This window comes from Beta vulgaris, chromosome 8 (assembly GCF_026745355.1).
Source record: "Beta vulgaris subsp. vulgaris cultivar EL10 chromosome 8, EL10.2, whole genome shotgun sequence".
NCBI lineage: Eukaryota > Viridiplantae > Streptophyta > Magnoliopsida > Caryophyllales > Amaranthaceae > Beta > Beta vulgaris.
In genome coordinates, this window is record NC_079209.1 from 2737300 (window position 1) to 2877672 (window position 140373).

Here is a 140373-nt window from a genome sequence, read left to right on the forward strand (position 1 = left end):
GATAACTATGATAATTGATGCTTATCAAAGTAGTTATTTATGGATGAAGAAAAATTTCTCAAAATGACATTAAGCTTAGATTATATGATCGCGTAATTACATACTAACGATCACTAAATCTATATAGAATTCTTATCCAATATCCATATCCATCCCTTAGAAGCAAACACCATTTTCCTTTGTTTTAAATCTTTTAATGCTAGAAATAATTCTTTGTGCTATATATATTTATTGAAACACATAAACATTTGAGTTGCTTAAACAATAAGAAGTACTTTGATCGATTAACGCTTCTAGAATTCATGTACACAAGATTCTTCAAAATCATAGGAATTAAACATCAGTGAATAGTTGTACAAGATGCTCATCTTCTATGGTCTTTATTTACTTAAGCAATCAGTACTCCTAATTAGCGGAAAGTTAGGTAATTTATCATATTATTCTAGAAAGCATGGAAATGAAAGGGAACACCCACATACAATGTTGGTTGGGGACAGTACTCATAATTATGATGACTATTGACTAATTAAGAAGAACATTAAGAAAGAACAAGCATAAAAATTCAACCCTAAACTTCTAAAGGAAACAAAACCTATAAGCATACAATTTTGTGCAAATAAGGCTTTCATAGTCACTACTCACTAATAGTACTAGTACTACCAAAGATGAAGAAAGATCATTTTCATTGGATCATGAAATGATGAAAATTTAATGATTTTTATTTTTTATGAAAAAAGCACTATAGTCTTTAGGGTTTAGGACCTACATAATCATAGTACTACCTTTCTTTTTTGGCTCAAATTATTGATGATGGAAATATTGGTAAGACAAAATGATTTTGCATTTCTTAAATTCAGGTAGCGAGCATGAGTATAGGGAACACCTTTTAGAAGAAACTAGTATTTGGGTCCGGTCGTTGTCCCGGGTTGGTATTGTTTTTCGAACTTGATATGCATTTTTTTTCATTCCCATTAAAATATATTAAGGAAAATTCAATAATTAAAAGGTACAAATATAATAATGTGGACATTACAACATGGTTAAAAGTTGATTGAGATGGTAATTGTGTCATGTATAAAAACAAAAGGTCACGGATTCAAATCTTGTTGCAAGCTAATTTTACTTATGTTAATTGACATGACTTATGGACACATTGAACAATTCTAGTGGAGTAACAGGTAACATATTCGTATAGATGTATAATTTCATGTATTATTTTCTTAATTTTAGAGATGACATATAAGGAAGCAGCAATTACACCAAATGCATATGATTGTCTTATGTTTATCACTTTAATTCATCATAGCCTTGTAAAATGAGTAAACGCTAAGCTAAGCCTAAACACTAATTAACTAACAGCATACTATATGGTTGAAAAGAAGTAAATAATACAGTGTCAACATGATTTTTACCCCCTTAGTGAAACATGCTAAGATTTTCACTTTCGGTGTTTTTGCAAGCTTTTGCTTTGTGTACAAGCTTTCTCACATGAGTAACAGCCACGAGTTAAATCATAACTCTTGAATAGTATCAATATATATACTCAATCATGAGTACATTTTAGGTGAATGTGTATTAGTTGATTTAACCATTGATAGAATCATAGAAAGGGTAAAAAATTTCACCCCATTAAGAAAGATGACCTTTTTTTCCTTGAAGGAGAAAAAAAAAACAAGTTAATCTCATAAAGCATGTAAAAGCATTCTTTAATTTCCAATAATGTGGGAGTGTGCGAGATTGTTATGTATGTTGATGCTAATGTAATGTTTAAAATTTTTTTGTTAGGAAAGATCTATTAAAATAGTCATTTTGTTGTAAAATATCTGTAACAAAAATGTTTTTTAAAAAGACCTATCATAATACTTTCTTTTGTTACATAAGATCACCTCAATGTTTTCCGGCCAAAAAGTTAATTTTCTGATATTGACTTTTCTTTCCTTCTCTTTCTCATTAATTAAATGGGAACAACCTATTCTTTTTCCACCCTCATCCCTTAACCCTACCAAACCTATTCCGCTTGCTTTCCATCTTAAGAAATTAGGGTAAAAAAATATTTAATGAGAAAGGGAAGGGAAGAAAGTCAATGTCGAAAAAATCGATTTTTTGGTTGGAAAGCATTGATGTGGTCTTTTTCGACAAAATAGTTTTTATTAAGTCTTTTCCAATAAAATAGCTATTTTAATAGATATTTCCCAACAAAAAGTTTAAGTGTTAACTATAACATGTTGCTCTTATCTTTGAGATTAGGGGCATGAGGATTAATTTTGAAGGACGATGTACTAACTGGCTGGCTGACCTTATGACGTACGATTTTGTTTCTCACGACTGATCTTAATTGCATATCAAAATGATAGACTTCCTTATCAATAGCTGCTTGATTAAGCAAATACAAGGGAGTTGCGCTATATTATATTATTCGATCTGGTCCATTGTAGTTTCTTCGAAAACGAATTTGATTTAATCTTATTTAATTGTATTATCTTGTTTTTCTTTAATATCTATTATATATGTTGTTTGAAATTCAATTAATGAAATTTCTCCTTAAAAAAATATTGTAAATGAGGAACAAGTTGTAAACTCTATCAGCTAATTTTATTGTTTTCCCACTTTGCATCAAAAAATAAACAATTAATGGTCGGGACAAAGATGCTCCAATCAACTTTTCATTTTAATTTGGCTGAAAAGGCATAATTTATTAATACTATTTTTTGTTGCTTAAATAGCTCATCACTAGACAAGATATATAGATTTATTCATCTTAATTAGAATAACTATGATTCCGATGTAAGATTATATATTGGAAGAGTTAGTACTCTTGACAAATTAGTGTGACATTGACAAGATAAAATTTGGCTTAAAATTTTTCGAGATTGTTACATATTAATTAATCTATTTAACACTTTTTAAAATCATATATATTCAATTAAATTTTGAATTCCCTCCTACTTTTAGGAATTGTAAAAGCGAACCATTATGAGTTTGTCTTTTAAGAGACCGCCTATTTTTAAATTAAAATTAGGCAATGATAAGCCCAATATTAAAAAGAGAATTAGTCTAATAATGATTAGCTTACTTTCTTTAGGTGACTAGTTTAATCAATTTAGTGACTAAGTATACTTTTATATTAAAATTATACCATCTCTTTTAATAATTTTTGAACCATTATAGTGACATATGCGTGCTTTAAAGGTATACATGCATATAAAAAAGGAGGCCTTTGAAAATAACAACAAAATATTGATAGAAGAGTAGGCAGCAAAAGAAACCTAACATGTGAGATTAGGATAACTGTACGTTAGGAGTTGTTTAACCAGTTAGAATATAATCCTAATACAGAAGTAATGAATATAAAGACTAAAGTATGACTAAATTGCTTCAAAGCAATAACCAACCCCCAAGGAAAATTAAAAATAAAATTAGTATACGTAAGACTAATACTTGCATGATACATGAACCACAAAGCTAAGGTGATAAGTTTCTTTCTTAGCTTTCTTACTGATCAACATTCATTTTCTAACACCTAAAACTTTAGCTTTTTGATAAATTTCTCTTGTTGACCACCAAGGTGCATAAAATAGTATTGATTTGAGACCAATTTTTTTTTTTGGTAAAATGTCTAATAAGTTGAAACAAAGGGAGACATATGGACTATGGAGTACTTACAAGACTTATTTCTATTATAAGGGTAGGAGAGAGTTATGGTGTCTCCCTATAAATTTATTTAATTGTCCGTTAGACCATTAGTAAATCAAGACCAAAATAAAGGATTAAGAATGAAAGTCGAACTCAAATCGAGCTTAAAAATTTACTAAAATATTGGAGGCAATTAAGTAATAATTGAACCAAAAAAAAAACAATTGAGCAGAAGACTTGGTACCTTTTTTTTTGGGTGAGGCACAAGATTCAATACATTCATGCTGAAAAAAGTAAAAAAGAAAATTATATCAATTAAATATTTGATCAATCAATAAACAATTAAGTATTACATTACATTAAAAAGGAAAATACAATCAATTAATAACAAAGCGAAATGATTTAATTAACACATAATACTTTGTTGATAAAAATATAAAAAATCCTAAAAAAATCCGCGTCACATTATTCTTTTGTCGCTCATCAGTTTTAATTTTAAAAATCTTAAAGAATGTATATATAAAATAAAAAATAAAAGACTGCTTAATTAACTGGTTAAGTGATATAGGTTTAACCAACGAAATTTAGCTAGCCAAAAAAATAAGTATGTCTAATATTCAAATTTTACTTTTGTTTATGCCCACAAAGAAGCCATAATTTATGTTTTTACAAATGAGGCACGCCTCGTGTGCATAAATTATTAATCAATATTTTTTTTGATAAGTTGGGCATTTTATTAATAGGCCTAATTTAGCTTGGAATTGGCTAAAATTAGGAAACATTTTCACCAGATTACAAACTCAGTTTTCTAGATGAGAGGAAACTATGAAATGACAGCTTATAACCATGCGAGAAATTCATCTCTTCTCGTAAGACCTTGCTTTGCCAACTTATCCGCCACCATGTTCGACTCACGCCCTTTGTAAATGACTTCAATCTTTTCACCTTGGATCATTGCATTCTTGATGAAATTGAGCTGGAACGCAAGGTTCCATGGTCCTTTTGCTGCGCCATTACACCATTTTACTGCGTTTGCCGAATCCGACTCTACTATAAGGCGTCGGTTACGGAAGCACTCCATGGAATGAGAGATATTAATTGCCCTATGGATTGCAAGAACCTCTGCATGGTTTATTTCCATATGAGGGATGGGACTTGAGAAAAGGCATATGAACTTCTCATTGTGATCACGAAGTACTCCGCCTATTGCAGATTTATATGCACTTGGAATTAAAGATGCATCGACATTCCATTTAAGTGATGAATCAGGCGGGGGAGACCAAGCTCGAGGGGCTTTGGCGGGGGCAAGACCTGGGCCCAAGGAAGGAGAAGGCGACCAGTCTAGGCAGGCTGGGTTCCTCATAATGTCTTGCGGACCATATGGAAATTTTGGCTCCCACCCCTTGATCCACCAACCTAGCCTTAGAAGCACAAGATCACGAAGCTGCTGGATGGAACTTTTGATGTTTTCAAAACATCTATTGTTTCTCTCGCGCCACAAGGTCCAGATTATTATTAGGAAACTTGCTGCCCAAACCTTCTTTAAGAAAGCTCCCTTTTTTGGTGGTGACCATTGGTGAAAGGCTTCAAATGTGGAAAAGGGCGCACACCATTGGATATTCCAAAGCCCTAGCCACCAGACCCAAATTTCCCGTGCCATTGCGCAGTGAATGAATAGGTGGTCACTAGATTCGAGGGTGGAGTTACATAGCGGGCACATTCCTTCTGATTGCTGAATTATTCCCAGCCGGATAAGTTTATCCTTGGTGTTGAGTTTCCCAAGCATGGCCAGCCATGCGAAAATTTGAATGCGATATGGGGCTAGATTCTTCCACAAGCCAAATATGATTTTTTGCGGGTCTTTAAGCTCTAAATTTGCCAGCTCCATGTGGAAGGATTTGATTGAGAAGGAACCAGTCTTGTGGGCTGACCAAATAAATTCATCTCTATCACCAACTGAAAGGCATACGGGGGCGAGAGAGCGAAGGAGGAGATCTAATTCCTCAAGGTCATGAGGCCTTAGGGCACGTGACCAGTCGAAAGCCCAGTGCCACTTGAGCCCATCCCATACACAGAAGGAGTTAATTGAGGCGTTTTTTGCGCAACTCAGCCGGAATAATCTTGGGAAGGAAATTTTTAGAGGTTGTTCACCCACCCAAAGATCGTGCCAGAACAAGGAGTCCATGCCATTCCCAATCTTCTTCTTTATATTCTTCCTGAGCAGACCCTTTGTGTGTGAGTTGGACAGGAGAGCCGAGCAAATGGCCTTCCAGGGCCCGCCATGGTTTGGGACTTGAAGGTCCATGATTGTGAAAAGTGGCCCGTATTTATACTTTTCCTGAACAAGGGTTCTCCACAGCGGCTTCGGATCTTCCAGGTACCTCCATAGCCATTTTGCAAGAAGAGCTAGATTTTTTTGATGTAGATTCCCAACACCTAGGCCCCCAAGGTGTTTTGGGAGCTCAATGAGATGCCAAGCAGCAGGGCTCAGACGATTTTTTCCCAAACTTCCACTCCAAAAGAACTGCCTTTGAATTCGGTTAAGATTATCAACCACTCCCTTCGGCATCGGATACATTGACATGAAATATATCGGGAGGCATGAGAGGGATGATTTTATGAGAGTTGCCCTTCCACCAAGCGAAAGGAGCCCACCTTTCCACGACGCAAGTTTTTGGAGCATGCGATCCTCAATCGGCTTCCAAACATTAATTCTTGCTGGGTTGCAGCCTATCGGAAGGCCTAGGTAGGTAAAAGGCATGGTTCCAACTTTACACTGGAGAGCAGTGGCTATTTCTTGTAACCATGGGTCATCAACATTAATTCCATAGATCAGGCTTTTGTGAAAGTTGATTTGAAGACCCGAGGCAAGCTGGAATAATATGAGAACTTTCTTTACATTCAAGAGAGAGTTTGATTCAGGCGCGCAAAACAGTAAAGTATCATCTGCATATTGCAAATGTGATACTTTCGGACCATTCCTGCACAATTCAACACCACTCCACAAATCAAGTGAGATTGCTTTATGAAACAACAAATTCAATGGTTCAACTGCAAGGTTAAAAAGAAAGGGGGAGAGGGGATCGCCTTGGCGAAGCCCTCTTTGAAGCTTGATCATAGGAGATGGGGATCCATTTATTAAGATGGATGCTGCGGCTGACATTATGCACGAGCGGATCCAAAGTCTCCATCGAGCCGGGAAATTCATCTGCTCTAGGACCCACTCTAGATAGCTCCATGAGATGCTATCAAAAGCCTTGTGGAAATCAAGCTTGAGGATGGTTGCTTTCGATTTATTTCGCCTACATCATTAATCAATATTATAATATGAATTGTCGATAAATATTTGTTGAATACTCTATTAAACTAGGAATGAACAAATGAAATGTTAACATAAAGAATCTCAAAATTTTGCTTATTTTAGAAAAATCGCTTAATTTTGTTTTGATCATTTAATAATAATACCAAGTTTTTAGAGGATGCTCTCAAATTCATTAGATAAGTTAATAATTTTTTGATTTCAATGAGCCTTTTAATTATGAGTCTAGCTTATTTTATGTTGGAAAAGTAAAAGTCTGGATTATTGTGAGCAGGTCCTCCAAAACGGACATAATTACTATATTCACTAGGTAGATTACCCATTCTTAATAGATCATCAAAAATCAATTGTTAATATGGAGTTAGATCCCCAACTTTAAATTCTATTAGTAGTGGGCAATCTAAGTTAACCAATGGTAATCAAGTTTTATCCCTCCAAAACTTGAAATTATGCAATCATCAATATAAATTGTATTGATTTTAAAAATTTAGTTATAATTAAGACTCTTTAAGTAAATTTTGCTGAAATACGATTATAGTTGTTGAGCTGCCTGCGCTCCCGCCCCTAACTATTACTCTATTAGGGCTTGTTTGGTATCATCTTTCTATTTTTTTTTTTAGATTTGAAAATATAGAAGTTGTATTGTAATATAAAACTTACATACTCATACTCATCATACATATTTATTTTATCTTTAATTTTTAAGAAAACTGAAAAATAAAATAATATGAAAACAAACATGCCTATAATTTTAGACGCACAATTCTATGATCTTGTGCTGCAGACAGCTGTAGGAGTTAGGTTAGTCATGCTGTAATTAGAGATTCTAGATCTTTAATTTTCTACTCCCTCGTCCCAAAATATAGTTCCCATTTCTATTTTGGGTGTCCTAAAATATAGTTCTCGTTTTCATTTTTGGTGTCCCAAAATATAGTTCCCCTTTCCATATTAGTTCCACATTTTCCGTATTTTGTCTGGAAAAATCGTGTCCCATCGTTTATTTGCTTCTTGAATTTTGTTTTTTCCTTTGTTTATCCAACCAAAATGTTACAATTAATGTTCTTTCACCAATTACTCTCTATTCTCTCTCTTAAAATCACCTTTTTCCATACAACATTTATTTAAATAAACAAAAAATCTTTACTATCTCTCTTAGATTTACTTGCATAAATTACCGTGAAAAAAGGAAATGAGAACTATGTTTTGGGACGGAGAGATTAATAGTTAAAGACACTATTTGGAAGAGTTAATTAGGCAGGTTTTAGGACTTGATGGCAGCTTTCTTTATCGTTAAATTCAAAAAGAGATCAATAGGAAACCAAGAAGTACCTTGAAATAATCATGCTTGTAAAATTCTTCAATCAAACAAATGTTACTATAACCTTATTGGCTTATCATCCGGGGGAATCACATCAATATGGCTCGAGTCAATCAAGTCAATTGGTAAGGTTAAGACATCATTATCCATAGACCATAAATTAAAATTTTCATAAAGGAAGAAAGAAAATTATGATAGTTTGCAAGTTAAGAATAAATCGCTTCACTTTTAATGTTTGCGACAAGGAATCTTGCTCTTTATGTGGTAATCACTCTTAAGGCACAATATCACTTAATGTCTTATTGTCTTACTCCCTCGACCCTTGGTAATCAATAGCATAAACAACATTTCCTTCGATTTTTAATATATGTATAATATTAACTTTTTATATTATTTGAATATTAATTTTAATTATATATTTAATTACTAATTTTTAAAGATAAATGTCATTGATAATATATAATTGAAGATACTGATGGTCAATGTTATGAATCGACCAGCAATGAGATTAAAATCTTTCTTCCGTGAATATGTGACTAAGAATATATCAATAGATTTTTATTTGATAAAGTAGTGTAAATTGTTAGAATGGGTAGGATACTTGGGTAAATGATGGTGCAAGTGCCTTTTTAAATAAAAAAACTTATCAAACAAAAAATAGCACAGGTGTCAGGTAATATAATACATAACAAAAAGGAACGTGTTCTATAATTGTGAAATAGATCAGGAAGTATATTAAAAAGTGAAACTATTGGGTCAGACCATCTGACCCAATAGGTTCCGTCAGATGGGACTGAGCCCAACTTAACGCACGCGGGCTTTTTTGTGGAGAGAGAGAAAAGAAGGAAATTGTTGATTCAGATTGATGAGTTTCAGTTTCAGTTTTTCATGGAAGGAATTAGGAGGAAGAAAGGAAACCGCCATTGATGTAGTGAGAGAACTTTCAGACACTCTCTCTCTTTCTCTCACTTTGTGTTAAATTCGTGCTGGTGATGGTATTGCATCCACAACTATGATGCAGATTGCAGAGCCTGTAGTGCTAACTTGCTAAGGCCTTAGCTTCGCACGTGCTACTCACGTGAACTCAATTTTTTTTTTAGTATTTATGTTGTTTTTCATCTTATTTGTTTGTTGTTTCATTTAGATATGTATTTCTTTCATTTTATTATGTTTTTGTTTCAGTTGATGCTGTCTTTGTTTCATTTACATATTTTTTTTTGGTGTGTTTTAATTGTTGTTTTGTATCATTCACATATGTTTTTCTTTCATCTGATGTTGTTTTTCTTTCATTTAGACATTTCTACCTTTCATTTGGTATTTTTTATTTTGTTTTTCTTTGATTTTTTGATGTTTTCAGTTGATTATTGTATTCTTTCAGTTGATCATTGTATTCTTTCAGCTGGTGTGTAAATTCTTTCAGCTTGTGTTGTTTTTCAGTTGATTATTGTGTTCTTTCAGTTGATTCTTGTATTCTTTCAGTTGGTGTGTAAATTCTTTCAGCTTGTGTTGTTTTTCAGTTGATTATTTTATTCTTTCAGTTAATTCTTGTATTCTTTCAGTTGGTGTGTAAATTTTTTCAGCTTGTGTTATTTTTCTTTCATTTGGTCTTCTGTGTGTGACGTCCGACGAAAATGGTTTGTCAGACGAGTCTGACACAATACCATCTCTATTAAAAAAGACTTATTGCAATACATGTTTTTCCCTATAACCTTTTTCTATACCTGACATTCTATATCTATAAGACATAGTAAAGAAATTTTTTATTTGTAAAATGAATTTATATAAAAATCAATACCTTTATATCGTTTTCTTAGACAAGTTGCTCCATAATTTTTTTTTCTAGATGTTCAAAAAAAAAAAGAAATTAGTGAGGCTTGTGCTTTAGTTTCCTTGTTTCTTTTCGAAGTTGATGCTCTTTGTGTTTTATCATTTATGGTTGTATAATGTATATGTTATGCCTTTGGTGGCCAAACTTAGTTGTTTGATTCGCAACTCAACATCGGAGGGTCTTTTCTAGAACATTTATTCTTTGTCTCCTACATTAAGGAATTAATTACCAACAAAAAATATTTGTTCTTTCGACGGGCTTCCACCTCTGCTCCGAGCCAAGTCCATAGACGCCTAGATCGCTCCCTATTTGCTTTTGAATCTTTCTCTAATAAAGAAGGCAAATAGCTAGAATCAAGAGTGGGAGTCTCGATGATAAAAGTCCCAGGTTTTAAATATATAGATGTCAGTAATTTTATTTAACCCATCATTTTTGGTTCATGAAGTATATATTGTAGAGGTGAAATGTTAAAACTAAATGTGGAGAGAAAACAGGCAAAACATTCAAAAGCCCACATGAGCTGCCACAAGACAAAAATGCAAAATAACAGGTAGTAGTAGGCCTACTTGAAAAATTGAAATCTATCTATTGGGCCATTGTATTTGCAGCACAATACACCGGATCTCTTTACACTCTGAATTGGTGCTAAAGAGGGCAAGCCCCGTCAAACGAACCGCACCTCTTTTAGTTACGGACGAAGTGTGATTTATTTATGGTAGGTTATGTCCAACTTATTTTTTCTAAATTTATCTTCTTCTTTTTCTCCTGAAATTGTCTAAACTTTTTTTAAAATTTTGGATAAATTTACAATGACTATAATAGAATTATAGTCATTATAATTTGTCTAATCTAAATCAATTGTTTAGATTTAATATCTACACCCTTTATTTAATTATCTTTTATGATTAAACTAAATCTAAAACTAAAACTAACAGTTAATACATAATAAATTCGCAGTTAATAGTTTACTTGGTTTTGAACAATTTTTTTTGAATTTTTTTGAAATTTTCTCTTTAAACTTTTCTAATTTTTCTCAATATGTGTACAAATAAGTTGAATTTAACCTTCCTTATCACTTGTTTTCTTCTCCAAACTATAGGATGATATCATAATGGGGTATTTGAGGTGTGCAAGTCTACTTTACAAGGTCACGAGGTTCCACCGTAGAACCATGTGACAAAAGAAGAATAGGCCCTTTGCAGTATAAAGTAAATTCATCTCTTTTCCTTTATTAATGCGGGACACTCACATGCATTTCTTCTTAACAAGTAGGGCATTTTCAACCCTCATGCTTCAACTTGAGGGGTTTTAGAATATTAGAGATATTTCAGGATATTTTCTCAAATATGGTTATCTAGAATATCTCCCTAATTGATGTATTTGCTTGATTTAGGACTCTTGTCCTTATAATACATATACTTGGTAAATCAATGAGAAAAGTAAGCTAAAATCATTTACCAACTACGTGTCATTAAGCTGCCACAATATTTTCGGGCGATAATTAGCCCATTTTTTTACCGTGATAATTTTTATAAATACCCCGAATTTTTTTAAGAATGAGCGATATACCCTCGTGTTTTGATAATAGTATTATCTACCCCCTAAATCCCTAAAGTTTGTTACAAATGTACCTTTAATGACTATCAAATACAAAAAAAAAGAATCACTATTAGCCCTCCGAGTAATTAACCAGAACGCCATATACTTCCTCTATATTTGCTTGCTCCCCATAACATTTTTCATAATAGCATTTTCCTATATTATAATGAAAAAAAATATGATCAAAATGATATATGCAAATAGTGTAAAAAGTTAAAATGGAAGAAAAAAGGGAGTAAATATCTAAAGCTAGCAAAAATTTCAAACCTCTTTGAATAAAGTTATTAATTGATATTATAGGCTAAAGAAGCAATGAAAACACTTGTACATATGTTAACCATGTACAATGTACCTCAATTGAACAAATATAACGATTAGTAATTTAGTACTATTTATGTACACTAGTTTTAGAAGTCGCGATTAACTCAATTCATAATGAAAATAAATAATGAAAAAGAAATATTCAAAGCAATAGGTTACATAGTGACGTGTTCTAAGACATGGATGGACAACGACTTACTTAATTTAATACTCCTCTTCGACTACTTAAACTCGATTATCTAATGTAATTTTGATATAATTGGACTGCAAGTAGGCATAAATTAGGACCAAGAAAAGAAAAGCCACCATTAGCTAAAAATCTACCTTTCAAATTGGTTTAAATTTCGCTAGTCTTTGAAAGATCAACTTCATAAATTTGCAAACCAAGGATATCTTGGCCTAGTGGTTAAGATTGAAGTGCTGTGAACGATAGGTCACAGGTTCGAATCCCCCCTCCCCTTCTTTGTACTTTGTACCGCCTTCGTGGCTCATATGAATCAAACCAAGAAAATTAGGACTTACAACCAAACATATAGCAAGTTACTATCTCTCAAACACTCCAAAGCAAGCCAACTTCAGACGGAGTCGACGAGAGATAATCGGGAGTCCGAATCCTCTAGAGTTTTAATAAAGCTCTACAAGGTAGAGTTGTATTTGAACATACATTTTAAATCAAGGGCTCATATTGGTGGAAAGAGAAAAATAAGAGGGTTGATTTGATGTGAAATAATAGGAGGGTCTTAGAAAGTGTAAGTTCTATTGATATATCAATCTAGAAATAATATCAAACAATAATAGAATATCAAATAATAAAGCAGGAAAGAACACACCAGAAATTTTACGTGGAAACCCAAGAACTTGGAGAAAAACCACGAATTTGCACTAGGAATCAATGAATATTCAAGAAAGATTACAAAAGCACTCAGGAACTCTCTCTACAGCTTTTTCTCTCTCAAATATGTGTTTAGAGATGAAAAATACATTATTGATGTAATTAGGGCACCTATTTATACCCCCACTAAGCAAAACCGGAAAAACGCGTCCTCGATAGGTGCGGGCGCACCATCCCGTGGTGCGGGCGCACCAGCCTTTGGTGCGGGCGCACCAGGCCTCAGGTGCGGGCGCACCTGAGTCTTCTGCCGTCAGCTTCGTCAGTTCTTCGTAAAACATTCATAACTTTCTCGTTTCTCACGGAATTGAGCATATGACCTATCGTTGGAAAGCTCTCGGAACAAGCTATCACCTCCACTTTGAATCACCTCAAAATCATTTATATATTGAAAGATATGTCCATTCAAAGTTGCCTTATGTCCAATATGCGTTTTCCCTTTACGCAACCTCATCTCCACACCCATACACCTCCATGAGCTCCATATACTACCATATACCCAACAATCTCCCACTTGGAGATAGGTGTAAGTGAAGAAAACTTCATACCTTCATCATCCTCTCATTCCTCAACTCCTACACACAACTCCCACTGCATAAGCAATCTCGAGTCGTGTCCAAACCATGTCATACCTTAAGCATCCCATGACAACACATCTCCTCTACACCAAGGAAAATAACATTGAAATTTGCACCAACTCCAATACAAAAGACATCAAAATCTACACCGATTTTGATTCTTAATCACTAACCTTCAAAATATTGCACCATCACTCCATGAACCTACACACCCTCCTACCCCGGAGGTCGGATCACCTTAGAGACAAGTACAACCAAATGAAGATCCCTTCTTCTACAACTAAAGAAGATAATCACTTCCTCTCCAACCAAAGAAGCACATTGAAATCTCATCAAAACTTCAATAAACAAATTACCACCTAAGCCAAAGAAGCTTCTCATTGTTCTGAAAACAAACTCACATTGCTCCCACTCGAACAATACACCCTTTGTTCCACTTAGGATTTCCCGGCACATCATGCTTGTGTGCCGTCCTTCACCTTGTACGCTTACCGGTCAATTTGCCACCGGGATACCGCTTCACCACGGTTCTCATCCCTTAGCCCACTATCGATAGTTTTCCGACCAAACGACACCTTACATGAAGTTCTCATCCCAATCCCGGACTCCTTTGTTGTGCTCCCCATGGTGTAAAGTGTTCCACTTCTTGTCCCACGAGCTATGATCATTGCTCCCTTGACAATCTTCCAAGAACCACCATCAAACACAACCTTGTAACCCGATGTAGCAAGTTGGGCTACTGATATCAAGCTTTTCTTCAGCCTTGGGATGAACTTGACATTCTTCAACTCCAACAAGCCACCATGAGTGAGTTTCACACTCACATCACCTTTCCCCATGACTTCACTCACTCTTTCCATCCGCAAGTAGACCTTTTCAAGTTTTCCGGTTTGAAATTCCGAAACAACTCCTTGCATGGTGAGGAATGATGAGAAAACCCGAATCCAAGACCCATGATCCCGAGCACCCAACCAACTCTTCTGATCATCCATGCTTACCATCAAAGCATCGGAATCGTACTCAGAAATAAGTTAGTTGATGCATCTTCTTCATCATCACTTTCTTGAACCTTCTTCTTCCCTTTCCCATTCACTTCTTAGGACAATCTCTCTTTAAATGTCCTTCATTACCACACCCCAGCAAGTAACACTAGCTTGCCTTTTGACTCTATACTCCGGTCCCCTTTGACTCCGATTTTCCCTGAAAGTTCCTCCCTTTTCCCCTCCCTCTACCTTCTGCACTGTATGCTCCAGATGATTCTCCACTCTCCTTCCTTCAATGCTCTCACTCAAAATCAGATCACGGACAACATCATAAACCAATTTCTCTTTACCAGAGGAATTACTAACAGAGTTACAACAGTTTCCCAAGCAGTAGGTAAAGAGGACAACAAAATTAGGGCTTTCACTTCATCCTCAAAGGCAATATTAACCGAAGATAACTGACTTATTAATGAATTAAATTCATTAATATGTTCAGCAGCAGAACTACCATTATTCATCTCTAAACCAAACAAACGGCGCATCAGATATACCTTATTCATTGCAGAGGGCTTTTCATACATATCTGACAGTGCTTTGATCAATCCAGTCGTTGTTTTAATATCCTTGACATTGAACGCCACAGTCCGAGCCAATGTCAAACGCACCACCGCTAATGCCTGTCTGTCCAGTACTTTCCACTTAGCCTCCTCCATCTCAGCAGGCTTTTCAGACAAAGGTTGATACAGATTTTTCTGATATAAGATGTCCTCTATTTGCATATTCCAATATCCAAAATCTGTCCCATCAAACTTCTCAATTCTAATCTTTGAATCCTCCATTGTTAATTATTCTAGATCTAGACAATAATCAAACCTAGCTCTTGATAACACTTGTAAGTTCTATTGACTATCAATCTAGAAATAATATCAAACAATAATAGAATATCAAATAATAAAGCAGGAGAAAGAACACACCAGAAATTTTACGTGGAAACCCAAGAACTGGGAGAAAAACCACGAATCTGCACTAGGAATCGATGAATATTCAAGAAAGATTACAAAAGCACTCAAGAACTCTCTCTACAGCTTTTTCTCTCTCAAATATGTGTTTAGAGATGAAGAATACATTATTGATGTAATTAGGGCACCTATTTATACCCCCACTAAGAAAAACCGGAAAAAACGCGTCCTCGATAGGTGCGGGCGCACCAGCCCGTGGTGCGGGCGCACCAGCCTTTGGTGCGGGCACACCAGGCCTCAGGTGCGGGCGCACTTGAGTCTTCTGCCGTCAGCTTCGTCAGTTCTTCATAAAACAGTCATAACTTTCTCGTTTCTCACCGGAATTGAGCATATGACCTATCGTTGGAAATCTCTCGGAACAAGCTATCACCTCCACTTTGAATCACCTCAAAATCATTTATATATTGAAAGATATGTCCATTCAAAGTTCGCCTTATGCCCAATCTGACGTTTTCCCTTTACGCAACCTCATCTCCACACCCATACACCTCCATGAGTTCCATATACTACCATATACCCAACAGAAAGATAATATATGGGCATTGATTTTTTATTCAATGGTTGATATTGCTAACTCTACCTTGTAGATTTTTTTAGAACTCTAGATGATGCAAACATAATCGGTAGTGGTAAAGAAAACTAAAGAAGTGTTAACAAACATTTATATGTCATATTATGCTTGTAAGCAATGGCAGATTTTCATGGGGGTAGGTCTGGGCCTAGCCCCCCGTAGGTTTTTTTTTTCTAAAAATAAAGCCTTGTAGTTTAGATCCCAAAACGCAGCATATAATAACAAGTTACACGACATCAAGATACGTTATTGTGGAAAATTTGGCTCCCTGTAACAAATCTTTTAAGATCCGCCATTACTTGTAAGTTTATATTTACAAAAATTTACACATTTTCTAGATTTAAGATATCCTACCAGTCATTGAAGTGGAAATAACCCTCTTTGGCATTATTTTTATTTCAATTGAACATGTAAACTAAGAATTACTTATGTGCAAGTAAACTTAAGAATTAAGATAATGTTTTCTTTCCCTAAATATTTCTTACATTGTACAAGCCTCTACAAAGAGGTTGGAGATACGTCGTGCTCGTGCATAGGCTAAGGTCTTGGCAAAAAGGCACAACATGATGATGTGAGACATGGTGGGCCGTGGGTGAAATGAAGAAGATAAGTGGGCCTTCATTATTATTAATTATTATTATTAATTTTATAAGTTTATTATTCACTTGAAATTACTTCTATCAACTATGTCATTTTTTTTTTTGCGAAAGACGAGTTTTATTTAAAATTCAGATGACATCTATAATAAACAAATAAGGAAAATAAAATTAAATAAAAACTACTTGATCAAATAAATATTTCTTCATTGTAATTATAACGACGATACATCAAATCTAACGATAAAGTATACTCCATGTTTGTTTGTTTAATCATTCATCTTATATGAGAAGGTCTATCAATTTATCAAGTATTGACAATGAATATTATTTGAAGACGTAGATCATAGATGAGAATCTAATATTAATTGCAAAAGAAATCATAAATGCCAAACTCTGAAGTTCAACAAGGAGAGAGAAAAAAAAAATCCAATTTTTGAACTCCCGCTAGAGGGGAGAGATTGAAAAAATTCAATGATTGGAGTGAGACTTGTCAAAAAGAGAAAGAAAGAAGGATTTTTACTAATAGTGAAAAACGAAAAAGAAAAGTAAATAAAAGTAGAAATTAAGGATTACACTCATTTACAAAAGGCGGGCAATTATTTAAAAATTTGAACAAGTCATCCTATGTTTAACTTAGAAATTAAGAATTACCATCATCGAAATGGATAGTGACTGTCCCCAAACTATATGGAAAAAGACTAGGCTTTTTTAAATGAGAGAGAAGAGAGGGAGGCAACTAGCTTGTAGAAGTTGTAACTAATTTTTAATATCTAGTGGCTTACATTAGTCATATTAATTTTAAATATAGAAGTCACAATAAGATTCTTATGAGATCCAACCAAATATTCCATCTATTTTGTGAAGTTTTACTCACTTTCCATTTTAGTATGTTTTGTGAAGTTCTATCCACTTTATTCCTCATTCGGCAAAAGTTATACAATAATTTAATCATCCTTGACGCACACCCTCTCTCTCCCTTATATGCTCTCTATTATCTCCTTCAAAATAAAATAAACTTACACTCGTTTTTCTCACTGAAAAAGGTAAAGAAATAAAGTGGATCCACTTTTTACACTATTTGTCTCCAATTTGCCTTAAAATGCATTTCCACTGTAAATGAGTAAAATTTCATTGAACGGAGTAAAGAAATAAACCTTTTGGATCTTGTTAACCAAAGAGATACGACTTTGCCCTAGTTAGCTCAGCCCCAATCAAGAATCCCCAAGAATTTCAAATTTTTTTATTATACGTTCAAAAATTCTTGTTATACGTTCGTTCCAACCATCAATCCTCTTTTCTAGATTCATCGATATTGAATTATTCGTTCGTTAATTTAGCTTTACTCACATCAGTAGCCTATTTCTATGCGGGTCTTACAAAAAAATGATTAGGTTATTTTGGTTTATACATTCAATCACCCTCACCAAAGAGCACATGGACTAGCACCTCACTTTCACAACACTAGGTATGAATACGGGAACGATCACAAAACGGGTATAAGTGATGTTAGTTTGAAAAGTCAAGGATACTCCCTCAAAAAAAAATGTCAAGGACACGGGTTTGACGAACTATGTATTATACTTCCTCCGTTTAAATACTTGCAACAATTTTTATTTTTAAGTGTTTTTATTTAGATGTAACATTTCTTTCTTGGTAAAGGTTTTGGAATAATTTGACCAATTCATTTTCATTTTACCTACCACATGCAAAAAGCATAGCAATTGGGTCAAAATTTACCTCGCTCTTCTTTCCTTAATATTTGTGCAAAAAGATCACTATTGTAACTAAGAAAAAACAAAGGTAGTTTAATAATATCTAAAGCAAGAATTTTATAAACTTTCTAATAGTCTATATATAAAATTTAATCTAAATACTCAAATAAGATGAGAAAAACATTTCAAAGGAATTTAAAATTTCAAGTAATATTTACAAAAAAAAGTCATAGCAAATTTGGTAGAAAAAAATTAATCAAATATGAGCACATCTACCCAAATGAAGTTCTCATGTTTCATAGACTAACGAAATTCACCAACTAGGATGGTGGGTTGGGAACTGTTTGGGATAAGGTTTGATTTGCGACATGACTAAAAAAAACCAATGGATATATGCCTGGCTATTGGCTAAGGCTCTGATAAGTGGACCAATTTGACATGGTCTACTTCCATCCCATTCCATGATCTCATACATATTTTTCTAATTATCCTTCATTTTTCTAACGTGAAACTAAACAACGAAAAACTAAATTTAAAATTGTGTTTTTAATTTCATTATAAATTATTTTCCATAAAACTTATGTCACTCAAAATATTTTACGTCCAACAAATAGAGTTGAAGTCCCTTTCTCTGTTGCAAACAATAGTTGAACAATTAGATGAAAGATGTGATAGGATTTATGTATCAATTTTTTTTTTTCCTATTCTATGAACATGAATTGATGAAGTAGTATCGAAAGACCACTTGATCCTCAAACCAGAAAGAAATTTTCGAATTCCCAATAGGCGTTGGATTCAATCTACAATTGGGATATTGAATAGCAAAAAAAAAAATCTACTAATGCATCCAAAATACCGTCAACAATGTTGCCTACAATGAGTATACAATGAAGAATACAACATTGCCTCCAGGGGAAGAACTATACCTAAAGTCCAAACATGCAGCGTCATTTGACCCCACCTGAATTTTGATATCGAATACTGATTTTTTATGAAAAGCAAGAAATTGGAGTTTTTCCTTTCAAAAATTGACTATTTTCCCCGATACAATTTCACAATTTATTTTATACCCACTAATATATTTTTCTAGATCCGTCACTAATTACCTCGAATATTAATTCATGTCTTGCGAGGAAACTACTACAGAGCCGCCATTGCTTAACTGAATTATTGTCATCCATCTCAAATTATATAACCCAAATAATGCATAAACTTCAATCACCAGAAAAGACTTTTGAGTTTCCTATATTTTTCCAGGTTAAGATAATTTATGAAGCTAAGTCATTCATTACTAGAGAAAGCAATGACATACATATAAACATTGAATGATTTATATGACTTCTTTGAAAATCCATACCTTCCTCTACACAAATTTTTGCTTTTCTACCTGCTGAAGTACCTTCACAACCAAGCCATTTGTGCCTAGTTTAGCTTGTCGAAGGTCGTAACATAAATCGCTTTCTTGAGCTCGCATACAAAGTGAAGGACCCTAGGCTGGACTTGGAAGAAGATGAACAAGAACAATTTCGAGCAAGCCAACCAAGATCAAGAGGAAGTGTCAAACGAAGAACCTTTCTTACAAGATGAAGAACAAGATATTGTACTAAAAAGAAATGGAAGTCATGAATTTCTGAGTCAGACATTACAGAGTACAACAAACTTAGCAAATTTACTACCAACAGGAGCTATACTAACCTTTCATCTTCTTGTTCCTGCTTTCACCGATCAAGGCGACTGCGATTATGTGAACCATCTGATGACTGCCATCCTACTAGCACTCTGTGCATCAGCAGTGTTCATACTGAACTTCACAGACAGCTTTAAAGACAGATGTGGAAATGTCTCTTATGGCTTTGCAACCTTCAATGGTTTGTGGTTGGTAGATAGTTCGACATCACTGCCACCGCGACTAGCTTCTAGGTACCGCCTTAGAGTCCTGGATTTTGTGCATGGTTTCACGTCAGTGCTTGTTTTCACTGCAATTGCATTGTCAGAAAACAACACAGTAAAATGCTATTTCCCAGCACCTTCAAGAGATTTGCAGCAGATACTTACAGCACTTCCTGTTGGAATCGGAGTTGCTTCGAGCTTCTTGTTTGTTTTGTTCCCTACACAGCGCCATGGAATTGGTTACACCCTGCAGGCTAGATGATCTCCTTGGTTAAAGCTCATACACATTCTCCACAATACGAAATATTAATGAGTTACCGAGTACTTCTATGGCATTGTTTTACGCCGAATTGCCAATTCAACATGTAAGCTAGAGATTAATCAATGTTCAAGTAAGCTCATGATCTGTTCAACTTGAGAAGAAATTATACTCTTTACAGATGAGATTTAATCAATAAAAATCAGTTTTATTTAATAAAAATCAAGTACCCATATATATACCCAAATGAAGTATCCATGCTTCATAGACTAACACGAAATCCCTTGACGAGGGGTAACATTTGGGCTAAGCTTCTTGCAACATGACAAGGAAAACTGTCTGTATCATGCCTAGCTAAGGCTGTGAGACATGGACTCATTCGACATCGCCAACTTCCATCCCCGTGATCTTATACATGTTTTTCTAATTATCCTTGTTAATTAAAGACTCCGCAATTGAAGTCAAGTCTTTGCTTGCTGTTGCAAGCAATAGTTGAACAATTAGACGAACAAAGAATTAGTATTCCAAAGGCTACTTGATGCCTGAAGGCTAAACAAGCAAGTACTTTTTTAATTACAAGTAGGCTTTGAAATTACATTACTATTGGGAAATTGAGCAGAAAAAATTCTTCTAATGTTGCCATAATACCTGTCAACATTGTCGATATTACCTACGATTACTCCTAATATGCAATGAAGAAGTCAGCATTACCTCATATACCAACTTTGAGTTTTCTAAATTATGCTGCGTTAATGTTTTTTTTATGATCATTTATTGAAGCTAATTCATTCATTACTACTAAAAAAAATGATCTCATCCACGTAAACAATAAGGAACCTCTGGCTTCGACCTCCTTATAAACATTGAATGATCTGATTGAACTCTTCAAAAACTGACTTCCTCTAGAACTTTGCTTATATACAGGCAGAAATACCTTCGAAAACCAAGTTCTTGGTGCCTACTTGAGCTTGTTCGAGGTTGTAACAGAAACTACTTCCTTGAGATTGTTCGAGGTTGTAACAGAAACTGCTTTCTTGAGATTGCATACTAAGTGAAGATCCCAAGGAGAGGAGAAGCTTGGACTTGGAGGAACAGTGGATAATGAATAGAAACAACTTCGCGCAAGTAAGCCAAGATCAAGAACCTTTCCTACAGGCTGAAGAAGAACCTTTCCTGCAGGACAAAGAAGAACCTTTACCAGATACAGTAATAACAAGAAATGAAGGACATGAGATTTTAAGTCAGACATTACAAAGTACAAGAAGCTTGGCTAATTTACTACCAACAGGAACCATTCTGACCTTTCAACTTCTTGCTCCGGCTTTCACAAACCAAGGCGACTGCAATCATGTAAACCGAGTGATGATCACCACCCTACTTGCGCTTTGTACATCAGCAGTGTTCTTGCTGAACTTCACAGACAGCTTTAAAGACAGATGTGGAAATGTCTCCTATGGCTTTGCAACCTTCAATGGTCTGTGGCTGGTTGATTGTTCAGTAGCACTGCCACAGCGTTTAGCTTCCAAGTATCGTCTGAGAGCCCTGGATTTTGTACATGGTTTCACATCAGTGCTTGTTTTCACAGCAATCGCGCTGTCAGAAAACAACACTGTAAGATGCTATTACCCATCACCTTCCAGAGATTTGCAGCAGATACTAACAGCACTTCCTGTTGGAATTGGAGTCGCTTCGAGTTTCTTGTTTGTTTTGTTCCCTACACAACGCCATGGAATTGGTAGCTCCCAACATGCTAATTGATCTTCTTGGTTAAGGATCTTTTTTTTCTCCTAATTGACCTTGTATTATAATTTTTTTTATTAAGTGTAGATGTAATAAAATGCTGTTAAAGTGTAAGATTCGTGTGTTAGTTTGTGTACATAAGATCATGACTATGATGGTGGAATTGTAAGTTGCACTGATTTTGTGCACCTCAAGTTGTAATTTTTACAAAGGTTTCGATTAGTTTGATAGAAAACATTTTCAATGAAATTAATTTTCCATGAAGAACACAATTAAAAATATTAGTTTTCTTCGTTTGGTTGCTCACAACAAAACTTAGAGAAGAAGGGCAAAATGAACATGTCTCAAGAGGATAAGTGGAATAAGTGAAAGAGGAAGGTAAGAAATAGGGAGATTAATGTAGCATTTCTCTTAGAAAGAAAATTTTTCATTCTTTTCCACCCTATGAAAATCAAACAAAGGAAAATGAGATATTGGGAACATATTTTATTTCTACCAAACACTCTCAAAACGAAAAAAGTAGTTAATTAAACAACATTCAATTTTTTTTTATAAGGAAAGATAATTGGTCCAAATACCATGTGCTCAAAGACCAAGTATAAGTAAATGCCTCAACATATTATTGTTGAGATGAGAATTTGAACCCTAGGCAAATGCCCTGGAATTCGAGATGGTACTCCACTAAGTTACCATCTCTCCCTCCTAAACAATCTTCAGTTAATTTCAAGAAAACAATTTTGCAGTCACAAATTTCCAAACATTTTCACTCCCTACCTCAACCAAAAACAACGAATATCCTCTACAATTTTGAATTTTCTTACGCTATCCTAATATATTAAAAAGCGTTGCCAAGTCTACGCATCATGTGGCACTCTCCCTCTAGATTTTTCATTCCATTCATCATTGTGCACGTTAAAAAATAGATATATGCTACATATAAAATTGGACCAAGTGAATACATAATTTCAAGTTAATATATTAAAGTTCTAATCAATAAACTATGCTAATATTAGATGATTTGTCTAACATGAAATCATTAATAACTCGGGCATTGCCGGAAAAAAAAAACTAGTTATACATTACATTCTGATTCATAAATAAAGCATGATTTACACATTTCTCTCTCATTATCTCCAATTTACCCAATCTTGACAGTATTTCTCCTTATAATGGGTAATATCCAGAGATGCTTTGAGTTTTCCAACTATAAAAAAAGGAGCAATTTTGGAATAAAGATATTCCTTCTCAAGAAGGAAAAATGCGGATATAGTCGAATGTTAAAATTTCTCTTTGCCAAGGAGAAGACGCGGGTTCGATTCCCGCTATTCACTCAAGGGAAAGAAAGACCTGAAATGAAGGTTGGTCATGAGATTCAAGGACATTGGCTAAAAAGGAGTAGAAGTATCATTCAAATTCTGCTTTGAAAATCATTTGTTTAACTATATACTGCATGAAACCAGGTAAATTAAAGAAGAAAAGCAACAATAAGAAGAATACAAACAAATATACATGACATATCCTACACAACTGAAAAAGGGCACACAAAAGGAGCCGTTACGCTAAAACCATAAAATTTCTAAAATTGTCTATTTAGCAAGATACCAGATACCAGATACCAGAGTCAAAAAAAAAAAATACTTTGTTAATACAAAACAAGCAGCCTAGCTGATTATCTGGAAAACATAACGTGCAAGAAATGGAAGTCATGGAGAAACTCTAATGTAATTTCAGTTTCTAAATATGTGTTAATAGATGATTATTATGATAATCTCGACGATACGAAACCTGAAGAACTTCTCAATGAGTCCCATTAAAATTCTACAAAGAGGAAATTGCATATACCTAAAATATACTACCTCTGTTTTTTTTGAGTTGTATCATTTGATTTTTCGCATTTGTTGACATTTTTTTGTACGTTAATATATTGGGTGTAATGAAAAAGTATAAAAATTTGATATTTAAAATCCTCGCATTGAGACGAATCTAACAAGATCCCGCTTGACTATGTTTTTTCTTATATAATGATGCAAGATAGTTTAACAAAGTTGATAGATGAATAGTGCAGCAAAAGCAAATGACGCAACTAAAAAGAATACAAAGATTTAATACCACATCTGATGCTAACATAATACAGGGAACCATGATATATGATCATAAACAACTATTTTGGTCAATCCAAAAGGAGAAGAGGAGTTATTGACACAACTCTTAGAAGCTGTTATCCTCGTCATAATTTTTTAGTACTAAGTTTTATCTAATCAACAAAATTTGAATTTTGACTTCTCAAAACTTCAAATACCTCCATAAAAGGTCCCTTATGCACTTGGAAAAGAAAAAAACAGGTTTTCCAAGTGCTCTATGAGTAACATAATGCATTTTTCCAGGATGCAAGGTAAATCTAAACGAAACGCGAATACGATAGTCGTGAAAGCAATCTCCCAAAAGCAAGCAATGAATCCCCTCACATCTGCTAGACCGATATCGAATCTCTTAAATATTAATAACTGTCAAGAAACAGAAATGCCATTACAAAGTTATTTGATTACACCTTTCTCAACTAAATTGCAGGGGCAACTTTCCCATGATTCTAATAAAGTAAGCTTTACCTCAAATGCAACTCAGATTCCTCTTTCTTGCAAGGCATGACTAAGCTGCCATCACATCCCTTTTGCTCTACTCAATGCAGAGCCTGCCATATTTCTCCTTCTATAAGACAGTCAGCCTCTCAATGACCTGTAAAAAACAGAAGATAGAGCGATCAAAAGAAATCAAGAAAGAAAGACAAGCCATGGATGCCAATGCAATTGCTGTCAAAGAGGAAGTTCAACAAATTGACGATGAGCAAAAGCTTCCCCTACTCCAAGATACACCTGATACAGTGGACAGAAATCCAATACAGCAAGCCATTAGCCAGACATTTCAGAGCACGGCTCACTTGGCCAAGTTACTACCAACTGGAACAGTTATGGCCTTCCAGCTTCTCGCACCAATTTTCACAAACCAGGGTGAATGTGATTCAGTGAGCCAAACAATGACTTCCATCCTAATTGCTCTTTGTGGGTTGTCATCTTTCCTACTCAGCTTCACTGACTGCTTCAAGGATGACGATGGAAAGATTTACTATGGGTTTGCCACTTTCAAGGGTCTATGGGTGATAGATGGGTTAGCAACACTCCCACCTGAGCTCGCTGCCAAGTACCGTCTCCGGTTCATAGATTTTCTGCATGCTTTCATGTCAGTATTTGTCTTTGCAGCAATTGCCTTATTTGACAAGAACACGGTTCAGTGCTTATATCCAACGCCATCAAAAGAGACTCAAGAGATTCTAACAGCACTGCCGATTGGAATAGGAGTCCTTTCCAGTATGCTGTTTGTAGTGTTCCCTACACAGCGCCATGGAATCGGCTTCCCCTTAACTTCTAATTGATCAATTGCATGTCATGTCTTAAGCATGTTTATTTCTGCCGTGACTAATCTCAGCTTGCCGCGACCTCAATGCACTCATCTATTGTTTAGATCTCCACTGACCTGTCTAATGTTTCACTGAAACGTGTATGAATGAAATTAATCATCAATTCACAGGAAACTTGACACGAATATGACTCTGCAATAGAGACAAACAGCTAATGTGTGGTATTGTACAGTACTCTTATCATTATTATGAATTTTCCATGGAAAAAGCTCACAATTTGTCCAAAAATGAAAGATAACAGGAAGTTACAATGCAATGAATTAAACTTCAAAATAAAGAAAAGAAAAGGTTTTAGTCTGCATTTCAGTTTCAAGAAAGTATAACGAACACCTGACAACTAAGAAAACCAATAATCTTATTTGTGCTGGAGAGTCACTATATAATAAAGGACCCTGGATATTTCTTTTACGGCCACATCCCACGAAGACACTAATGAATCTACAACTCTCGTCACATTAATTTGCATCCAGTTCTTAACATTCCACGGGCTCCTTTCCTTAATTACTTTTATATGATTCTGCAACGACGTCAAAAATACATATTCCTAACATTACAAACGACTTTGCTCCATCATTAGAATCAGGCTAAACTACGTCTTGCACCGGACCACAGACCAATATCCACAGTTTAAAAAGTTAAAAGTTCTTAAATCTAGTTTTACTGCCTTCAATGGTTAAATAAACACAAATGTGAAAACCTATATTTACAGTGATATTCAATATAAGAACTCGAAGGAAAGCTTCAGAAAAGAAAAAGGGAACCAACAACGAAAAGTTAATCAGCCACCCACCTTGCAGGAGAAAATCCTTCATTCAAGACCATGCTCGAAAGCCAAGAGCTACTCTTGATGAGAATCGAGAACAATCTGAACATGTTGTACTGTTATGTACTTCTGGTTACACACCATTCAATTGTACAGGTAGTTTAATCTACGGACAACTTCTCAAGCTCATCGACATTCTGTACCAACAGCATACGAAAGCTTTCAATAGACTTCAATGTCTTTCTTTGATCAAGAAGAACTCCTAACATAGCCTTCCATAACTCCTCATCTGGTAGACAGCCATCACAAACCATCTCATGAACAACGCGATATGCTTTTTCAATGTCTCTCTTCTTGCAGAAACTGTTAATAAGAGCATTAAAAACTTCAGGTTCAACGGAAAGGCCCCTGGTTCTCATACTCATGTACATATGGAATGCTCGATTGAGATCAGTCTCACAAAGTCCTTGTATGACAGCAGCATGAATTCTAATATGAGTGCTCCAAGTTAACCTATTGGGTGATATTCCAGCAAGGATCATTTCATCAAGGAAGTTGGCAGCTTCTTGGAACTTGCTCAAGTCCGAGAAGCCACTAATGATCTTACCATAGAGTATCACATCAGGTTTAAGACCTTGAAGTTTCATTCTATCAAAAAGCTTTAAAGCTTCACGAAGATTTCCATCTTTACAAAGTCCATTAATTAAAGTACTATAAGTAATCATGTTTGGAGAAAGATGTTGGCAAAGCATCAAATCCAGTAGACTCAGGGCATGTGAGGAACGCCCATGCTTACAAAGAGCATCCATTAAGATAGTGTAAGTAAACACATTTGGCTTAACGTCTTTGCTTTCCATCTTGTCGAACAAAGTCAGAGCATCACCTAACTTTTCAGACTTGCATAGGCCTTGTATCAAAGAAGTGTAGGTAACAACAGTGGGTAAACAACCTTTCATCTCCATTTCACTGAAAAGTTCATTTGCTTCATCAATTCTTCCACATTTACACAAACCACTAATCAACGTACCATAAGTATACGAATCTGGAAGGCACCCACGACTTGGCATCTCACGGAAAATGTTAATGGCACCATCGATCGTCTCACTACTCTTACACAAGGCTTTGATCAAAACATTAAGAGAAACAACAGACGGTGGAATACCCATTTCCTTCATATAACGGTAAAACTTCATAGCCATCTTTAAGTGGTTCTCATCAACAAGAATGGAGAATATAGTGATATAAGACTTCTCAGTGAGCTCCCAATCACATTCTTTAGCACTCTTGAAAATTCGAATGGCCTCCAATGGCCGATGAACCCGACCATATCCTCTACAAATAGAGAGGAATATATCTTCATTAATCTCACACCTCTCTTCCTTCATCCTTCTAAGCAGCTCCTCTGCTGGTTTAAACTGATTAGCAGAGACTAATCTAGAAATCATACGCCCAAACGTCGTACGATCGTGTCTAAAGCCATTGCTATACTCAGCTGTTGCTGAATCAAAAATTGCAATAGCCTTAGACAAATCCTTTTCAGCTCGAATTAACTGTTCCACTTGTGATGTTGTAACTTTCTTAGACCAATTCAATGCCCTGTTACTTCCCATGATTTTAGTTAACTACAAATCTACAATGCCAACATCATGTAAAGGGTCTGCAGAAATGGAAAACCCTAATCAATAAATTCTTACATAGAGTTCATACAAGCAGTCATTATGTTTTGCGTAAACCAATGTCAACAATTCACAATCAAATTCCAAGTGAAAATATAACACATATGAACATATATCAGTTAAATATCAATGTGGGTTCAACTAAACCATTAAAATCAGCATTTTAAATGAGTTTTATCAACAATTATGCGGAAGATTTGATTTTTCTATCTTAAAAGTTAAATATAAAGTTACCCCAGAACAAACCTCAAGCTTTCTGATAGATCCAAGTTTGCAGTTTCTCAAATGATTGAATTTGCGTGCAACCCTTATCTTTTTAACTCTTCTTATCTGTTCTTCAAATTGGGGGAAAGTAAATTTATGATGCAAATGCGAAATAGCGTGAGAAAATTTGTCTAACTTTTAAGATGGAAAAACAGGAATTGATAGATTTAGAGAGAGGAAGAGAGCTGTAAATTGTAATTGAGGCTTAGAGATAAGTAGGGTTAGAGATTTCATATTCTTTTCTCTATAAATTAAAATTTGCCGATTTCTTTTCGTTTTTGTTAAGGTGGCAATGCGAGTTCGAGTTTGAGCTAGCTCGACTCGACTCGACTCGACTAGTTATTGAGTTGAGCTCACTCGAGTCGAGTTTTGTCTGAGCTTTGACTGACTCGAGCTTTGACCGACTAAATTTCGAGTAGCTTGCAACTGTCTCATGTTAAAAACAATAACAAAGTAGAAAATCGTTCAATTTAGTTATTTTACTATTGATAATTGGGTATTCGAGCTTCTCACGAGTTTTCCAGTCGAGTATCGAGTTGGATTTCGAGTAGCTTGCAGCTGTCTCATGTTAAAAGCAATAATAAGGTAGGAAAATATTGAATTTAGGTATTTTGCTATTGATGATTGGGTATTCGAGCTTCTCACGAGTTTTCGAGTCAAGTATTGAGTTGCTCAACTCACCAACATCTTGAGTCGAGTTCGATTCGAGCTCACTCGAATCAACCTTTGACCGAGTTTTAACTGAACTGGTCTCAAGTAGCTCGCGAGTTGTCTCGCCTCATTGCCACCCATAGTTAGGGTTCTTCTTCGAGCCGTGACCCATTAATCTCCTTCATTTTTTATTGGAGTATTTACCTTTGCACGACCAAGGAAAGAAGAGAAATAAAGAGAGATAAAAGACATGTGACTGCATAGTTTTCCTTTACCAAGCCTTTTGGGCAGTTAGCCGCACGATTAATAACCATGTGACTGCGCGTGTAAAAGAAAAACTAATTATATCAACACATTAATGAACCCTTCAATTTATAAGTAACCCATATTATATTGATCCATAGATATTTGATGTGTTGAAATGATAAAAGGTTTACACTGTATACATAAAAATCTATGGATTTTTGATACACTTACTAATTACTAGTGTGGAAAGAAAAACATATTTTGTTTGACAGAGATAGTAGTATAACATGCCAGTATGTCCCTCCTTATATGAAATATTGCAAATTAGTGCCTTGAGATTTGGCCTAATTCAAATTTAACGCCCTTTTTTCATATTCCAAGTTTAATATTCTAAGGTCATAAAACAACCCAACTTCAAAAAGAACCTTGGACGGCAACAACGGCATCAACGAGATTCCCTGAAACACAATGTATAAAAACTTTGATAGCTAGCATAGCCAATGTCCAAAATCTTCGACATCTCTGTCCTAGAGGTCGAGCCAGTTGCAAGGTTTGACTGTTAGATTGGCCAGCATGACTAGATGATGCACTGTCGCTTATGCCAACCCATGGGGCCCTACGATGATCATCGTTGTAATAATTCATGTTGGTTATCACATACTGTTGGTCACAATATGCCTTCCAATCTTTATACATCATGTCCGCCATGCATTTAACATGAGTACCTAAAGCTTGATTGTTTAATATATATGCCCAACCCTTAATCCGACCTCCAAGTGTCGTGTTGTCGCAGAAATGACATTTGATTGTCTCGAGCCTTTTCTTGAGAATGAGAATCTCTCCACTATTGTCATCGACTCTGTGAGGTAGGTGCATGCAACAAGGGTGCAGGAAAATATTGCGCCCACGGTTAGAAGCATTTTCATCGGTCCGATACATCCATCCTTTAACTTCTTCACCACAAGACTCACACAAGTTTCTCAACCCAATCGATCCAGGAATATTAGGTGAATGTTGGCGATGGAATTTGAACAATCTTTGTTCGTAGAAAGGATGGTAAGTTTCATGAATTGGTATATGACATCTCTCGTGCAAATGATAATTACAGCCTGCTGAGCATTTATAGCGAGTTCCATACCCTATCTCTCGACACCCATCACATACGAATGCAAATTGGTTGTTGAACTGCATTAAACTTAACACATTATGTGTGCATGGTCGTCGTGGTTGTGCGCTTCTTGGGTTACTCCGGACCACTTGCATATTTGGATTCATTTGATTTTGATTCGCTTGTTTAAATAAGTGCTTGCTTTTTCCACTTAACCTAATACAATACAGACAATCATGGAAAAGCAACAATGTGAGATACATATAGTTGTATTGCAGCTGTACACAGTGCACACCTCGCTCAAAATAAACAATATACATAATAAGTTGACGCATGCATAACAAACATATTTGTGAATCAAGCTTGTCTTGGTTTAGTGGTAAGAGCTTACAAGTTACACCTCTTGATTTTAAGGTTATGGGTTCCCACTAGAGATACTTCGTGAGTAGATTTCCTTACCCAGCCTATTTCCATTCTTCGAGTGCTCGACCATGCTTAACTGGACTAAGTGTACCACTAACACTAGGGCCTTAGCCATCAATTTCATAACCCAGTAATAGCTTAATGGTGTATGTTAGCATTACTTTCGATTTTAGAGGTTTTAAGGTCAAGTCTCACTCCTTGCCGGAGGGATTTCCATATTCCTCTTACTTGTAAGTGATTTCTTTCTTTAACCTACTAAAAGAAATTAAAAAATGACAAGCTTATGTGTGAAGTGATATGAGATTACCTCATCCTAATATAACCATTGTTTCTCTTCCCACAAAATTTTATTTTTGATAGGGTGACTTCCCCTAAAGACTTGGTCTTACTATTTATTAAATACTACTCAGCTATGAAAGTAGCATAATTGTCGTTATGACACAGAAATAAATTAAGCACATTGCTGAAGATCTGTAGTGTGAATAACAACTTAGGTGTTGTTGGGTTGAAGTTATTTCCCTTGGAAATACAAATTCCTAGGAAATACATTATGGGTGTTGTGTTTGGTTGGAGGAAAATGGGAGAAGCATAGGAAACACAAATTCCAAGGGAAATAGATTTTCCCATGAAACATGGGAAGTAACTCACCAAGCCCCCCCTTGGTGAGTAATTTCCTATGGTGTCAACCAAACAATTTTGTCTAATTCCTAGGAAATTAACAAGGGAAATAATTTCCCATGAAATGTAAATTCCCATGGGAAATTACTTCTCATATGAATCAAACGAGGCCTTAAAATACCTTAACAAGTCTAGTAAGAGTATGATAAATGATAATATACCCAAGTACACTAAATTTTAATTGCAAGACAATTATCTATATAAAAGAAAATGTTGCAATACGTAGCTCAATTTTTACCTGTCAACTGTGAAGCGTCAGTACTAGAAGGATACGTTCTTTTCACACAAGGACCTGATTTCTCAGCTTGTGTTTACGAACTTGATCATTCGTGATACGATTTGATCTGACCTTTTTTTTAAAAAAAAAAAAAAAATCAAGTGAAAGAAGACCTTAATTCTATAGCTGTTATTTCTTTTATGGAAATAATATGATAAAGAGTAATATTGGTATAGTTTATATAGGGAACTCAGAAGTGCAACTTAAATTACACGGTAGGCTCGGTAGCCACTGTCTCTAATTCATTATAGAACTTCTGCTGAATTTTCCTTATTACTATCAGCGTAATTAATTGATCAAGTATAAGATTGTTTTTTGTGTAAACAAAATGTGGGTCTTCTAGAATTGTGAGATTTTAATACATACGGTATGATTTCACACTATTAAATGCGTTTGTGATCATGTATACACCGTCAAGTCACACGTGACACGTTTGTTACTTTATTAGAATTGTCTAATATGTACATAAGTCATGTCAATTAGCAAAAGTAAAATTAGCTTGCAACAAGATTTAAACTCGTGCCACGTTTGTGACTAGGGCTGGCAAAAACTGACCCAACCTGATAACCCGATCGACCTGAAACTGACCTGAAAATTCCGGGTTTGGGTTGAGATTTTCGACCCGAAAAAAAAAAATTGGGTCGACCCAACCCGACCTGAAAATATAATGGGTTAGGTTCAGGTTGACCTTTCGAACCTGAAAGTAACCCAAAATGACCTGATTTAAAAATAACTTATATTATGTTAGGTTAGCCCTTAGCTGGTTAGGTATTGGGCCAAACCCAACTCACTTCAACCTGAAAATTCCGGCTTTGAATGTTGAAACTTAAACATGTTACATGTACAGTACCTTTCTGAATTAAGTTGCTAGTTTTTTTATCATTGGTTATTTAGATTTTTTTATTTCAGTTCATTTTGGGTTTGTTTCGGGTCAACCCGAAAAATATAAGGTCGGGTTTGGGTTGAGGTTTTCGACCTGAAATATAAATCAGGTCGGGTTTGGGTCAAGGGTAAGTGACCTGAAATATAAAGTAGGTCAACCTGAAATCGACCCAACCCAACCTCATTGTCAGCCCTATTTGTGACTCTATTAGAATTGTCCAATGTGTACATAAGTCATGTCAATTAACAAAAATAAAATTAGCTTGCAATAAGATTTGAACCCGTGACCTCTTGCTATTATAGCATAACACAATTATCATCTCAATGAACTTTTAATCATGCTTTAAGTGTCCACATTATTATATTTGTACCTTTTAAATGTTGAGTTTTCCTTAATATATTTAAATGAAAATGAAAAAAAAAATGCATATTAAATTTGAAAAACAATAACAACTCGGAATAACGTCCGAACCCAAATACTAGTTAAAATATTGAAATCTCGTCCATTCATTTTAAAGATATACACGTTTTATCTTAGAAACATTCAAGTATAATATTAATCCTACAAGATATTTCTTACCATTAGTGAGTCCACCAAAGAGAAGACTAATTAGTCAACGGTTTCTGCTCTTTCCTCGTAAATTTTCTTAGATAGGAGTAATATAGTAGTCAAGTGTTAATGACAAGTAGGAGTAATTGCTTCGACTTGGAAGAATTCTGGAGCTTTCGCGAGATATGCTGCGTATTTCTACGGGTACTACTTTTCCTTTGCTTGGGGTCAGATGGGTAGATGAGGGTGCGCAAGGAGACCAATAGCACAGGGCTCCCAAAATATATTATATTGAAAATTTTACTTCATATTTGAAGAAACCACCCTTGTTTCCCATCCTTAATAAATTTGTCAATGATTTATCTATAAATTTTCAACTTTCCATCTTTAGAACTCTAACCTTTTATCTTTATTTTCTATAAATTTAGAGGCTCAATTTTCATGTTAGAACCGAGGCCCCAAAATCTTGAAGACGACCCTGCTTGAGGCCTAGGGGTTACGAAGAAACCCACAGGTATTTACCCCTCCGTTTCTTTTAAATTCAATCTACATATTTTGAATTTCGGAATTATATATGTCAAATCTTGTTTAATTTGTTTAATTTGTCATGATATGTATTTTCCAAATTATCTTATTTATAACTTTCATTTATATAAGTTGGGAGATATATTAATCAGGGCGAGATCAATTACATCAAAAAACAATGATGCAGCATAAGTTGCTCACAAGACCCAACCAAAAGATCCACAAGCATAATACAATTCATAACTATGCTATAAATTCATCCCTTCTATTGAGAACTTGTTAAGCTAAAGAACTGCCACCATGTTTGAACCACTTCCTTTGTAGATGATAGAAGCTCCTGGGTTGGATTTAATCGATCCTCGGATGAAATTAAGAATAAAATTTAGGTTCCAAGGCCCTCCTCCATTCGAGTTACACTAGTTGATAATGTTTCAGGAATTCGATTCAAAGATTAACGTCGAGTGTTTGAATATGTCCGAGCTTAGAGAGATTTTCAAGGCACAATAAATAGCAAGGACTTCAGCATTGTTAATATCCATGAATGGGATGGGGCTTGAGAACATGCACAGAAAGGAGCCAAGATGATTACGAAGAATACCACCAATAGATGAACATACCAAAGAAGAGCTAGCTGAGGCATCAACATTCCACTTCAAAAAACCCGAAAGAGGGGAGTGCCATTGCACCTCATTGGAGAGAAAAGAAGAGGCATGAGAGGCCGACAAGAGGCATGCCAAAAAATACATGATGGGTTTCTAAGAATGTCATCCGAGTTGTATGGAAAGGGGTCGCCTGATAAGTATTAAGAACGTATTTAGGTGCATTTAGGTTGCATCTCAGGTCATTTAAATTCATATTTAGGTTCATTATTGCATCATGATCTTAACTTATGTTATTCTACTCCTATTTGGTATGTTTTCATGTTTTTGATGAATTTCAAGTATTGAGAACGTATTTGAAATATGATTAGCTAAACTTGAGGATTAGGAGCATTTAGAAGCAAGCTACAATGCATAAGGATCAATTGGAGTATAATTAGTACGAGTTTGAGCAAAAACAAGTGGAAAATCATTGAAAGAAATGTGAAAAAGGAGTCATGTCTACTCTTTTAATCATAAATTTTGATGTGCTTCTTATAATTGAATAATTCTAGCATATTTGAAAAGTATACTTGAAGATATTTCCAATGATAGGTGGCACGCTCTGAGGAGACTTCTAGCAAATGAGTTATGCCTTTCCAAAGTTGGGATTATTTTGGGTTGGAATATGTTTTTGTACGTACGAATCACTAATAACGTCCATTTAATGATATTTCGACTTCTCTTATTTTTGTTACTTACTCTCCTAGTCATATTAGGTTACCTAGTATCAATTATATTATGTTTTCTTCATGATCTGTTGACACGTTAGTTTTCTTAGTTTTAGTTTAGTTTTCTTCCTTTTTTTTTCCCTCTATAGCTTAGGAGTAAATCCTAATTTTGTTATCCACTTAACTTATGATTTAGGTTCTGCTGGAACTCTGAGATACTTAAGTAATTAATAATGTTTAATGAACGATTTACTTGGTTGTAAGGATTAATTAATTTGAGTTTAGTTTGCTTTAATCTGGCCTTGCATTTATTTCCAAGGTAATAAGTGCGGTGGTAGCACGCCCTTTGAGTCGAACTCTCGTAAATTTCCCCCATCTCGAGTTTCATAAAATGAAGAAGGGTTTGGATTGACGGGGGTGTTATACGTAAGGGTGCTCCCCTTAATAGTTGGGCTGGCTAAAAGTGTAGTTTATTCGACTTAAAGATCGTGTAATCATAAAGTGATGATGGTTTAGCGTCTTTTTTAAAATTGGTGGCACAATTGTGAATAAGTGATCATAATAGGGTTTGTTTGGGGGTGATGTGGTAATTGGTGCATTATATGGACTGCAGTCTGCAGCTCATGTGTAAAGAATTTGGGGATGTTCATCAAATCAAAAACATTTTTTTTTTTTACAAATGCATCAAAAATAGTTGTTGTGATATTTATCAATTGTCATAACTAATATTTAGTAAGATTAGCTATTAGATTAGTGAAAGAAAAAAAAAAAAGAACTATATTATGTACTTTATGTATTCAAATAGCTACTCTAAAAGTTAGAACTACCTTAAAAATAAATTTTGAAATATTTCTTATATTATATCGATTACTAGAAATCTTAACACTTTACTTTAGTTTTAACTTGTCTAAATCTCTATACATTATTTGAAAAGCATTTATCAAACACGCATTAATATATCGTTACCAAGGCGCTATGATTAGTTAAGTCATCTACTTAAACTCTCGCCTCTCTCCTCCATCTTTCCCTTTGAGAAAACCCTAAACTCCTTCCGCCATCCAAGTTATCCAACAATTTTGGTTATCAAACACGCATTAATATATCGTTATCAAGGCGCTATGATTAGTTAAGTCATCTACTTAAACTCTTGCCTCTCTCCTCTCTCCTCTCTCCTCCATCTTTCCCTCTGAGAAAACCCTAACCTCCTTCCGCCATCCAAGTTATCCAACAATTTTGGTGATTGTAAGCCTCAACTTTCAATTCTAAATTCTTAGTATCCCATAATCAATTTATATTTTTCTCTCTACAAGGAAGCCTTTTGTCCTACCTATTGCCGGGTTTTCTATCATTGTATAAGAGTTTCAAGATCTTTTTGTTTTTTAAAGGTATAAATATTAATGGTTTACATATAGTTTTTTGTGTTGTTCGACAATGGTTATCAATCAATAGTTTATTGAATTAGTAAGAAAAAATTATTCGCATATTTGTGCGTGGAACGACATAAACACTCGAGAAAACTTGAAAAAATAAATCGAGAACGTGGAGAATTGTCAAATGAGTGCATCTTGGGTGTAACATGTTACACCATAACTTATTATGCAACAAAACCTCATACATAATGACATAAACTTCAGCGAAAATGACATGGACCATACAAATAATGATGACATGAATTTCATGTCATTTATTTCATGTTATTTGAGTTTCTTTGCAAAAGAAGCGGTGAATATTGGGTTGTTACACCATATATTATGATGTAACAATTACACCCAAGAATTTGTGTTGTCGAATTTATGTTTTTGGGTATTTATTTACTATCCATATTGTTTATCAATTGCAGATGTTATGACTGCGATTAATGAAAATTAATGTCCCCAAGACTACCTTAAAAAGTACAAGAAGGAATTTCAAAAGAAATGTTGTGATTGAGTAATATAATATGTCACTTTGTTCGCTTCTCTTAATAGATCTTTTTCGATATTCCAATCTAATTTTACCCGTATTACATGTTACCATCAAGCTATATAGAAAAGGGAGAAGTGGTAGCTCAGTGGAGTACCACCCTGAATTACAGGGTATTGTCTAGGGTTCGAATTCTCATCCCGACAATATGTTGTGACATTTACTTTGGGTTGTTTAACCTTGTACCCAACCTCTGAGTTGGCCGGTGTACTTTACAGGCTAATAACCTAGCAGAAGTTGGTCTTCGGATCAATTAACTTTCCTGATTAAAAAAAATCAAGCAATATAGAAAAAAAGAATAAATAGATAAGGGGGTTTTGAAAAGAGGAGAGACAGAAGCATATGATTGGACAATCCAAACGAATGTTCACCATTCAGTCGCTATGGAGTAAGCTTGGATAAGGTTATCACGAACATCCCGCCATCACTTAAAACAACTCATCATCCTATGATCTTTTTTTTTTTTTTGACGTCCCAACAATTTCCCCATGTCCAAACGCGCCCTTCTCACCACAAGTTCCTCTACACTCCACTCCATTTCTCATTTCCCTGATCATTCAATCACAACCGTTCATTAACTACATCATATTCCTCTAGTGGGACCCAAACCCTAACATGTGATATTGTAGATAATAATAATTGGGGTTGCAAAATTATCCAAACCTAAACTTATCTAGATTTAATTGTACTTATCTAATTTTTACTGAAATTTATTTGATAATATCTTGAAATATATCTAAACTTCTATGAATTTCTGAACTTATTAAACCATACACTTATTTTTTTAATAAATTTAGATGATGTCTTATAAATTTTTTACCTATAACCTCGACAAATTTTTTCTATTCACCATATACTCTCGATTTTTTGAGAATTCACTGTATGCCTCTCAATTTATTGATAATTCACAATGTACCCTTAATGATTAACGATTATTAATTATTTAATCATTAAGCCTTGATTCCATTACTAAACCTTATTTCATCCCTATTTCACTCATTTACCCTAACAAATTAGCATTGAAACAACACATAAGATCAAAGAAGAAGCAAGAGAGCTATGAAGGAAAACAGCTAAAAGGGGCCATTTGTGGTGTTTTAGTGGCGTTCAATTACGACCAATGACTCAAATAGGGATTAATTAGGAATTAGTAATATAATTAGGAGTGAATGATCAAAAAAGTTGTTAATCGTTATTTTAATAATTGTAAAGAAGTTATGGTATATGGTGAAAAGTTCGTAAATTTTAATAATTGTAAAGAAGTTCTGATAAGTTTTAATATGTTTCAATAAATTTAGATAAGTTCTAATAAATTATATAAACTCGAACAAGCTCAACTCACGTAAATTCAGATAAATTCGAATAAATTTAACTCAACTGAGTTCAAATAAATACGTGTTCTTCAACTTATTCTTATATAACAACTTATTAGATTTGTTAAGAGAATAGATCCTAATGGTCCAATAGAAGGATAAATAAACTTTATTTATTTGGAAGTTAACTGATATCTTTGACCTTAATATAAGTTAGCTCACTTGACTCGCTAACTTCTCCCGTCGAGTATTGACCAAGTTGAGTTTCATTGAGTCGAGATTTAATCAAGTAAATATTGAGTAACTCACAACTTGTCTCATCTGATTAGGGTATGTCCTATTCGAAATAAAACAACTGAACATAATTGAACTGAATTGAACTGTACAGAACTGAATTGAATTGAGCTGATTGCAACTGAATTGAACTGAACTGAAATGAATTAAATTATAACTAATAAAATTGATAATTATAGCGGAATTGAACTTAATTGAATTGAACTGAACATTTTGCAACAGAACTGAATTGATTGCAACTGAACTGAAAATAAGCTGCACAGAACATGCCCTCTCCTAGAGTAGAAATTATGTTGGATTTGCATTTTACTTTTGGCAATAATTGATAATTGCATTTTCAAGTTTCTCACAACTTTTCGAATCGGGTACCGAATAACCCAACTCAACTCAACATCTCAAGTCGAGCTCACTCAAATCGAGTTTTGACCAAGTTGGTCTCGAGTAGCTCACGATCTCTTAGCCAATTTGCCACCCCTAAATTGTTCCCAATAGCCCATAAGGCCATAACCCACCATAACTAACATATAACGCATCATACCATATCCATTATCCAACACCATTATAGATTTCACAGAATCAAACCAAAAAATATCAACCGCTAGTTTTCAGCATAAGTTTGTTTCTCCAAATGCTTTAAAAAAAACTCACCTCATCAAACTTCACCACATTACACCCCCTCACTATTTTCTCCTGATAGTTTTATCTTCAAACTATTTCCCCACTCTCTCTCATCACATGGAGTCGCGAGTGCTGTCACGCACAGCCGCAATCGCCGCCCTGCCGAAGCTTTTTCGGCCGGTGAGAGAGACCGCCACTTTTGGTGTTGCCACCGGAGTTAAAGCGCCGGTTGGATTAGTTAAGGATGGTGCTAATTTAATATGGGGCAGGCAACTTAGGCCTGTCTTATTACTCGATCCAGTTCAGTCTAGTCCGATTTGTAGTAGAAAAGAAAAAACTACGGTCCAACCGTGTCGTGCCGCAAGTGGTTCTTCCGGGTGAGGTCCGTTTCCCTTTCGTTCTGATCGGGTTCGTGTCGTGTTATCGTGGGTCTAATTTGTTTCTTTTTTGTATTTTAATTATCAGGGAAGCTAAAGTTGGGTTTTTGGAGAAATATCCGGCTCTTGTCACTGGATTTTTCTTTTTCATGTGGTATGCATTGCATTATTTATTATTATTATTATTGTTGTATTCTTATTTATTTTGATGATATCTTTAATATGAAAAAGAGAGGGATTCAAACTCATGATGTATCGTTCATAACATTTCAATCTTAACCACTATTAATAATATGTTAATACTTGGTTTAGTTAATATATGTTGCTAATGTCATGCCGTTATTGGCAACGAGTTAGGAACTAGGATTATTAAAGCTATATAATTTAACTTTTGGATGTCAATAGTTTAACTTTAGGATGATTATTATATTCAATAATCAATACTATAGTATGTATGATTTTCACTTTTCACATATATATAATTCTAAATATTAATAGTCAAATTTGTATGCAGATGCAAGGGAGTAATATCAAATAACCTCAAGTATCATGAAATGTCGTAATTGTCCATACTTAATTTGTTTAAGAAGGAATTCATTAGCCTTGAGATGTTTTCCTAACTAACTAAAGGATATTTATGTTACTTACGTATTGAGTGTACTCGAATACGAGTGTTCAAGTGTCCAACTTGACTATTTTGTAGAAAAAGTCAATTTAGAGTTTATAATGAAGTATCCAAGTAAAATGTCTCCCATTTTTAAAGTAAATGAAGATGTCGGAGTAATACTGAAGGATATGTTAAATCAAATTTGAATTACTCCAGTTTGTTAGCAACAAAAAATATAAATTAGTTTGTTATGTTGAAAAGAACATAGAAAAATACCATATATTTACTTATTTTTGTTCACATTTTTTTAATTCGAATAACAAACATTTTCAATCATCTATACAAATATATTAAAAAGCGTGCGAAAACAAGAAATTGTACCTAGGAGATCTCCTAAGAAGTTTTAGTTCATGTGATTTAGTATTATTATCATAATTTATTATATTAATAAATGAAATTTTTTCTTACCCATAATTAATTAGTTTATAAATAATGCGGAGGTAAAAAAATTATTGGAAAAGAATCTAAGTTAATAAACCGTTGAAGTGCGTGGCAGAGCAAGTCAGCTACTTGCTTGCTGGTACAGAGTTGCTGGACGGTAAAGTCCAAGCTTACAACTAAAATCGATTTTTTTTTTTTTTTTGACATTGGTAAAATAAACAATTACAGATAAAAGTTGAAAGTAAATAATTAAGATCGAGTTTTATAGGCTTAGATAAAAGAGTGGTTGTTTGTACTAGAAGTTGATTTTTACTAGGAATGATTCCTTGGCAAAATCATTTTAAATGAACTTATTGCTTAACTTTTAATGACTTAAACTAGTTATTGGGTCCGAGCTATGCCCCGAGTAAGAAAAAATTTCATTTATTAATATAATACTTTATGATAATAACACTAAATTGCTTTGTGATATTTTATTAGGAATATTACGGATAATAAAGATATGATAATATCTTAAGCATATATTATTATCTTAAGGAAATATTATCTTAGGAGTATTTCCAATATTGTTAAACATAAATTAGTTTGTTATCTTAAGATAATATTTCCCTAAAATAATAACATATGCTAAAGATATTATTATATCTTTATTATCCGTAATTTGTTTTTAAAAAAATTGAATAAAAATTGAGAAGATTCATTCTGAATAGTGTCAAAATTACTACTATCTTTTACAATATGAGTAACTTGTAATCAGAACGGTATAATATTAGAAGATACAAAAAGTCTAAAAAAAATGCTAGAGAATTACTAACACTGACTCCGTGTTGTAGTATCATAATAGGTTGTTCTTATTCGAAACATTCTTTGTTTGTGTTGGATATGAGGCGCATAAATTAAATCACATAAGAATTGAATCTTAACTTTTGAATCAGTGAACTTCAATCACATTTTTTGGAGCATATTTTGATATTCCCTTTAACAATATTTGGGAAAGTTCGAATGTTATTTTCACTTTATTCTTCAATAGTAGTGAGTAATGAGTAGTGAGTAGTGAGTAGTGAGTAGTGAGTAGTGATTAGTGAGTAGTGATCACCTGTAAGAACTAAAAGAAGTGTTATTATGGTAAATAATCTTCAAAAAGAATCAAAGCTACATTTTTGTGTTACTATTTTTCAACATGTCTAAGAGTCTAAAATGCGAAAAAGCCTAAAAGGTAAGCATGGATCGTGCTAGACTCCGGCAATGAAAGAGAATCAGAATTGCCTTGGCGGCATGTCTTGGCCTGATGTTCGGTCCGGCTCGAAAAGTCCATTTTAGGCTGGCTCAAAACTCGGTCCAGCCAAATCTCTTGAGCTTGAATGACATGCTTTATGGCCTAAGAACCCACCCGCTTTTTTAAAAGCTCTACCAAAAAAGACGTCTCATTTCCAACTGGCCAACCTTACGTGAAATTTTTGGATTATTTTGGATCGCCCTTAAAAAGTCTGAATGACGTTTTCTAAAAAAAGTCTGACTGACATGTTTTTTTGGCCTGAAACCCGCCTGCCTTGTTCTAGCAAAAAAGTCGTCTAATTTCCAACTGACCAACCTTACGTGAAAACCGCGGTTAGAAAAGTATGTTATTCCTATTAACCATATGTTTGTGTGGCCAATAAGATATGCTATTTTCTCTTGTTTAGGTACTTCTTGAACGTGATATTCAACATACTTAACAAGAAGATCTACAACTACTTCCCATATCCTTAGTAAGTGGTCCTAACTCCTAAGCCTTATTCTTGATATCTCTCTCAATCTTTATTTTTTGCCACTTCAAGGTGGTTACTTTTATTGCAATTAATTCCTTCACTTTTTTCCATAACATTTTGTTGCTTTTGCATGAGTTTTGATTTGGATTTTTGCGTGGTGTTACAGCTTCGTGTCGGTCATTCATTTGTTTGTTGGAGTGGTGTACTGTTTGATAAGCTGGACTGTGGGCCTTCCTAAACGTGCTGTAAGTTTATTTACTTCTACAAAAGCCCATTAACTTTGTTTTGAGCCAAGTAGCCCGTACAACAAATATACTTTGTGGTGCATATTGTCCCTTTTATTCCACTATTAACTCTCTCTCACTCCTTTCCTCTCTTACTGGGCCCAGCGGCCCACTTTGCATAGTATCAACTGCGCCCATTATGTTGGCACAATCATAATCATTTGGTTCTCTAATACTACCTCCGGTCTTTATTAGTTTACATGTATTCCTTTCTGGAATGTCCCTTCTTAGTTTACCCATTTCTTTTGTTTTTATTTTTGGAAGGGGACCACTAACTTTCTATCACACCTACATTTAATTTTAACATAAAATAATAGTTTCTCAGTCATTCTATATCCCGAGAGATGATACACATACACTCAGTGTATGTGGGCCACATATACACTGGATGTATGTGTTACTACTAAAATGTATACGATTACTAAAAAGATTTACAAATTTACAATCATTTGAACCTGTTTTGTTTTATTCAAAGATATTTGAATTTACATATTACATAGACGATTGAAATACTATATTTTGAATTGAATTTTATTACATGGTAGGGATGATAATATAATATTATATTTGTACAAATAGATTAAATAATTGAAAACGACATGAAAATTTAGTAGAAATCAATAGTAGAAAAATGGTGAAGATGAATAAGATGAAGCTAATATATGAATAATCTGAAGAAAAAATTACAATTCTTTTTTTTAGTTTTAAACAAAGAATTCATACAAATCTAAACAAAGAAAATTTCATAAAACAGATTTTTTAAACAAAGATAAAGAACAAAACATTAAAAACAAAATTATCTGTCGAAACATTCTAAGTTTGTAGTATTTTATAGTAACAATATACATTTAGTAGTAACACATACGCTCAGTGTATGTGTAGCATTTGCGTTATATCTCACAATATTGTTTCTCCTAAAACTTTGTTCAAAAGAAATGGATAAACTAATAAATACATGAGGGGATGTAAACCATCCACGTATTTACAAAAATATGATAAAAATTCTAAGATACTCATATATAAAGACGACAATAAAAAAAGTCTAGTGGTCCCAGATAATTTCATGGTCATATTTATTATGTACACCATAAAATTATCCGAAATATGAACGATAGAAAAACAATAGCTCACTATAAAAAAATGTACAATAGTAGATTTAGTAATGTCATATAGGAAAACATTTCTTCTAGTGACGCAGGAGGAAAACATTCACTTGGAAATGCTATCTTCTCATTCTTGCTGATGCTAATTTTCATCAATACAATTGTTTTATCTACTGTGTTGATATATCTACGGCGATAAGCTAGCAACTATCCAAAGGAAGTTTTGCAGCATACGTTGATGATCAAGTCTCTGATGATACATTGTTTGATATTCATTGCTTCACTTTATGGCAATAAGAGCTGCTTTATTAAGTTATGTTTTAAAATTACTACTAAATGAAACTAATTTGCAGTAAGTTCATATTATCATAAATTGGATTCAGTAATCATGAGATGTTTTGCATTTCTGGAGTGATCAAATTACACTTTATGACTGATCATGCACATTTCAGAAAGACGTTCACCTTTCTAACTTTCGGAGAATCCTTGAATGTTTTTGCAGCCTATTGACGGTACCCTCCTGAAGTTGCTGATTCCAGTGGCAGTATGTCATGCATTAGGCCATGTTACCAGCAATGTCTCTTTTGCTGCTGTTGCTGTCTCTTTTACCCACACAGTTAAAGGTGAAACTTGAACTCTGATCTTCATAATATCTTCATTATATTTTGTTCTTATTACTCGCCCTAATATGTTAGCTCTCATTGCTATCGTGCAGCCCTGGAGCCCTTCTTCAATGCTGCTGCTTCTCAATTCATTCTTGGACAGCCTATTCCCATTACACTCTGGCTCTCCCTCGCTCCTGTTGTGATTGGTAGGCATTTCTTCTTGGATATCATCTTCATTTCATGTTATTGTGCTCATGAAACTCTGTCTACTTAAGTTAACATATAGAAATGACACACATTAAGGAGGCAGAAAAGAAAAAAAAAGTAAATGGGTAGGTGAATGTAGGGCACAACTATGTGAAGTAGAGAGAGGAACCTTACTAGGGGTGCGTTCTCTTCACCTGAACTTATCTTAATAGAACTTACAAGACCTGATCAGCCCTAATTTTACCTTGTGTTTCTGCTTGACTGAACATGATCAATTCTACACTATTTTTTAATGTGGTGAGAATGCACCGTAATAAGGTTATTTGGCTTACATGGGTGAGTAACTCTCTAAAAGTAAGCATTTGATTTCGTTGCAAAATTTTCAAAAGTAATGGGTTACTAAAAGGACAAATATAATTTTGAACTAATCACACAAACAGATACATAGAAATTTTAAAATTTAAGAACCAAACATTTGGAAGTTGGAACTTTGATGGTACTATATTAATCTGATAGCAATGTTTTAGGCTTTTTGGTTTTAGCTAATCATGCATAACCTATAGGAAATATACAGAATCTTACAAATGGTAACTTCACGAATGCAGGTGTTTCCATGGCTTCTCTGACTGAGTTATCATTCAACTGGTTGGGTTTTATCAGCGCTATGATTTCAAATATTTCCTTCACCTACAGGAGTATCTACTCAAAGAAAGCCATGGTTATGCTTCTCTTGCAACTTTTATCTGTATAAAAGCGAAAGCCATATGCATGTGGGTTGCGCTTCCTAACAACTCATTTCTCTCTTTCAGACTGACATGGACAGTACTAATATCTATGCCTACATTTCTATAATCGCGCTGTTTGTTTGCCTGCCACCTGCGATTATTGTAAGTACACAGAAATTGAAACATATAGTATATGGCCTGAGATCCTTTTTTTTCTATTATTCTAGGGCCTTGATGTCTGCTTTTTGTTGCTCATTTTGTGTGATTATTCCAGGTTGAGGGTCCTCAACTCATCAAGCATGGTTTCAATGATGCCATTACGAAAGTGGGGCTAACCAAATTCGTATCTGACCTCTTCTGGGTGGGAATGTTTTACCATCTCTACAACCAGGTCTACATCTCGCTTCTTTAATGTCATTCTTGTGTTTCAATGACTAAAATTATTGAAAAACCTTCAGTAAAGAAAACGTTTTACCTCTTTTCGGTCTGCAGTTAGCTACCAACACCTTAGAGAGGGTAGCACCACTTACCCATGCAGTTGGCAATGTTTTGAAACGAGTGTTTGTCATTGGATTTTCGATCATCATCTTTGGTAAGCATCATTTTCGAACCATTTACTCAGTAGTCCTTTTCCGAGGAAAAATGCTTTGTCTTTCCGGTGGGTGTATTAACACGTTACTCGTTGCAGGCAACAAGATTTCAACACAAACAGCCATTGGAACAAGCATTGCTATTGCCGGTGTAGCCATCTATTCGTTCATTAAGGCCAAAATGGAAGAAGAGAAACGAGTAAGATACAATTATCTGTTTAAGATTAATCTGCAAACATAGTTTCAATTGCATTCAGTTAACAACTTAACATGACTTGGATATTGTTGTTTACAGCAAATGAAGGCTGCTTGAGTAGAAACACTCGGTCGAATGCTGCATTTGCTTGGAAGGAACTTTGCTGTAGATTTGGATAATTTTCCTTCCTGAAAAGAAGAACAACAAAAATGTTGTAAAATTTATTTTTTCGTGTCAATTTATTCAATTTGGAGAATGAACCATTGTCAATCTGTAATCTTCTTGTATTTTATAATAAGTAATACTGTACTATCTTTGTCCCCTCAAACTCAGAGGCAAATGTCTGAATTGGCATTAATAGGAGAAGATTGTTTTGATGATCTTAGGAGGTTTTGGAAGGTTAATCACAACTTTTGAGCCTTTTAACACTAAAAATTCCTTGAATTATGGTGTCTTTTGGTAGTGAAATTGGTATTTGATTAGTTCACCCTTTTCAAGTATCTATATTGTACATTGACATGTGTAGTAATTAGTATGTTAGGGATGATAACTCTAATTAAAGAAAATACTTCTTACAAGTTATGGTAATCATATTTCTGATCTTTTAGCTAATACTTTGAGATTCTTATAACATTTTGTCAAATCTATATCACTGGTTAATTAATACTTTGGTTTTGTTATGATTTGGGTAGAAACATTCAAATTTCTGTAAGGATAGAAATAATCGGACGAATAATGGTTTAAAGTATTCCTAGTTGTAAAATGACAAATAATAATAACATCGATGACTTTGAGTAAGATATAATTTTTTCGTAAGGATGCTATTTATTAAGCAATGAAGTAATTCTCTAACCTAACTTGTCAAATTTCTGTTAAGCTCAAATTTAAGTTGGATTTCGAGTTAGACGATTATAGATTTAGATTCGGTTTGACCTAATAACTTAAGTGGATATTCTAACAAATTATTATAGTTATTTATAACCAAATTTACCATACAAATGATGTCTAAATCCTACCAAAACCATGATAGATGCAACAATATTGATAGTTAGAGGTAATTTTTGCAGTACTTTTACTATAATTTTTTTTGACAATTACTTTTACTATAAATTATTTTCATTACATTAGGTCAAAAGAATTCAAGCAGTTTCTGGTTTTAGGTTGTAAGATTATTTTCACAACCCGTCTGTTGCCGGTCACTATACAAATAGTTTAGCCTATAACTATCTCAAAACAGAAGGATGCCGACCAAATTTGGGGTTTCCTCCTAATTATATATAATAAACTAGATTAGTCGGTAAAAAAAATGTCATTCATTTCCAAGATGTATCCGACAAAAAATCGAGAGAGTGTCAGTTCATCTCGGAGATGTAATAAATTTGTATATCAAGTGACATATTCGTAAATCAATCATGTTAAGTTGTATGGGTTTGATATTAAGTGATGATTTTTTTTATATAAGAAAAATCATGACTTAATATTTAAGTCTTGCGACTTAACATTTTATTTACGAAAATACTACTTATATAAAGTTCGTACATCTCTAGATGAATTAGCAATTCCTCCAAAAAAAAATCTCTCTAATCTTCTTCGATTTATATTCAACAAATATGACTGCATTTATAAATTTAAAAGGTGAATTGAGAACAAGTCCGGACGCAAAGTTGAGCCATATAATGCGCTTTTTAAACTTTGGTGACGATTCACTTTGAGGAGAAAACATTGATCCACAATTTTAGCTAAATCTAAAATTTGATGAAGAGTCCATATAATATGACTGCATTTTACTATAACAGCAATATACTTCAGTTATTAGTGAAGAAGAGGAACGTCAAGAGATGAAGAACAGTAATGTGGCAATGGCGACGAACTCACTAACTGCGCACCTCGCAATCGCATTCTTTCTCTCTCTCTCCTCACCTCTATTCTCCACTTCCAATGGAGTCGCAGCTGAGCTCACTGTAATCAGCACCACTCATTTCCAAACACAGCAAAGTTGCTCAAATTCCGACAACACTTTGGATTGCGAAATTCAGGAGATGAAGTTCAAGGTTTCTCGATTAGGTAATTTCGCGTCCCTTTTTTCGCTTTTTTGATCACTGATTAGTAATTTGCGCTTCCAAATTCTAAAGTTTCAGTTGATTTTCTAATGTTTTCTTGAATTTCCATATCATTTTGGTTTTGTTTAGTGATTTAATTTGCGTGTGATCACTGATCAGTATGAATTTTATTAATATGATTTCTGATTGACGTAAATTTGAGAAATATTCATAAAATTGATCTTTGTGTTGTGATCTAGTGTGATGTTCAAGCTCTCATTCTGAATCTATGAGTAATTATTTCGAGATTTGTATAAGAAATATAGAGAAGAAAGTAAGAGAATAAATTTGGTTAAAAATTAAAGTTAGATTGCGTTGTATCTATATAATCTAGCATTTAGTATTGTATTGATGCTATGAATTGATCTATAACAATTGAGTTGTTTTCGATACTGCCTTCATATTGTTGAATGATGTAGATTTTGGATTAAGGTAATGCGGTGAAAACAGCTTATAATTTGGATTAAGAATAACTGTTTTTCCTTGTTAAATGTTTTTTTCGCCAATTTGTGACTAATTTAACTTGCAAAATAGCTCACTATCGTCTGCAATTTGGTCAGGTGCTGCTATTGTTTTCTGTACTCTAAAATGATTGAGAATGTGTTGCTAGATTAAGAGAATAGTGAAACGTGCTAATTATCATAGTTTACAGCTTTTAGGAAAAAAAGTTGTTGAAAGAAGATAGAAGGCCAAAGTCTTTTTTACGAATTCCTCTTAGGTTGCCTTGGTTCCTCTTGATACTAAGCTTAAAGTTTGTAAAAGTTTCTACTTGTTTTGCTTTTCATTCGTGTTATATGTTATTCTTGATTATATATATATATATATATATATATATATATATATCCATTTCTTTCTACAAACAATTTTTCTTTGTATTATGTTAGTGCTGACTTCGTACTGCTGGTATATCAATGGTGAATATCCTATTGAAATTGTTTTCTGTTCGATCCTGTTTAGTTTTGGTTGTTAATTTCAGCTGTTTGCTAAACAATTATCCTGAGTGATTGATGACTCATTCATTTAGTGGATCAATACTGCTGCAGAACATTTAGTGGAGATGACTGGTCAAGAGGTACAGACTAAAAGCCTTTATATTGGAAAATGTGAGGAGAAAATTGATGAATTGAGTCATACTGTTGTCCGCCTGGGGTCTGTTTTGTCCAACTTCAAGGTCAGCAACTTCTCTTTTCCCCTTACCCCCAAAGTTCTTACTCTCTTCCCTCCAAATTGTATGCTGTTTTTGCCAATTTCTTTTGATCCAAAGTGTGTCATATTCACAATATCAATGCAACATTAATTGACATCATGTATGATATCAATGTAATATAAGATGCCACATTTTACAATAATGCAATCTCAACTAAATTTAATTGTATTCTTAATATGGGTAGAAGTGATTTATAGTGACAACTGACAAATACTTGGGATGAGAGGAACTGAGGAAGTATGTCTACAATATTGGGTTTACTTGACTATGCAAATGTGTCCTACATTCTAAGTTTGCCTTTGTGAAATTGGGAAGAGAAGGGAAAGAGGGAAAAATTGCATGGCAAACCACTATTAGCTGTAAGTTAGAAGGACAAACTATCAAGGAGAGGGTGTTTCATACTATTCAACCTTGAATCATAATGAAATTTTTCTGGGGTATGGGAGGTGACATCTTCCCTTCCCCACCCCACCCCCCCAAAAAAAAAAAAATTGCCATGAGAAGGGTAGAAGAGATTCTCTCCTCCTGTTCCAGCCCTACAGTGTAACTCAAACTGCAACATCACCAACTAGTCAACTACCACCAATTATTGATCCTGGTTATTATGGAATCAGGGTGGGCAACCTTCGTAAAGTCTACAATATAAAGAGTATTGCTGAGATGCTGAAAGATGACATTGAGAAAATCTGATACCCCTCGGCCCCCAATCATAATGTGTAAAGCTTGAGTCCCTTATTCTAGAATGTATGGCAGTACAGGCTTTGGGTGACTTTAGAAAAAAATACTTCCTCCATTCTTTTTCTATTGCAACAATTGAGTTTTCACGCTTGCCAATACGCAACTTCAACTATTAATATCTTTAATTACTTTTTTATAAAGATTATAAAAATTTGATATTTTGAAAGTATATACCGAGACGAATATAACAAGCCCCCGCATGACTATATTTTTCCTACGTAAAAATCACAATAGATAGGTAAAGGGTGGTGAGTGAATAGTGTAAAAATCTCATTGTTGCAATAGAAAAAGAACGGAGGAAGTAGGTCGCAAATTAGTATATATTTCATGCTACTGTTTAAACAAAATGATATTCTTATGGTAAGCCGTAAGTTATAATATAGAGATCATGTATCTGTTTAGTGAAGGAAGATTTGTCATTTCTTTTCATGCATTGCAGTGGTTTAATGCCAATTCTGTTTGTCGTTATGGTAATAGTTACTTACATGCTTTATGTTGGTCCAATTTTTTTGTTTTTATATGTTAAATGTTTCACCGTGACTAACATAACCAAAACTCTTTCGATCTTTCAAAATTGTCTACCTTTGCTAAAAACGTGTGTCTCTGATTATGCCCACTTAAAAGTTGGTTAATTTCGTGAACTTCTTGGAATGCCTTTTGGGACTTTTGAATTTATAATTTGATGTTAAATAGTTGTATTACAGAGTGGATAAATTTTGGAAACTAAAATCAGCGACCACTCCCTCTTTTCGTCCACTCCAATTTCAAAAAGAAAGAAAAATGTGAAGGAACAAATCCAAGTTACCTCAGTACAAACACTCTCTAGTCATAAGACTGTTATCTGAATTTAGGGTCTGTTTGGTTCAAGGTAATCAGGATAAGGAAAGGAAATTATCATTTCATTTCCTTATTAGGTGTTTGGTTCACTTTTCTTTCAGTAGTTTCTCGTCTTTCATTTTTGGGACTAAAGGGCATTCTTGGAATCATATTTGTAAAATAATGTTTGATTTATTCATTCTTTTGTCTTTATAAAAGCCAAACTGGACAACATTTTCTAGTGAGACTAAGGGGCATTATGATTTTTACTGAACTATTTACTTTGTCACCTTCATTATTTAGTTGATGTAATAGTTTATTGATTACTACCTGTTGACAAATAGTTTAGTGAGCTAAGAGAGCTTATATTTGACAATTTTGCCATGTGTGATTCTGCTGGCTGTGTAAGTGGTACTATAATCATTTAATTTGCTAGAAGCATTGGATGTTGGAATTGATATAAATCATAAAGTAATCTATCTTCTCTCGTGTTTTGTATTGATTTACAGAATCTGCCAGACTATGAGGAAATGATAAAGGTTTTAGAAGAACAGGTATGCTTTAATTTTAATGTGTTTAGTGCTTTTTTGACTGTTTTCCCCTTTCAAGGAGTAATTAAAACCATTGAAAGGGAATAGATAATACCGATGCAGCGTTCACTTGAACTACCTTAGGTACGAGAACTGGAGGCTGATGTGAGGAGAAGTGACTTGGACCTTCACCTGTTAAAAGTCAGGGCAAAAGAAAGCGAAGATTCAGTGGAAAGGATTTCTTCACAAATTAAAATGGTAAGGCATAAGCTAGCATATTATGAATGCCTATAACTGAAATGTTCACTGAAACATAGCAGTAGTTTCTTCGAAAATAAACTATTTTGTATGGTAAATTTGACTATTTCGTTCATAAGTGAGTCATATGCAGCCTTGAAAGCAAAGCTAAGAATCACACTCTTATGAGAAATAGTGAATTACTGCATAAGATGCCTTTGTTGTTATTGACTTGCTGTTCTTTGATATCAAGAAAGGAAATCAGGATACTTTCTTAAGTGCCAACTTTATCATAACAATATGCTGTATCCTTTATTCATTCTTTGCCTTGTCTGATGAGCAACTTTCTCCAGATGGCAAAAATTGTTCCAGAACTCTGGTTTCATATTCAAAAGCTTGAGCAGGCTCGTGAAGTTATAGAAGTATTTCTCACGTACCTCTAATCTATGGTTTGTAGTCACGCGTTACCTTTTTGGTTGCTACTGAATTTTAAACTTTTTGGCAGCGGCGGACGGCTGAGCTACGCAGGCACATACGAAATCAGAAATGCTCTTTCTTCAAGGTGGTTATCATGCATTTGATTTATCTTGTTGCTTGATGCTGTTCCCCTTCCCCTTTGGTGGGCAGTATGAGAGAGGGATTATCTTTATGATGGCTTTCTTTGACTTCTTCTGTGAATGTTGTATGTCTCCTCGTCTTCGATCAATTAACCTCTCTGCATCTCTCCTGTAGCTTATCAACAAATTTCCTGGTAGTGACTATCAGAAAATGGTAGTTCCCTACACTTCAGAAGCTCTTAACCGACTAACAAGGTCATGTTCAGCAATCAAGAAGTACCATCATCAGGTTAGTAAGTGAAGCTCTAAAATGTGGCCCTATGTCTTTTTCGTTCACTGTGAGGCACGGACGTGTTTCTGGGTTACTTATAAATGCTTTAGCCGAGTGAATATCCTTAAGTTTTCTGTACCACTTAATTGTAATGGCTCTTCACCATCTTTTTCTTCTCCTGACAGTAAGCTCCACTCTTGGTGTGATGCTGATATGATGGAAATGTAGAATCCCACAAAATTTTCTAGCTGATAAGATCATCTAAAATTTTATGTCATGAATAATTTTTTTTCAATATGATTTTTTAAAAAAGGAGCATAGAAATTATTTTGTTTTAGATCATATAAATTGATATAGACTGTTTTTGTTTCACTAAAATAAAATAGCCCTCATCAATTTGATAAGAAGTTCAAGTAAGAGCTATCCAAATTTACTCACAACTTTGTTAAGTCAGATAAGTTCTAATGATTATAGAGAAGTATGGGTGAAGAAACAAGCCCATAGTTAGGGATGATCAGGGTTTTTTTTTCTTATGCTCTTGGTATTCAGGTGAATTTATAGCCTCAGCTTGATGTGCACCTAAACTTTGGCATGATTTTCATTTTTTTCTTTGACATTAAGCTTGTCGTTTTCCTATTCATAGTTGTATACTTTGTGTAATAGTTGTACTTTATAGTTGCAAGGCTATGTTAAACGAGGGATGGAGCAAAATGAATTCACTGTTGTTCTTGCCAGTGAAGAGTTGGTATTCTTTCTGGTAAGCTAATTATGGACCCTGTATTACGAGTCCAACTTTCTGAGTTTTGAAATGATAATACAATTGATATTTTTGAGTTTGGTTATCCCAGGTTTCTGTTTTAGTTGTTTTCCCACTCATTCTTGCTCTGAGATGGTTGTTATCGGTGTTCTTTCTGGTGAGTTTATAATAGCCCTGGCTTTAGAGTTAATTCTCTCATAACCGAGCTAAAGATAATGTCGATTTCGTTTATTACAGGCTTCCTCTATGGCTCATTTCCTGTTTATGCTTGCTGTGAGATTGTTGACTTCGGTACCTTTTCTGGTAAGACAATTGTGGAGGTTAATTCGGTCAATAAAATAAAATATATGTGGAGGTGATTTCTTTCTCATAATTGAGCTCAATCTGATCTTATGTTGCATTTTTTCCTGGCTTCTGCTATAGTTATTTCCTCCTGTCGTGCTTGCTTTGAGATGATTGTTGATATACATTGGAGATGACTCGGAACAATGCACTTATCAAAACAACCCTAGAAGAAACGGCACAGTTTTTGGCGATGAGGATTTGTAATTTACGCAGTTGATGTTGTAGGCTAGCTATTTCCTTACTGCATGTATGTGAAATATTTGTGTAACCAAGTTAATGTCTTCTTACTGCCACAGATTAATGTGTGTTCCGTAAAATTTCTGTTGGTTGTCAATTGATAAAGTTTACCCAGTAGTTTGTCTCCGGTTGCTTTTAGCGAGTATTGGATATCCAGCTCCTAGATATACAGAAATCATAATAGAACGACACACTACCTAAATTCAATTGATTAAGCTAGTTGACATTTCATTATAGTACATCATTGAGAACGCCCGAGCAATGAATACGTGATTTAGATGCGATTTAATCTCAGCAAGAGTAATTGAGTACTATCGTCCAAGGCCTTATCATTTAATTGATTAAGCTAGTTGACATTTCATTATAGTATAAATAGTATCATTAGATCAGGTGATTATGAAAATTAAGTTCATATAATTCTAATAAATTCAAATCAGTTTTATTACAATATAAAAATAAGTTCCAACAAGTTTAGATTATCGAGAATAAATCAGTTTCACCAAGTTCACCAGGCATGGAATGAAAACTACTCCTATAAGCAACGAATATGGTTGAGAGTTGACACACAATATGACACATTACACATTTAGAGCTTGTTCTCTTCGGCATAAAACAGCTGAACTGAATTGAACTGAAATGAATAGTGATATGTAAGAGTAAAAGTATTGTCAAGAGATAACTGATCTGAACTGAACTGAATTGAATTAAACTGAACAGAAAATAAGCTGGGGAGAACAGGTCTACACCAAGTGGAACAAAGAATCCACACTGTAAAGTGTATAGCACATTATAACGCCAAAAATTATACCAAACAAAACATTATCCTCTCAAACGAACCCTATTTTCAGTCCTTCAAAAACAACAATGGAAGACACAACTTGGGTACAAAAATTCGAAGCCTTAACACACATCTTAACAAACCCCACAAGAAACCCATCTCTCCATTCACAATTCTTCATTTCCACCCAAATCCCCTGCTATCTAAATTGGGATTACCCACCTCTTCTTTGCCCTAAATACCAACACCCATCTTTTCACTTAAGATGGATTTTCTCTCTCTTCCTTAAAAGGGTTTCAATATTTGGTACTCCCACAACTTCTTGGAGATCAAAATGCCCTTACATTCAACCACCACCACTTATTTTGGCCAAAGGAGTTAAAGAAGCAAAATGGGATGATGAAGGTAAAAGACAGTATATGAGGGAAAGAGTATCAAGGAAAAGGATTCAGAGTGATGTTAATCCTTTGATTCCAGTTTTAGTTCCTAATCTGTTTTTGTTATCTTTTCTGTTGTGGAATCCATTTCCTGAGTATGATTCTTGATGCAGGTGAAGTTGAGTAAGCCAACTTTTTGTGATTTGTTTTGTTGTGGAGCAATTTTGGGAGTTGCAACACAATTTGCGCGCTCGAGGATAGACTATAGAGCTATAGAGGACTAGACTCTCAGTGTAATTTGTAACTTTATTTGTGTATAAACTAGTGCTACTTGTAGTATTTAATTTTGAATTGATTTGTGAATTGTTAGATCATTCAATTATGCAATGAAATAAATAGATTGAGAGATTGTTAGAAAGGTTTAATGTTTTGATTATTGTAAATTGACGCGGAAATGGATAAATGTGTTGGTACGTACGGCTTGATTCGGGCAAGCTCTACCTATTATGTGTGCCACCTGATATATTATAAAGATTCTCTAATTTTTAGGATATTTTATATGCTTAGTCCTTAGAGGAGTTTATTAAAAGTATATTTTGATTTCGAGCAGTAGGGATGGTGGTGGGGCGGGTCAAGTAGGAGAGCTTGGGCGTTTGGCGGGGATGGGAATCAAAATCGTACCCATAATGGGTGATGGAGCGGGTGTGGATTTTATGATATACCCGCCCCATCCCTGTCCGCCCTGCCTTATCCTCGCCTGCTCCGTCCTATCCTCGCCCGTCTCGCATATTTATTATTACAATTTTATTTATATACTTATATTATTAATAATTTTATATTGCAAAGTATAAATATGTGGGTATGACGCGGGCATGGGTACCCATGCGGGTTGTGGTGCGAGTATGAAATGGGTACGAAACAAGTGTAGGTACCCATGCAGGTGGTGGGGCGGGGATGGCTCTGGAACTTTCCCCTGCAACGGTGGTGGGACTGGGAAGGGGATGAGGATTTTATACTGGTGTGGATGTGAAGGTACCATCCTCCGGATCCGCTCCGCCCAATTGTCATCCCTAATCATGTGCTCCACTAGATGCAATTTGGAACTACGCAATAGATTTGGAAACAAGTGCCCTTTCAAACTTGTAGAATGACTTTTATGTTGCTCGTCCCATCAGACACACCTTCCACTTCTCCATTGTGGTCTTGCAACTTGATCTTATTTTAAAGGCGTCTTCTCTTTACCTTATAATAGTAAGTTCTAAGGTTGATTAGGATTAGTCATATGCAAGTATAGGTGAAAATAAGTTAATAGTATGTTCTACATATATATATCATTCAGGAGAATTATGTGAGATCCTAATGGTTGGAGCTCCCAACCTCATGGTCGAGAGTTCGACTCTTATCAATTCCATATTTGGAGTGTTTGTGTGGATATTTGCTTCTGGATATAAATCCTCAATTTTCAGTTTTTGGAAGTTCCCTTATGGATTGGTATCCTCTTCTTGCCCCCTAACTCATGAGGACTGAACCTGCTTGGGACAGTAAATTACCAAAATATATATGAATATCATTCAGATAGTTCACGCGTAGAGAACACACCCCAAGTTTTGTTTCATTATTTTTTTATGCAACAAATTGAAGCAAGCATGGTCCTATTTTATTCAAGTATTACTTCTTGTACTTGAACTATCAACTTTTTTTTTTTTTTTGGTTTTTCTAGAGTAACTTTGGTTTACTTAAGGAAGTAATCAGATCAATATTTTCTTTTAAAAGATGACCTCCGCTCATTACGCAAGAACTTTGCATATTACATTCAATCCAAAAGAAGAAATGGAAAGAAGCTGTCTGTAGAAGACCAGCAAAGAGTTAGTAAACAATTATATCCCTCTAGAATTTCGGTCTTCAATTTAATTAACAAACAGAGAAATAACGAGAACATTCACTTGATTTTAAAAGGATAGGAGCTAGCTCAAGTGGGTAGAGCGCTCCTCCTTGGCCCTTGAGGTCAGGGGTTCGATCCTTACCCCCAGCATTATGTTGGGGTATTTCCTTAGCATGCTATGCATGTCTTACCGGCCAATGTGTTGGTAGTTCCTACAGGCTAGTAGCCTGGTAGGGGTTAGCTCTTGGGCTAACTTAATTTCCTAATCAAAAAAAAAAAAAAAAAAAAAAAAAAAAAAAATCACTTGATTTTAATTCGATCTACTTCTCTTCCCCTAGTACCTTGAAAAAGTTTGTAAATCTGCTTTGACAATAATTATATCATGTCGTGTCTATCTATTATATTTTTTAACTTCGTATTTGTTGTGAAAACAGTGGAATGACCAATTCCACTGTTGAGCACAATGAATTCCACTGCCATGCATTCAATGCATGGTAGGTTTTTCTCGCCGTATTTGTTGATTTATGCAAATACACAGTAAGTTTTGTGCCTATAAATACTACCATTTGTGAATACACCGAACATCAATGCATATACAATACTCTCTGATATATTTGCATAACTTCTCTCTCTATTTCTCACAACACGTTATCAGCACGAGTGTTCTACCGGAAATTTTTTTTAAGGTATCTTTAAAATTTTTACATCCATTTTGTTTTTAAGTTTAAATTTTTTTCCAAGCCCAACCTTTTACTACCCGAAATGGACCAACAAAGTAACGGGATTAACATTGTTTTACACAATGTCTCTGTCTCGGGTATTTATTTTTGGATAGAGCGAAACAATGTGCCATTCACTACCAACCCAGCGAGGGGAACTGTAATACAGCCCCGACCCAGTAACCGTAACAACGGTACAAATACTCATACCAGAGAAAACCCACAAACCCCTGTTCCCAACACCAATAATAACCCTCCTATACAACCAGCTGAAAATCAACCTCCGCCCAGTAATAAAAGAGATAGAGATGAACAGGAAGAAACTAGTAGTAAACGTCACCATACTACTAACGCAGAAAACAAATAATTTTAACGCCACCTTCATGGAGGGCAAGGACATTTTATTTACGTTATTTTATTTTATCTGCTCTTAAACCGCCTATATGGACAGGTTAATTTTTTTTATTGCGCCTATATGGACGGCCTAGTGAAATGATAGCATTATTATGTCTTATATGTGCAATAATGTCGTATGTATGCAGGGAACAAGCATTCAGAACATTATTATATATTATTGTCTCTAATCTTCTACTTTTTTTGCATTTATAGTTACATATATTATATTACCAATTTACTAGCATGCTCTAATATATATTTGTCAATATTAGAATTTTATTGCGTTGTATATTTTTTAACTGTATATGAACTGCACAGTTAGGGATAACCCTCTATAAAAGCGGATTACCATCCCCATTTTCACCACATATCCCTTATCTTCTTCCGATTTTCTTTCTCCAAACCCACAAATTTTTTTCCTTCTTCCTCAACCTTCCGGCCACCATGTTTAACGCCGACGACAACCGTCCTCCACCCTCATCTTCCTCTTTTGAAGAGGATTTTAGGAAAATAAAACTCTACTTATTTCTTATAGCCGGTTTCTTTTTCCTCCTCATGGCATTAATGATATATCTCCTAATACATAAATAGGAGACAAAAAAAAAAAATTTCCCCCGGAAGAATGGCGAAAAATGCACATGAATATCATTTTTTTTGTTTTTAAGTGCATTTTAGGAAGTTTTTTTTTATTCACTTGTTGTATTTTGTTTCTATTTTTGGTATTTTCTTGTTTTTTTTGCTTAGCTTCATTATTGTTGTAGCGCTATTTTAGTTTTTTTTTTGTTGTATTATTTATCTATAATAATAATGATATAAATCAAGGGGAGATAATATATATATGTGATTTATCATCATTACTAATTTCAAATATTTACCTATTTGTAGTCAAAAGAATGGGAGATCTAGTGAAAAGACAATTTAACATACTAGATCTATCTGGGCAAAAGTTTTTAGAATGGACGGTGGACGCCCAAATGAATTTAAAGGCCCAAGGACTGGAACATACAATCAAAGATGTGACAACCCTACAAGGGGATGCAACTACAACAGCGCATCAGTTAAAATTGCGACTGTACAAGAAAAGGCAAAAGCCTTAGTCCTCCTAGACATCATTTACATGAAAGTTTAAAAAGTGAATATCTACTTGTGGATGATCCAAAAGAACTATGGGATAGCCTAAATGAAAGATATGGGCATCACAAAAATGTGCTTCTCCCAAAGGCACATTATGACTGGACCAATCTGAGGTTCCAGGATTTTAAAACGGTCAGTGATTACAATTCAACATTGTTTAGAATTGTATCATTGTTAAGATATTGTGATCATCCCATCACAGAAGAGCAAATGATAAACAAAACGCTCTCCACTTTCCACGCCTCTAATATCATATTGGCAGAACAATACAGGTTCAGAGCTTTCAAAAAGTACTCTGAGCTAATCTCAGTACTACTTGTGGCTGAACAAAATAATGATCTTTTGCTGAAAAATCATAATCTTAGACCTACGGGGTCTTCAGCCACTCATGAGATAAATGCAATAGAAAGCTCTAATCCACCAGAAGCAAATGCTATACATAGTGGTGGACGCGGTAATTACAACGGTCGTGGGAGAGGACGTGGTAATTACCGTGGCCGAGGGCGTGGACGTGGAAGAGGCCGATTTTCCCCAAGAAATAATAATTTTAAACATTCTGATAAAAATTGGGGACAATCATCTGGAAATCAGAGGCAGACGTCCTATAAAGGAAATGATACTTGCCATAGATGTGGCATGACTGGGCACTGGGGCCGCACATGTCGTACTGCCAAACATTTGGTAGATCTATATCAAGCTTCAATAAAAAACAAAGGAAAAAATGCTGAAGCAAACTTTGTTAATGAAGCCACTACATCCATGCCCAGCCTTGATGTTTCAGATTTTTTTATGGATGATGCTGAAGTTGAAAATAAGTTTGTTTAGATCACAATCGATTAATGTGCTTAGTTTATTTCAACTGCTTCAATATCCACTTTCATGTATTTGTTCCTTTATTATTAATAAAAATACGTATTTTTCTTATACTAATCATCGTATTTATTATTTATGAAGATATGAATTCATCAGAAGTTGGAATTAAAGAACAATGTCTCCTGGACAGTGGGACAACACACACCATATTGAAAAATAAAGAGTATTTTTCAAAACTTACAATATTCCAAGCAAATGTTAGTACAATTTCTGGGACAGCCAAGCTAATTGAAGGCTCTGGAAAAGCTTGCATTATATTTCCAAATGGGACAAAATTGATAATTAATGACGCATTATATTCGAGTAAATCTCGAAGGAACCTCATAAGTTTCAAAGATGTACGTCAGAATGGTTACCATTTGGAAACAATGACGGTGAACAAAGAGGAATTCATATGCCTAACGGCAGAGAAAAACGGCAAGAAATACATCTATGAAAAATTGCCAGCAATTTCCTCGGGACTATATCGCATAGATATACGTCCGATTGAAATTAATATGATATCTAACCAGAAGTTAGATAATAGAGAATCATTTACTCTATGGCATGACCGATTAGGCCATCCTGGCACAGGAATGATGCATAGAATCATTGAAAACTCAAATGGACACTCTATAAAGAATGTCAAAATTCCTCGGTCAAATGAATTAACATGCTCTGCATGCTCACTTGGCAAATTGATAATCAGGCCATCTATAAATAAGATTGCCACTGAATCTCCAATGTTTTTAGAAAGAATTCAAGGAGATATTTGTGGGCCTATTCATCCTGCATGTGGACCATTTCGTTATTTCATGGTATTAATTGATGCCTCTACTCGATGGTCACATGTGAGCCTTCTGTCAAGCAGAAATGTTGCATTTGCAAAACTTTTGGCTCAAATAATTCGATTAAGAACTCAATTCCCAGATCATACAATAAAGAAAATAAGATTAGACAATGCTGGGGAATTTACATCCCAAACATTTAATGACTATTGCATGTCTATTGGGATTATTGTTGAGCACCCTGTACCTCATGTACATACACAAAATGGTCTTGCTGAATCATTAATCAAAAGACTACAATTAATTGCAAGACCATTAATAATGAGGTCAAAATTGCCATCTACTACTTGGGGTCATGCTATATTACATGCGGCAACATTGATAAGATTAAGGCCGACAGCCTATCACAAATTCTCACCATTACAATTAGTATCTGGTCGAGAACCGAATATCTCACATTTGAGAATTTTTGGGTGCGCTGTACATGTACCTATTGCTCCTCCCCAACGTACTAAAAGGGTCCACAAAGAAGGATGGGAATATATGTTGGATTTGAATCTCCATCAATTATCAAATATTTAGAGCCAACAACTGGTGATCTATTTACGGCTCGATTTGCCGACTGTCATTTTAATGAGTCGGTATTCCCATCCTTAGGGGGAGAGAAAGTGGACCCACAAAATATAAAATCGGAAATTACATGGAACGCATCGCAAATGTCGTTTCTGGACCCGAGAACAAATTCATGTGAACAAGAAGTCAAGAAAATTGTTCATCTGCAAAGTATTGCAAACCAATTGCCAGATGCATTCACAGATTCTAAGAAAGTGACAAAGTCACATGTACCTGCTGCGAATGCTCCGGAACGGATTGAAATTCCTAATGACAATAAGGCAATCGAAAATGAGTCAATAGCACGTCGAAAAGTGGCAGACCACCCGGTTCTAAAGATTTAAAACCGAGAAAAATGAAAAGGCAAGGGGAGACAACGAACGAAATTAATATAAATCTCCCAACAGAGCATGATGAAAACAAAAATGAAGAGAAACGTGTTCCAGAAGAAAAGGAACATGAAAGCATAGACAACAATGAAACTTCAATTAATTATGTTTCTACAAAGAGACAATGGAATCGAAAAGATGTTGTCTTGAATGAAATTTTTGCTTACTCGATAGCGGTTGAAATGACATACGATGAAAATGATGTAGAGCCAAATACAGTTGATGAATGTCGCCGTAGAAAAGATTGGCCAAAATGGAAAGAGGCAATTCAAGCAGAATTGAGATCACTTGAAAAACGTGAAGTATTCGGTCAAATAACCCAAATACCAAAAGGTGTAAAACCAGTTGGGTACAAATGGGTATTCGTGAGAAAACGAAATGAGAAAAATGAGGTTACTAGATATAAGGCAAGATTAGTAGCCCAAGGCTTCTCGCAAATGCCAGGGATTGATTATGATGAGACATATTCTCCAGTAGTCGATGCAACTACACTAAGATTTCTGGTAAGTTTATCAGTTTCGAAAGGATTGCAAATGAGATTGATGGATGTAGTGACCGCATATTTGTATGGCTCACTTGACACAGATATTTATATGAAAGTTCCTGAAGGACTAAAACTACCAGAAAATTGCATGCCCAAAGAGATGTTTTCAATAAAATTGAGAAAATCACTCTATGGGTTAAAACAATCTGGAAGAATGTGGTATAATCGTCTTAGTGAATACCTATTGAAAGAAGGATTCAAAAATAATCAAATCAGTCCCTGTGTTTTCATTAAGCGATCTAAATCAGGATTCGCGATCATTGCTGTATATGTCGATGATTTGAACATTATCGGAACTCCTAGAGAACTTGAAGCAACTGCAAAATACTTGATGAAAGAATTTGAGATGAAAGATCTCGGGAAGACAAAATTTTGCCTTGGCCTGCAAATGGAACATCTAAGAAATGGGATTTTTGTCCATCAATCAAACTATACAGAAAAAATCCTGAAACGTTTTTTCATGGACAAAGCCACCCAATAAGTTCTCCAATGGTAGTGCGTTCCCTGAATGAGAAAGATGATCCATTCAGACCACGAGAAGAGAACGAGGAGATTCTTGGTCCTGAAGTACCATATCTAAGTGCAATTGGGGCTTTAATGTACTTGGCTAACAATACTCGACCTGACATAGCTTTTTCAGTAAACTTGTTAGCTAGATACAGCAATGCACCAACCAAGAGACATTGGAATGGAGTCAGACACTTATTACGTTATCTTCGAGGAACACAAGATCTCGGATTATTCTATCAGTCAAGACCCAATGCGTCACTCATTGGATATGCAGATGCTGGCTACCTCTCAGACCCACAAAAGGCTAAGTCTCAATCCGGATATGTATTCACTTATGGAGGTACTGCAATATCTTGGAAATCACAAGCAGACTTTGACGGCCACATCATCAAATCATGCAGAATTAATTGCTCTTTATGAAGCTGGAAGGGAATGTGTATGGCTAAGGTCAATGATCAAGAATATCCAAGAAGAATGCGGGATGGAAACAATAACAACAATCCAACTATCATCTACGAAGACAATACTGCATGCATCACCCAAGTAAGCGAAGGGTACATCAAAGGAGACAGAACTAAACATTTATCACCAAAGCTCTTCTTCACTCATGACCTCCAAAAGGAAGGGACGATCAACATTCGACAAATCCAATCATGTGAGAATCTTGCAGATTTATTCACCAAATCCCTTCCGGCGAAGAAATTTGAAGAATTAGTCCGAAAAATTGGAATGCGTCATCTTCATGATATATGCTAGATTCAGGGGGAGTATTATATGCACTGCACTCTTTTTTCCTTCGATCAGGTTTTATCCCATGGGTTTTTCCTGACAAGGTTTTTAATGAGGCAGTTAATTTTTAAGCATATAAGGATATATTTAGTTATACTCCTTTCCCTAGTTATGGATTTTTCCACAGGAATTTTCCTAACAGCATTCTAAATAGGACAACATCTGTTATGAGTTATCAGTGGACATTCAAGGGGGAGTGTTGTGAAAACAGTGGAATGACCAATTCCACTGTTGAGCACAATGAATTCCACTGCCATGCATTCAATGCATGGTAGGTTTTCTCGCCGTATTTGTTGATTTATGCAAATACACAGTAAGTTTTGTGCCTATATATACTACCATTTGTGAATACACCGAACATCAATGCAATATACAATACTCTCTGATATATTTGCATAACTTCTCTCTCTATTTCTCACAACAGTATTCTTTTTTTTATCCATGCATTGTGGGTCAGTTATTAGTTAAGAACTGTTGAAAAAATAGGTCTCCAATTATTGCATTGGTGAAAGGCGGATCAACAAATTCCTTCCAATGTGATGTGTCTAGGAGTAGCTGCTGCCTACTAGCAAGTCAATCTGTAGATTATACACCAAGGTGTAGGATGAGCATCCTACACCTTGTCCAAAACTACGTAGTTTTGATGGTTTTAGGGGAGCCAAAAGTTGGCAGGCTTTTGGTAGTATTTATGAAAGTGGGCCAGCTCTTTCTCTCTCATCACTCACTCATTCCCTCCCTTTCTCTCTCATTTATTTTTCAAGAACCATTTCAATTTTCTCTCTCATTTATTTTGTTCTTCATTTATTTCTCCCTTATTTTCATTCATTTGTATTATAAATTTCCAAATGTTGATATTTGATTTTATTTTATGTTTTGCATTTTTAAAACTTTTTTTGATGTACAAATGCATATGGTTTGATGTACAATAATATACGAGTGTACATTTGGGGATTTTCAGTGATCAAAGTAATGACCATCAGTGTACATTGTGATTTATCCTTATTTACGTTGGTTGCGGTACCTTTTTTATTATTATTAGCTCCACCTACAGTTGCATGTACATGCACGTACCTAGCATGTACACTTTGTTGACATTCATGTACATTAACTGGGTTAACGTTACAATCATGTTGTTTTAATACTCGTATTGAGTTTTTTTTTGTTTTGGATGTCTATTATTGTTCATTGTGTGTTATTGACGATTTTATGGGGGGATGTCATTGTACATTTTGATTTTGTTAATGAACAACCACGAAGCCAAGAATGTACAAAGAAACATAATAGAATAAAAGTAACCCAATTCCTAAAGCTGATGTCAAGTGAGTAATTTGCAATCTTTGTACACTGGTGTGTTGATGTTTGTTCGCTAATGAAATTCAATATGTACAATTACAGTCCTATACCTCATAGTGCTCCAGGTGCCACAAAAAAAACTCAATATGGGTATTAAAACAAAAGGTCAATACATAACAACATGATTGTAACCCAGTTAATGTACATGAATGTCAACAAAGTGTACATGCAAGGTACGTGCATGTACATGCAACTGTATGTGGAGCTAATAATAAAAAAAGGTACCGCAACCAACGTAAATAAGGATAAATCACAATGTACACTGATGGTCATTACTTTGATCACTGAAAATAAGGATACATTATTGTTTGATTGAATGTTCACTGGATATGACTCAATGTACAATTATTCTAGCAAGATTGTTCAATTATTAAGCCTGAATGTACAATGTTGTTATGACTGAATGTTCAAGTTATTTTTATAGAGCTGACTTTGTTCTGTGTACATTAAAATTGCGTTAATAATCATTGTGTATGACTAAATATACATTAGCTTCACTAACATGCATGCATAACATATTCTATAGACACAAACAAAACAAAAAAAAAACTCAATATGGGTACTAGATTAAAAGGTCAACACATAACAACATGATTGTAACCTACTTAATGTACATGAATGTCAACAAAGTGTACATGCAATGTACGTGCATGTACATGCAACTGTAGGTGGAGCTAATAATAAAAAAAAAAGGTTCTGCAACCAACGTAAATAAGGATAAATCACAATGTACACTGATGGTCAATACTTTGATCACTGAAAATCCCCAAATGTACACTCGTATATTATTGTACATCAAACCATATGCATTTGTACATTAAAAAAGTTTTAAAAATGCAAACCAGAATATAAAATCAAATATCAACATTTGGAAATTTAAAATAGAAATGAATGAAAATAAGGGAGAAATAAATGAAAAACAAAATAAATGAGAGAGATAATTGAAATGGTTCTTGAAAAATAAATGAGAGAGAAAAAGAGGGAATGAGTGAGTGATGAGAGAGAAAGAGCTGGCCACCTAAAAATTCTGCCAAAAGCCTGCCAAATTTTGGCCCTCCTAAAAGCATCAAAACTACGTAGTTTTGGCCAAGGTGTAGGTTCCTCATCCTACACCCTGGTGCAGGATCTAAATTGCCCTAGCAAGTAGCATGTAATACTACTTATAAATTATAATTTGCCTACTTCCAATTGATATGTACTATATATGTGATATGTTTGGACAATCATAAAATTTTCAAAATTATTGGTATTAGTTAAAGTTTAATTTATGTTAATTGTCAAAATGTCAATTACTATCTAATAAATCCGTTGTTTAAAATTATATTGCAAGTTGCAATCATTTATTTAGTTTTGATTTGTTTAGGAGGAAAATTCGGAAGGAAAAAGAGAAATGGTGATACGTGGCGCTTTCCCTAAAACATTTTAAGTTATGTAATTCACATACAGAAATTGCATAATATAGGATTTGATCTCATGACCTCGTGAAATTTTATATTAAAGTCTTAACTACTAGACCAAGTGATATTTAGTGTTATCATTTTAATGTATAATACTAATAAATGAAAATTTTCTTACCCGGGGAACAGTACGGGCTCGGGGCAGGCTAATACCTCGCAAAATCCCGCGGACTGCTGGCCTTCGTTGCCAATGCTTGCCGTCAAGCTATGCTACGTCGTCTTGCTACAATTGATGCTCGGTGCATGACACTTCACACATGCACCTCACCACATATGCTTCCTCTACCATCTCTAGACAACATACCCAACAGAGTTAGAGATAACTCAGTGGTTATAGCATCTCTCCCGGTTTCAAGAGGTTTTGGGACCGATTTTCACCCTTGGTAAGTTGAGATTCCCTTTACGTCCTAACTTGTCAAGATTACTCCTTACCAAAAAAAAAAAGTACAAATTACACGATATGAGCTACTGGATGTAAACAATTGGAAACTTCCCTCCAATTGTTCAAGAAAAGGGTCACATTTCAGGGTTACATTTGCCAAAAAAAAAAAATCAATTTCAGAACAACATACGCCATTCAAATAGACCAAACTTACATGTCTATTGGAGGGATTCGGCATACATACCTCGAAATTCAAGTTCACGCTGCCCTTTTCGTTCATATTCTTACCCAAATGAACTTCCTTGATCAAGTCCCATCTTTTTTGACAAGAAATAGAATTTGAGAAATTTTAGACTCTCACTCAATACTCGAATTTTGGATGTGCGGTAAAGAATTACATTTTACACCCTAACCACCCACATTCAAACAGAAGATATTCTCTTTCTCCATTCGGGCGTATAACCATGGGAATCAATGTAACTACCTAATGTCTATAATTATCCCGTCAACAGTAAGGGTATTTTGAAGAATTTTTTAAATAAAAAGGGTAATTTAATAATTAGGTCAAATATCATAAATACTACCTCATGAATTTTTTTTTTCTTTTTTATGCTTAAGAGGGATTAATGGCCATGATTGTAACTGGTGACTATTTTTGGAAAGAGTATGAGCTTGTTGGTTCACCCATCTTAGCACTCATGGGAAAAGTTTGTTAAGTGGAGGTATGCCTAATGCCATAAGTCATGCTTTGTTTGCACAATTGCAATCAAATGTCAACACTCACCACATTGATTTGGTAGTCAGATTATACCTGCTCTATCTTATCCCCTTCAGGGAAAAGAAAAAAAAATATCGAACTTAAATAAATATTATTACTAGTAACATGACTAAGAGTCGAAATTACTCTTCTTATGCCTTAATCAATCCACAATTTCCGCATTATGCTAGGGAGAGGCATGTCCTTATTAGATTTTTGTAGTTAAATTAAACCTCAAGATAACAAATTTCCTATTTATGGTTCCCTGATGAATTTGCATAATTTAATTTAGTCAACAAATAGTTTTTTTAAAAAAATCTACACTCTAACTTTAATATAAATTTCCCTGTCAAACAAAACTTTAATTACTATAGATTTTACTCTCTCGGTTTTTTTTAGTTGTTCCATATTGAGTTTTGGCAATCTTTGGTTATTTTTTCGTAAAAAAAAGACATAGCTAAGTGAGATTTTATTAGATTTATATCAATATATACTTTTCATATATCAACTTTTTATAATTTCTAATGTATATATTCACATTATGTGGACGGTTATAAGATTTATGAAAATCCATTGCATTGCATATTGTTTTTTTGATTCATATGAACCACGAAGGCAATATATTGCGTTTGATATTGTCACGGAACAATTCATAAATTATTTTATTCCTATTCCCTCAAAACAAATAATTTCATTCCTTACTATTCTAGAAGGGGAAAAGATCACTTATAGAAGTACTTCTATAACTAATTAATGTAATCTTTACTTTCTTCTTATTACTAGCCAAGAACGGAAATAAACTATACTTGAAGAACATTATAAGTAAATTAGTGGTTAAAGCTAGCTATTTTTTTTTTGAGTATAACTAAAAAATTTTAAGAGATAAGAAGAAATTATCTAAGCTGTCCTCGTAAGAGAAATGTTGTTCTAGCTATGGTATTAATCTCTTGGAGCTTAAGAAATGATGATACACGGCAGGAAGTGGTAAAAATGAGTTAGGATAACTTTTGCTCTAGCTTTGTCAGGGTCAAAAAATTAGTAGGTCACACAACTTACAGTACAATAGTAGTTTAACTACTGAAGTAATTATGCAAACAAACTGATAGGAGTAATTTAGTGTTGATTATCGGCTTTTGCAGGAATTAGCCCATAAGTCACATGTGACATGAGTATAACTTAGGCTCATTATCATGTTTTTATATTTTTGTGTAATTAAAATTGAATTAGCTTTAAAAAAAATGAATTAGACTTGTGATTCTTGTCATACACGAGTGAACATATGTTATGAAATTTAGAATATTTTTCTGTTGAAAAAATTATATTGTAAGGAGTACTAAATAATATAGCAATTAATCGAAAAACATTATTATGGAAAGATTATTATCTACTTTTCAAGAAAATTCTTAATTATTCTAACAAATACATTACATAAATTATAGAAATACAATAATGGTTAATTGGTTAGTATCAAATATATTCCATTTATATAATGCAAAAAGCTATATGCAGTCCTTTAGGGTTGCGTATAAAAAGCTAAAAATGGAAAAAAAAATTCCATTAATAATCATTTATTGCATCGATTGATGCATAATTTTTTCATAAATGAACAACTTATTTCCAATTTAGGTAGTGTATTTGTGTCATATATGATAGCATAACCGTATTATATCTAGTACGTTTCTTGGATTAATTAAGTACATTTGCATTCAAAAAAGATGCTAATTTTTTATTCATAGGTAAATCTATGTATATAATTAGATACATACCGATTTTGTTTTCTTGCATTTTATCTATATGGTTATAGAATTATAGTTTGATGGATTTCTATTTAATAACTTTTATTAAATAAAAATCAATCATAATTGATCCTCTAATTATGTTAGGTTATTCATGAATGATCAACCTTGTTTGACAAACAATCATTATTGATTGTTTACTTGATTTAGGTATGCTTTTAATATATGCAGTGCTAAGGGCTAATAATAAAAAACTAACTACGTTTTGAACATAATAAAATATAATTTATTAGAAATTTATTTATAACAAAATCGCATGTTAATCGGTGTTATTAATGTTGCGTTACTGCTTTATTATTTCAATATTGAGCTTTTCTATATGCACCCCAAGGACAACATTTATCATTTTCCCTTTATATACAAATGTATTTGTTGTTGATTGAGTGGTAGTCTGAGAATCTCTTTAGATATTTTGGTTAAATTAATTTATTGATATATATCTTTATGTATGGAAAATACGAATATTTGGACAAATTAAAACTGTTAGGCTTTATTCTTTTGGACTGAATTAATGAAAATTTAGTTCAGTTTAGACAAAGTTAGTTTAATTCAATTGATTTCCTCTCACAGTTTTAATTCTATTTAGTTTAGTTCATGTACACAAATTAAGTTTAATTTATTTCAGTTCAGTTCAAAAGAACAGAGTCTAAGAAATCACTCCCTTTTATTCTTTGGTGACCGTATGAAGAAGTCAGAATAAATTAATAAATTGGCAAAAGAAAAACAATTATCCAACGCCACTATAGTTTTTCAGAAAAGCAAAACTTACATATTGAGCAATATGATTACATTCTCAACTTAAACCACTAGTATAAGTTTTATATACATCATGAGTACTATCTTAGCTTGAATAAGAGCACAAAGAAACCTAATCTAATCATTCTCCCAAGAATCCATATTTAGCGTTTCAATTGGATGTCAAGTGTCCCAATTTTGAAAAGAATAGAAAAATAAAAATTTGGTATAGATGTAGATCTTGATAATAAGTACTTCCTCCATTCCATAATAAGTGAAATACTTCTCTCTTTTATGTGAGAGCTTTTTTAGAGAAGTGTTTCACTTATTATGGAACGGAGGAAGTATAATAATTCTACGGTTTTTTCACCAGGTACCCCTGTGGTTTTTCAAAATTCATGGGGTACCCCTGGTTTTAAAAAAATGCACAAGGTACCCTTATCGTTTCAATAAAATGCACCAAATGCCCTTAATGACTAACGGCGTTAAGTTTCCGTTAGTCATTAATCCTAATTAACCCTTTAATCCTAATTAACCCTCTAACCTAACCCTTGAACCTAATCCTAACCTCCTAACACCTCACCCCTACCTTAACCATCCAACCACCCCCTCCCCCCACCCACGCAATCCCCACCCCTCCTCCCTCCACCCTTCACCAACCACCCCCGTCGAATTCCCCCTCCCCACCCCCACCACCCCCGTCGAATTCCCCCTCCCCACCCCCACCAGCCCCGTCGAATTCCCCCTCCCCACCGCCACCACCCTGTCGAATTTCCCCTCCCCACCCCCACCCCCGTCGAAATCTGTCGATGGCCTGCTGTTCTTAGACTCTCAATCTCTCTCTCCTCCTTCATCATTGATAATTTCGAAAATGATTTCAAAAATGATTTCGAAAAAGGATTTCAAAACTGATTTCAAAAACGGATTTCAAAAATGATTTCGAAAATTGAATTTGAAAACCGATTTTGAAAATAATTGCGAAAATTTTCGTTGGTCGTGGTCTGAGCGGCGGTAGGTAATGAGCGGTGGTGGGTGACGCGGTGGTGACAGTGTGGTGCGTGGTGAGGTTTTAAGAAGGAGGGTGGTCTTATGGTGGGCTGGGGAGGTGGGTTTCACGGGAAGGGTGGGGAAAATCGACAGGGGTTTCGGGGGAGGAGTGGGGAAATCGGGGGAGGGGACTGCTAGGGGAGGGGGATACTGCCGGCGGTGGGGGTGGGGGAGGGGAGATGTTGCCGGGGGAGGGGGTGGGGGTGGGGGAGGGGGTATGCTGCCGGGGTGGGGGAGGGGTGGGTTGGGTGGTGGTTGTGGGGTTAAGGTTTCAAGTTATGGAGTTAGGGTTTAGTTAGTTAATTAGGGTTTAATTAGGGTTTAATTAGTGTTTAATTAGGGTTAGAGGAGTTAATTAACCCTAATGACTAACGGAAACTTGACACCGTTAGTCATTAAGGGTATTTGGTGCATTTAACTTAAACAATAAGGGTACCTTGTGCATTTTTTTAAAACCAGGGGTACCCCATGAATTTTGAAAAACCACAGGGGTACCTGGTGAAAAAACCCATAATTCTATTATAAATATCTAAGAAAATGGGAAACTATATATCATCTAATGCTATGTAAATCATGACCTTTTATAATCTTTTTTCTGCCATATATAGCATAAATCTTACACTACTAATTTTTTCTATATATATAATCATAGTAAATAAGATTTTTCTAATAATATCCCCTAGATTTTTTTATTTCTATTAAAATAAAAAGTAGTAGAAATCACGAATTATAGATTTATAGTACATAATAACCAAATATAATCTTTATAGAGTATGTCCTAAAATCAAAAGAATTCACACGATTATTTTTTATTTTTAAAAAATTATAGTACTTTTTTTTAATGCAAATAAATGAGTGGCTAAGTATTATGATATAGACAATATTCGATTCCACATTTCGGATACCACTCCCATATGAGATATGACATTACAAGCCTAGTTATACTTTGAAGGGGAAAAAAATTTCTCATAGTGCATATGTTTGAAACGAAGAAAAACTCCGTCCATTAAGCATGCCTTCAATCATGACCAATTTTGTCATCCCACCTTGACAAATTATACTGAAGACAGATCTTACCCACTCAAAATTAGGGAGAAAAATACAAAGTCTACAAAAGAAAATAACAAAAAGAAAAAGACACCCACAAAAGAAAAAAAGTGTGTGTAAAACTCTATATAAAGGGATTTTAGACCATCAAAGTGTTATGCCACTAAACCCTATTTTCATCCCATAAACTTCCTCTCTCACTTTTTGAGCCTCTTACACTTATGGCTTCCTCCCTAAAATTAGTGTGCTTCTTCTTCCTCCTTACAACCCTTCTTTTCTCTCTTCAAACTTATGCTAGAGATAGCCATTTCTTTAGCAAAGTATCTCGAAATCGCGATACAACAATCACTCCAAACACTAACAACAATTACTTCAACACTAAAGAAAATGCATTTGAGCCTTTAAACAAGCAAGAAGAACAACAAGAACAACCTACTTTCATCCCTCAAACAACCGAAACCGGTTACGGCTTATATGGGCATGAAACTGGCCTAGAACCACCTTCAACCACCACTAGCAAAACCTCATTGTACAACATGGATGAAAACAACAACAACAATGATGAAAACTTCAACAACTTCTACAAAAGTAACAATAATGAAAATGATCATGAGAAGAATTATGTGCCTGAGTTGAAAGGATTGTCTAGTACTTCCTACACCAATGAACCAAACAAGTTTATCAACAACAACAATTACAACAACAACAACAACAAATACAACAAATACAACAACAATGATGAAGGTAAGTTTTATGGTGTAGGGTACAATAATGGTATGGGGGAGAAGCAAGGGATGAGTGACACAAGATTTATGGAAAATGGCAAGTATTTCTATGATCTTAATAATGAGAAGAATAAGTATGATTCTAACAATAATTATATGTCTTACTCCAACAAGTATGACAATAACTACAAAACTAATGAGTATTATGGGAACAAAGAGAACATTTTTGATGAGTTCTACAACAACAACAACTACAACAACAACAACAACAACAACAACAACAACTACAACAACAACAAGTTTTACAATGGAAATGGAATGAAGGGATATCAAAACCAGGAGACAGAGGAGGAGTTTGATTTTGATCAGCCATAGATTTATTAATTTAATTATCGATTTTAGTTGTTTTTTTATATTGGCATCTCTATGTTAAGTCAAAATTAAATGTGGTTAAGCATAGATTATACTTTATAATGGTTATATTATTAGTGTATGTGTTCCATGTTTTGTGGGTGTGTAAGGACAGTTTCTTGATGGGCCAAAGCTGAGTTTGAAAGTGCATGGAAGTGTTTTGTTCTTAAATATTTAAATAAATGTATATTGTTTATTTAAAAATGTTTTAGCTCTTCTTTTTATGTATTAACCTATGGATCATCTTTTAGAAAAATAAAGGGGGAAAAAAAGGGTGATGATGGTGTTAGGATATCATCATGTAGGTGGTCCATAAAAGTTACTGATAGATTGTTGTTGAAGTTTAATAAAAACAAGCTTTATGACTAAGACCAGTAGTGATAACAAATTATAGCGGAAAAAACTTTATCTACCCAGTCGATCAACAACCCACTACTAATAGAAATAAATAAATAGTTTAATCCAACTCATCAGTTTTAGTAATTTTTTAATGCTCTATTTCTAGTGGGTTAACTACCCATCGGGTAAATGTAGCACTGCCCTTCACGAAAGCAATATAAAATATAAAAATTCGAACTTATGACCTATCATTTAAATCACCTCAATCTTAACCACTGTTATATTGCACAAAGATTTAAGGTAGCTATCTAATTAAGCTAATTGATATGATCATATGAATATAGAATTTCTACTTTATATAACCTCGTAGTCAACTAGCCATAGCCTAGTACTTCACCAACTATGTTTTTGGTAGTGAGAATTTCTTTTATCCTTCCCCAATCTTTTGGACTCAGTTGGCTCATGAAGAGTTTAATTTTTCATTTTAGCTACACTCTTTATATATTAAGGTTATGTGCTAATAATATCATTATGAGATTGTGATTCATATAAAATTATGAAAATTTGTATGTGATTAGTATTTTGTAATATCAAGTATTTATTAAATATATTATATTAAGATTCCTAGTTTATATGTATATGATATAATTTTACATATATGCGATTTCCTAGAAGAAAATAAGTATAAGAACACTGAACACATGATATTCAGAAGCGGTGTCAAGTGTCGAACTGTCGATTCTTGTGCAAATTTATTTAGTTTGTCATCATAGAAATAATTCCAAATAAAGTAAGTGTAATTATTTAAAATAAGATGAACGTATTTTCCATATTATCTAAGGATTTCATAGAATACTATTGAAATATTATATATAGTTTGCAATCTTCATGATACTCTAATCTTTTCCTACCGTGGTACCAATGATGAAGATCAATCTGCCAATAGAAAATCGTAAATAACTAAACAAACCAATTTCCTAATTTGGATAGTATCTATATTCATAGATTTTCCATATCTCTATTATATAAGGGAAGAGGAGCTATGGTGTCCCCGAATTATGAATTGATTTTCACAATCTATGAAATAGTGTACTTCATTCAAAAATTAAAAATCATAATAAATTAAATTAAATAAAATTTCTATTTTGTTTATAGAATTTGATTTTGAAAAGTGAAAAGAAAAATGGCGAGAGACTTAAGTGACAGAGAAATCAAATTTTACAACTAAAAACAATTATAATTTATATGTCTAATGTTCAAATTTTGACTCTTATGTTGAATAAAATCGAGTTTCTGTCTCGAGAAAAAAATTGCTAGTTTTATATGACAAACCATACAAGAGACAATTGAATTGATTACCAAACGAAATGTTTACGTCCAAGTGACAATTTATCGGTGCGAAAATTGACATAGTTTCTTTGATCATACAAACAAACGTACTACCATATTTTGACTTTGCGACTTATATATTTATATATGCTCAGTTTAGTAGTTTGGTGGGATAATGAAGTTAACAAGGGGTATGGCATGAGGGAGCAGGTTTAACATTTGGTAAAGATTATTATGTTGACGTATGGAGAAGCTCTAAGTAGTTGTATAATCTTTTTTTGGTGCGAATGGTAGTTGTATGAATCAAATGAAAACAATAATGCTGAAAAGATTGCTAATCCAAGAGATCAAAGCAACATTATTGGTAAGTCTAACTGTCTAATTAAAACACAATAGAAATAATACGTGTTCAAAATCTTTAAAAACATTTATATGGAAATGATGAAATAATTGATAAAGCTCTCACATAAATTGTACTCGAGAGATGAATTTTAGATAAATCTTTACAAGCGGCTCTTTATTAGTAAGAAAAATTGACATGAATGATCCCAACTTTCATCAGTCTTCTAAAAATAATTACAACTTTGGATTATTTTAGAATAATCCCAACTTTAGGGAGTACCTTCTCAAAATAATCTGAACTATTAATTTTCTATATATTATAGACCTAAAACGGATTAGTATATGCAAGAAAAGTGATACTTCGGTTTATTTTGAGAAGATTCCCTCAAAGTTAGGATTATTCTGGAATAATCCAAAGTTGGGATTATTTTGAGAAGACAGCATAAAGTTGGGATTATTCATGTCAATTTTTCCTTATTAGTATTATTTTTCATTAGTTTTTTTTGGATACTTGTATATCTAGTTCAATCGTTTCGAAGATGTTAATATTAGAACGACCACAACTATAAAACCATCCCTCACATCAATACCCCTTAACTATATGCTCCTGTCGGCGAGGGAGAGGTGGTAGCTTAGTGGAGTACCACCTTGAATTTCAGGGCGTTGTCCAGGGTTCAAATCCTCATCGCAACAATATGTTGGAGCATTTACTTCTACTGTTTAGCCTTATACTCACCCTCTGAATTGATGTGCCCTACATGCTAGTAACCTAGTAGGGATTAGTCTTCGGACCAATTATCTTTTCTAATCGGAAAAATTATGCTCCTATTGGCATAGATTTAACTACCCTTAATCTACCCTGAGAGTTGAACAATAATATAATAGGTTAATTTAGTGAGTTTTCAGTAGTTGATGATTATAGATATATAATATACTCCACCGATTAATTATTCATTTAAGAAAAAAAATTGGTTTACACTTATAATTATAAGTTAATATTAATACATGTAGGAAACAATAACTTTTGTGATGGATGGATGATCATATGTTGATCAATACATAAAAGACAAGGCTAAGATGCATGCCAAACTTATCTAAATTGATTTGTGTCTCCAGCTATATTAAATTAACCCACTAGTCACTGATGATTTTGCACTAGTTGTCTCCCATTTTATATGTAGACTGTTAGCGATGGGCGAACTGCAAAACCCATTACATGGTCCACCTTTCTTATTTCTTAATGGTTTTTTTTTCTGATTTTAACCTTTTTATTGGTTGATAGATACTTAGGGCTTTTTTTAATGAGGATAGTTATTTTTTGTATAAGAGGGAATGAGGATAAATTCCCAATTTCAAAACATCTTGGGTGGAATGAGTTCATAATAATTTAATGTGTACCTCTACTGATTTATTATATAAAAATTAACTATATTAAAAACAAAAATAGAGTATATCATATGAAACTGATTATATTAAAAAAATTGACTATATAAAAAGGTGATTATATACAAAACTGACTATATCAAACGAAAACTAACTATATTAAACGAAAATCGAATATATCAAACGAAAACTAATTGATTATATGATTTTCGGTGAAAAATAAGTTATTACGAAATTGATCCATTTAATTCTTTTTTTCTTTTAACTTATGTGTCTAATTAGGAACATAATAACCTCCCTAGTCCCTACAATGGTCAATGTGGGGGTTATCCTCTACCACCGTGAATGACGGACCAACTTTTAAACTGTCTCTTTTGACTTGTTCACAAAAATATTCTTATGTTTAGATTAGAGGCATAAATGAAAAAGACACTTAAAGCCTAAAGGGAGGGAATGAGGGATCCTAAGAAGGCCTTTATAATTAGTGACTGTCTTCTGTCATTATTATCAATTTTGTTGTCTTAGCAATTCCATACGTAATTATGGACCCTCTTGTTTCACTCTTCTTGTAATTTTTGTTATTTGCAGAGTGTAATAAAACCAGCTAGGTGGCAAACAGTTTGCAAATAAATCATGAAATATCTAGAAGCTATATTTGTACATCTGATTCAAATACATAAAGTGGTACATAGCACAATCTTACTACTCCCTCCGTCTTTTTTTATTTGATACATTTTGCCATTTAGGGGTGTTTCAATTTATTTGCTACATTTGCAAATATTTCCATATATAGTACATAGGTCCCACACTTTATTTACAAATTTGTCATCACTCCCTTTTTTATTTTGTAAATGTTTCCATATATAATACATAGGTCCCACAATTTACCTATTTGCTTTTTGTTAATTCCATTTATGTCAATGGTCCCTACTCCCTCCTTGGTCTTTGTGAAAAAGTGCTTGTAGCAAATAAAAAAAAAACGAAGGGAGTAGTTTATTATAGTTGAAAATAGGGTCGTTTTTGAGTTACCTGTTGCTCATGGGCGAACTATTAAAATAGGGTCCTACTTAGGTGTCGTTTGGTTCGCGTAGGAAATAACTTCCTATGAGAATTCTTATTTCCTGGGAAGTTATTTCCCTTGTAAATTCCCTTGGAATTGAGTTAAATTTGTTTGTTTGACATTATAGGAAATTGAATTTCCTAGGAAGTTAATTCCCATGTTTTGTTTGGTTTACATATCTATTTCCCATGGCATTTTAACTACTTTAACTACTTTTATATCAACTTTTTCTTTAAATTTTCTTTGTTCATTTTGAACATAGTAATTTATTTTTGTCTTTCTTGCAAATTTCATAAAGCCACCAACATGAACACTGTGACATAAAAAAAACCTGCTAATTTATTAGCCAAATGTTATACTACCAGAGCTACAAATCCATCTCAATCTATAAAACAAAAAGAAATAAACACAAAGTATAGATATACATCATGTTCCTTAGTACTACTTCTACAACCTTAACAATTGTATTTAGGAGTTGACTTTCCAATCAACCATAACATCAACATACCTCCTCTGCGTCACATTTATCATACTCTATAGTTGACAGTAAGATCAATGATCATCGACAACTTTCGGTCATTCAAGAAAACATCCCAAACTAAGTTTATCTCAATCTCATAAAAACTCTAATCATACTTTCCACCATCTTTCTTGTCCTTAAGCTCTCTTGCGTCTGCGGCTTTGCGCTCCGCAAATTATGATTTCAATATTCTATATCTATTTTGTCAACTGTAAGTTCCAATTTAATTTTAATTTTTATAAAGGATACATATTTTCCCAATATCTAACATGAATGTAATGAAAATCACTGTATTTTGATACGATAAAGGTAATTGAGCAAAAAAAAACACCAAATCCCACTTAAAATTAATTAAAATACAAACCTTTTAGTGCTAGAATTTCTGACCCAATTTTCAGAATAAATTTTTTTTGATGTTTTTGGAGCTTATTTATGAGTTGAATATTAGATAAAATCTCAAAAGTATATATAAAAAACACACACACAATAAAGACTGAATACATATAGCAAGAAAAGGAGAGAGAAGATCAAACCTTGCTTGTGAGATGACGAGAAGGAAAAGATGGAGAATGCAAGATCAAAGTATTGGAGATTGCATGTAAAATGGAGGTGTGGGTTGTTACCTTATTGGGTGCAAACCTTCGTAATGAAATAATGAAGGCGGGGAAAAGCGCGCCTTTGCGAAAATAATCAAGGGCATGGTTGTCATTTCACAGCAAAAATAGACACAGGAAATGTAACTCACCGTGGGGGGGGTGGGTGAGTTATTTCCGGTGTTCCGAGGGAAATTGTAATTCCCTTGGAAATCTGAGTTCCTATGCTTTTCATATTTTTAGTCAACCAAACACAACAATATTTGGCCATTTCCTAGGAAATTGTATTTCCAAGGAAATACATGTCCAACCAAACAACACCTTAATAAGTAATGTAATATATTTAAATTTCTTGAATATGCAATAACTAAAGAATATTGTAAATGACAACTTTTATTATTACGTTAAAAACAATCTGACGAGAAACATCAGATTTCATACAAAAAGTAGTAAAAGACTTATTGGAAACGCAATTGCTCATATAAGAAATTTTCCACGAGCAATTCTAGAAGGAAATGTTCATATAATTTCTATGAGCATTTCTAAAAATTGGAACTAAATTGGAAAAGATTGCAATTAAATTTAGGAAAAAGGTGGAGAATTCTTACTAAAAAAATAAGGAGGAGTGAATGAGGAAATAATTATTTGAAACTACCAAAATGCAGGATGAGTAAAGAAGAAGGTGAAGATCTCAGTCGTATTCTCTGCTCGTGCGTGACTGCTTGCAATAGCTTCTTCTTACTTTTTTAATTCTTATTTTTTACTTTTTCTTCCCTCTCTAGCCTTTATTAAGTTGGGTCTAATTTTTGGGACCCTGGCCTCACGCCCCTCTCCCCCATGCCCAAATATGATCCTAGTTGAAAAAACAAAGAGTGGTGCATCAAAAACTTCTAACATGTATATCTAGAAGTTATATTTGTACATATGATTTAAAGACTAACTTTTAACGTTCAAAAACTAATCATGTAGTCCAACTTCCAAGACTACTATACAAAAGCTATTTTGTAAATCCAAAAGTTGTCTTATATATACATGTTAACATGTAGCAAAACACTTGAACATGGATAAATTTCAAAAACTATTTTGTAATATCCAAAAGTTTAGTATATTAGAATTCATCTTAATTAGTAAAAAATTACATTTAAATAGGTCAAATGGGTAATTACATATGAGAAAATACTAAAGATTTAGTAAGTTTTAATTGGTAAAAATCATTTTCATGATCAGCAAAAAATACTTCCCATTCTGAAAAAAAATGTGTAAATTAAGAAACTTGCCTTTGACGCAAATAACGAATATTTCTATGTGATAAGTTTCAAATTAAACCATTCAAAGACATCAACATATTTAGTGAGATACCGCAATTGCACTTGCCATGTAAATTTGTAGTTGAGTGAATCAAGGTAAGATATAAAATATCAATTTTTACATTCAAATAAATGTAATGAAATAAAAGTGAGCAATTAATGTGCCCACTCTAAATTAATAAACGCCCCCCAAATGAAAGGATTATAATCAGGGATTGAATAATTACACCATTTTGTTTTTTGAAGGGGAATTATTGCACCAATTTGAAAAGCCTAATTCATGTAATTAGATTTGTAAACCTAAATAATTTATCACGAAATATATTAATTACCAAATCATAATAAATGGTACATATGCTCTTGAATAAGGAAATTAGATTATATCATTATAACAAATTAAAACTATACCTTACTTTTTCTTCTTGTTATAATAATTTGCTTCAACCATCAAGCCAATGACAAAAGTTACACTTTTTTTGGAACAAAAAAGTTGCAATAAACAATATTTAATTATAAGATATAAAAGAGTAAAGCTCTCCATTAATTCATTTTCCACTATGAAATTATCTCTATGTCAATTGATGAAACTCATTACTATCTGTTATGTGTCATTAATTAATCAGTTAGGGGCAATGGAGACCATAGTTTGTCTTGTAAGAGACCGCCTACTTTTAAATTAAAATTAGGCAATGCTAAGCCCAATATTGAAGCCCAATAGTTACTAGGTTAATTTATTTCGGTCACTAGTTTAATCCATTTAGTTACTAGGTCTACTTTTATATTAAAATTAGACCGTCTCTTTTAATAATTTTTGATTTTTCAAATAGTATTACCCTCAAAGAGATACTTTTGAAAGTATTTCCATGAAAATAAACTCAAGACATGTCCAAACATGCTTGATTATTGGAAGTAATGCATTTAGGGGGTAATAAGAGTTAAATTAGGGGAAAATTAAGGTAGTGGCTTTTTTTTCCCTCTCTTTTTTTTATCACAAAATCACTAGATTATCTCCTTTATTATCCTCAATCCAAGTATACCCTTAATAACACTAATCTTATATGCAAGCGATGTATGTAAAAACATGTAGAAAATTAAAATAATTACTAATTACATCTAATAAGTCAGGGATTTGAAATTTTTAATCACTTTATCTTACTAAATCAGGGGTTTTAAAATTTCTTCAAAAAATTAGTCAAGAGAGAAATAACTTACTGTGTTGTAAATTCTTACTGTTTTTTTTTTATAATGCTTTTTTTTTATCTTTTCTTTTAATTAATTAGGTAGTAATATTTTTTAATTTTTTTTTTCTATTTTTTCGTATTGTACTCGGCTTTAGATTAGTGGGATTTTGACTGGGCTCGGCCCTTTAATTCCTGGTTTGTATTTTACTCGAAGGAAACTTAATGTCATTCTTCTTGGCCTTTTAATAGAAGTGGGCTTAGCCTTTTGTTGATACTACTTCTTCTTTTGACGACAAACTCGGCTGGGCAAAAGTGCAAAACGCTGCTTGTAATTTAGTTTTCGAGCCTACTAAGGGCCTGTTCGGCAAAAGTAGCTGTTGTAGTAGCTGTTAGCTGTCGGAGTAGCTGTTAGCTGTCGGAGTAGCTGTTAGCTGTCTACTAGTAGCTGTCAGCTTTTAACTATTTAAGTAGCTGTTTAACATATAAGTGTTTGGTAAAAGTAGCTGTCGAGATTGTATGAGATAAAAATAATATATTATTTAATCAACAATAACATGACTATTTATTTCTACCAAAATAATGTACCTATCTATTCCTATCTAAATAATTTTTTACTACTAACAAAATATATCAACTCTAAGGCAATTATTACAACACATTTAGTTATTTTTTTATAACCATTAAAATGTGAATGTATAATATTCTTCTTACAATACTGATTTATCTAACTTATGCATGCAAGTTGCAACATCTCATTGATGTGACACGTTCCAAGAGCTCCAAATCAGGGATGAACAATAGAAAGAATACTCATGCTACATGGCAGATTATACACTTTAATGGAGAACAATAGATTCACCATTAATTCAATTACTTTAGGAGAAAAATCCACAAATATTTGAACAATCTCGCATAAGACGATTGAAATTCATTGACTCTGCCAACTTTCTAACCAATCTCCTTCTGAGTTTCATGTAAGGAAGCCAACAAAACCCTCAAAATTACCAAATCAATTTATTTCATCTTCATCATAGCTCCACAAATTACCCTTTTTAATTAGAAGTGAAGCTTCCAACACTCTTTTTCTTGTAATTTCTAGCCTTAAATTTTATGGGTTTGATTGGTTTCAAGTGTTGAAGAAAATAAAAACCACCACCGTTGAAGCCCACTACTCCGCCTCTCTCCTCTAATCCATCAATGGATGACACACTGCTGGAACCACCATCACAACCAGCAACTCCGCCGTCGTCAACGACGCCGGCAAAACCCGACAACAGAAATGCCATCAATGGATGAGTTCTTTTTCGCTCGTGTTTTCTCTCACCTCAGCCAACCCCAAGAGGTGATTTGCAAGAAAAATCAAGAATTTCCTCCATTGTCATCGAACTCGAGGAAGAGATGAGAATTTCAAGGATTTCTTGTATTTTTTTTTGGGAAAAAAAGTTCAAAAAAATGAAGAACGCTACTTTTGCTTTTGAACGCTATTAATTGTAACGTTTATCAAAAGCTATCTAAACACTACTTCAAACTCCAAACACTACTCCCACCTCTACAATGCCAAACACTTAATTAGTGTTTTGACTTGGTCAAAACACTAAAAGCTAGTTGAAAAGCTAACGCCGAACACGCCCTAATTCACCATAAAGATACACATCCTCCCTGTTATACCTTTTTTTCTTTTCTTTTGATAAGGTAAGATGAGGTTCCATACAACTATACAAGTAGGGGGGAAATTGAGGGATTCTTACTTGCATGGAGTGAGACTTACTCCCAGGATATATGGGATAGGAGGTGATGCCAACACCACTAAGCTATCACCAGCTGCTCAACAACCTCCCTGTTATACTTGTACTTCAACCACTCGACATGTTTACATATACATAAATTCGTGTATCAAGATCCCTAATCAATTAAGAAAAAAGTTATAAAATCTTCATAAATAAAACTACATAACGAGACTACTCTAACAATATCACACATAACTATGATTTTACTTATACATACAAGATACAAGAGGGTCAAAGAAATGTATGTGAATAATGTCAAAAGTTAACATGGTACAATTTAAAGAAAAGGAGTTATATTGGAAATCATTTCTAAATAGATTAATTACCATAGTATTCAATGTACCAATAGAATTTATAATACGTATTGTTGGGCCCTCAATTTTCTGGAATAGGCGGGCTTCTTTGATTATTTTGAATTTACAATTAACGTGGCAGTTTGGCAAAGGAGTGGGAAGACTGAGTCAAGAGACGTTACTTGGCGTCATTTTTGCAGTTGAGATATGCACGGGATTGTGCTGACGGGGCCCTTACATTGCGGAACAACTAAAAAGCAGCTGGGGAGATATTTTCTTAGTAGTATATATACATAATTTGTAACCTAGTATTAACTTATGTTCTGGACCTTCTCTTCCATCGTCTCTCTCTAGAAAAAACACACATACTTCTCTCCTCTCTAAACATTCTGAGTCCCATCATCATTGTAATCAGCTACCATTGTAACATCTACATCAAACGTCATATTAGTGGATTGGTGATCAGGAGCATCACCCGCGGTTTTTCCCTTTTGGGTTTTCCTCGTCAACAATTTCTTGTTTCCTTCATTGTTTTATTCTTTACGCAATTCATTTCATTTATCATGTCGTTTATTATTAGTATGATGATCTCGTTGTTGGCACCTAAACCTTTTTAGTACTTGGTACAAAATCGGCATAAACAATTTGGCGCCCACCGTGGTAGTTATATTTTCTTAGATAGAGATTTCACTACCAAAGTCGATATCTCAGATAATTACTAGTAAATTATGCACGCGATGCATGCTTGGTTTTTTTTTCAAACATTAATTATAGCCTTTTTGGGCATAAATAGGAGTAAAAGTTTGAACATTAGATTTTTTTATGGCTAAATTTAGTAGCTTAGGCCTCTACCATTTAACCCTTCTTTTATTTATTTTTTTTACTTATTCTTTCTTACTTATTTAGGATTTCTTATGTTGTATTAACATAGTCTTTTGTGTTAAATAAATAATTTCACAATGTTATAAATTGATTAAATTTTCCATTTTGATATAATACTTGATTATGTTTGTGAATTGATTGATAAGATATTTAATTGTTGTAATATTTCTTTACTTTTTTCAACTTAAATGTACTAAATCTTATAATCAAAGTTTTTTTTTGTGGCACAATTATAATTTGATTGCTATATTTGAGTTTTGACTCCCCCCCCCCCTTTTGGTAGTAATTAATTTACTAATGGACAATTAAGGAAATTTGTAGAGGGACAGCATGACTCCCCCTTCCCTTATATAATAGACTAGTCTTATATGCACCTTTTGCGTGCAAAAGCTAGGGGTGTAAGTGGATTGGACTGGATTGGACGTTGCCAAATCCAAATCCAGTCCAAAGTTTTTTGGACTCGAGAAATTGAGTCCAAGTCCGATCCAAATATTTCTTGAGTCCAGTCCAATCCAGTCCGATAATTTTTTCTTGAGTCCGAATCCAGTCCAGTCCGATTATTGTATCTTTTTTCCCGATTTAGATTCAATGATTCACAACGTTTTTTGAGATGCTTGAGCATTTGATATCTGATTCAATTATTAATATCCACAAATTAGACTGAAAGCTTAAATTAAAGTAAAATACTATGAATAAAAAGTTAAATTAGATGCTTACCTTGATCTAAGTTGAGAGAAAGCAGAGAGACTGAGAATTAATCTAAGGGAGAAATAGAGAATGCGAGAGTCGAGACAGCGAGGTAGAAAGAAAATGAAGAGTAAGAGGAAGTGAGTAGTAAGGACCGAGGAGTGAAGTGAGATAGAATTAGTCGGCTACTAGCCTACTACTGTAGTACTGCTAGTATAATTTACTTATTTAACAAATGGAGCTAAGTGCAATAGTCTAGCGCCAGTTGAAATATTTAGAGAGGGAAGGTTGAAAACTCCAAAATTTTAAAAATAGTATTAATTTTTTTTTAATATATACATTATATATGTATTAAATATATATTATATATAAAAATATTTTTGGATTGGACTGGACTTATTGGACTCCAAAGAGATGAGTCCAAATCCAGTCCAAAAATATTTGGACTCGAAAATTTGAGTCCGAGTCCAGTCCGAAATTTTTTCAGTCCAGTCCAGTCCGACAAGTCTGGACTGGACTGGATTGGACTCTGGACTTTTCGTAGTCCGCTTACACCCCTAGCAAAAGCATATAAATTTTTCCTATAAAATACAGATAAAGATATGATTATCTTAGATTTTTCTAAAAAAAATTAAAACAGGAAGTTAACCTTTTTTTTCTTTGTTTTTCTTTTTCTATTTGGTGTCCCCTAGGTGTTGTCTTATATAGTAGAGATTAGTTTCCGTTATATACTAGTTTAAATAACGATTTATGACGTCAAATCACTACTTAAAGTAGTAAGACTTTGTCTTTTGGACTGAATAAATAGAAATTTATTTTAGTTCAGTTCAGACTTACTCAATTCAGTTCATTATTGTTATTGTTATTGCTATTGCTATTGCTATTGCTATTGCTATTGCTATTGCTATTGCTATTGCTATTGCTATTGCTATTGCTATTGCTATTGCTACTGCTACTGCTACTGCTACTGTTACTGCTACTCCTACTGCTATTGTTACTGTTATTGTTATTGTTATTGCTATTGTTATGGCTAGTGTTAGTATTAGTGTTAGTGTTATCGTTATTGTTATCGTTACTGTTATTGGTTATTGTTATTGCTATTATATTCTTCTTCTTCTTCTTCTTCTTATTATTATTATTATTATTATTACTACTACTACTACTACTATTATTACTTTTATTATTATTATTATATTCTTCTTCTTATTATTGTTGTTATTATTATTCTATTTGTTATTGTTAATATTAAACAATTCATAAGAATATTATTATGCATATTATTAGTATCAGTATTGGTATTAATATTAATATTATTATTACTATCACTATCATTACTATTATTAATTATTATCATTATCAATGATGATAAAAATATTACTCTACTTGTAATTGTTAATATCGAACTGAATTGATTTGATTTACAACTGAACTGTACTGGCCTGAACTGATTGCAACTGAACTGAATTAAATTATATCAAATAGAAATGATAACTGGAGCTGAACTAAACTGAGCTGAATTGAACCGATCTGCAACTGAATTGAACTGGTTGCAAGTTGCAACTGAACTGAAAATAAGTTAGGGAGAACATGCCCTAATTTTATACAACTGAACATAGTCTAATTTGAAGCTTAACCATGAAAAAGTTTACACTTTTTTTTTGTTTTGACAATGGGTAAAAGCAGAATAATACAAGGGAGATGTCACTTAGCTTTTCCTAGCCTTGACAGCTACCTTATGTGCTAAATTGACTTCCTCTCTTTTTACCTTCTTACAATAAACAAACATAAAACTATTTGCTATTTTCCTGATGTCTTTGATGATATTATCTATATCCTTATTTGTCTTTCTTGGACTCTTTAGGGCGCGAATAATCTCTTGGTTGTCTGTTTTAATAATTAACTTCGTACAATGCCACTCCATGTTTGATAAAGCTTTCATAATTGCATAGGCTTCCGTTTGTTCTGCAGAGTTTGCGAAGATTTTCCTCGCGAATTCCTTTATGGGGTCGTTATTGAGGTTTTTCCAGGCTATGGCTGCTTGCCACTGATTTGTTTGAACGTTCTTCTTCCATGCTCCATCTACAACTAGGGTTTGCACGTTGTTTGACCTCCTTTGCCCCACTATCCATTGAGATATCTGTTGCTTTCCTCTAAATCCTTAAATTCGTTTCGGGGAAGGGGGCTATGGCCTATGGGGGGGAGGCGACGGGGACATGGAAGAAGGGGGTGGTCGGAGACGAAGATTGGGGTAGGCGCCTGGACGGTGGCTGCCTGCTTGCGGGGGGTGGGGTGGGGGTTTACTGTGAGTGAGGTTGGGACTCTTGGGTCATCACCTTTTGAATCGATGACCAGTATAATGGTCCTTTTTGACAAATATCCCATAAAGATGGGGTTTTCCTAAATTTATAAAAAATAGGACTGTTTTAAAAAGATCGTTCAAGGGTGGAATCATTCCATTCAAAAAATCATTTATAAAAATCATTCAAAAAATACTTCATATTTGCTAATAATAATTCCTTGAAAGTTCTGGAACGACCCAATATGGAACCTATATCGAAACCTCACAAACATAAGCAAAACTTATTTTGAGTATCATTGTGATTTCTGAACACACTTTCATCAACTCTTTCACAACCTCACGCTTTATATACTCTCTCTCTCCTCATCGCTAAAACCTCTTTTCCTTTCTCTCTCTTCTGCTTCACTCTCTCTCTCTACCGGAGCCCGCCAAACGACGTCGTTCGCCCGGCGTGGTTCCGCCATAGGAGTTTCCTTTCTTCAACCTTAAGGTTTGTCATCATTTTTCTCTCTCTCCTATTACATATTATTATCTTCTTCTTTACTTTTCTATTTTATGCTAATTTATTTTTCCTATCGATTATCATTTCTTTAACCCTAGATTAATTAGGTTTTTGCAGAATTTTAGTTTGGATATTTTGTTGAATTTGAATTCGCAATCTAGAGTGAAACAATATGTTTTTTTTTTACTGTTATATGGTATTCTGTAGTTTCAATTGAACTGTATACATGTAAGTTTTTGCTAATTTTGGAGTGTTTGGTTGCATTCGAGGTAATAACAATATGTTTTACTTCTTATGAGATATGACTAATTGGTGAAATTTCTTTTTCTGTGATGTTGCATTAACAATTGACATGTTGTAGGGTGTTGGAGAAGTATACTATATCAATATTAAATGGCTATTTCACCTTGTGGAACTACATGGACTGCTCAATGGGGCGTTCGTCCGGTACTTATGTCAAGGCATTCTTTGGAAAACAAGTTTGCAACATTTTCAAGTTGGTGAGAATCCAGCTAATAACTCTTCTAATTTTATTCCGTTGAAGTTCTGTTTTTGTCAATATTGCTTGGGTTTTTCAAATTTGCACTAAGAATCTTCAGTATGTTGTATGACCGGTGTATAGTTCTAATTCGGTTGAATGACCAATATGTTGGAAGATGGGTGGTTGCACAAGTGCCAAACTTGAATATCTTGTAAAGAAATGTTAGTTACTCGTTGTGGTGTGGTGGATTTTGTTGTATTTAGACATATTACAATGGAAATTTCAGTGCACTTGGGACTCTTTTTTTGGTAGATAATGTTTAGGAACAAGGATAAGATTCAGTGCTTTTGTGCAACTGTTATGATTCAGCAAGTCCAGCCCAATCATTGTATTCACTTCACCTATGCTATGCATAAGGGAAAGGGCAAGGTGGGAGATGCTACTTATTTCTTTTAGGATATATCAGCTGAGTGCTACGAGGAGTAAGCATTGAGTAGCAAGAGTAATTACATAAGCAGGTTAGTTATAGTGAGAGAAAGTTTATTGAGTGAGACATATCATATTTGAAGGAGGAAGGGGAATAGTGAAACTATTTGGAAAAGTATGAACTCTTTATATGTATTGGAAGTGTGCTAAGCCACTCAAATGCTTAGTATTTTGTAGGTTACAATTGCTGCCGCAAAATTTATCACAATCTATCTTCTTCTCTTTAAAGTCTAATCTTCTTCTTTCTTCTTCTTTGTTCTTCTTTTCTCTCTTTCTTTTCAATCTGATATTTGTTCAGCTTAGCAATTTATTCCAGCATCTGATAGAACTTAGAAGAAAAAAGGTAGGATTTTTGGAGGCTGATGCTGAGAAAAGGAACTATGGGGAGAACTGAAGACGTTCCTTTCCTTTTGTTTGGGTCTCTGAGATGAGGCAGAAACATTTAAGCTTTTGTTATTTTGAAGCAAGACCAGTCAAGGGCTGAGGTGGAGTTTCTATCTTGTCCCTACTGTACACAACTCCTAACCTCAATGTTTAACCATATCTCAATTCTCACCAAATGTGCTGCTCTCTGGAGATGCATGCTTTTTTTCGGAAAAGATGATTGTTTTGGGAAAATGGTCAGCTGATTGATTCAAAAACACGACCTTACTGTTTTTGGTTGGGGAGAGGGAAATTTTAGTCCTTCGAAGTCATGCTCCCTTAGTTTAGTATTGGTGAATCAAATAGTCTGCTGCAGATTGAGCTTTAGCTAGAACTTTAGAAAAAGAAATTCTTCTGCGTGGATTTAAACCCTTCGAGAACAGATGAAGTCATTTGGCGTCTGTCACCATTTTGAACAAGCAGAAAATCTTTATGGCATCTTAACATATATAGAAATTCACTCGCGGGAGACTAATTATCTATAAACTAGTGTTTAGGCCTGAGCTACCTTGCTGTTAATTATATTTTTCATTTATTAATATTTTACCTTGAAATAATGATATCAAATATCACTTGGTTTAGTGGTTGAGACTTTAGTATATAAGCTTGTGATCACACGATCTAATCTAACACAATGCATTTTTTTTATTTTATGTGGATTGCATGGTGTAAAACACCCTAAGGCAGAGTGCCACGTGGCATGATTCTTTGTTTAAGAACGCCTTAATATATTTGTATAGGTAGATAAGTCGCTTAGAAGCACTAGAATTATGAAACTACTTTGAAACATTTAAACTTTTAAGTCTAGTTGTGTGAAGTCATGTTGAAGAAAATGACTGAGTGACCTTCTTTATCTTCTCCCGGTTCAGGATATATTATCCTCTTACCCTGCCCTTGTTGGGACATTGGGGCCATGATTAGATGCATTATAGTTGTTCATATGATCCCCCAATCACATGCATATGGGATAAGCTTTGCTTGACATTGTCAGGGATGCCTGTCTTTTTTTGTTTTGATTCGCTCCATACCAAAAAATATGAACTTTCAGTCAAAAAACCTTTATGTTCCTTTTGCTTTTCCTCTCCTTTTTAGGGGACTGTCTCCACCCCCTCCCTATATTTTTGGGTGATTTATTCCCTATGTATATTTTTCTTAATCATTTGCTAAAAGGTGGGCGAAGGTGTGACCGTGTGAGATGATTGTCTAATTTTGCTTTTGGATATGGCAATTTGATTGCCTAATTATTGTGTCTGCAGTGGACCAAGCAAGATAAGAGCAATTCAATCCCTAAGCTCGAGCATGTTTTCCCCGGAACCAATGCATTTGCTATTTAATGTGAGTTCAGCTCGAAGTCCATGCTATAAAAGGGGTTTCCGTTTCATTGTGAAGGCTGAGTCGGTGAGTATCTCATTGCACTTTCTTTCTTGCACGTCTTCGTTTCTATTAAAGTTCTCTTCATTTTTTTATGAGCTTGTGTATTTATACATATGCTAACAATACCAATACACAGGACTTCTACTCGGTCCTAGGAGTATCACGAAATGCCAGCAAATCAGAAATAAAAAGTGGTGAGTTGCAGTTTTGCTCTGTAACTTAATGTCATCGATGTCAGTTTAAGAAGAAAAGGTCTTACTCTACCAAGCTTCTCATACTTAGACTTGTTGGAAAGATGACAATTTGTACATGAAGCCATATAATTATGACAAACATTGGAATGTCAAATTTTGGTAATATGTCGATCCATACTTTAGATAAGATTAAATAAGGGAGACTGATTTTGGTTTGATAATTTATTCAGAATGATGTTTTAGTGCTTCTAGAACAAATTAAAGTAGGGACTTCATCGGAGAGACCAAAATGCATGTAGGTTTATAAGTTGAACAACAGAAAGTTGAGTTAGAATTACATGACAGATTGCGAGGAAACAGCGTTGAGAGTTCTGCTATGAGTTAAGACATTCATGCATCAGGAGGGTTATCATAGACTGTGTCTATTGTAAGGAAAATTAACGACAATGGTCCTTGTGTGTTTCCCTTTCTAGTCATTGTTGATTATATTCATGTTTTCTTTTATTTATAATAAAGCACCAAATACACTTTGGGAGGCAGGGCATCTTTGAATCGTTTGTTATGGTGGGAGTTCGTACTGTATTACATTTTTTTTTTTTGCTTGGGTGAGGTAACTTGTGCAAGTAATCTGATGCTTTCAGTGTGTGAGAACTCATCCTAAAAACTTGGTAGCTTTTTATGTTATAGCTCCAATATGATGATTTTCAGAAGCCTTTCAGAAATAATGAGAATGTGTTGATTGATTGAGGCTAATTGTGAATGCTGCATTGCTTTGAGGCTGCAATGAGGCTGATGAACTCGATTGCTGAGGTCTTGACTGTTGTTTCTAGTTAATGGATAATTCTTGTTAAGGGAAAACAATATATTGTGCTTGGCTTTTGCAAGAGGATGCTATCTTTAGAGATGTTGAAGGTGTTAGATTTGTTGATCAAGTGTGTTTTTGGAGTTGGAGAATTTAAGTTGTGTGTCTGGTGGCTTGCTAATATTTTCTGTATATATAATGTAGTACATAGTACACTATTCGACTCATTTTGGGTATGAGGATGGAAATGTGGGACTCGACCTGCCACAAATCGGCTACTCTAAGACTAGGCACAAATATACGCACAGTGGGCCTAGTCAGGAGCATCATGGGAGTTACTGGGGATATAATATGTGTGGCTATGAATAACAAGGACAGCAAGAATCCTGGAGTGCATAGTAGCAATGTAGCATCTCAACTGGATTGCTAGGTTATTGTTGCAAATTAAGTGGGAATATTGCATCATTAAGTATTTAAGTGTATGTTAGGGCAAGCAGAAGAATAGCATTTTAGAATTGAAAATAAAGTTGAAGAATAGCATTTGCTGTCAATTTAATGGGCATTATGTAGGCATCTATTTGTCTTCGTTCTCCTTGTGGAAACTATGTTGTTAGCCCATTTAGCAGGATTACTAGGACTTAGGTCTCTTTCTTGGGCGGGGTATCACTATATTCCAGGCTGTGTATTCTGTTTATTACCGCTTAACCAATTTCTCAATGTTGGGGTAGATCTTTTATGAGATCTTTGAGTAATGGAGTCCTCACTTGAGATTTGAAGGGAAAGCCTTTGATTTCTCGTTTGCAATCTTTAAGAGTGGAGATGTTGTGATGACGTTCAAAGTTCAGACATGTTTTTTTTTTTTTTGGTTCTGGATTGAGTTGTTTATGGTGAAGGATGTGATACTGATACGAAATAACATTTTTTTGGAGAAACTTTTAGTTCAGGGGAGAACAGCATCAAAGACAAAGTAAGGCTTTGCTCTTTTCATCTTAAAAGACAAGAAGTTTCAAATAAAATAAGGTTCAAATTATGATAAGTAAGTTATCTTCATTTTATATATGGGCCAATAAGTTCTGACATTCAGATTAACAAAGGTAAGTCTGGCTAAGGATTTTTAGGTGAAAAGAACGAAGTCTAAGTTCATGGTTCCTGTGTCTCCTGTTTACCAAGTACTGGATTCTCTTAACTATTCTATTTTAATAAAAAAATTATGATCTTTGTCCCTTCTGGTGATCCAGTCAATCTTTGTGTATATTGTGCACTCCTTTTTGCCTCTTATTTGAGTGGTTGGGGGGGGGGGTGTACGGGCCTTTCTTGCATCTTCTTTTGTTGCTCTTGTGACTTGGATTATTATTTCGCAGAACTAGAAAATGGGGTTTATCGTATGCGTATGTCTTATTCATGCTGTTACAGAGCTCAAGGGTTTCAGTATGTCTCTTTGATACTGTTAATATCTGTTTTTTATGTTTTGAACCATTCCTGTAAACCTGTGGTTTCTTGCAAATTACACCAAGCAATTTGTAAGGCTCTGTTCCCCAGAGTTTTGGTACTTTTTATGCTGAAGTGGAGGATCACTTCTTGCATTGTGCTATGTCTTGGCCATAGTTCAGGGCTTTGAGTGAAATTTGGGGTTTCCCTCCAGATCTAGGAGCTTAATCTAATCAAATGTAGATGGAAGGTGAAGGTTAAATAAAAGGTAGAATTCTATGAAGCTGTGATATCTCTGCAGCATTAATGAATCAATCATGACCATTGAGCCCTTCTAACCTAGCTATGTGTAATTGTGTATCTGTGGGTCTATCATCTCTTATGGGTCTTGGTGGGAGCTCTTTTACGATATTGAAAGGCTTTATTACCCTAGCTTTTATTTGCAGTCCTATTCTGTTGTGGAGTATTGTATCGTTTGTTTTATTAATCGCTCCACAAAGTGTTTTTAAAGATAATAATGTCAATAAAAGAGCTATTTCAAAATTCCCATCTTTCTATTTCGAACGGAGATAGAGATGATAGGAAATTTATTTCAAACGAATTTCTATTTGAAATAATCTGAAATCGAAGAATTTTCCCTTCATTTCATGTAGGTAGTCTCATAACCAATCATTCATCATTGACCAACTTATGGGTACAAATAATATCCAAATACCAAATACGCCTTTTATATAATCCCCATGAAGTAGAAGAATCCCTTGATAAGATGAAAGAAAGAACTTTTTCTTCCTCCGTAAAAATTTCTTCTAAAAATTCTGAACCTAATCTTTTCGAAAAAGAACGTACAATACGTTTGTGTTTACGAGACAAAGTTCTAGCACAAGAAAGTCGAAGTATTTGTACATATTTGTACTGTTTGCCCGAAGAAATGCATTTCTCTTCTTATAACGAGCAAATATTGTTTCGTGTTCAGCTTATCGGAAGCTTGCAAGGAGTTGCCATCCTGATGTCAACAAGTAAGTTTATTCTCCTCAGCTTTTCTTTTCTAATACATGAGATTATCCGTTTACAGTTTCTCTGCAGTCTATACCGTATTGCTATTCATGTCTAGGGTGCGTTTGTGTGTGTTCTGTTTTTGTGCTTGGGATGCCAATTGCTGTTTTTACCATCACTTCTCCATTGCAGTATGTTGATTTTTGCGTAGTTGAGAGGCTGTTTTTTCCTGAGTTGCTTATCTGAATTACTAAAATGACATTGATGGAAGTGAATCGGCATTTGAAAAAAAATTGTTTCACGAGAACCTTTTAGATCTTTTCCTCTGCACCGTTTGTCCCAAGTGAGCACTTTCTTTGTTTAGATCCGCAGGAGTGACGGTGAAGTTTCTTTCAACTTCAAGTCTGACGTATTTGAGTTCCGAAAGCTTTTAGGAAGTTACTTTGGCCTTATCTTTCACATTCTCGATGAAAGAATTTGATTTCGGTAGCTGCTCTTTAGTTTAGGCCATCACGCTACCTGTCCAATGCTGTTATCATATGCTTTAGAATGACATTTGGAAGCAAGTGATAGGCTTAGATCAGATGCCGACAAGAAAAAGTTTCCCATTAGAGGATCGGAAAGGACATAGCACATTGAAGTTGATTGCCACTTAGTCTGTGAGAGAAGTTCTGAATGCATTTGTAATCTGTCGAGGAGTGCAATACCTTTTAACTTTGAAGTTGTTCCAGAGGATCCTGCTATGAATCAACACAGCTTAGACACCAATAAATGCATAAATTGAGGAAGAAGATGAAGATTTGATTGATAAATCGAAAATTACAGAAATAAAAGATAAATTGCCAAGTATTCTAGTGACTTGACACACTCCCAAATGAACTCTTAAAAGCTCCCTAATATTCTCAACAATTTTCAACATACATTCTTCTCTCTAATTAACCCTATATATAGAGTAATTTTCTTAACAAAACTACCTAGCTTATTCCCTAAGCTACTCATAAAGCTAATATCTAAATTACCCTTACCCTAAAATATCAGTTCATAGCATTACCGGCTCCCCAAACTTCCACCTTGTCCTCAAGGTGGATGGTAGTCAGCACTTGATGCTCGGCCTCGACAAGGCTGGTCCATATTACCTTCAGAGTGCCTGCTGCAGTAGACGTTCATGCTCTTCTTGCTTGAGTGTTGGTGACCATCTAAGCGTCCCAACTTGAGAGGGAAGAGGTCTGTCATGAGTGATATTACCGTGAAAGGAGAAGTGGTAATGTGGTGTGAAGACTGTGATATCTGTTTGTAAGGTTGTTGGTGGGGAAAATTAGAAAAAAAATTTGATTTAACCATAAAAAGTTGGGCAGGTGTAATGAAATATGGGTTAGGCAGAAGAGGGGTAGGCATATATGGGCTGAAGGAGTTTGGTGAAAAAGAAAGTGGGTCTCTGGGTTTTGAATTAAAATGGTCAAATGTGCCATTCGATTTTGGGTTGGTTGGGGAGTAAGTAGTGGGCCTGACTTCACATCTTTCATATAAGCCCAGAAGCAAGGGGTTTAAAAAATGAGGCCTGCTCTCTTTTATTGTCTCATAAATTGAGGTACAGCTGGTATTTAGAAGTGGTGAAAAGAGCACGTGTCTCACCTCACCATTGTTTCCTTCTTTGTGCCCAATTACATTTTTACCCTTGCTACCCTCTCCTTGCACTTGTTTTTCCTCAAACCTAATTCTAGATGATTCGACCCCTTTTTTGTGAAGACTCTCTTTGACCTTGAACTGAAGACCTTCCTTGACTGCTCCACCGCACAACTTATCGCCGGCGACAAAACTTGGTCCCTTGTCGGCATTTACTCCGGCAAAACTGTCGGGTCCCCCACCCGGTCTGCACCCTGACGATCCTTCTTCGTCGACTCTTCTTGCACGTCTTCTCTCAACCCAGTCATATATCCCACCACCACCACCACGCCTTCGCTGCATATCTCCTCCGAAACCACCCACTGAAATTCCTTCACCTTCACCGCTAAATCCTGCTCCGAAATCACCAGGCCTTCCACTATATTCGCTTCCTCTCGCACCAAAGCACCAGAGTGCTTCACCATCAAGTTTGTTGGTGACTCTGCGTGGCCCACCAACGAAGTCTCCTGGACCTCCACCAGAACCACTACTCCCAGCACCTCCTCTCTCAAAAATCCCGCCACTGTGGTTGTTGCTAGAGACGTTGTTTCGACGTTCTTCGACGGCCCTACCGGTGTAATCAACCACATCACCACCCTCTGGTTCGCCCTTCACAAAGGGTTCTCGTTCCCAGTTCAAGCCTCCGCAAGTGGTGGTTCCATCACCAAACTTACGATTTCCGACCAAAATACCTGGACCACCTCCAGATCCACTTTCTGCCGCACCACCACGCTCGAAGTTCCCTCCATGTGGTTCACCTGCAACCTTATCAAAACCACCACGGCACCTGCCACCGGTGAAGCAGCTTGGTGTCGTTCCATTTTTGCATCCCCTGAACCCTCTTTCATCTTCTGTTCCTCCCTTCTGTTTTGATTCAGGTGAGATCGCCATGAACATGGTGTGACAGTCCACGTTGGAGGTTGCCTGAATCTCTTTTGTTCCTTCCACCACCTTCTCTTGCCTTACCGGATTTTCTTGCTTGTTTTTTGGCACCACCAGTTTTCCATTGTCCTTGGTACAACAACCCGTGACATCACTCATTCCACCATGACTGTAACTCAGGGAGATATTTTGGTGCTTCACCATACCATCCCAACCCCTCTGAGTTGTCATCGATGAAGGATTGAAGCTCCGCGACAAGTGCTTCTTCATTTCCTGCCACCCATTGAACGGCCATCGCCGGTGTTCCCATTCGAACCACCGCTGCGCGTCGCCTTCAAGTGCCATTACGGCCGCCTGAAACTTTGTTTCTTCATTTAATTGGAAATATTGGAAGGAGTCCTCCAATATTAGAATCCACTCATAATTTCTTCCATCAAATGACGGAAGTTGAAGCTCTCGCCGGATTCTTTGTTCTTCTTTGAGATCTGAGATTCCTCCATTTCTTTTTTGTGTGATGTAGGCAAACTCTTCATAGATCCACCTTTGCATTAGTTGCCGTGCATTTCTGCCTGCAACGTCCATGGCAGATTTCTCTCTTTTTTTTTTTTTTTTTAATATAAGAATCTGAAAATCAGCAATCAGTCTCTCAAAATCGTTTGCTCTGATACCATTTGTGATGAACTGATAATTTGAGCAGAAATATGAAGGAAGAAGATAATGATCTTTGATTGATAATAATGGAAATAACAGAAAATAAAAGATAAATTGCCAAGTATTCGAGTGACTTGACACACTCCCAAATGAACTCTTAAAAGCTCCCTAATATTCTCAACAATTTTCAACATACATTCTTCTCTCTAATTAACCCTATATATAGAGTAATTTTCTTAACAAAACTACCTAGCTTATTCCCTAAGCTACTCATAAAGCTAATATCTAAATTACCCTTACCCTAAAATATCAGTTCATAGCATTATAACTTGATAATAATGGAAATAACAGAAAATAAAGATAGATTATCAAGTTTTCGAGTGACTTGACACACTCCCAAAGCTAACCACTAGAATGAACTATCCAATATTTTCTTGATGATCTATTTCCTCCCTCATCTCCCCTATTTATAATCTACTTGCCTTATTTCCCAAGCTAACATATTAACTAGAGTATATTATTAAAATACCCCTACTCCCCTTAAGCCAGTATATTACAATACCGGCCGCCCAAACTTCCACCTTGTCCTCAAGGTGGATAGAAATCATGATCATCTTTGTCACCATTGTAAAGAAACAAGACTATCAATTCTTGGTGTTTGAAGCCGTCAAATATGAGCCTCGTAGTACGGTAGTACCCCTTTTGAAGCAGAGTAGGTGGAGCTCCTTGGACACCAGTTGCAGTTGAATAAAGGTGTTGGATGAATTGGACTCACTGAGTGGTAAAAGAAATAGTGTGAAGAGGTGGGCTGTATTGTGCAGATTGAATGGGAAAAGTTGGGTGGTTTTAAAGAAAATTGGGGTTAACTGAAATGGAAATAAGGATGATACGGGTGAGTGCTGGATTTTTTTTGATTTGAAAATAGGTGGGTCCATGAATGGAAAGGTTGACCACTTAGGTTTAAAAACATGGGTGGGGTTAGTGGGTCTTCTTTTTCTATTTTCAGTAAGAGGCCTTTGCTTGATGAAATGGAAGTTGAGCTCAAAATGAGCAGGCCCAATTTCCTGAGTCAACTCCCCAACATTTGGGCCAGCCCACATCATTTTACCTTTAATTGCATTTATTAGGCTGAAAATATATGTCCCCAACTTGCCTTTACTGCTGATGTCATTAGTTTGGCCCCTTTTACACTTTACCTTAAGAGTCTCTAGAACCTTCTTCATTCTTTCATCCAGGCCACATGGCCTCCTCCACCAGTCCTTATGTGCTGACTCATCACTATCTGCAAATACATAATTACCCCCAAATAAAGTTGCCTTCCTCCTCAAGCCAACTAAGAATTCTTCGAAGCTTTTTTCACAAGCTGTGACTGTAAATGGTTGCCAAAAAGAACACCCTAAGCGCCACCCTACTTCATCCTTACCGGCAAGAAAGCTTAACCCACTGCCGGTATTCCTACTAGAACGATATCCGGGTCCCCCGCCTGACCCACTTGCTCCAGTAGCACCTTGCATAAAAATTTCTCCTCTTTTCAGGCCACCACGAGTGGCGGTTCCAACAACCACCTTAAAATTTTCGACCCAAAAACCCGGACCACCGCCAGATCCACTTTCGGCAGCACCGCCACGCTCAAATTTTCCTCCATGTGATTCAATTCCAACCCACTCAGATTCACCATTTTTACCTGACAAGTCTCCAGGTCCACCGCACTCTTTGGACCCTCTTCTATACTCCACCATTTCTGGAGTACTCAGCAGCAAGCAATCTCGTGTGCTCCACCATCTTCCACTACCCGGATTACCGCCGGCGAAGCTATTTTTACCCATAAAATATCCAGGTCCACCACCTGACCCACTAGCTGCCGAACCACCTTTCACGAATCCTCCCCCTGTGTTCATGCTGCCATTAATGGTGATTCCTTCAACAAAACCGACTCAGCCACCGGTGATAAAACCTCCAGAACAGTCACCTTGTCTTTTACCCACCTTCGGCGGTAATGAGTTGCTTCCACCCTTAGACGCGTCCCCGTTGCAACAACCTGGAACCAAGCGGGAACCCCCACTAAGTCCACCACCAGAACTAGCAAAACCTCCGGTCCCTTCACCGGTTCGTCCATCTCCAATGCCGCTGCACCCAAGTACTTCACCGACGAACCAGCATGGCCCACCACCGGAACCGCTGCCTACCGATTTATCTGGACCACCTGCCTTCTTTCTCCGATTGGCGTTGAAGGAGTACCCCTTGTTCGCTGAATCCTTCACCATCCGGATGACCAGGAGCTTCATCACCAAATCCACCTCCACTGGTGTATACTCCAGCAAACCCACCAAAATTTCCGCCGGTGAAGTCCGGTGACCCTTGGCCAGTGTGATAATCTCCAAAATCATTTACACAGGCACTATTCTTCAGTTTTGACTCTTCCGCTTCGACCATAGGTGGGTTGTCTTCCTCTTCAAGTTTCTCTTGAGAGTTAATGGTGGTAGTGTGAATTTCTTGGGGAAAAATCACCGAGGGTTTTACCACTTCTACCACCCCTTTCGAAGGTGGTTGTACAACCTGCACTTGCCGAGAAAACCCCGGTGCATCCGGAAAACACCGCACCACAAGTTGCTTCAACTCATCCCACTACCGGATGGGCCGTCGTTGATGCTCCCAGCCAAACCATTGTAATGCTTCACCTTCGCATCCAACAATGGCAGCCTTCAACTTCTCTGCTTCACTAAACCAGAAAAGTTGGAAGTACTCTTCCATCTCCCAAATCCATTCATCCGGATTTCTTCCATTAAATAGAGGAAGTTGAAGCTCATATTGGATTGTTTGTAGCTTCCTTACATTTAGAGACCAGGGATTCAAGTTTTGTGTGATTTTTGAAAATCCCTCGCTAACCAGATCTCTTATTTGTTGCATCCTTCTTCAACTTTTTTTTTTTTTTTTTTTTTTTTTTTAATTTAGAAATCGGAAACTGAAAAAATCAGCAACTAATCTCCCAGAATCGTTTGCTCTGATACCATTTGCTATGAATCAACACAGCTTAGACACCAATAAATGCATAAATTGAGGAAGAAGATGAAGATTTGATTGATAAATCGAAAATTACAGAAATAAAAGATAAATTGTCAAGTATTCGAGTGACTTGACACACTCCCAAATGAACTCTTAAAAGCTCCCTAATATTCTCAACAATTTTCAACATACATTCTTCTCTCTAATTAACCCTATATATAGAGTAATTTTCTTAACAAAACTACCTCGCTTATTCCCTAAGCTACTCATAAAGCTAATATCTAAATTACCCTTACCCTAAAATATCAGTTCATAGCAGATCCGTGGTGAGGCGTTGATGGCTTGCTATAAAGGGCAACTCTGTACAAATGATGAATGGTACTCAGAGTATCAAATCTCAGCCTGTCATGTAACACATCCACATTTTTAAGGTTTTTGAGCTTAACGTGGCTGAGATATTAAGTCATAATGGCTACAAACCATTCGCATTGCCTGCCAAAGTGGTTCTCCAACAATTATTGTCTTCACGACCGCGATTGAGTTTTGCAACCATGATGGTTCACTCTTTGTCCCTCGAAAGACATTTGGGTTTGGCACAACTGTTAAAAAAGATCTTTAAGATTTTGAATATAATATTTGGTAGTGGATATAGAGAAGAAAAGTAAGAGAAGGCTAGATCTAGAAAAAAGGATTGATTTGATTGAGAGAAACTGAAAAGTTTATATAAAATGAAAGTGATTTTTTTGGGATAACTCAAAAAGGAGGGTGTGAAATTACCAAGGGACGGAGGCCAGAGGAGGCACACTTAGTTTTAAAAAGCGCGCCTTGGGCGCTCTTGGAGGCGCACAACAAATCACCTTTTCATATTTAGACGTATACGTCAGGGGACGAGAGGCACGCGCTTCTTGCGGCCTTGTGGGAGGCGCAAGGCGTGCTGCTGTCGCCTTTAGTAGATCAGAGTTGAAAATGAAAAAAGAATCTATTTTATTCAAATTTCAACTTACCTTGGTTTTGATTTATGAGTTTTGAACAAAATCCCTTTGTTATTGCATTGAATTTTGCCATATCGAACCCTAATTTAAGAATTCCCAATTAGGGAGAAAACCCTAATTCATAATTTGGTCGAAATTGATCACGGGCTGGGTCGTCGAAGGTGACAGATGATGCCTGTGTGACATCTATCATCAGCGCCGGCACCAAATCTCCGGTTCCCATTACCGGCGAGCAACCTTTAGGTTGCATCTGGAAACTTCTCGAGGCTTCTCCAACTTTCTCGTCGTTTTTCTTTTGTGAAGCGTGAGTTGTGACCGGTAGGTAGCAGGTAGGTCCACTCCCCACTCTCCAGTAGTCACGTGCTGTATTTCTTTTTCTTTTTTCTTTTTTTCCTCTTCCCCACTCCTTTCCTTCTTCTGTTCTCCTTCGCCTCTGGTCAGTTTTTTTCTTTATTAAAAGAATTTCAAGTTAATTAGTAATTGCAATAGGTAACTTAATTTCTTAGGTAAATCAAAAAGGCCGGCAATCAAAATCTTTAGAGTAGCTAATTTTGCAATTAGTAGGCACTATATTTAATTTACAACACTCACATTTTTTAAAGTATTTGTATGTTGTTTTGAGTGTAAAATATGTTGTATAATTGAAGTTTAAGCTTTTGGCACCAAAGGTGTGCCTTGTCTACGATATGCATGCGCCTTCGCCTTGCGCCTTGCACCTTTTAAAGCTAAGGAGGCATGGGCACCTGCTAAAATTGCGTGATTGAGACGAGTTTGGACTTCATTACAGTGAGGCTGACTGTATATGTGACTTTGTGTGAAAAGGTCTGAACTCTGAATGTTTTTGGCAATTTGTAAGTCGAAGACGCTCGCAGGACCTGTGACGGAGAGTGATGTCTCACGAAGAAGGTTAAATTAAAGCAACGGAAGATTTTCCTAAGATTTTGGGATTGAGACTAGTTCGGGATTTGAAGCAGTTTATATGCCTTGTCATACAATTTGGTATTCACGAGTGAGATGCACATGTTGTTTCCTGAAGATATCTCACATCAAGCAAATTTTGCCGGGGGATTTTAGTTTGGCCAGTGCTCTGCCTTCTTGTGAATTAAGTTTGGCACTCTTAGATATCTCCTTCATTTTAAACTAGTTTCAACACTTTCTTTTAGAGGAAGTGTCAAATTTTTGTTACATTACTTTATCTGGTAATGACTAATGAGCTATTTGTATTTCTCTCCTCATTACATGGCTCCCCCTCTTTATCTCTCTCTCTCTCTCTGTTTTTCACATGCACCCCTTAATATTTGTGCTTTCACCCATGTTGCAACTAATTTGGAACTGAGTAAGTATACAATTGGTGATATGTGTCAGACTTACAACTGTCATGACGAGATTATAGACTAAATCCTTTTTATGCTTATGGACGTAAGAGATTTTCCATGCTTTTCTGAGGTCTGGTGGTGCAGAAATTACGTGCTACTGAAGTTGGTCCTGTTAGGGAACCTATACGCATTTCCTGAAGAGATTTTCCATGCTTTTGTGAGGTCTGGTCGTGCAGAAATTACATGCTACTGAAGTTGGTCCTGTTAGGGAAGCTATGCGTATTTCCTGAAGCTGCATGTTGATTTTCAAATACTCTTCTCTTGCCCAGGATGTCAATCATGCTCTGATTTGCGGTTCATGGCTTTTGTCATGCTTAAATGTTTGTTTATGCTAGTAAACTGCTTTAGTATGAGAGATTGAGTGCATTTGAAGACGTACATTTTAGTTGTTTTTTCTTGTGTTCTTTCTCCCCTATGTTATTTACTGTTTTTAATTTCGTTTCCTGTTTTATTCACATTGTAGAGAGCCAGGAGCAGAGCAGAAATTCAAGGATATTAGTAATGCTTATGAGGTATATATGACAACTCTTACTTGAATCGTCGCCTTTCATTTTTTCATGTTGACTGTTGCCTTTTGTGTTGTCATTTGAACTTCTGTGCTTGTTAGTCTCTCACCTCATCAACGAAGCTGACAGGTGACCAATTTTATAGGTCTTGTCAGATGATGAGAAACGGTCAATATATGACAGATATGGGGAGGCAGGCCTAAAAGGAGGTGGCCCTGGGGTAAGTGATCTTTTAGCTTATTACCCCATTTATTTGTCGTGGTTGAGTTCTTCTTTATGAAAAAATTTCACTACTTCTGACAGGATTTTACCAATCCCTTCGATCTTTTCGAGTCTATATTTGACCTTGGTGGTATGGGAATGGGGGGAATGGGAGGAAGAGGTTCAAGAAACAGGGCAACAGAAGGTGAAGACCAGGTTTACAATCTGGTATTAAATTTTAAAGAAGCCATATTCGGTATTGAGAAGGATATTGACATTAGTCGTCTAGAGACTTGTGGTACTTGCAATGGATCAGGGGCCAAACCTGGTACTCAGCCAACCAAATGCAGCACATGTGGTGGCCAAGGACAAGTCATCTCTGCAGCGCGTACTCCCCTTGGTGTGTTTCAACAGGTGTCCACTTGCTCGGCCTGTGGTGGGACAGGGGAAAACTCGACTCCGTGTAATACCTGTAATGGCGATGGGAGGGTAAGAAAGTCAAAGCGGATTAGCCTGAAGGTCCCTGCTGGTGTTGATGCCGGCAGTCGGCTGAGAGTTCGAGGAGAGGGTAATGCGGGAAGGAGAGGTGGCCCACCAGGAGACCTCTTTGTTGCCATTGATGTCATCCCTGATCCCGTGTTGAAACGAGACGATACAAATATTCTCTATTCTTGCAAAGTTACTTACATTGATGCCATCCTCGGGACAACAATGAAAGTCCCAACAGTTGACGGGACCGTTGATCTGAAAATACCTGCTGGCACACAACCTGGGACGACTTTGGTGATGGCGAAGAAAGGTGTGCCACTGTTGAACAAGCCTAACATTAGAGGGGATCAGTTGGTGAGAGTGCAAGTTGAAATTCCGAAAAGGCTTAGCGACGATGAAAGGAAGCTTGTTGAGGAACTTTCTAATCTAAACAAGGCTAAGGCTCCCAACAGTGCAGGTAGAAGATAGCGCATCAGCTGAGTCAGAGAAGGTATTCTCTCTTGCTGATGATGTTTTTGCTTGGTTTCCCTCTTTGATTGGTCTCATGTTAGCTATACAAACCCTGAATTTTTCTCCCCATGCCCCAGTTCTTAGCTGAAGTAGTAGGAATAGGGATATATCCAGAGTCAGATTTTGTTGTATGTATTATACGAAGTTATTGAAAAAGGAAACAACTTAGGCATTATTTCCCATCTTTCTTATGTCTCAATAAAATTGCATTTTTTTGAGTTTGCTGGGAAAATTGTAAATCGTTGGAGCGATTAGCCGTTTGGACACTTGTGTAGGGTATTTTTTTGGGCCAACAAGAGTAGCGAATATTGACATTTTATATATTTATGGTTCTGGACGGATGAACTTATTCTCATCCTTCTAATTTCTTTATTTCTGTAGGGTTTTTACTCTTCTCAAAATTTTAGATCTATTTGCTTATTGAGTTATCTTGTCTAACATTTAACCTCAATATCAAATGCAATTATGTGGAATTTTAGAGGATATAATTGTGTCCAGATTATCATTCCTGAATTAGGTGTGAGAAATTTGCCACACTGACCTCTATCTAGCTGATGCAAATCGTGGTTACCTTTACCTTTAAATTGTAACTCTTTGTTATAGTTAATTTACACAAATTTTACTTACACTTGGCTTTAATGTCCTTTATTTGGTGTTGTAGCTTAACTTATGTAGTTCATTTGATGTTAGTAATCGGTTATCCTTAATCCATGGATCTTCTATTTTATGGTGATATAACTATATAAGTGATGATTTTAGTGAAAGATTCAACTTTGGCGCAGAAACGTCTTTTCCACTGATCGCATTTAAATTATCTTAGCTAAGACTTAAGGTGACTTGTCGTATTATTGAAGTGTTGATTATTCAATTGTGAGACTTGGGGAGGTGAAGTAGTTATAGGAGTTTGGATACAATACAATATCGTAACCTTCCAGGTGGGTGATTATAGTGTAAATATGTTATAGTTTAGGAGATGTGGATTAGAGAAATGCATTAGTTTGGGGGAGAATTACTCTAGCAGTACTGTCAAATCCTGTAGTTGTATATTTGCAAGACAAAGTCATATTGGTGAGCCATATATTTCGTAACTTTGAGGGGATGTGGTAGCTCAGTAGAGTACCATCTTGAATTTCAGTTGTTCAAGATTCAAATTTTTATTCTAACAATATGTTCGGGTATTTACTTCTGGGCTGTTTAGCCTTGTATCTAGTCTCTAAGCTGGTGCACTTTGCAGGCTAGTAATCTAGCAAGGGTTGATTTTCGCATATAATACTACTTTTTTTCTTTTTCACTATATTTTAACTTATATACCTAATAATATTTCAAATGAACTTTGGACTAATATGTCATACCAAAGATTAACATAGCAAGTGTCTTTGGATCATCACAGTCTTCAAAAATAGCTATTTTAAGATTATTTCTACTTATAAATAATTAAAGATTTAATGGTTCAAGTTTTTTATGGTCGGATGTAAAATTCATAATGTTATAACTTATAAAGAAGTAAAAGGATTTATACTAGACTTATATATGTGTTAATCTCTTTGATTGTGTTAGTTTACTTACTTTGGTTTCTCTTATTAGTTTATCTGATTTTTTTTTCTGCTTTTTGGAATTATTCCACCAGATGTTTATCATTATTTTTACCTTCTCAATCTATTTTTGTAGCTTATGACATCAACTTTAATATAATATGTTAATAAATTAATACGTTTTCTTTTCTTGTACGACCCATAAACATATTATTTTTAAAACTTTGTATCGAAAAAAGTAGATAAAGTAGTAAATATGGGAGAAAGTAAATAACAATAAAGATTAAAAGATATGTAGGTGAAGTTATTGTTCCCTAACACTTTCACCTCCCATAATCTTCTCCATCAACCAATGAACCAAATAAAAACTTTTTAATATCTCTACATTAGAAAATATATTTTAGCACCAAAAAAAACATTAGAAAATATATTTGATTTGGTTTTAATTTGCCAGCAAAAATGTCAGTCTCACTCGTGGTGTAGTAATGGTGCTGGCTTAGATCTCTTCTCCATTTGCCCATTTGCAGCCACAGACTCACACGTGCAACAAGCACAGTAAGTGGAGACCTTATTGGATAGCCCGTACAGTACTAGAATTTTTTTTTGTTTAGAAATGTGCCTTTTACAATTTGTAGCTAATTTAGCATTAATTTGGTAGTTGGTCATAAATGGTGGTAATGGGAATGAATCTTTGTGTAAATTTGTGGAAAATATCATTGTCCATTACCATGGTAATGCTAATTTATCCTAAAGTGTCCACTTTCCTTCTTGAATTTTCATTCCCATCCAATACCACCTTGTAGGGTGGTAATGAGTGGTAATGAAAATTGCTTCACCTTAGAGACAAAAACACAAGTTTAGGGGATGAGATTGCTTGTCCATGGAGAAAAAATGCCTCCCCATGGAGATTTTAAGGGTGCTTCCCTAATAAAATTACACTTAAAATTCATTCCCATTACCGCAATTTATTAACAACTACCAAACGGGCCGTAAGTGATAACATAATACCTAATGGGTGTGATTAGGGATGTCAATTGGACGGTGCAGAGGATGATATCTCCACACTTGCACAAATTTTCCATCCTCATTCCCGCCCCATCACCTATTGTAGGGGAAAATTCTAGACCCATCCCTTCCCCACCACATACGTATTTAAATCAATCTTCGCGGCTCCATCCCACCACCTGCATGGATACCCGCACCCGTTCGTACCTGCGTCGAACTCACTTCATCCCCATCCCACCACCCGCATGGGTATCCGCACCCGCGTTTTATCAATATATTTATATTTTGCAAGATAAAATTATTAATGATATAAGTATATAAATAGAATTTTAGTAATAAATATGCGGGGCGGGCAGGAATAAGGCGGGCGGGTATAGCATAAAATCCACACTCGCTCCACCAACCATTGCGTTTATGATTTTAATCCTCATCCCCGTTTCATCCTTGCCAAACCTAGACCCATTCCCGCCCCACTTGGACGAGGATGGGGCAGGTCTCCTACTTGACTCGACCCACTGTCATCCCTAGGTGTGATCTCTATATATATGTTGACTTTCATCAAAGACGTAATATTGTTACCCTATTGGACGAATTGAGGGAGTAATTTTTTTTTGATTCGGTAATTTATCGCAGGCTCAACCCTCATGAGTTAGAGGGTAAGAAGGGAATCCCAACCCATAAGAAAACTTCAGAGACTGGAAACATGGGGATTTATACCCACAAGCATAAATCCACACAAACACCCCAAATATGGGGTTGATGAGAGTCGAACTCCCAACCATGAGGTTGGGAGGTGGGAGCTCCAATCATTGGGCTCCCACATGATTCTCGAATTGACGGAGTAATGATTACTAAATTATTAAGTTACAATTATAGTATGTGAAAATTATGACATTTCAATCTTTTCCTCTCATCTTCGTAATAAATTAAAATTAATTCTAAATTTTGTACTTCGTATTTAACTTTAAGGTTCTATTATTACATTCTCTTAATTTGAAAATCTACATCTGACAACTTGTATAAGAAAAACTACAAACTTTTTAGTAAAACTATCAGCAATATAAAGTTGTAAGACTTGTAACATGCTACCGAATCACAGTGAGCGTCCTATTCTCAAAACAAAACGATTGTCAATCTTAAAATGTTTGTTGTGATCATGTTAAACCAGTTTAACAACAAGATGATAGGAAGTAAAAGAATCATCACACATATGACAAACAAGTTATGGAACGACAATTAAGTTCCAACTCTACAAAAAGAGATCGATGAAGAAGTGTGAGCAACTGCACATATAGAATAGAAACTCTTGATTGCTTTTTAGAGCGCAATGAGATGAAATTGTCACTAAAAAACTTAGCATATATAGACAATAATGGACCTACAATTATCCGAACATTCAATATTTATCCTTAGAGTTCCACTATTACACGGGACACTAATGGACATCAATTAAGCAACTAAACCAAAATCATGAAAGTGAGGTTTGAAACTTGAAAGGTTAGTCAGTCACTACAACATTAAACCGTTGAACTAACCTGTCATTAGTTAAGTAGTTGATTAGTAAGGGTGAACTACTTTGTTTGCTTCATGTGGGGACAAATCCTCTTGTTTAATTAAAACAGATGCTAACTCACTCAGAACTCAGAAGGATCCTTGGAAATTCCACCTGCCTATGCCAAAATTAATTCCCCTTCTCAAAGAACAAAAATAAAGCTTTTTAAATGACAAACTACCAAAGTGCTCATATAAATATATAACTTCCCTTGTTTTTATGTCTCTCTTTCTAGCTAAAAAGCTATGGAGGTAATTCTTATTTCTTTAATCTCTCCAATTTTCTTCCTTTTTTGATTAATCACTTCTATTATTCTGTTATTCTTTTTCCCAAGTTCTAATTTATTTATACATGCTTATTAAGAATGTACTTTACTAGAAGAAATTTAAAACTTATTACTTTAAGATCTAATATATGCATTAGAATTTTTTTCATAGCTAATATTCCCCACAATACTGAAGTATATATAATATGATTAGGTCTATGTCCACAATAATAATTTGATTATGTACATTTTGGTTTGTTTTAATCATGATTTTGATGGGATGTAATTTGTAAATTGTAATAAAGATTTTTGATGGAATGCAGAATAGGGAAAGGGGAATAGGGTGGCCATTAGGATTAGGGAACATGTACATGAGGCTTAGAATGGTGGAGAGAATGGCAGCAGATAGAAGATCATCCATGTATTTGACCTCCAGCAGTTTCTCTTCCTTCACTTCCTCCAACCTTGATACTGAGGTATTTTTCCATCTTTCGACGTTATAGAATTTGTCGATGTCAACTAGTTTAGTTCGTTAAAGTCTTTGGGGGTGGCGCTTAAGAGATCAGGATTAAATCCCGTCTACATTAGTTGTTCTTGTGGCTCTCTCTACATACAAATAACATTTTTAACAAGAATAATACAAACTTTTGTCCGTTCTCTCGTAATAGTTCAAATTTTTGATTATTTTTTAATAATGCAAATTTTGGATCAAAATTTCTCCAGTAGGGCAATGTTAATTGTTAACTTGTTGTAAGAGGTAGCAAGTTGAGGTGGTTTGGATGGGTCGGGGATTGGGGGAGGAGGGGGAAAGAAGAAAGATCATTTTGTAATTTTTTGACCTGTTTTACTGGTCACAAGTCAACTTGACCTCGTGGAGGAATTTCGATGTAAAGTTTGTATTATTATAAAATAATAAAAAGTTTGTATTATTGGGAGAAAACAGGCAAAAATTTGTATTATTGTAGTTAAAAAATCCTATAGAATTTGGCTTATTATTTTTGGTTTAGGAAGAGGGTGGACCAAAGGGGAATCTAAAAAAAATTATGAACTTAAGTTATATTTTTCAAAAATAAATCGAAATTATTGGAAATCCTTTAAGGTTTCTTCTAAACTAATCTTACTTTGTCACAAATTTATAGTGATTACATGTCAAGTGAATATATTTAGAAACATCATTGGTACTTGATTGACAACATTTATGACACATCACATCGAAACTATATATATAGTTTTGTGAATACTTTATTTGTTTCACAATAATTGTGATATTTGATTTTTCAATGTCTCTGATTTACTGCTTTATGAATTATGATCAACAATTGTAAAGTTTGAGTAAAACAAGTTTGTTACATTACATCTATTGTGAAAATGAGAAAGTACAAGGCTAGTTTGAGAAGAATTAGATTTTTGACATTTTTCCATGTCTATAATTTACTTCTTTATGATAAAAAGATTGAATGTTATTTTGGAAACATACTTTTTTTAGGGGAATTTTGAAACTTTTAAGTTTTAGGTTATCTAGTTACATTTCCCAAATAGCAAAGACAAGAATACTATCGAATACCAACTAATCAAATATTTTTTTGGGTACTAAAGAGCGACTAAACGTAATGACGTAAATGGAATTGAACTAAATTTTAGGTATTATTTTCATAAAACTTTATCAACTAAGTTTGATCATATTTACGCTAATCAAACACATTATTGAACCTCACCAACAATTGATTGCCAAAAAAAACCTATTTATAGGAAAACTTCATTTCACTCTAGTTTGGTAAATGAGGATATAAAATTATTGACTCCATAGTCCACATAAAGTGAAGATACGAATACGATGATACCTCAATATAGGCCAAAAGTTGATCCTAAACTTATTTGGTAAAATAATTACACTCGTTAGAATAACACCAAAACGTTCCAATGGACCATGACTTACAAAGTGAAACTTCTAACCCTTTTTTTCTTTACCAAAAAAAACCAAGATCCTTTATCTTTTGACATCAAAAGAAGACTCTTATCATAGAAGTAATTTCACTCAATTAAGTAGGGATTATAATGCCAAAAAAATTTGAACAACTATGTTATATCTGTACAAATTTTATCACACACCCGAGTGTATCGTGAATATGGTACACTCAAGACTATTTTTTAACGCTCATTGCTCATTTAAGATCATTCAAATAAGCAAAATAAAATGAAAAAGAGAGTTCTAAATGAGCAAATAAGCATAAATTAGTCTTAAGTGTACCATGTATATGATACACAATTATACTCGAGTGTATGATGAATAAACTCGTTATATTTGGTCCCGTGAAGAAATATCTATCATTTGCCTTTGTTGTTCAATTATGGATCATATGTTGATTGATATGTAAACCAATAATGCAAAGCAGTCAAGTGCATCATTCTTCCAAGACAACAGCAAGTCTTTAGCCCGTCTAATTGGAATTAGACCACGCCATAGAAGATCAGAGTTCTACTCCAGAAATACAGTCGATCACGCCGAAACACCACCTACATCGTCTACTTCAAGTACTTCACAACATCCAGATGAATTAGATATGAAAATGTGCGATGGAATTTGCATTCCTCTATGTACTAAGATGAGCAAAAATAAAGAAGGTTCAAAGAGATGAACAAATATTTTTGTTGGTTGCTAGGATCATACTCATATACATTTTCGTTCGTTCCCATAGTACAGAATTGATACATACAAGATACATCATACAACTATTGTTTACATGCTCGATTTTAAGTGTACACTAGTTTACATGCTTGATTTTAAGCACATTGTATAATAGTATTGTGTTTACCATTGTAAATTGTCTTTCTTACCTGGAATCAAATAACGGAAAACTAATTTTGGAATTGTGTTTATCATTTTAAAGTGTTTTTCATGAAAATAATTTTACACTGAAAATATTTTACACCCAACCAAACGAAGCCTGAGTCAGTTAGTCTTCTTATAAGTTCTTAGCGCCAACTTCTAGGCTGATCAACCTAGTTTAAGGTAGTTCTTAGCATAATTCTTATGTATTTGGAATAATCTTTCGGTTAACTTTTCTCCAATTTTCAAACTTTTGATGGAGGTAATCTTGTCTTCTAACATGACTCCTTGCAATTGTTCAGCCTGTACTTATCTTCGTTTGTGCATGTCTTTAAAGTTAGTTGAATAGAAGTAGTTCGTTTATTCCTCGTTGTTCCCTTTCACTTACTCTTGTTAAGTACTATTTTTGGGTAATTCAATACTAAAATTACTTGTAGAAGGTCTTGCTAAGATCAATAACCCACAATGCACTCTAGTCCCCAGGCAATAGGGTTTCAATTGCTTGTTGGCACTTCTTGTTCCAATACTACTGATTGCTGAATTATAAGCAAAAAATAATGTATGTAATGGTAATAGAGATTTAAACGACGACAACTTCTGGAACTCCATTATACAAAAAAAACCTTTGATCAAAGCGTCTGATCAAATACTCTGTCACAACTTATTAATAACTTAGGCAACTCTCAAATTCCTCAACAAACTCCAACGCCAGAAAATTTGAATAATCAATTCAAAACATGTAATTCATATCCAATCCTTTGTACATCACACAAAAGCTAATAAATATACCCTACATGACAATTTTCACTCAAGTCAAACACTAAAAAAAGACATTACAAACCTTTTTTTTTTACTATAAGCTAATTTTACCGAACAGGCCCATCATCGTAATCCCATATACAATGTTGGGTTAGAATTTGGGAAGAATTACAAATAAGATACTACTACAAGTCTACAAAACTTGCCTCATTCTTCACCACAAAGCCCACAAAAAACACCAATAACTGTTGAAAAAGTAACCAAAAACCTCAGTAGAACCCTCAACTTTCTCTCCATCAGCCATGGCTACCTTTGCAGCGGCAAGGTCTATCCTCCGCTCCTCCGCCACCGCTCGATCCGCCGCACCACGTTTCTCCGCCGCACCTAAAACCAAATCAAACCCATCTTTTAACTCCACTTTTCACCTTCCTAAACAAAACCCTCTTTCTGCTCCTCGCATTTTCAGGTAAACAACCCACAAAATAAAAATCATATCTTTCTCTAAATAAACATTCATGTAATGTTATAAGTTAGATTAATTTGCTGGAAGAAATGTAATAGTATTAACCTGATTGATATTCCTTCATTTTTATGTGTGGGGTAATTTTGTGGGTGATAAAGGTCACCTGTTGAGTTGAGATGCTGTGTAACATTCATGTAATGTTATAATTTAGATGTTTTTGCAGGAAATGTAATGGTATTAATTTGATTGATTTTCCTTTTTTTGTGTGTGTTTTGTGATTTTGTGGGTGATAAGGTCACCTGTTGAGTTGAGCTGCTGTGTTGAATCTTTGATGCCGTATCATACGGCTACTGCCTCTGCATTGCTTACTTCTATGCTTTCCGGGGCGCCTCGCCGCTTCGGTTGGACTCCTGAAGGTGAACCTTCTTTGAATTTGAGCTTTTTTTTTGGAATTTTCATTTCAATCTGTTGATTTGTAAATTTATATAAATGATAGAGAATTGTTGGGGAGTTAGTACTTGTATGAGAATTTGGGAATGCTGACTAGTGAAATTGATAAATTAAGTTGAGCAAGAAGGGATTAAGTATTATGGATAAATAATAGTAGTATAACTCTTTAGTGATTTCGGGACTGTGTGAAGAGGTTCCCGAAATAGTTTGAGATGAGAATGTGGGATGAATTGCAGCATTTGATCTCAATAGAAGGCTGGTAGTATGAATAGGCTTATGTTGGAGACGATTTTTGGTCTGACTTCTTTGGCATGTAGTATTGAGTATGGGGATATGATGCTTATATATTAGTTAGATTATGCTAGATCATTGGCCGGTGAGGTGATGATTTAACGTTGGACTTCTGGCTTCTTGTCAATCATGGAGTGTTCGACTGTTCGTACCTCAAGTTGTTTGGGATGGTGATTGAAATTTTTGTGTTTGTTCAGCTTTCTTTTTCTGTATGTCTATTGCATTGTGTGTTAGGTTTGGTTATGCTCTTGAATTAGTCATTTAGTCTGTTAGAGAAATTCAGGCTTTTCTATGTGATACTTGAGCTCAAAATTCCCTTGCATGATTGAACATTTAGTTTTCAAAGTTATCAGAGTTTTCACTTATAAGTTATAATGATAGGACTTAGGAGTTATTCTATTGTAAACAGCTTTGACACTCCACATAAATCAACTAGGTCTTGTTTGAATTAATATACGTGATCATACTTTAGTCTTTTTAATAGCTTTTACTTATGTAGGTCACCTTCTCTTTAGTATCTTTATCTAAAAGAACCATACCCTTTTTCCTCTTGTAGGGAAAGACCAGACTAGATGAAGAGCCAGCTATCAGAGACATAAAGAGTTGGATTTTGGGTTGAACTTTTTAAGTTTGGTGCTTTTTAAGTAGTAAGTAGTGGAGTGATGATATTTGTTATAGATTGAAAAGATGAGCGATTCAAGCATACAATTCAATCTCAGATTTTGGCGGCAATTTTCAATTTATTTGTTTCCATATGCTGTTATGTAAAGGCGGAGGTTCATTTTTGGAAATTTGGACCTTGAATTTACAAAATTGGTCATTTATATTGCTTGCGTGAAGTGAACTTGTTCTGCTAGCTACATATTTATGTGTACTATTCATTGAAAATAAATGGATAAATGATAGTTTAAGCTTTGCAATTGATACCCTTGCACATTGTCTTTTGTTCATGCACAAGAAGATAAATCATTTATTACTTAACCAAGGATACAAGTCTTGCGTCTTTAGGCAGTTTCAAGTATATCAATACCCCCACTTCTGTCCCCCAAACACAGAAAACTTGGAACATTTTTGATTGCTAATTTTTATTGCAATATGATATAAGCCATACTAATACGTCATATGCATTCAGATTGCAATGATGACGTATGATGAATATCAGATGGCCGTGGAAAGTATTAGATACATGGGCTATTTGCATTGGTGATATGCTAAGGGTTGGAAAGACTTTCAGAGAAGCCGGAGACTTTTTTTATAACAAACTACATATTAGATGGTTCTTGACGCAGTCCTAAATTTTGGAAATTTATGTATCTCATACTTTTTTAGATCCTCTTTGTTGCCCTATTGTTCAATTCAATGTCCTTTACCTATTGCTATTTTATCACTAATATTCACTGTTGCTATAATGATTATTCTGGCGGATCAAATCTATCTTGTTTCTGCTAGCTCTCTGGGAATTGAAGTGAATATAGCAAGCAGTTGTATGGTAATTCTTGTTAAAAACAGTTCAGTCAAAGAGAATATCAAACAGACAGGATAGTGTTTTTAGATTAATGCTTATTTAACATTTAAATAGGAGCTTGCATGTCAACTTGTTTCCTCATTCTCCTTCAAAGTACACATATACGACTTCTATTGATTCACCTGTATGATGTAGTTGATAGACATACTGAGCTGATATAGAGTATATTGAGGTGAGAGTGGAGTCATCTAACTGACTTTGCTTTGAGGTAATATCTAGGCCTTTTGTAATTGGGATGAAAACCAAGATAGTGAGTTTTCCACTTTTCTGTAACTTGATGGTAATTATTAGTTTATTAAGAGGTGTTAAGATGAATTTGTAGCGTTGCCTGAGTGTTTCTGGGGAGGATTGTCTTTCACAAGCTGAGATTTTTATTGAGCTGGACTGATCTGTAGTTTGTATGTATTGCTTTTGGTTTGGTGGAGCATATCCAAAGCAAAAGCACCTCTATCCAAGTATTGTTAGTTGACAAGGTGATTAAAGCGTGTGATTCTAAAAGGAATTGGAATGACTGGCAAGAATTTAGGAAGTAGGTCTCCATGTATGCACCGAAATGCTATGCTCGAGATCCAAGAAGCCAGTGATACTTCTTTTTTTGAGGTTGTGATCAAATTAGATATATTTTTTTGGGTGGATAATGTTTATGAGAAGGTTGTGTAAGTATTACTAATAGTAATATCTTTTGGCTCTGCATTAACTTAGATAGTCGTTACTTGTTAGTCTCACTCGTCTAGAGTCACCACCGGGAGTGATTTTAAAAAATGGGAACCTTTTTTGTCCTCGAGGTAATATTGTGTTGCAGTAGAATCTTGACTCATGCAGTGGACTCCGTCTTTTAGGGATTAACGCTCTGTTGCTGTAGTTGTACTTGTAGTATAAAGGGCAATGGAAAAATGAATTGGCAATTGATACCAGAAATTGAAGTTTATGTAGGAGTCCACTTTTTAGATGAGACTTCAGGAGGATGAAAAGAGAGCAGAGATGATTTCAGAGCTTAAACACATGAGGCAGAGTGACACCTTCTGACAGATTGTGGATATCTCTTGCATTGATGTTATCTCTAAGCATCTGAAAGAGTTAAACAGTGTAAATAAACTGCAATATATATATTGGAGGATAACATGAACTCTAGTTGAGAAAACTTCTGGATATAGTCATAAGATAGAAAATTTCGGGGCGAAATCAACAGGGTATCAGAATCCAGAAGTGGTATGATTTTGCTTAGCTAGCTTCAGAGTGGTGTAGTTTCGAATGGAATCTGTATATTTCATGCACACCTGTGACATAGATTTTGCTGGGGCATTTCCCTTTTTTCGTTATGGAGATATGTTTGTTAATCTTAAGTTCATTCTGAGAGTTAGTACCTGATCCTCTAGTGTAATTACTGGTAATATCATTGCCGTTCTTTTTGCCTTTATTTGTCTGAAATTGTTAGAACATCTTTTTTCCCTTTGAAATTTGACTTGGGCTTTCCTCTGTTTAGGGCCCTGATCACCTCCCTTGGCTTGTTACTGGATGTTTATCTTGTCAATCTGATTGCTGGTATTAGCATTAGTATTGTTAAATAACAACTTCTATATTGTAGCCTCCTCACTTTTTGGACCATGTAAGTAAGTTTATGTTCTTCTTTCATTGTAGATGGATGATTTTTGTGTTGGGATGGCGGTGAATTGGCCATAATTTCTTTGGATTGTGAATTGGACTTTGTATACCAGCTACTTGAGGTACTTCTCTTCGGTGAAGGTCGCCGAAGTTCAAGTTATTTAGTGGGTTAACTCCATCTGTTCTGTCTGTTCACTAAGAACTTGTATTCATGTCAGGTTGAATGAAAATTTAGCAGAATACGTTTTGCTTGTTCGTTTTGATTCAATTATATGTCAATGTATGTTTTAGCTGAGGCCTGAGGCATAGACATTCTGCATTCCATTGATGAATACAACATAGGACAATATATAAAATTCTTTTTTGGTTGTCCTTGAATCGAGGAGCAAATTGCAGGCCAACTTTGGTCAAGTATTCGTTTATCTGATGTCTATTGTTTTTCACTAGTTAAAAGATGAGCATTGCTAAACTAACAAAGCTTTTGTGGAGTACCAAATAGAAGAGAGGAAAGGGAGCGGAGCCCACATAGATATAATTTCCGAATGTTCTTCTTTTCTCTTTTTTGGTAATAAACAGTTTGTTGTTTAGCCTTTCTCTTAGAAAAAGAGCATGGATCATACTAAACAATCAGTTGCTCATACATTTGTTTTGATAGCAGATGTTTGGATGGCTAGCCCAATTGTTAAACAACAAAGTTTGATATCCGAAAAGTTACCATCATTAAGAGTGTTTAGTTAGTTCGGTGATAATTTTTTTTATTTTTATGTGGAATATTGATTTTTTCATTTTTCTTTGTTTGGTTTATAAAGAAGGAAGATAGTTTTTGCACGGCTTGGAAATTCGTTCTTCTAAAGATGGATAACATTTAATCCTTAATTTTTGCTATTCATCGCCCTTTATTTTTGCAAATAAGTATATACACCCAAGTGCATGTAGAGCATGGTACACTTTTTTCTAAACCATATATTCCTTTCCTTTCCCTTTCCTTCCGTCCCAATTCCTGTACTCTTTTCCCTTTCCCGCCAAAACTAAACCACCACCAATCCTCTAAAGTCACTCCACATCTATGTAATAATAACATAAGGAATGCATTCTTGAGCATTAGTTCTTCTGGACATCTAAACCCCATGGCATATAAAACATTCAAGAGGATCCTCCCGTGGTCCTTGATAAACAATGTAATCCTCAAGAACACGAGTGGAATGCCTAACATATTTGATGATTTTCTCCGGCCTCGCCATCTTCTATTAGAACCACCACTACTGCTACACCATAAGCTTAGACATTGAGACCGCCGGCCAAATCGATGGCAATGCATAAACCACAAACACTCCAACCTGTGGTCAGGCCTTAGGCGTTTGTGATTTTTGCCTTGCATTGGTTTAGACGGAAATTTCGGGCATCCATGATGAGGCACTTGTGATTTCAGCCTGGCCTTAGGTTTGGGCAATAGAAAAGGGGGCTTGAGATTTTTTTTTTCGTTGAGTAATTGTCTACCTTTTTCGGCGGGGTTTGGCAACATAGAAAAAATTCACATTGCTTGCTGGTTGGTAATACTTCCTCCTTTACCAAGCTCCTCCGGCAGGGTGGTGTGGCCAATTGTTGCTAAAATCTCGATCTGGATTTTACGATCCTACGATTTTACGATCCGAAAAAACCTCACTTATCCCGATCCTACGTAGGATCTTTTTTTTTTTTGATAATTTGCAATTTTATTTCATTCATTCAAAATACAATGGTGATGGCCTCTACTCAAAATGGGGTATCCCCCCACTAGGTGGGCGGCATTTTCATAGTGCATAAGCACACCCCATAGAGAGGAGTCCGTCCCCATTCAAAAGATTACACCATGTTTTCCCTTACAATGAAGCTTGTTACATGAGATGAACTATCCAAGAATAAGCCTACTGAGATCACTATTGAGAATTATTCCAACTTGTAGAACTATAACAAGGGAAACTAAAAAAGCAAATCAACACCAAAATGATGCAGAGGCTCACTGATTATGAGATATTAAAACTAATATCACTCCACTGAATTGCCGGATTGGAGCCCATCCAGCGCTAGCAATACCTGACCTTCTTTACCCCCTATTTAGTTTCACCTACTGCTTCTCTTCACATTACAGCCAAGCGATGAATTCTTCCTTCCTTGTGAGGCCCTGCTTGGCTAGAGAATCTGCAACATAGTTCGCACTTCTTCCTTCATGAACTATGCTGATGTTCAACATTTTTTTGCAGGCATTTCGGATGAAGTTTAAGTGATGGTTCATGTTCCATGGTCCTCCACAATTGCTATTACTCCATAATACTGCATTGGATGAGTCTGATTCTAGAAGAATAGTGCGATTTTTGATGCTGTCATACGCTAGCGAGATTTTAATTGCATGATGGATAGCCAAAATTTCTGCACAATTTATTTCCATAAATGGGATCGGGCATGAGAATAGACACATAAATTTCCCATTAGTGTCGCGCAAAACACCTCCAATGGCAGATAGAGCTGAGCTCGGGTTAACGGATGCGTCTACATTCCATTTGATCTTACTTGAATCCGGGGGGCACCATTCGCGCACCCTTGGAACTGATTGCGTGCCCTTCAAGAATAAGGGTCTGCCATTCCATAATAAGCAATGTGGATTTCTTTGAATCTCACTGGGAGTGTACGGAAAGTCGTCACACCACCCTTTGATCCACCACCCAAGTCTCAAGAGGATCATATCTTGAAGAAATTTTATTGTGCATGACTTTTGCCCAAAAATTCGCGAGTTACGCTCTTTCCATAATGTCCACACTATTATAAAGAAACAAGAATGCCATACTTTCTTGAAGAAAGGATTTTTTTTCCTTGTGTGCCATTGCTCAAAGGAATTCCGCAAATTATCAGGAAAGACCCATTTAATGCCCCACAATTCCAGCCACCAATTCCATAGTTGCTGCGCATTGGACAATGTAGAAGGAGGTGGTTAGATGTTTCAGATGATTGAGAGCACATAACACATATATCATTACCTGGAGGAATGATTCCGATGCGCGCAAGCTTCTGCCTCGTATTTATTTTCTCAAGCAGCGCCAACCACACGAACACTTCAATTCTATGCGGCACAAGTCCACACCATACTCCTTTTACAGCATCTTGATGAGAGATTGGGTTGAGCTTGTCCAGTTCAAAAGTGAAAGATTTTGTAGTAAAATTACCAGAGGATTGGAAGGACCACACAAGTTTGTCCTCACCCTCGAGAGCGAGGCACGCCTCCTTGAGAAGACTATCAAGGCGGGCCTTTTCCACAAGATCCTGAGGCCTTAGAGCCTCTTCCATGAGAATGTCCATACCCAATTGAAACCTTCCCAAAATCCAAAGGAACCCACTGCTTCATTTTGCATGAGAGAGATTCGAAACAACCTTGGGAAGGAGTTTTTCAATGCTGTTGGTGCAAGCCAAGAATCATGCCAGAAAAGACATTGTAGGCCACTCTTTACATTTTTTCTAACTCCTTTGACAACCAGATTTTTTGCGTGAGGATGCTGTAGAATGGAAGAGCAAATTTGCTTCCATGGGCCCCCAATTGAGGGAATTGAAAGATCATGAATGCTGAAGGATGGTGAATAGTTGTGTTTTGCCCGAATTACTTGACACCATAGCTGTGAGGGATCATCAAAGAAGCGCCAAATCCATTTGAACAAAAGCGCTAAATTTTTGTGCTTCACGTTTCCAATTCCGAGACCACCGAGAGTATTTGGTAATTGAACTTTTTTCCATGATGCTAAAGAAAGTGATTTTTTTTCCGCATTGCCTCCCCACAAAAAAGTTCTTATGATCTTGTTTATTTGCCCCTCCACCCCTTTTGGAATGGGGTAAAGTGACATGAAGTATAGGGGTAGACTCGAAAGAGATGATTTAATTAGAGTGATTCTTCCTCCGATTGAGAGCATTCTACCCTTCCATGATGCAAGCCTTTTTGTTATTTTCTCAATTATTGGCTCCCAAAGTTGCTTTCTTGATGCAATCCCACCTATTGGCAGGCCTAGGTAAGTGAAAGGAATATTTCCGACTTTGCAATGGAGTGATGTTGCTGCCGATTTGGTCCACAAGCTTGATGTATTGATCCCAATTAGTGAACTCTTATGGAAGTTCACTTGAAGCCCCGAGGCAAGATGAAATAGGATGAGCATTTTTTTGACATTTATGAGTGATTCAAGCTTTGCTTCACAGAATATTAATGTGTCGTCGGCGTATTGTAGATGAGTGATTGTCAAATCACTTTGGTAAATGCTCACTCCCTTCCACATATTCAAGAAAGTGGCCTTCTTTATGAGTTGATCAAGCGCCTCTGCTACTAGAACAAACAGGAAGGGTGAGAGGGGATCACCTTGCCTCAACCCTCTTTGAAGCCTAAAAGGCTTGCTAGGTGAGCCATTAACCAGTATCGATGCAGAAGCCGTGGTAACACATTCCATAATCCATTTGCACCATACCTTGGGAAACTTCATTTGAGTCATTACCCACTCAAGAAAGCGCCATGATACACTATCGTACGCTTTATGAAAGTCTAGCTTGAGAAGAGAAGCTTCGATATTCTTTTTCTTACATGAGTCTATGAGCTCGCTAGCAATGAGTGCACCATCAAGAATTTGACGACCCTCTATGTATGAAGATTGAAGGGGGCCAATCAACGAGCTCATCACTTTTTGAATCCTCCTAGCCATCAATTTTGCTATGATCTTATAGACGCACCCAACCATACTAATGGGTCTATAATCTTTTAACTCTTTTGGTTTTTCTGTTTTCGGAATCAAGGCAATGTATGCCAAGTTGCTGCCCTGTGGGAGGCATGAAGATGAATGGAAGTCTCTGACTATCTCATAAATATCAGGCTTTATAATCTCCCATGCAGATTTTATAAACTTGAAGTTGAAACCGTCGGGTCCGGGAGCTTTATCTGAGTCACAGGAGGATACGGCATCATCTATCTCCTCATTCGAAAATGGCAGGATCAATTGAGAAGCCTGTTCTTCTGATAAACATCTGAATTCAAGGTTTTGAAAAACTGGTCGATTCACGCTTTCTTCTGTGAATATCTTTTTAAAGAAAGCTCTTGCTTCCTGTTTAATTTTCTCTGGTTCTTCAATGAGTCTGCCCTCCACTTCTATTGACGCAATTGTGTTTTTTCTTCTTTTGTGCGTGGCTATGGTGTGGAAGAATTTGGTGTTTCTATCACCATCCTTAAGCCATCTGATTCTGGAATTTTGAGCCCAGTAAACCTCCCGCCTTTTCATCCATGTCCATAGCTCTGATTGCTCAGCTTGCCTTCTATTCAATTCATCCTCATCAAGGTCCCTTTCATTTGCTATCGTATCAAAATTTTGGATAGAGGCCTCCAGTTTTGCGATCATGAAATCAATGTTTCCAAATTCTTCGTGATTCCACTTTTTGAGGTTGCTTTTGGTTGCTTTTAGTTTGTCACGAATGGGAAGAGAGGCTGAGTTGGGCCACGCTTCTTTTATGATTTTCAAGCACCTTGGATCTGTTAACCAGCAATTTTGAAACCTAAAAGGTTTCGGGCCCCAATTTCTATCCTTCGACTGGATGAGTAAAGGGCAGTGATCTGAGAGCCCTCGTTGTAATAAGGATACATTCAAGGAGGGGAATGTTGCTAGCCATTCAGGGTTTACAAACAGTCTATCTAGCAAGCTTTTTGAGTTCCGACGGAACCATGTGAAGCCTCTCGTTGAAGAAGCAATTTCCATTAACTGAAGATCCTGCACAAATTTTCGAAAGTTATCAATACTACATTGAGAGACTTGAGAACTACCTCTTTCAGTTGAACTGAGGATGTCATTGAAATCCCCTGCAATAAGAAATGGCTTTGGATTTGCCTTCCAATGATCAAAGATTTCAGCCCATACACCTTCTCTGGCACTTGGAGTACATGGATTGTATATGTTGATTAGAACACATTCGAAGTTGATTGATAGAAAGGTGCCCTTTAGAGAGATCCAGTAACGATTCACTAGGCGATCAGTAACTTCGAATTGTGTTGTGTCCCATAAGGATAGGAGTCCTCCTGAGGATCCAATTGACGGCGAGAAGGACCAATCAATATCTGATGATCTCCATACTGATTGAATGATTTTTGCATCTATTTCTTCCATTTTTGTCTCCTGAATAAAAGTGAAGATGGGATCATGTTGTCTGATTATTTTTCGAAGGGAGCTTTTTTTAACTCTTGCTCCAAGCCCCTTATATTCCAGGATATTGCTGACATTGAGATTTTGGTGAAATGAGTATCAAACTGACTTAAGCAAAGTTGGTTTCCCAGTTTTGCTTCTGGTTCTCAAGGATCATTTCAATTTTTTCCTTGAGTTCAGATATTGGTCCATTGTATGTTAGGCCAAGAATGTTCGCCATTGCAATGATGTCTTCTGGTTGTATGATTTTCGGCCCGTTATTAGCCACAGATGGAGCTGATGATGCTTGATTGGATTTTGACATGAGCCTCAACTTCCTTTTTTTTTCCAGCTTTCTTTTTCTTTTTTGGACTTGTACCATTTTCGTGTGATTAGGAATTCTGTCTTCGAACCCAGGGGGAAAAAGTGGTCCTGAGCATGATGATGAGCCCAACGTGGAGGTAGATGATCCATTAGGTCTGCTTGGACGCATTAGAGGTCCAAATTTGTTATTGGTGGGGATTGGGCTTGATGTGAGGTTTTTTGTTGGTGAGATGATGATTTGGATATTAGTGGTTTTGATGTTGTTTATTGGGCTGCTTTGTGATTGGTTTTGGGCTGGGTTGCTTTTTCCTGCACATCTTTTTGGATCAGGCGAGAATTTTTTTGGTACGTGTGGCTGACTGGACTGGGGGCCAGAAAATTTAATGTCAGAACTCTTTGTCGGCTTGTTCTTGCGGCTTTTGGTTGTAAGTTGAAGAGTCATTTCACCCTGTCCAAGGTCGTTGCACGTTGGACTTGGAAAGTGCGCTTGCAAAGGCAGCTCAGGAGACTCATCATTGGTGCTGATGTCAGTCACCATGTGACTTTTTGTCTTCTCTGCTGCTGAGTTATCTCCATTGGCTAAGAACTCATCTTCGGATGAAACATGAGAGTTTGACATATCATCTGTTTTTTGTTTTTTAATTTCTTGGACTGATCCTGGTTTTTGGGTCCAGCTTTGCATCTTTTCTGAGACAAAATTTCATATTCTTTTTCTCCTATTCATGGACAGTTTACAATTGATATCAAATAGGCAATCAGTGAATATACACACATTTGCGCAGTTATATTCATTGTAGTTTACTGATATCACTCTACCAAGTAGACTTCCAACATTGAAAAAATTTTCATAGCACCATGCAATTAAAGGAACTCCATATATGGAGATCCATGTCTCTCTCCATAGTGATGCACTTCGATCATTAACATTTGTTATTTTCATGAACCACTGTAAAAGCCATTCACTCTCCATCATGCATTTCTTGTCTTCAAATGTATCAAAAATAAGAAGATGTTGCATACCTCCCATTGATTTAATTTTGAGACAATTAACTCCCTCCGAGAGTATATGGTTGAGTATGGATTCCGACGATTGCGATGAGGATGCAATTGCTATGGCGCTGCGTTGTAACATTTCTACAATGTCTTCACATTTTTTTCCTTCAATGGCTGTTGCATAGTCACTGTCAACGTCTATTTCTCCAAGTGAGTCACGAATTTTTTCCGTCATTTCGCCAAGGACCCGTGAGCTCATTCTTCTGTGTTTTAATGGGTTTGGCTTAGTCATGGTTGTGGTTGGGTTCACTTGTTGATGTGTGGGTGGGTTTTGGGTTTCTTGGATATTTTTCGGACTCGTTACTTGGCTGTAGGATCGGTTATCACACATGGAAAACTGAACTTTTTGTGTTTTGTTTTGGTTAAATTGGGTGGTTCTGGGTGGCTGTTGGTGATTAATGAAATTGGGTTTTGGGATTGGATTGTCTTTTTTGGCTGGGAATACTGATATGAAGTGCGTTTCAATTTTTTTTCCATTCTCATCCCTTATTGCTGTGATTAGGGATTGTGGGTAATAGAATTGCACAAAAGCATATTTGTGATTTGAGTTTTTCTGAATTGGTGGAATGTGGATGTTGGCTATGGCCCCATGAACTCGAAAAATTCTGGATAGATCTGATATTGTAATGGTGTTTGGGAGATGGTTCACATAGCAGGTTCTAGATGCTAGGGGTTGTTGGTTTCTGGATTTTCTTCGGTTGACTACTATCCATGGATGTTTTTGTGAGCTCTCACCATGGTTTCTCTCTTGAGGGTTTCTCTCTCTAGAAGTCATTCTCTTCATTCCCTATCCTAAATTATTTCTTGTTGTTTTGCCTCTTAACTAAATGTATGTCGTAGATGTTAATGTGTTTTGGATGATATCCTACGTAGGATCTTAATTTTGTAGGGTCGAAGGATCTTATCCAACCATAAAAAATCACATGGTAAGATATTAATATGACTATACGATCCGATCATATCCTAAAAAAATCATAAAGTAATTTCACATAGTAAGAAAATCCAGATAATAAATAGTTGTTCACTTTGTAAATGAAGGAATGTCATATAGTCCTTCCTCTTTCTTTCATCTCATCCATTTCCCATACTTGTTTTCCTTTTAAACTTTTCTTGTAAGAAACTAAACAAAGAAAAACTGATATGAATTATGTTTTTTTGCTATATTTCCCATTCAAAAAGTTACATATTACTTGCAATATTGACATTTTTGACATTATATTCTCTATTTTTCCGCTCATAACACATGAGAATCTTTTTCAATCTCTCTTCCATCTTAAATTATTGTATCACACTTCGATGATGCAAATAAGAAGTATTTTCATCAAAGAATAAATTCCAACAAAATGTTATCGCTCTAATCAAACAAAAGCCTAAAATATGAGAATATACACTAGGTAGAAGAAGTTAGGTCAATATAGTGAGAAATGGACGTTCTAAGCATGAAAATTTGCAAATAAGAAATTAATTCCACATGGACCTACAAACCTAACATTGAGTCAAAAATAGCATATGGAATGTGAAATTCATGGATAATTTGGAGTTTGCGTATATTTGGAGTGGATTAAGGGCAACCACACAGTTTAACACTTGTTACTTTTTTAATTAGAACTTTTTCTCACTTGTTGCCTTTTAAATTAGAGCTTTTTCTCACTTGTTTTTTTATCTAGAAAAAAGCATTTTGTGAGGTTAAGACTTAAGAGTTAAAACTTCCCTTTTTAAAATCTAGACAGGGTGGGCCGATTATTGACCCACAAGGCCACAAGTGAATGAGTGCTTCTTATAATCTTATCAGTTATCACTTATTAGGTCCTGAATTTTTGCTGGACTTCCACTTTAGAAGGTGAATAGTAGATAATAGATATCATCAAATTATTACAAAATTTTGCAATGTCTAGCCAAAAGAAGATATAGATATGATGGACATGGTGAATGAATTTGCTAAATGTGATATGTTAACCTAATTTCTTCTACATTTTATAGTATTAAGGCAAACATTTCAATTTCAACATCTTTGGCTTTTTGCTTATCAACTAACCCCGTTTAATTTTAACAAATAATAGTAACAGGAGAGCTGCTATTTTTTTTTTGGGCCTCTACTTGGAAGTCGTTGGTAAGAGAAGGACCCTACTGGACCAGCACCTATCGCAGGTCAGCAATCCCAACTACACATGTCAATGCATACGAGTAGAGGGATAAAGGGAATTCATATTCCCAGGCACGAAGAAGTAGTGGGGCTCGAATTTGTGACCTCAAAGTCACGAGGTGAGTTCCCCACCACCTCCACCAAGCAAGCTTGGTAACTGATATATTACCAAAACATAAATATAGCAAAGTATAAACTGATTTGATTATCAAATTTTTGTCAGCCGTCATCCAAATACACTTAAATAAAACCATTAAAACTTAGATTGGCGTTGACGAAACGCTACACAAAACTCAAATTCAGCTTGATATTAACAAAACAACAGTTTACACTCAAACATATGTTGACATTGGCTAGACTCACCGTATACTCAAATACAGGTCGACAAATATATGTGGAAACTCCAGTTGCTGAACAAAATAAAAAGGACTTGATTTATTCTAATTATAAATTGTTTATAGATTTTGTTTCTCAGCACTTCCTTAATTTTTTTTATCTACACACTATTCTTTTTGGTCTGTTTATTTTTTATCTACATATTGTTACTTTTTCAAATCTTCGTGACATGTTTCATTTACCTTCTCCTCTTTTTCCACTCATGGCACTCTTTTTTAATATTTTTACTCACATTTTAGCTTTCCTCTCTCACTTTTCAGTTTATCTCTCTACCTTTCAGCTTCTCTCTAATAATTTTGGACTTTCTCCTTGGTGCTCCCCCAAAATAAAGTGAGTAAATTAAAGAAAAACTAAGGGAGTACATTATTAATAATGCAACATAAAGTTCATTTCTTACTTTATTTCTTGTTTTTATTAAACTGACTCAGTATTTGTATAGACATACAGTTTAAAGTTATTTTCATTTACAATATATTGAAATTTTTGAAAGAACCCCTAGCGACAAACTCATATGTTCCCTTTATTACGGTATTTCTAAACAAGTTACTGAATATAAATAGAGTTTAAAAAGTTATGAGACAATTATCTTAAGAAAGAATCCTAATATATACAAGATGATAATAAACTTAATTTTGCATTAAGAAAGGAATCATCGATCTCCACACAAATTTGATTGTCACGTCGTAAGATAATATAAAAATTGGGAATTTTTTTTTTATGGATTTGTTGATTTTTTTATTTATTTATCGTATTTTATCAGACAAATTTCTACTCTATACTCCTGGAGAATAAACTCCGGGAAACTTGATTTAAATCATTTCGAGATATTTGTTGCAATCTTCTTCCGCTGAATCAAACTTTTCTTTGCCATAATCGGAAACTGAGTATCTGTTATTTTTCCATCCTTAAATATAACAATAACAACAACAAAAAATCTAAAATCAAAATTCTCCAAAACAAAAGACTAATCAACTTGGATAACATCACTGTTAGAAGGAGATAATATGACAAGTACTAATTCCATGAATAAAATTTGGAAATCCCCTTTCCTGATGTAGGTTTGGAAGCGGCTAAATTTCGTCACGTTCACTTCTCGCATTGCTTCCAGAAAACAAATCAAACGATTAGATTCATGGTTCATCGAGGTCACGATGCTCCTTCTCTTCACTACTGTTTTCCTTCATATTATGATTCTTTCTTCCTTATTATTCATAGAAATGCTTTAAACTGGCCTACTAAAAAGAGTTAGTCCTACTTTTTATTTCCTTATTTAATAAAGAAACTAATCACCCGACAAATTCTTTTTTTTATCCATACGAATCACGAAGACAGTACAAAGTACAAAAAAAAGGTGATGGGGGATTAAAACCTATGACCTATCATTCATTGCACCTGAATCTTAACCATTAAGTTAAGACATCCTTAATTACAAATTCTAATATGATAACCCTCTAATGAGATGGACTGTTATAACCACGATGTGTTAATACTTAAATAACACATTAGTCATTACACACGCACTGCAAACTGCAAAGTAGACCTACATACACGTTAGTTCTGTCACTTTTCTTCCCTCGTTTACCCATCACCCAGAAATCAGAATCTAAATGTCACTTTTCAAAGTTTTCATGTCCAAACACGCTTCCACCTCCTACCACCCATTTCAGGAATTTGTCAACCTCGCATTTCACTAATCACTTATCACTAATTCTAATTAACAACCAAGTAACCAATAACAATAATATACCCTCCATTAAACTAATCAGAAAAAACAGGACATATACTCACTTTTTTTTTCCCCATTTCTTTATATTCTTCCTACCCTCCAATTAAGGAATTTTTTTTTTTTAATCTCAGAATTTTGTTTTTCTTCCATTGACTCTCTCTCTCTGTATTTTTTGTCTTCCATTGTTTTCTCTCTAATCAAAGCTTCAACCTCTAAAAAAAAACAATCTTTTTTTTTTAAAAAATAAAAAAATCAAAGCTTCAACAATGGATGCCGAATTTTGGACCTCACGTCTTGCTGCCGCTAAACGTCAGTTTAATTCACAGCACCACCATCCCCATAACTCATCTCACCTTGGTTTGTTTGTTTCTTTCTTTTTTTTTTTAATTTTTTGGTTTTTTTTTTTTAATTTTTTTTGAATAGATCTAAAAAAGACCCTATTTGTTTATTGTTGTTCATTTTATGAATGATTTGTGGGTTTTGATTTATGAATGATTTGGTGAAATGGGTATTTTTTAGATCGGTTGAATATGGATGATTTTGAGCTTGAGGATGATGTACGACCTGATGTTCCATGCCCTTATTGTTATGAAGATTTTGATATTGGTTCTCTTTGTATTCATTTAGAGGATGAACACTCTTGTGAGTCTAGAGCTACGGTATGTTTTTACATTTTTGTTGTTGCTAAATTGGATTTTTGGATATGTTAATTATCATTAATATTTTTTTTAATAAAAATATGTATATATATATATGTTGAAGTTAGAAAAGTTTGAGTCTTTTGCATTTTGTTTGAAAATTTTGGGTGTTAATGCTTCTTTTAGAGAGTCTTTTTTCTTTTTAATTGTATCTTGCATTTGTGAATTGATTCTGATGGGTTCTTTTGGGTATTGTGATACAAGGAGGTTGATAATAAATATGTTATTCTATAATTTGTTTAGATGAAATTCATGGTCAACTGTTCATAATCTTGCTTGTCTAGATAAAGTTTTTTCTTGAAATATTATTTGAGATAATTATTATGTATTTCCAGCCAAAAATTAATGGAGAACACTTATAGATGAAAGTAGTGGAAAAAAGGGGAAAACTTTCATGGGGGATATCGGAATAGGGAAAATAAAGGAAAGTAGATGGAGTACAAATTAGTCTTTTAGGAGACCTTTGATAAAAATTGGAATGGTGCAAATTGGAATGTTTGCGCACCTGTGGATGTAAATTAGTAGTACTTCTATGCGACTCTAACGTATTTTAAGGTGCTCATCAGTCATCTCTTCGTGTATCTTTTGCTTGAAGATTTATGGCCTGAAGAATAGGTCTGTCCCGAGCCATTGTAGCTCGGTGCTATCTAACAAGGAGAAGGTTGAAACATGGACTTTGTTATATAGGGGCGAAAAAGGTGTTGGAGATTTCGGGTGTGCAGTATGAGATGTTGGTTTTGTAATGTGAAAATTTGTGCAAGGAGGATAATTTTTGTGTTCAACTTTGATGAATGTTGAATCTAGAAGTAGTTTGAACTACGTAGTCGTGGTTAATCCAATCTAGGTTACACAGAGACAGATATGGGTACGGATTCAGATTCAGGTACGAGGACGGAAGACAACGAGATTTTAAAATTTTAGGAATGGATACGCGTATCATAGGATACGTATCGTATCGGGTACGGGTATGAGTACTTGACCTAGTAGAAGTACCCATGCTACATAGTCCATAGCTGTCTAATGAGAACATACATTTTGCACTACTCCTTATCCCTGTGGCCCAAATGCACAATGATTTTCAAAAATAATTGAAACATCATTTGTTGGATTTTTTTCAATTAAGTTTGACTAGTATATGTAACTTGTATATATGCATTTGTAAATCAATTTTGAGTTTTGACTATTCAATTCAACTTAAACAGAATTTTACTACAATTTTGAAACTTTCTTGAATTTTTCGGGATGGATTACTTTTTAAATTTTACTCGGTTCAAATCTGAATGAGTAGGATTTGAGTTGATTATGCCTGGGATATGATGGTTTTGCTGCCATGAAGATTTGTTATGGAAATTGATGGATGCAAGTTGTCGAAGTTGAGTCGAACCCAGTCTAGTCAACATTGCTTTATTGAGTTTCCATCCAATATCTTATTTGTAGTATTTACTATTTAGTCAGTTGTGGTTGATCATTCAATAAAAAATGGTGGATGGATGTTCCTAGAAATGCAGTTAGGTGGGATAACGAAAATTGAGAATAATGACACTATCTGAGGATTGGAGTAGAAGCATTTAGGAAGCCCACCCTCTTTCTGAAACCAAGCATGGTTGGAATAAAAGACAGAATACACTTTCTAAGGAATCATATCTTCTGCCTTTTGCTCTTATTCTTTTGATGTCTCCCTATGCTTTTTCAAATTTTGTCCGGTTGAGGGCATGCTGTACTCTCTTTTTCATGGTCATCTGTAGTTTCTTGAATGCTTGAAAATATGATACATTTTTTTCTTAAAGTATTCTAGAACCTGCTTTCTTTGATTTGATCATTATACGAATTAAGAATTCAAGTGTGAGTGAGAAATATTCTCTAGAAATTAAGCGTGGTTTATGCCTGGGCCTTGTTTGGTTGAGATAATCCAACATTTTAACTTCTTTAGATAACTACTAATTATGTGTAAAGCTGGATTTCCATGGAATAACAGGTTTTCTAAGCCTTTACTGTTTAGCTCATTAAAGAAACAAAAATGCTATGTAGATACAAGCAAAGAGATAGTACTTAGTCCCACTAATATAATAAGAAAATATAAACGTTACATTTGATGTATGTAAAAGATGATTTATGGTGCAACATACCTAGAGTTGGCAATCTATGACCCCACCTGACTTGAAGTTAGAGAAACTTGAACCGCAAACTTGAGTTAAATGAACCCAAACAGCTGAATGATCCAAGCTGACCCAATTGTCATAGATTTTTTTATCATAGTTTTAAGCAAGTTACCTAATTTCTCTCCCGTGGTAAGCAACTTCCATTGGAAAGCAAGTTATATAGGAAGATATAAGTTCTACACATTTTTGTGAGTGATGCAAACAAAAAAAAAAAAAAAGGTAAATTTTGCTTCTTCTACGGAACTTCATCAAACTCCCTTGCCCCAAACAAGGGGCTGTTAACAATTTGTTTTTGCTATATCATCCCCTCCAAGCCAGAAAGTCAAGGTTGTTGGGTTTTGGAGTAGGGGTTGATTGATTTGGATTTTCTCCTGCATAACAGTCTAAAGCTCATATTGGAGCTCAATATAATAGCATACACTCATTGGCTTCTAATATTGTCTTGAAGCTGTTCTTTGATGTATTGTTTGGTCCAATAGCATATTGATTTATTTTTATTTTTCATTTAAGTTATTGTTTGCCATTTTTTCAGGTTTGTCCAATTTGTTCTGTTAAAGTTGCACGAGATATGCTAAGTCATATCACACTGCAGCACGCACATCTATTCAAGATATCCTTTACCATGAAAATTAGTTGTTCTTGCCATTATGCTTTAATTTTTTTCTTGCTCTACTTGAATTGGTGGACTTGCCACAAAGTTTTCTTTGACAAAAGATTACTTACAGAGACGCCGTAGACTACGCAGAGTTGCAATTCCAAATAGCCAAGCACTGTCCCTGCTTGGCCGAGACCTTCGTGAAGCTCACTTGCAAGTACTTCTAGGTGGTGGTGGTGGATTCCGGTCAAGTAGCTCACATGCCTCTAATGCTGCCAATGATCCATTCCTCTCATCCCTTGTATTAAACTTCCCGGGATCTGAGGTTGATGAAATCACGAAGTCAGTGGCATCCACTATCGAGGATTCAACTCAGAAGAATACCTCAACAACACGTTGTTGGAAACCAAGGTAATTGGATATTTGTTGTTCTCCATTTAGTGCATGTTGGGTTCTACTCATGGAATGTAAAGGAAATGAAATCTAAATGTTTCTTTTATTGGGTGTTTGGTTCCACTAGGGAAAAACACTTATAAGGATGAGATTGAAGAGGTAACGTAATGCGTTACAAAGATTTTAGGACTGTAATAATTAGGTGGATATAGTTACCCTTGAGAAACGAAAACCATTACCCCAACTCTCACATCACGCAGCAAGTGACAGAAATGGGTTCTTGTTTCCAATTTCAACGCTTAAAAACCTCATAGTAAACATTCTCTTGTAGTTTTAAAAATCTCATCTGTAAGCTGTCACTTGAGAAATACCCATTAGAGACTGTCATTCTCCTAATTGAGAAAGAGTGTGAGTCTTTTTTGCGAAAGCTTAACATAAACTTTTCTAAGGCACGCACGCACTATTTGTACTATGTTAAAATCTTTCCTGTTTTTCCTATGGCAGTTTTGATTCTTCATTAAGTTATGAAGAAAGAGAGAAGAAGATACAACAGGCAGCTGGTAGAGCTGGTTTTGTGCAAGATCTGCTTTTCTGCACCCTCTTGGGCGATTAATGAACCGATAAGTTATCAAAATAAAAGGTAACTGAGTTTTCGAGTCGCAAAATGAGGGTATAGTTGAGAGGGATCGATTGTATGTCTTATTTTCCTACACTTGCTGGCTACTAGAATCTACATGCAATGAGATTCTATACTGTTTACTTAAACCGAGCCAGTGTTTGTACATCGTAATACCCCTTGAAGAAAAAGAAATCGAAATTGAAATCTCAGCTACATTTTGAAGAAACAAGGGTCTTTTTCATGACTATAGTTGTGAGGAAGGCTGATATGTACTTGTAAATGTTGAAAGGTAAAAACAGTCTTTCAAGTGAGAAATTGGAGGGTGTGCCTGCATGCTTGTTTGCTTGCTTTTTTCTCCTTTGTTTTCCTGAGGAAAAGAACAGGATAAAAGGAAACACCAATGCTTGTATTACGATCACTAATTGACTTGTACTTTCTTCCATTTATAGTAAAATTGTAACTTTATGGTGTAGCTTATTCTTTTGGGATGCAGCTTTCGTGAAGATTCAGTTTGAGATTACAGCTTAAGCATTCATATTTGTTATACTACCTCCATTTCAAATTAATAGTTACACTTACACTTTTTACGCATGCCGATACACTACTTTGAGCCTTTATATCTCTAACTTTATATTTGTAAAAAATATAAAAAGTCGATATTTTAAAACTACATATCAAGACGAATCAAATAATACCCCACATGACTATATGAAACCATAACTCACAAATGATAGTCAAAGGGAAATTTGCGAATAGTGTCAAAAGTAAAAGTGTAACTATTAATTTGAAACGGAGATAGTACGACGTAGCGATGTGTTTACAATTCAATGAAATTAGGTACTCTTTGTTTGGAATTAATTTGCATGCTGATCACGTGATTTAAACTAGTAACTAGTTGTTGGCCCGGGTGATACCTCAGGTCATCTATCAATGTGAATTTTAGTCTTGGTGATTTGAATCAAACACTTGAGAGAAGTGAAAAAAAGAATTACAGGCATTAGATAAATGATCACCTAGTATCTTTTCAATTTTCTACATAGTAAATTTTAATATAAATTATTAATCAATGTAAGTTTTGGTCTCGAGAAAGTACATATTTACAAATATATAATTAATGATGAATACTATTATAATATTGTTTTTGAAATATAAGTTGATGTGTAAGAATATAACCGATGCAATTAAATGATGTAGTGGTGTTAATTAGAAAGGTCATAAAATTTTTATGAGCTTTTATTGAAAAAATTAAGAATGAACTGTAGGAGTTATTAGCATTAGATTAATGAGTACTGCAACATAGAGCAATAGTTTGATGGTGAATTGTGCTCTATAAGTAATTAGATGCAAGTAGTGGAGTTTGATTTTTGATCTAGATATTTGTGCATAAATTATAGCTCAACTTGTTAGTTTGCCATAGTGTGTGCGCAATTGCAAGTTTAAGCTTGGTGAAAACAACGACAACTCAAAATCTTAGGCCTTATTTGGTTGTATATGGGAAGTCATACTTCCTAGGAAGTTATTTTTTCCATGTATTTGAAATTCTTAGGAAGTGTAAAATTGTGTTTGGTTGGTAATAGGAAGTAGAACTTCTTATGGGAAGCTCTATTTACCTAGGGGACCTAGGTAAGTAACTTCCTTCATTTTGGAGGAAGTAGAACTTTCTAGGAAGTGCAGATTCCCATGATTTTGCCAACCAAACAACTTCATATACTTCTACTTCTTAGAAATTTGCACTTCTCATGATTTGTTTTGTCAACGAAACAAGGCCTTAAAAGCGGATGTAAGGTCTGATTTTATTCAATATCACCGTGCAAAAAGGGTTAATTTGGGATGATTTTATTTCCCACTGACAATAATATTTGTAGTAACACAATAATGGATGAAGAATCTATGCATAATATAAGTTCTAGAAACATAAAGAAAAGTATTATTTCTTCCGTTTTAAATTAAATGTGACACTTTGATATTTTACACTATTTACAAATTTTATTTTAACCATCGTTTGTGATCTATACGTGAATAAAAATTTAGCCATGTGAGATTTTGTTAGAGTCTTTTTAATATGAATTTTTGAATATGTACTTTTTGTCATTTTTACAAATACAAAATTAGAGACATATGTCCTCAAAGTTTTCATTGGCATGCGTTAAAATTGAAAGTATCACAACTAATTTGAAACGGATAAAGTAGAAATTCTGGAGAAACTGAGTAAGAGTTAAGAGTAGCCCACATGTGAGTTACGAATAGTTATCCCACATTGAAGAATTAGAGAGAGAATGCCTAACATATAGATTGATGGATTACTCCACCTATCACCAATTGGTTTTAGGATGGAATTCTGCCAACCTTGTATGGGGTCACTTTCTCCTTCAACGTTGTGAGTTACGAATAGTTGTCCCACATTGAAGAATTAGAGAAAGAATGACTAACATATAGATTGGTGGGTTACCAGTGTCATCTTTGGGCATGCTGCTCCACGGTCTACCCAATAGATTCTCATTACACAATCTAAGTCATAAGATACCAATCTTTGCACACCACAATGTTTTGATGAAGTTCTTTTAGGGTGTGTTCGTCAACAATAATTGTGGTAGTATGATAGTATCTTTTAACTGTGTGAATAGTTGTCCAAGTAGCGATATAAGATATTGATATTTGGTAAAAGAAGCTGTCAAAGTAGTTGTTTACAAATAATTAATTGAAAACTAAAACAAAACTTGACTATATAATCTATTCACCACTAAAAGCTACCTTTTTTTTTTTGATAATTTGTCTTTTATTAAGGCCAAATCAGGTAGGAGCCAAAAGGCTATTACAATCGAAGTCCACTAGATAAGCAGACCAGATACATTGCCAATTATTGACAAAAGTAAATATTGACTTATTGAAGCAAAGAAAAGACCAACCCAGCATAGATATTAAGCTAGGAATTCTGATTGTCTATTGAGGTCTTGTTTCGCAAGTGCATCCGCTACATTATTTGAGCTTTATTTGAGTTTTGTGTATGATTGAAATTGAAGGTTCCTTGCAGAGTATATTCCTTATGAAATTCAGATGGAAAGACAAATTCCAAGGACTGCCTTCATTTGAGGTACACCATTTGACAACATTGAGAGAGTCGGATTCGACAGTGATATTTTTCATGTCTATACGATGGGAGCTGGCAGCAATGATTTGAAAAGCACGAAATATCGCGTTTACTTCAGCATTATTTATCTCCATTGGAGGTATAGGGGTTGAGAAAAGACAGACAAAATCTCCATTGGAATTCCTCAAAACACCACCAATAGCGGAGCGATTTATGAAGGGGTTAAAAGAGGCATCCACGTTCCATTTGAGGGAACCAGATTGTGGAGGATTCGATGATGCATTTGAGCTTTGGATGCTAGTTTTGGCCTTTAATGATTGACACCATTGGAGGCTTTTTGGGTTTCGAATGATGTCTTCTATTGGGTAGAGGAGTGATTCACCCGAACCTTTGATCCATCAGCCGAGACGGATAATAATGAGATCACAAATTTGTCCAATCGAGCACTGAGAGTTAGAGAAGATCCTTCCATTCCTCTCTTTCCAAATAGACCATATGAGAATTTAGAAGATAGCCCACCAATTTTTTTTGAAGAGAGGTTGTATTGGGGGAGGGTGCCATGAACTGAAAATTTCTTTTAGGGAAAAGGGAGCTGCCCATTAATAGTCCCATATGTTCATCCACCAACCCCAAATTCTCCACGAGAAATCACAATGTATCAAGAGATGATCCACGGTTTCTGATGTTTTGTTACAAAGTGGACAGAGATCTTGGCTAGGGTCAATTAAGCTGAGTTTCGCCAATTGTAGCTTTTCGCAAATAGTACTTATAACACTAAAAGCTACCTACACCACTAACTTACCAAGTACTACTATTTTTTTTAATTACTGTTTTAACCAAACAATACACTAAAAGCTACTTAAAAAATTTGTGCCAAACACGCTTTTAATTAATTTTAGAGGTTAAGAAAGTTGTACCTACTTTTTGTTGTTATTAATTTGAATTTCATTTACATTCCTCCACGACCAACTAAATGGGATTGGAGAATATTAGAATAAGATTGCTCACTAATGCCATTATTTAACCACCAAAAAAAGCTAATCCAATTATTCAAGGGGATTGGGGGCTACAGTTAGTAACCAAACAATGATTAATTAATTATTGGCGGTGGCTGATAAGGACGGTTCTGCCTATTCTAATCGGACATTGTTTTGGCGGCGCCGAACATGCCTCCAATATCTCTACTTTATGGAACTTGAAGGAGTATTATATACGTGTTTGGATCTTTTAGAGTTGTAAAATAACTTTATAGGGTAGAGTTTGAGCAATATTAATCATTGAATAAAAAATCAATGGCTCATATATTCTCTTTTTAAAATTCTCCTATTTTATCTCATCAAAATTCACCCCTAAATCTTTCCCTTCCACCAATATGAGCCCTTGATTTTAAAATATATGGCTCAGATACAACTCTACCTCGTAGAGTTTCACTAAAACTCCAGAGGATCCAAACTCATTATATATTCTCTCCATCTCAAAATATAGTTTCCATTTCTCTTTTTTCACAGTAATTTATGCAAGTAGAATTTAAGAGGAATAGTAAAGATTTTTTATTTATTTAAATAAATTTTGTATGAGAAAATACTCCCTCCATCCCAAAATATAGTTCCCGTTTCTATTTTGGGAGTCAAATTTTAAAAACTTTGACAAAATATTCTTACTAATGTATACAAAAAAACATATTCATGAGGGGTCTTGTTAGATTCATCTCAATGTATAAATTCGTAATATCAACTTTTTATATTTTTTTACTAATAAAAAATAGAAGATATTGTAGGTCAAAGGTACTTCTTGGAGACTGTGCAAAATGAAACGGGAACTATATTTTGGGACGGAGGGAGTATGATTTTAGGAGAGAGAATGGAAAATAATTGGTGAAAGAGCATTAATTATAACAATTTGATTGAATAAACAAAGGAAAAAACAAAATTCAAGAAGCAAATAGATGATGAGACGCGATTTTTCTAGACAAATTGCGAAAAAATGTAAAACTAAATATGAAAATGAGAACTATATTTTGGGACTGAGAGAGTACTTGTATATATATATATATAATATATATAATATATATAATATAATATATATATATATATATATAATATATATATATTAATATATATATATATATTATATATATATATAAAATATTATTACGTATGTAAAACAACTTATGTCCAACTCCACTAGAAACAGAAAAAGTCCCTTGAAACTCCTTTGATGAGTAGGCTTACAAGTTACAAACTACTCTAACTTTGTTTAAATGTTAATGAATCGAGTATAGCTAAATTCAACTTGATTGCTCTTGAAAAGGTTTAGAATTTTGTAATTATTCAATATTCGAATTTATATATTTTTTATGTTCATATAATTATGAAAATTACGACTTCCAATAGTTAATTATAATTATTAGCATAAAAATGTTGTTGTAACACTGTAATACTTAATTTAATTATTTATTTTCATTTTTAGCATCTTATATATAGCCCTAAAGACTATATATATCATTTTTTATTAATAAAATAACAAATAAACTAAACAACGACTTATCATTTAAAACTACGTACTTTGACAAGCGTAAAAAAAATAATGCGAGACGACATGAGTATTTTTAATTTGTGAAGGTGAGGCAGGATTATTATTGTAACCAAAAAGTCTAGTGCATCACCCAAGCGTTTTCTATTAAACACGGCTCTTACGAATTTATCAACTACTGTTTTTTTTGTCAATCCTTCTCTCTCTTTCTCAAACTGTTTATTAGAGATATTTATGTAAAGTTAATATGTTAAGTTAATATTATGTTTCCTTTTTGGATTAGGTTTAGGTTGGGAGTTTTATGTAAATATGGGCTTGTAGTGCTTTGTATATAAAGAGGCTTAAAAGGCTAATGAAAGTCAACGTGCAGTTTTCTCCCAAAACTTCTTCCACAATTATTAACATGGTACCAGAGCATCTCTAAGGTTAGGGATAATTAATTTCGATCCTCATCATTGTTCTTCCGCTGTGTTGTGCTTTGCTGCTTGTATACAAGCATTGCTCTTGTTTTTTTTTTTTCTTTTTCTTTTTCTTCTACAGACGTGCTCTGTGTATTTGTACCCTAAACTCTTTGCATATCCTTCTCAATGTCTGCCGACGAACCCAAAAATTCAGTACCCCCACCTTCTGCTCGTTATGAGCCCTTTACGCCATACTATCTACATCCATCAGAGGGTACTGGCTCTGTTATTAGCCCTATTCTGTTGAAAGGCACAAATTATGATGAGTGGGTGAGGTCTCTCCGTAATAACTTGCGTGCTAAAAATAAATTAGGATTCGTCGACGGCACAATTACTGAACCAGACCCAAATTCTTCGGACTATGATCAGTGGGGTATTGTCAACTCCATGCTCGTTGCTTGGATCTTCAATACTCTCGATGTCTCTATTCGCAAGACGGTTCCTTTTCCCGATCACGTGAAAGTATTATGGGATGATCTCCGTGACCGTTATTCCTTGCGTAATGGACCACGTATTCATGAACTCAAAGACTTGATTGGCCCTTGGAGCAGCCTTGTGTCTCTGGGCAGCCTTGTACATTGCAGTCTAGTGGGCTTGACTCGAGGGGGAGTTCAATAGGGGTACATGACAGTGCTATGGCGGTCCCGTTGACAGTGGACAATGACACTCTTGGTCGCGGTAAACGAGAAAAGAAATCTTCTACACGGTTACGTGGATTTGTAACCCACTCTGTTATTCGACATGTAGACCCCCATTCCGCTACTTCTGCTTCTCCCTCTCCGATCAGTTCCTCAGGTAAACCTTTTAACATAGCTTGTTATGTAAAATATGATAATTTTTCTGTGAGACATCAACATTTTTTGGCAGCTATCTCAAAAGTTGTTGAGCCCACTTCTTTCAAAGAAGCGATGCTTGATTCAGGCTGGCGTCAAGCTATGAAGGAAGAAATTGATGCGCTTGAGCGCAATGGTACGTGGTCTTTGGAGGTCTTGCCCGCAGGCAAGCGTGCTATTAGTAGTGGTTGGGTTTTCCGCACCAAGTATCATTCCACGGGTGTTGTTGAGCGTCTAAAAGCTCGTTTGGTTGTTCATGGAAATCGTCAGATTGAAGGTATTTATTATACTGAAACTTTTGCTCCTGTTGCTAAAATGGGGACTGTGCGTTTGTTTCTTGCTGTTGCTATTAGTAAAGGTTGGGAGCTTCATCAAATGGATGTCTGTAATGCCTTTTTACATGGTGATTTAGAAGAGGAGGTGTATATGAAACTTCCTCCCGGTTATTCTAGTTCGATTCCTGGTCAGGTGTGCAGATTACGTAAGTCTTTATATGGACTACGACAGGCTCCGCGCCAATGGTTTGCCAAAC

The 140373-nt window shown here is 35.1% G+C and overlaps 12 protein-coding genes across 20 annotated transcripts; 10 read left to right on the forward strand and 2 right to left on the reverse strand.

Moving 5' to 3' along the window:
• The first annotated feature begins 19444 nt into the window (after window positions 1–19444).
• LOC104900622 (hypothetical protein) lies at window positions 19445–20698 on the forward strand. The gene has a single exon (XM_010688095.4). It carries the CDS (start codon window positions 19880–19882, stop codon window positions 20519–20521), a length of 642 nt encoding a protein of 213 aa, XP_010686397.2. The 5' UTR covers window positions 19445–19879; the 3' UTR covers window positions 20522–20698.
• A 112-nt stretch (window positions 20699–20810) lies between these two features.
• Window positions 20811–22443, forward strand: LOC104900690 (hypothetical protein). The gene has a single exon (XM_010688181.3). It carries the CDS (start codon window positions 21620–21622, stop codon window positions 22274–22276), a length of 657 nt encoding a protein of 218 aa, XP_010686483.2. The 5' UTR covers window positions 20811–21619; the 3' UTR covers window positions 22277–22443.
• A 727-nt stretch (window positions 22444–23170) lies between these two features.
• On the reverse strand, window positions 23171–28695 carry LOC104900623 (pentatricopeptide repeat-containing protein At5g46100). Of its 3 annotated transcripts, none has more exons than XM_048635226.2 (4): window positions 28416–28695; window positions 26521–28150; window positions 24865–24991; window positions 23171–23605 (listed from the first exon to the last, which is right to left on the reverse strand). In XM_048635226.2, the coding sequence occupies exon 2, from the start codon at window positions 28101–28103 to the stop codon at window positions 26655–26657; it is 1449 nt and encodes a 482-aa protein (XP_048491183.1). In that variant the 5' UTR covers window positions 28104–28150; window positions 28416–28695; the 3' UTR covers window positions 23171–23605; window positions 24865–24991; window positions 26521–26654. The 3 variants fall into 3 exon arrangements, with proteins under 3 accessions (XP_048491183.1, XP_048491182.1, XP_057247052.1); XM_048635225.2 differs by having other exon boundaries at window positions 24865–25801; window positions 28416–28694; XM_057391069.1 differs by lacking the exon at window positions 23171–23605 and adding an exon at window positions 24334–24762 and having other exon boundaries at window positions 24865–25801; window positions 28416–28694.
• Window positions 24939–26253, forward strand: LOC104900624 (protein DMP4-like). Its single transcript, XM_010688097.4, has one exon. It carries the CDS (start codon window positions 24939–24941, stop codon window positions 25683–25685), a length of 747 nt encoding a protein of 248 aa, XP_010686399.3. The 3' UTR covers window positions 25686–26253.
• A 621-nt stretch (window positions 28696–29316) lies between the features above and the next one.
• Window positions 29317–31852, reverse strand: LOC104900625 (hypothetical protein). Its single transcript, XM_010688098.4, has 2 exons — window positions 31778–31852; window positions 29317–30654 (listed from the first exon to the last, which is right to left on the reverse strand). Exon 2 carries the CDS (start codon window positions 30603–30605, stop codon window positions 29745–29747), a length of 861 nt encoding a protein of 286 aa, XP_010686400.2. The 5' UTR covers window positions 30606–30654; window positions 31778–31852; the 3' UTR covers window positions 29317–29744.
• A 7418-nt stretch (window positions 31853–39270) lies between these two features.
• LOC104900626 (triose phosphate/phosphate translocator, chloroplastic) lies at window positions 39271–46532 on the forward strand. Of its 2 annotated transcripts, none has more exons than XM_010688099.4 (12): window positions 39271–39646; window positions 39735–39800; window positions 42377–42442; window positions 42609–42687; window positions 44332–44452; window positions 44545–44640; window positions 45247–45359; window positions 45451–45528; window positions 45641–45757; window positions 45859–45958; window positions 46055–46155; window positions 46252–46532. In XM_010688099.4, the coding sequence occupies exons 1-12, from the start codon at window positions 39387–39389 to the stop codon at window positions 46267–46269; spliced, it is 1215 nt and encodes a 404-aa protein (XP_010686401.2). In that variant the 5' UTR covers window positions 39271–39386; the 3' UTR covers window positions 46270–46532. The 2 variants fall into 2 exon arrangements, with proteins under 2 accessions (XP_010686401.2, XP_048490690.1); XM_048634733.1 differs by having other exon boundaries at window positions 39510–39651.
• A 1332-nt stretch (window positions 46533–47864) lies between these two features.
• LOC104900627 (uncharacterized) lies at window positions 47865–53903 on the forward strand. The gene is made up of 11 exons (XM_010688100.4): window positions 47865–48216; window positions 49295–49422; window positions 51522–51566; window positions 51687–51800; window positions 52133–52201; window positions 52285–52341; window positions 52512–52625; window positions 53284–53364; window positions 53456–53521; window positions 53602–53667; window positions 53788–53903. Exons 1-11 carry the CDS (start codon window positions 47991–47993, stop codon window positions 53818–53820), a joined length of 999 nt encoding a protein of 332 aa, XP_010686402.2. The 5' UTR covers window positions 47865–47990; the 3' UTR covers window positions 53821–53903.
• Window positions 53904–54603: 700 nt separating this feature from the next.
• Window positions 54604–55654, forward strand: LOC104900628 (hypothetical protein). Its single transcript, XM_010688101.4, has one exon. The coding sequence runs from the start codon at window positions 54811–54813 to the stop codon at window positions 55267–55269; it is 459 nt and encodes a 152-aa protein (XP_010686403.1). The 5' UTR covers window positions 54604–54810; the 3' UTR covers window positions 55270–55654.
• Window positions 55655–87724: 32070 nt separating this feature from the next.
• On the forward strand, window positions 87725–104755 carry LOC104900630 (chaperone protein dnaJ A6, chloroplastic). The gene is made up of 8 exons (XM_010688103.3): window positions 87725–87918; window positions 88292–88430; window positions 90577–90718; window positions 90831–90888; window positions 94092–94134; window positions 103141–103189; window positions 103329–103403; window positions 103487–104755. The coding sequence occupies exons 2-8, from the start codon at window positions 88324–88326 to the stop codon at window positions 104339–104341; spliced, it is 1329 nt and encodes a 442-aa protein (XP_010686405.2). The 5' UTR covers window positions 87725–87918; window positions 88292–88323; the 3' UTR covers window positions 104342–104755.
• A 3780-nt stretch (window positions 104756–108535) lies between these two features.
• On the forward strand, window positions 108536–111605 carry LOC104900631 (hypothetical protein). The gene is made up of 3 exons (XM_010688104.4): window positions 108536–108723; window positions 109061–109213; window positions 111131–111605. The coding sequence occupies exons 1-3, from the start codon at window positions 108718–108720 to the stop codon at window positions 111371–111373; spliced, it is 402 nt and encodes a 133-aa protein (XP_010686406.1). The 5' UTR covers window positions 108536–108717; the 3' UTR covers window positions 111374–111605.
• A 912-nt stretch (window positions 111606–112517) lies between these two features.
• On the forward strand, window positions 112518–117032 carry LOC104900632 (protein NUCLEAR FUSION DEFECTIVE 6, mitochondrial). Of its 6 annotated transcripts, XR_007268931.2 has the most exons (5): window positions 112518–112789; window positions 113081–113202; window positions 114084–114174; window positions 116536–116594; window positions 116691–117032. XR_007268931.2 is itself a non-coding variant. In XM_010688107.4 (3 exons), the coding sequence occupies exons 1-3, from the start codon at window positions 112626–112628 to the stop codon at window positions 116696–116698; spliced, it is 294 nt and encodes a 97-aa protein (XP_010686409.1). In that variant the 5' UTR covers window positions 112518–112625; the 3' UTR covers window positions 116699–117032. The 6 variants fall into 6 exon arrangements, 3 of the variants coding, with proteins under 3 accessions (XP_010686409.1, XP_010686407.1, XP_010686408.1); XR_007268932.2 differs by lacking the exon at window positions 116536–116594; XR_791090.4 differs by lacking the exon at window positions 114084–114174.
• An 11298-nt stretch (window positions 117033–128330) lies between these two features.
• LOC104900635 (protein DEHYDRATION-INDUCED 19) lies at window positions 128331–133399 on the forward strand. Its single transcript, XM_010688109.4, has 5 exons — window positions 128331–128820; window positions 128983–129122; window positions 131853–131930; window positions 132040–132326; window positions 132813–133399. Exons 1-5 carry the CDS (start codon window positions 128730–128732, stop codon window positions 132919–132921), a joined length of 705 nt encoding a protein of 234 aa, XP_010686411.1. The 5' UTR covers window positions 128331–128729; the 3' UTR covers window positions 132922–133399.
• Window positions 133400–140373: the final 6974 nt, after the last annotated feature.

What these genes read in the sequence shown, in the direction of transcription:
- LOC104900622 (XM_010688095.4), top strand. Translation starts at nt 19,880, where the DNA reads ATGAACAAGAACAATTTCGAGCAAGCCAACCAAGATCAAGAGGAAGTG.
- LOC104900690 (XM_010688181.3), top strand. Translation starts at nt 21,620, where the DNA reads ATGAATAGAAACAACTTCGCGCAAGTAAGCCAAGATCAAGAACCTTTC.
- LOC104900624 (XM_010688097.4), top strand. Translation starts at nt 24,939, where the DNA reads ATGCAGAGCCTGCCATATTTCTCCTTCTATAAGACAGTCAGCCTCTCA.
- LOC104900623 (XM_048635226.2), bottom strand. Translation starts at nt 28,103, where the DNA reads ATGGGAAGTAACAGGGCATTGAATTGGTCTAAGAAAGTTACAACATCA.
- LOC104900625 (XM_010688098.4), bottom strand. Translation starts at nt 30,605, where the DNA reads ATGAATCCAAATATGCAAGTGGTCCGGAGTAACCCAAGAAGCGCACAA.
- LOC104900626 (XM_010688099.4), top strand. Translation starts at nt 39,387, where the DNA reads ATGGAGTCGCGAGTGCTGTCACGCACAGCCGCAATCGCCGCCCTGCCG. An exon ending in CCTCGCTCCTGTTGTGATTG is followed by an intron (nt 44,641 to 45,246) that starts GTAGGCATTTCT and finishes TCACGAATGCAG; the next exon opens with GTGTTTCCATGGCTTCTCTG. An exon ending in TCTACTCAAAGAAAGCCATG is followed by an intron (nt 45,360 to 45,450) that starts GTTATGCTTCTC and finishes TCTCTCTTTCAG; the next exon opens with ACTGACATGGACAGTACTAA.
- LOC104900627 (XM_010688100.4), top strand. Translation starts at nt 47,991, where the DNA reads ATGAAGAACAGTAATGTGGCAATGGCGACGAACTCACTAACTGCGCAC. An exon ending in AGAAATGCTCTTTCTTCAAG is followed by an intron (nt 52,342 to 52,511) that starts GTGGTTATCATG and finishes TCTCTCCTGTAG; the next exon opens with CTTATCAACAAATTTCCTGG. An exon ending in TGACTTCGGTACCTTTTCTG is followed by an intron (nt 53,668 to 53,787) that starts GTAAGACAATTG and finishes CTTCTGCTATAG; the next exon opens with TTATTTCCTCCTGTCGTGCT.
- LOC104900628 (XM_010688101.4), top strand. Translation starts at nt 54,811, where the DNA reads ATGGAAGACACAACTTGGGTACAAAAATTCGAAGCCTTAACACACATC.
- LOC104900630 (XM_010688103.3), top strand. Translation starts at nt 88,324, where the DNA reads ATGGCTATTTCACCTTGTGGAACTACATGGACTGCTCAATGGGGCGTT. An exon ending in TCATTGTGAAGGCTGAGTCG is followed by an intron (nt 90,719 to 90,830) that starts GTGAGTATCTCA and finishes ACCAATACACAG; the next exon opens with GACTTCTACTCGGTCCTAGG. An exon ending in CAAATCAGAAATAAAAAGTG is followed by an intron (nt 90,889 to 94,091) that starts GTGAGTTGCAGT and finishes TTTCGTGTTCAG; the next exon opens with CTTATCGGAAGCTTGCAAGG.
- LOC104900631 (XM_010688104.4), top strand. An exon ending in CCTCCAACCTTGATACTGAG is followed by an intron (nt 109,214 to 111,130) that starts GTATTTTTCCAT and finishes AATGCAAAGCAG; the next exon opens with TCAAGTGCATCATTCTTCCA.
- LOC104900632 (XM_010688105.4), top strand. Translation starts at nt 112,626, where the DNA reads ATGGCTACCTTTGCAGCGGCAAGGTCTATCCTCCGCTCCTCCGCCACC. An exon ending in TCTGCTCCTCGCATTTTCAG is followed by an intron (nt 112,790 to 113,080) that starts GTAAACAACCCA and finishes GTGGGTGATAAG; the next exon opens with GTCACCTGTTGAGTTGAGCT. An exon ending in CTTCGGTTGGACTCCTGAAG is followed by an intron (nt 113,203 to 114,659) that starts GTGAACCTTCTT and finishes ATATGCATTCAG; the next exon opens with ATTGCAATGATGACGTATGA.
- LOC104900635 (XM_010688109.4), top strand. Translation starts at nt 128,730, where the DNA reads ATGGATGCCGAATTTTGGACCTCACGTCTTGCTGCCGCTAAACGTCAG. An exon ending in CTTGTGAGTCTAGAGCTACG is followed by an intron (nt 129,123 to 131,852) that starts GTATGTTTTTAC and finishes CCATTTTTTCAG; the next exon opens with GTTTGTCCAATTTGTTCTGT. An exon ending in ACACGTTGTTGGAAACCAAG is followed by an intron (nt 132,327 to 132,812) that starts GTAATTGGATAT and finishes TTCCTATGGCAG; the next exon opens with TTTTGATTCTTCATTAAGTT.